This window comes from Pistacia vera, unplaced genomic scaffold, assembly GCF_008641045.1.
Source record: "Pistacia vera cultivar Batoury unplaced genomic scaffold, PisVer_v2 Contig1071, whole genome shotgun sequence".
Taxonomy (NCBI): Eukaryota; Viridiplantae; Streptophyta; class Magnoliopsida; order Sapindales; family Anacardiaceae; genus Pistacia; species Pistacia vera.
In genome coordinates, this window is record NW_022195106.1 from 304,435 (window position 1) to 441,875 (window position 137,441).

Sequence of the window (137,441 nt, forward strand, 5' to 3'; positions counted from 1 at the left end):
CAAGAATAAAGCATAAAGAGTTATTGTTATTTTATTTTTTCAAAAGCCATTAGATTTATCGACTTTCTGTGAGCTAAATAAAGTTGCTGATGAATTGGATGCTCACTTCTTTTCTCTTTTTTAAAGTATTTTCTACAAGCATCCGATCGCCTAATTATCTTTTCTGAACACAAGATCACATAATCCTGATCTTGTTTAAAACACATTATCTCTTATTGTCTTTGGCATCTTTGTCACATAATTTTAATTACTTATATTAACTGTGTAGTGAAAGCATATGTTAAGGAAGATTCTAATTGTTAGCAAGAGTTCGGCTCGAGTCTAACGCATTGCTGACAAAATCTTACGTTAATTTTTCTCAAATTTGCGTGCATTATTATGAATTTTTTTTTTTTTGAAGAGTTAATGGCTTTTTTGCACCCAAATAATGTCTTAATAACATTTTCTCATTTACGGACTTTTAAAATACTACTTTATTACCTAAATTTATATTCCGATGATAAACAAAAAACAAACTTGATTCAGACTGCTAGAGTTTTTGAAGAGGGAATGTCAATAAGTTTTTGGTGGTGGAAGGTTAGATTGATCAGAATTTGACTTAGGAGGGGTGGCTTCACAAACCCTAATCGTTCAATTGTCGACGATTGATGAGGTCGACGAGAGTAGGGTTTGAGAGGTTTTAGTGAGTGATGATCGGGGAAGAGAACGATGGTGGTGTGGGGTCGCAACAATGTCGAAATAAAAAACGGAATATAAATTTGGGTAATAAAGTGATATTTTAAAAGTGTGTGGGTAGGTTAAACCATTGTTTGGGTGGGAAAAAGTAATTTACTCTTTTTTTGAATCATTAGAATTAGAGGTCGTGAGCATGACACATGTTGGGTAATGATAAGGTATCAAGTGTCAAGCTTCAAGTTTGTGGGAATGAGAGGGAATTTGGAATGCCAGAAATGGATGATGAGTCACATAGTTACGGAAGATTATTCTTCCAGGATTCTTGAAACTGTACAGTTGATAAAGTTAAATGATGTTGAATGCTATTGAATCAGCATCGAAGATTATTCAATTCTCAATGAAATGAAGGCTCAAATCCAGAAATTAGTTTGACAGTTGAAAGTATGGATAGATGGTTGAGAGCTAGATTCAGGTGGCTTTTCTAAGTGTTCATGAAATCAGTTTTTGCTTTAATTTATAGGATATATAACCTTCATATCGTATTCTCTTTCAAAAGTTGGTCCTAGAAAAGTAGAGGCCAGATAAGTTTTAATCCGTAGAGGAAGCAAATTTAATCTTTAAAAGCTCTATTTTCATCTTTCTCTAAGATTTGATGACTTAAGTTGTTAAGAATTAGCTTCTACATGTGAAATCTTAAACAACTATGAGAATTAGGGAAAAGCTTGAAAGAAATGATCTAGTAGTTCTTGAATGAAAATAGGCGTTTAGGTGCTCGATGTTTTTTACATTGAGGTCGAACCTAAGCCTGTGCTTGAGAGATAATTGTCCATACACTGATAAAGAATGTATGAATTATCAAGAAGAGAGGAGTCATAGTATCTCCCGAATCCTTAGATCACACGAGTGATGAAAAGTTGGATTTTCTTTCCATCTCACCTGAATGGCCTCATCTATCTCCTGATGAAGAGTTTTGTTTCATACTTTTTAAATTTAAACATTCTAAGAGAGTAATTGTAAAAAGGTTCTACTTACCACCCAGTGAGTATGATCAATGAGCTAGTCATTAAACCAAGCATATATTACCCACTAATGACTAAACCAATGAATATGGTCAAAACACACACAACCATGATACTCGTTTGTGAGTGAATCCTGTTCTAAGAGCTCATGTCTAGGGCTTACATTTAAAATCTATTCATCATAATTGAAAATCCATGATGAAGCTCAAAAAAGTATTTCATTCTCTTCACAAATCGTAGCCTAAACTCAAACCATTCTTTCTTTCTTGTACTTGTATCTGTTTATAGAAGCAGAAACAAAATCAAAGCAGAAGAACTAACTTTTACCAGGCTCTTAAAATTTAACCAAGATGGTGTTCCTTACAGCAATTTTATACTTCTCCAACTTTTGACTTCAAGTACAAGTCATGCAACAGATCTTTGCTTAGCGACAAGGCGGTTCTTCTGGTGTTCAAAAGCACTGTAAAATTTGATCCAAATGTCACGCTGACTAACTGGGAAGAGGACGTTGATGTCTGCAACTTCACAGGCGTCGCGTGCAACAAACAACATCACCGTGTAGCTGAACTTGATCTATCAGGCTGCAGACTAATCGGACCATTCTCGCCCTTTCTTTCAGCTCTTACTGGCCTCCTAGAGCTCTTCGACAATCACTTGTATGGAGTCATTGCACCTGAATTTTCCCACCTAACACGCCTCCATTATTTCCGGCTAGATGGGAACAATTTACAGGGTCCAATAACAGAGTCATTCGCTCTCCTTTCTGAACTCTGGTCATTATCCTTTCTTGTAACCATTTAACAGAAACAATTCACCGTTCTCCTTCTACAACTTCACTTTACCAAGAGATGTAAACATATCCCACAACTTCTTCACGGGAAAAATTCCTGAAGGAATATGGCATAGTCCTCGGGTCTGGAACCTCAATTTATCTGTCAATGGGTTTACAGGACAGTTCCTGCATCTTTAGTTAATACTTCATTGCTTATTCTGGATGTGAGTTACAACTTACAATCATCTGGAGAGTTGGCTTCGGATATTTTAGGGAAGCTTCCCTTACTTGCATATATCGAATTATCATATATCGATGTGGTAAGTCATTACCACAACACTAATATAAATCCCTTCTTCGCCGCGCTGAAAAACTGCACTGGTTTATTTCGGGTGCATTTGGTTGGCATGGACCTTGGTGGAACATTGCCTACTTAATTTCCGTCAGCTGACTTAAACCAATACAGACATCAATCTTGAGGTTCTCCTCTAAACGAAGACAGAGAAGAATGGTATACATACTCCCAGTAGCTGCAATCTGAATATAAACAAATTCTGTAATCTTAATCTGCAAGAACTGTAGTACACTAGCATTGCTAACACTAGAATTATTTAATGAATATATATATTTTCTTGTAAAATTATAATTGAATTCTAAAGTATAGACTCAAGAAGAGAGGAGCTGTGGTAGTCCCCAGAATTGCAGGATCCCACGAATGAATAGAAAGTTGGATTTTCATCCGATTTTACCTTCGAATTTAACATTTTAAGAGAGTAAGTGATTGTAAAATGGTCTTCCTACAACGAAGTAAGTATAGTCAATAGCAAGTCATTAAACCAAGCATATATATAACCCAATAAAACAATGAAATGAGGCAATATAAATAAATATCAGGGTTGTGGAGTTAAATAAAAACTCCCATCAAATATATAGTTGAATATGGTCAAAACACACACAACCATGATTCTCATTTGTTTGTGCCTACCATATCTTAGACAAAGTTTCTTTAGCATTGAAAATCTATTGATCATAATTGCAAATCCATGACCAAGCTCGAAAAAGTATTTTAATTCTCTTCACAAATCATAGCCAGCAGTCAAAACCATCTTTGTGTACTTGAATCTATTTATAGAAGAAAAATCAAAGCAGAAGAACAAATTATTACCTGGCTCTTGAAATTTAACCAAGATGGCGTTCATTGCAGCCATCTTCATGCTTCTCTAACATTTGACTTCAACTACAAGTCAGGCAACAACTGATCATTATCATAGCAAGTATAATGTTCACCACTCTTTGCTTAGCGACAAAGCTGCTTTTCTAGCCTTCAAAAGCACTGTGATGTTTGATCCAAATAGCACGCTAACTGACTGGGAAGAAGATACGGATTCTTGCAGCTTCGGAGGTGTCAGATGCGACAAACACCATCACAGACTAGCTCAGCTTCTTCTACCAGACTGTGGACTAATTGGACCTCTCTCGCCCTTTCTTTCAAATCTCACCGGCCTTTGAATCCTCGACCTCTCTGGCAATCACTTTCCTGGAGTCATTCCATCTGAATTGTCCCACCTCATCTCCGGCTAGATGAGAACATTCTAACAGAAGCACTTCCATTTTCCTTCTTCCACAACTACACTTCACTAAGAAATGTAAACCTGTCCCACAACTTTTTCACAGGCAAAGTTCCACAAGAAATAGGACAAAGCAAATCTATGGGCCTCAATTTAAATAACAATCTGTTTTCCAGACGAGCTTCCTGCATCTTTAGTAATCTGATAGACCTCCCATTAAGCATGTTTACCAATACAAAGGGCATAAGGGACAGAAAGGGGTTAAGAGTGTAAGGTGCCTTGCTGTAGGTTGTTAAAGAAGTGGTTATAGCCACGTATGAGAAGGGAATCAAAGTTGTTAGTGGAATAGGTAGTCATGAAGGTAGTATAAATAAAGGGTCTATTTTGGTGAATGACACAGATCAAATAGTGTCATTGTGGGAGGCCCCCAGCTCCTCGAATTGCTAGGCTCTATCTGTTGAGTTATCAATATTTTGGTTGTTTCTTTTCCATTCTCTAGTAATATAATTGGTTGAGACTTGCTTGAGTGAATATATTCTGTTATCTTGGGCTGTTTGTGCTGTTGTTTGTTATCAGTGCAGGGAGTCTTATCAAGTGGTATCAGAGCTTCGTTTGGGTAATGGTTAAATCGAAGATGGAGAACATAGTTAAAGGTTTGGAAAAGGGGATGGGGAACGTTGAGAAAGAAATGGGAACTGTAAGGGAAGAGCTAGGGAGTATTAAGGGGCACTTATCAAAGCTGCGCGAGTGGATGAGACGAAGGGAAGAGAGGGATGCAAATCTGAATAACGATAAAGGGGAGGCATCTAACTCTGATCCTGCAAACAGTAGGGGAAGTGATAAGAACAAGGGGGGAGAGAACTCGAAAGTTAAAAAAAATTAGAACTACCCATATTCAATGGGGAAGATCCATATGGATGGACATTTAGAGCTGACCGGTATTTTTCGGTGAATCAATATGAGGAAGGAGAAAAAGTGGCAGCACCCGTAGTGTGTATGGAAGGTCGTGCCCTGAACTGGTATCAATGGATAGAGTCCAAAGCACCTATTGGTTCGTGGACAGAATTTAAGACGGTAGTGGTGGAGAGATTCAGACCATCATTTAAAGGATCAGCTTACAAAGCCCTGGTAGCTTTGAAGTAGACTAGTACAGTGACAGAGTACAGGGAAAATTTTGAAGCTCACGCAGCTCCTTTGTGTGAGGTAGGGGAAGATATACTGATGGGGGTATTTACAAATGGGTTAAAAGAAGAAATCAAGGCTGAAATTCGTTTGACCCAACCCATGTCCCTGTTTGCATTGATGGACCAGGCCCATCACGTGGAAGAAAGAAATTGGGTCTTAGACAAAAACAGACCCAAGTTTGTTAAAGCCCGAGGACACAAGCTGGACTCTTACACTATGGTCACCCCAAGCCCAAACCCAAGCCCAGAATCCATTCGCCCAAATTGGACTAACCCAACACGAAACCCAAATTCAGGTCACCTATTTTCCCTAAATCGATTTCATGACAGAAATCGATTCAGCGACGTGATGACACAGAACTTTCGCGGGGATACTTTCCGACAAATGTCCGACGCTGAGCTGTAGCAAAAACGAGAAAAGGGCCTTTGTTTCTGCTGTGATGAGAAATACGGACCCAACCATCACTGCAGGAGCAAATCAATCCAGATCTTGCTGGTCACCGACGACAAAGTGACCGAAAACGACGAAAGCACGCTTGAACCTACCTCAGAAAACGACGAAGAAGGTAATCCATTGGCCCTGTCTATGCACTCAATCGTTGGGGTAACCACCGATAAAACCTTAAAGTTGAAAGGGGTGATTGGAAGTACAGAGGTGATTGTGCTGGTCGATAGTGGGGCTTCCCACAATTTCATTTCGCATGACCTGGTGTAAAAATTAGGTTTAGCAGTGGAAAAGGGAAAATCGTTTGGAGTGATGGTGGGAAATGGGTTTACTATCAAAGGGGAGGGAATTTGTAGGGGAGTAAAATTGAGGATACAGGGGATTGAAGTGTGCCAGGACTATTTTCCGTTTGAGTTAGGGGGGCCAGATGTCGTATTAGGGGTTTCCTGGCTTAGTACATTGGGTGATGTGTGTGCAAACTGGAGGAATCTGACAATGGCCTTTATTAGTGAAGGAAATAGGGTGGCTTTACAAGGGGATCCATCATTAGTCAAGACGGTTGTGTCCTTAAAAGCAATGATGAAATCCCTACAGCAAGAGGATGCGGGATATGTGATTGAGTTTTGTTCCATGGGGGTCAAGGAAGAAGAAGCAAAGGAACCTATGGATCCGGTAATAGCAGTAGTTGTAAATCAGTTTAGCCATCTGTTTGAACAGCCTACTCCACTCCCACCCAAGAGACCCACTAATCATGCCATAGTCTTAGCAGCCAATGCCAAACCTCCTAACATTCGCCCATACAAATACTCCTACTCCCAAAAAAATGAAATAGAAAAGTTGGTGGGTGAGATGCTGGTGGAAGGGATAATACAACCCAGCACTAGTCCCTTTGCTAGTCCTGTATTGTTGGTTAAGAAAAAAGACGGAAGCTGGCGTTTTTGTGTGGACTACAGGGCCCTAAATAATATCACTATACCTGACAAGTTTCTAATTCCCTCCATTGACGAACTGTTGGATGAACTATCAAGGGTAGCCATTTTCACGAAATTGGACCTCAAATCCGGCTACCACCAAATTAGGATGAAAGAGGAGGATGTTCCCAAAACAGCTCTTAGGACACATGAAGGGCATTATGAATTCCTGGTCATGCCCTTCGGATTAACCAATGCCTCTTCCACCTTCCAAGCTTTGATGAATACCATATTTAAACCAGTCTTGCGGAAATTCATACTTGTGTTTTTTGACGACATCCTTATTTACAGTCCTGATTTGAAGACTCACTTAAGCCACATGAGACATGCTTTTCAGATCCTCACCCAACATGAATTGGTAATCAATTACAAGAAGTGTATGTTTGGCCGACAAAGATTGGACTATTTGGGTCATTTAATTTCAGCGAAAGGGGTAGAAGTTGATCCACAGAAGATTGATTCAATGCTAAATTGGCCCGTCCCATGCACAATCAAAGCATTACGGGGGTTTTTGGGTTTGACTAGGTACTATCACCATTTTGTGCAGAATTATGGTTTAATCGCGCAACCGTTAACATAGTTGCTGCGAAAGGACTCTTTTGCATGGGATGACCAAGCACAACAGGCCTTTGAAACTCTTAAAAGGGCAATGACTTCAATTTCGGTGCTGGCAGTTTCAGATTTCAATATTCCATTTGAGGTACACACAGACGCATCAGGTTAGGAAATTGGAGTTGTCCTGGTCCAGAATTAGCGACCCATTGCATTCATCAGCCAAGCCTTCTCCCACCAAGCCTTATAGAAATCAGCATACGAGAGGGAGCTGATGGCCATTGTGTTCGCTGTCCACAAGTGGAGCCATTACTTAAGTGGACGCAAATTTATCATTAAATCTGACCAACGCAGTCTACAGTTTCTAATGGATCAGCGGGTTAAAACACCTGAACAATGGAAATGGATTTCCAAGCTCTTAGGGTTCTCCTTCGAAATCCACTACCAACCGAGAAACTCAAACCAAGTGGCTGATGCTTTGTCGAGACGCGGAGAGGGTGCTGAATTAGCAGCCATTTCGGTAGTACAATTTTCTGAATGGGATGAGTTAGCGGCTGAAGCACAGCAAGACCTAAAGCTACAAGCAATCATACAAGACCTTCTTTTTGACCCTACCAGTCATCCTTTGTATGGTTTTCGCCGTGGCTGTCTCATCTACAAAAACAGGTTGGTTTTGCTCAGAAATTCGAAGTTCATTCCTAAGCTTTTAGATGAGTTTCACAGCAGCCCGAGAGGGGGCCATTCAAGCTTTTTCAGAACATATAAGAAACTGATGAATATAGTAATTTGGGACGGTATTAAAAGGGATGTGCAAGAGTATGTCCAACGGTGTTCCATTTGCCAATCACATAAATATTCTTCTCTCAAACCAGTAGGTCTTCTTCAGCCCTTACCCATTCCATCCCAGGTTTTTGAAGATATTAGCATGGACTTCATTGGAGGATTACCAAAAGCAAAAGGACAGGATACCATAATGGTTGTAGTGGACCGACTCATTAAATACGACCAATTTATTCTGCTGTGTCACCCCTACAGCGCTAAGGATGTTGCAGCCATTTTTGTCTCTGGTATTGTACGACTCCACGGTTTTCCCAAGTCTATAGTTTTGGACCGCGACAGGATTTTTATCAGCAACTTCTGGCAGGAACTTTTTAAGGCCGTTGGCACTTCGCTGAAGTTCAGTTTGGCATATCACCCCCAAATCGATGGCCAAATAGAGGTGGTCAACCGATGTTTAGAAACTTACTTATGATGTTTTTGTAATTCGCAGCCAAAACAGTGGGATAAGTGGCTGTCTTGGCAGAATATTGGTACAATACCACACATCACAACTCCATTAAAATGATCCCTTTTAAAGCCCTCTACAGCAAGGATCCACCCACTTTCCTCAAGTTTTTAGATTACCCCTCCTCGGTGGAAGAAGTCAACCAGCAAATGGCTGCCTGAAATTCCATATTGGCTGAACTAAAGCATAACTTGTTTGTAGCTCAAGCACAAATGAAGGAAATTGCTGACCTCTGTCGTCGGGATATTAATTTTCAACCAGGGGACTAGGTATATTTGAAGCTCCAACCGTACCGTTTCAAGTCCTTGGCCAAAAAACTGAATGAAAAACTCAACCCTCGGTTTTATGGGACTTTCCCCATACTAGAGAAGATTAGGCAGGTGGCTTATAGGTTGGAGCTGCCTCCTACGGCTAGAATTCATCCCGTCTTTCACATCTCTCAACTGAAACGCAGTTTGCACCCTTTGGTACCCATCCAACCCCTGCCATCCTGCCTCACTGAGGATATGGAACTCATTGTTCAAATAGAATCGTTGTTGGCTGACCGCACTTAATTTATTAAATGGCTCTCAGGAAGTACTTATCAAATGGAAAGACTTAACTCCTTTTGAAGCATCATGGGAGGCTTACAATGTGATCCAGCAACAATTCCCTCATTTCCACCTTGAGGACAAGGTGGCTCTCCAGGGGGGGTGGGTGGGGTTGTTATTAATAGACCTCCCATTAAGCATGTTTACCAATACAAAGGGCATAAGGGACAATAGGGACAGAAAGGGGTTAAGAGTGTAAGGTGCCTTGCTGTAGGTTGTTAAAGAAGTGGTTATAGCCACGTATGAGAAGGGAATCAAAGTTGTTAGTGGAATAGATAGTCATGAAGGTAGTATAAATAAAGGGTCTATTTTGGTGAATGACACAGATCAAATAGTGTCATTGTGGGAGGCCCCCAGCTCCTCGAATTGCTAGGATCTATCTTTTGAGTTATCAATATTTTGGTTGTTTCTTTTCCATTCTCTAGTAATATAATTGGTTGAGACTTGCTTGAGTGAATATATTCTGTTATCTTGGGCTGTTTGTGCTGTTGTTTGTTATCAGTGCAGGGAGTCTTATCATAAACACTTCAATGTACAATTTGGATGTGTCGACTAATTATCTTTCCGGTGAGTTGCCTTCGGACAGTGGGGAAGCTGCCCTCATTCACATATCTCCAATAAAAATATGGGAAGCCATGACCACAACACTAATATCAACCCCTTCTTCACCGCCCTGGAAAATTGCAGTGGTTTAATTGGGCTGCATTTGGTAGGCATGAACCTCGGAGGAACATTTCCTTATTTCCATCAGCAGACTTGAATCAATACAGAAATTCTGAGGTTCTCTTCGAAGAGATCATATAGAAGAATTGTCACATCCCGTATTGTTGTAGATACATCGATGATAATAATAATAATAGGAATGGTACTCGAATTCTGCTGTTTGATGTAGAAAAGAACATACAAATTTTTATTGCAAGGTAACACTTTCAAACAAAATATTGAACAATAATTTATTTAGAAAAATAAATATACATCTGCATCATTATTTATGATCTCTTGCAGTATTTCTGAACCTATGCATCATATGACAGTCACTCAAGCATAAGAAAAATGAGAAATACTCAAAAACAGAACTTCCCAAGTGACAGTTCATAAATTTAGTCTACTTCTTCTATCTTGGCCCAGAACCAGAGCCACCAGACCCAGATTTTCCGTAGCCACTACTTGGCATTTCAGGAGCGCCGCCCATTGGCACATCTCCACCAGCACCCTGATAAATCTGTGCAATTATGGGGTTGTACAATCCTTCAAACTCCTTCAATTTGTCCTCCAATTCATCAACTTTAACCAGTTGGTTCCTCTTAAGCCACTCCATGGTCTCATCGATCGCCTTCTCAATCTTTTGCTTGTCTGCTGAGTCCAATTTGCTTGCAATTTTCACATCCCGTATTGTCAATGCTATATAGATAATAATAATAAGAGGAATTGTACTCCAATTCTGCTGTTTGATGAAGAAAATAGAACACAATTTCTTATTGTAACACTTTCAAACAAAATATTGAACAATAATTTTATTTAGAAAAATAAATATACATCTGTTACATTATTTTATCATCTCTCACGGCTTTCTGAACCTATGCATCAAATGAAAGTCACTCAAGCATAAGAGGAAACAGAATAAAATGAGCAATGCTCAGAAACAGAACTTCCCAGGTGTCACTTTTCATATTTAATCAACTTCTTCAATCTTAGGCCCAGCACCAGAGCTACCAGACCCAGATTTTCCATAGCCACCGCCGCTTGGCATTTCAGGACCGCCGCCCATTGGCACATCTCCACCGGTACCCTGATACATCTTTGCAATTATAGGATTGCACAATCCTTCCAACTCCTTCAACTTGTCCTCCAATTCATCAACTTCAGCCAGTTGGTTCCTGTCAAGCCACTCCATGGTTTCATCGATCGCCTTCTCAATCTTATGCTTGTCTGCTGAGTCCAACTTGCTTGCAATTTTCTCATCCCTCACTGTGTTTCTCATACTGTAAGCATAGTTCTCTAGCGCATTCTTGGCCTCTACCTTCTTCTTCACTTGTTCATCTTCGGACTTGTACTTCTCCGCCTCCTGTACCATTCTCTCGATATCTTCCTTGCTCAATCTTCCTTTATCATTGGTGATTGTGATCTGGTTCTTCACCCCTGCAGTCTTATCCTCAGCAGACACATTCAGTATACCATTTGCATCAATGTCGAAACATACATTGATCTGAGGAACACCTCTTGGTGCCGGAGGGATGCCCTTCAGCTCAAATGTTCCAAGAAGATTGTTGTCCTTAGTTCTAGCCCTTTCACCTTCATATACTTGAATTAACACACTGGTCTGATTATCAGAATAGGTTGAAAAGACTTGCTCTTTCTTGGCGGGAATCGTTGTATTTCTCGGAATCAAGGTTGTCATTACTCCACCAGCAGTTTCAATTCCAAGGCTAAGAGGTGTAACATCAAGAAGTAGCAAATCTTGAACTTTCTCATTTCCTTCACCACTCAGAATAGCAGCCTGAACAGCAGCTCCATAAGCGACAGCCTCATCGGGGTTTATGCTCTTGCAGAGTTCCTTGCCATTGAAGAAATCTTGCAAAAGTTGCTGAACTTTGGGAATTCTTGTTGATCCACCAACAAGAACAATATCATGAACCTGAGACTTATCAACCTTGGAGTCCCGAAGACATTTCTCAACAGGCTCCATACACTTTCTAAACAAATCCATGTTCAATTCCTCAAATCTTGCTCTAGTAAAGGTAGAATAGAAATCAATACCTTCATAAAGTGAATCAATCTCAATCGTCGTCTGTGTGGTGGAAGACAAAGTCCTCTTAGCCCTCTCACACGCGGTCCTCAAACGCCTCAAAGCTCTGGCATTGCCACTGATATCTTTCTTGTGTTTCCTCTTAAACTCCGCAACAAAATGATTAACAAGCCTGTTATCAAAATCTTCACCTCCAAGATGAGTATCACCAGCAGTAGCCTTTACTTCAAAGATCCCCTCCTCAATGGTCAACAATGAAACATCAAACGTTCCTCCCCCAAGATCAAATATAAGCACATTTTTCTCACCGGTCCTCGACGCCTTCTTGTCCAAACCATAAGCAATAGCAGCAGCAGTTGGCTCATTGATAATTCTCAAAACATTGAGTCCAGCTATAGCTCCTGCATCCTTTGTAGCTTGCCTTTGTGAATCATTAAAATAAGCCGGAACAGTAATCACAGCGTTCTTCACATTCAGACCAAGAAAAGCCTCAGCAATCTCCTTCATTTTAGTCAAAACCATTGATGAAATCTCTTCTGGGGCAAACTGTTTCTCCTCCCCTTTGTACTGAACCACGATCATAGGCTTGTCTCCAGGCCCTGGAATGACCTTAAAAGGCCAAAGCTTCATGTCGCTCTGAACAGCCGGATCAGAGAAGCGCCTCCCGATGAGACGTTTAGCATCGAAGACAGTGTTCTGAGGGTTCATAGCAACTTGGTTCTTAGCTGCATCTCCGATCAAACGTTCAGTGTCAGTAAAGGCTACATAAGAAGGAGTAGTCCTGTTGCCCTGATCATTGGCAATGATCTCAACGCGGTCGTTTTGCCATACGCCGACGCAGCTGTAAGTCGTGCCAAGATCAATGCCAATAGCTTTGCCTTCAGTTTTGGATGCCATGGTTCAGAATTCAAGAACCAAGAAAGGTGTTTGATGGTTTTGAGAGAGTTGAAGAAATTTGGTGTTTTGTGTTGTTGAGTTGAATGCTTTGTCGCTGTTTTTCGATGTTTGATGAGAAGTGGGGTTATGGAGGAGCATATATATAGAGTGAGTGAGGAGGTTATGGAAATGTAAAGAAAATGGAGAAGTTGGTAGAAGCGAGCACTGGAGAAAGATCAAGAAAAGGCGAAGGAGGGAAAATACCAGAGAATTCTGGAGGGTCTGTCTGATATTTTTTATTAATAGTAGTGTTATTTAAGACCAATCAAATTTCTTTCAAACCTCAATGATAATTTTTTTTTTTAAATATATTATATTTCTTTTAAGCTAGTAATCATCATATACACATTTATGCTTCTACTAGTTTTCTAAATTCCCTAAACTTTTCATAAAATTGTAATTTGAAATTTTTTGTTTAGAAATTATGTTGGCATAATTGAATTTTTTTTTTTTTTTTTTTTTTGGAAGAGATGGAAGATCGAATCAAACATAAAAAAAAAAAATTTAGATATTTTCATACTTAGTGTTTGATTTAAGAAATTTAGTTTAATAATATAGGAGAAAATTAGGAATGATGGAACTTAATAATATATAGGACTAATTACTTTTGGATATCGAGTGGTTCAATAGAGACTCTTAAGTAATTACTTAAGAGTCATGAGTTCGAATCCCTTCATAGTTGCTAATAGGGATAGTTATTAGATCTCTTATTCAACTGGTATTTCTAAGATTCAAGAAATTAGTTGAAATGTACATAAATTGATTTGGACACCCTGATCATTAAAAAAAAAAAAAAAATTATAATTTAGGAGAATGATGGAAAGATAAATTATTTTTACATCCATCTCATGATATTGATATAAATTCTTATTAAAGTTATTTTTAAAATAATTTTAATTATTATTAGAGTTTACAAAGAGATTTAATAAGGTTTAAATAACATCACTCATTTTTTAAACCTCTATTTGGTTGAGCGGGCCCAGTTGATAATGAAGGGGCTTGGGCTACTTTGGATGGTCTTAGGATAGTTTTCTTCAACATGTGTCCATTTTGATTGTTATTACTAAGGGTAAAAGTGACATTTCAATGGTCAAAATCAGTAATAAATTGTATGTTATTCAATCTAAATTAATATTAATTTGTTATTCAATCTAATTTATATTTATAAGAAAAATATCTCAATAATATTAAATGGTTCCAGTTTCTAAGTCAATATACGTATCAATAAACAGAACATGAAAACAAAAGAAAAGACATAAAATCAATATTATTAGAATTAACCATATATCTTCTTTCCTTATTTCCACACCTTTTTTTTCTTTTTTATGTTTCTAAAATTTTAAATTAAAAGCAATTTTATTAATCTCTCAATAAAAAAGATATAATTTATAATATGGATACTCATCTTGATTTCTCTTAAAAGGAAACCTCATTTAAATATAAACATCGGTAATTTGTTATGAAGAAAAAAAGAAGTAAAAATCCATATATGTGAAAAGATTTCTAAGAAAATAAAAAAGAGGTTTATTTAAAATGAATTATAATATTATTAAAACTAACTTCTAAACTAAAAGAGATTTATATGAGTTTTTTGTAAGGCTTAAATAACACAGATAGTTTTAATAGGAAAATGCTAACCTTACTTACCTTTCTCTTACTCACCTTTGTTAAAATGATATATGGTATTCATACTATACGTATGATACCCTTACTATTTGTATATTACAAAGATAAGTAAGAGAAGTGAATAGGGGGACTGAGTAAGACTAACATTCTTTTTTAATAGATACAAATAGGGACGGAACCATGAGCGGTGAAGCCGCACTGATGGTAAACTTTTAATTATACTTTATGTTTTAACATTAACATCCATTTATTTTATTTAATCAAAATAGCCTAATTCAAGCATTTTCATCACTTTTTTTATTATTTGTTTTTCTAAACATCAACTATATTTTATTTTATTTTGTGAATGAATATAAAATAAAAGAGCCCTACTATCTTAATCTCAGATTGATTTTTCTCTCATTTGATCTAATTATCTTAATTTACTCAATAGCAATATGAATTATTTGTTTTTTTCTGAATTTAATTTTTTTTTTCTTGCTCATTATCATTTTCTAAGAACAAGTTTTGGGATTAATGATTAAATAATAATTTCATTGCACATGCATTAATTGAAGTATTTTTTTTTTTTTTAGTAAGAGTTCTTTTATTTATTTATTTTTTTTTTTTTGGAAAAAAAATAGAAAGCTTGAAACTATTTTGATAACATGTCACATGATAATAATATAATACATATCTAGTATTTCCTTAGAAACTCTCACTTATTATTTTTATTTTAAAAATCATTTTTTTTTTTAAAATCAAACACAATAAAATAAACACAAAATTATTTATTCCTTGACCAGGAAAAAATTTGTGATAAATTACTCCTAAAAAAAAAAAAAAAAAAAAAAAACAAACCATATGATCTTATAGTTAAATTATAGATGGTACAAATACTGTATATAGTTAATAATATTGTGTAAAAATAAATATAATAAAGTATAAATCTTCGCCTCAAATAGCTAAAAGTATACGCATAGCATGAGATTCCTTATAAAGAGAGGATGTTACTTCGTTCTTCTGTGGGAATTTTCTATAAAAATGCTGTTATTAATTTAAATTTCGCTTTGAAGAAAATTTATTGAGGATTCGATTTTCTAACGTATGTAATAATAATAATAATAAAAAATCTTATAATAAAGTCAACATTGTTCTCCATAATTTAGGAATCAGAATAACATTTGCGTGACAATTTATTAATTAATAAGATGGTTTGGTTTAATTTAATTTTCCTGTAAGTAACGGTGTGAACTTAAGGGTATGTTTGGTTTAGAGAATGTTATATTAATAGAAAGATAGATTACTTTGAAGATTATTAGAAATGTTTAAGGAAATATATTTGATTGGTTGGAATAAATTGATAGATATATGATATTAATATGTTTGGTTGAGATAAATAAATTGGTGGGTATATGATAAGAGCTTGAAAATACACATTTAGTTAGTAGTTTATGAGGATTAATTATGGGAAATTAGGCTTAATTTGGTAAAGTTGCTTAATATTTTCATAATTACCTTTTACGAGATCATTGGTGTTTTTGAGTGTTTTTCAGGTTATTAATGCTTAAATATTATGCTCAGATGAAGAATCATGTTGGCAACAAAATGATGATGAGTGGAAACAAACGGATCAAGAATCGGAGTTGAATTGAAGAAGTTATGGAAGTTGAAGTAAAGAGAAGATTCCAGATTACGTTCCAGCTTGAGCATATCTCGGTATTTTGAGAATATCTTGAGCTGTAGAACTTTGATTAAGACGATTCTTAAACCGTTGGAAAGATAATTCAAAGGGCTATATCTCATATATTTACCACTTTTCCAAATTCCATCGTTATCAGGTTCAAAAATCACCATCTCTAAAGAACAGTAGAATAATGCAGGAAGAAGGCCAGCAGCTATTGTGTCGCGACACACTTTTTCCAGTAGCTACTATGCCACAGCACAGTACCGGGGCACAGTCATGGAACTTAAAAATCACATATCCGTTTTGAGGTAGAAAAATTGGGTTAAGAGTCCTATCCCTAATAGAATTGAAGAAAATAAAACCCTAATCCTTGTGGGATATAAAGGGAGGTTTTTTAGCATTATTTTGGGGGATTTCTTTGGTGAGAAGAAAGGGAGAAAAATCTGCAGAGAAGAGAAGTAACAGAAGTTCTGGAGCTTTGATTCACTATATAGAGAAGTTTTCCTTGTTCTTTTCTTGTAAACTCATAATGAATGTTTTAATAAAGATGATTGTTTCTTTCATGTTTCTTATGAACTAAATTTATTCTTTAGGGCTAAGATGTAGCCCGATCTCTTAATTATGTATTGATCTTTGATTGTTAATGTTTATTAAGAATTCTTCCTAAGTTTTACTATTATTTCTAATTCTTTTGATTCTTAAGGGCCCAAGAATTGAATGAATTAATGGACTAGGTTGAGATCGAGAGATGATACTTAGTTGGTCTATGGTAGTAAAACCATAGGTTGAGCGAAAGCTAGAGATAGGTTACCGCTACTTGTGAGGTCTTAGTAAACTCCATAGAGCGTAATGATATCCAATTGCTTAAATCTGATTAGAGATAATTCAAGTTAGTAATTAGGGGTCAATTTGATAATTGTTCGAGAGAAAGTTATTGGAAATTTAGGGAGTTTGACTTGTAGAAAGAGCTTAATAAAATTAGCATAAGAGATCAATACATATGAATAAGAGTTGGTGTGAAGTCTATGCCGTAGGTATAGTCATCTTGTTTTTACCCAAAGGTTTATTTTAATTGTTCTCTTTTCGGTTTTCTTTTTAATTTCAATTGTTAATTTTATTTAATTTAGGTTTTCCTTGATACAATTTGGATTGATCAAATAGTAATAAGATAGTTTAATTGGTAATTGATAATAGTAATTTCCTTGGGTTCGATATCCATATTTATACATTTTATTACTTGCACGATTTCTTACACTTGCGAAAATCAACAACAGTATGTTATATAAATTATTAAATTGCCCTTATTTTTTAATACTAATATAATATTATTTTTTAAATAATTTTTTTAGCCCCTTACATTTAAGATTTAACTAAAACATCCCAGTAACAAAAAAGTTTAAAAGTTAACAAAAACACCCCCACCCACTTCAAGTCATTGCTAGCAACTATAGTGGAGATCTGGCTGTGAAATGGCCGTCTTTTCATCGCTAAATATCTGGCTTTTTCATGACTACATCTTTGGCCATGAAATGGCCATAGATCTGACTGTTTCCGATGCACGGCTGGCTAGATCAGGTTGGTCATGCGCTTTTTCGTTGCCGCCATTGACCTCCTACGATGGTGGTCGGTGGCCAGATCAGGCCACCACCCTTGGGTAATTTATTTAAAGTCCAGGGGTATTTATGTATATGAATATATTTGTAAATTAATTTCAAAATAAGGGTTTTTTCCAAAAATTTTACAAATAAGGGGTAAAATTGTAACAAAAATAAGTTACCAAGTAATTTTAAAATATCTAAGAAAATGGAGGTAATTAGATTATTTCCTATATTACCAACATTAATTACTATTAATTCTAGAAGATTACTGGAATCTTATATTACTTGACAACCAAACATGATAATCAAGTAATATAAGATAACATTATCTCAGTAATCCCCTATTACCCCCAACAAAACACACCCTAAGTGCATGAGTAAACGACTTTTTCCCACCCAAGGTTTGCCTTAATGACACTTTCTCGCCCAAAAAGTTTCAAAATACCACTTTCCCACCCAAATTTTATATTCTGTAATACACAAAATACACTTTACTTTTTTATTGGGTGTTCGACAAGTTACTAGGAGCCAAGATAAGAGGGGTTTTGTAGAGTGGAGGTCGGTGGATCGAATGGTGGTGACCGATTAAATATTCGTCATTGGAAATCAACTAAGAACAAGAAACCCTAGCTTTGTGATAGCCGATAATTAACAAGAAATCAGGTGCAGGAGTGAGAGGGGTTTTGTAGAGAAGAGATCGAAAATTCAAATGGTAATGATGGAGAGAATTTTCACCATCGGAATTGGCTTTGGGTATTAATGAAATATAAACTTTGTGTGGGAAAGTGGTTTTTTGAAATTTTTTGGGTGGGAAAGTGTCATTAAGGCAAACCTTGGGTGGGAAAAAATTCTTTATTGGTATATAAAGTATTGAAAATGTTAACAAAATTATAATTTATAATTTAAACAAGAGTAGAAGGCTTTTTTCCACCCAAATAATGACATAATGACGCTTTCTCATCCACAGATTTTTAAAATACCACTTTACTACCCAAATTTATATTCAGTTTCCGATTCCGGAGTCATTGCGACTCCACACCACCACCATTATCTTCCTCGATCATCACTCATCAAAACCCCTTAAACCTTACTTCCGTCGACCTCACCAATTGTCGGCAATCGAGGGATTAGGGTTTGCACAACCGCTCCTCCCAATTCAAATTTTGATCAATCACAACCATCAAAATTTAAACCTTCGACCACTAAAAGGCTTTTCAACCTCCCCTCTTTAAAAAACCAAGAGCCTGGATCGAGTTTGCTTTCCGTTCGCCACGGGAATATAAATTTGGATAGTAAAGTGATATTTAAAAAGTCTATGGGTAGGAAAGTGTCATTAAACCATTATTTGGGTATGACAAAGTAGTTAACTATTCATACAAGCAATTCTTCCCTATTTTCATAATTGCTACGCACACTACTACAAATTTAGCCTTTTTCAGGAAACAAATTGCTATCGGAAAAACTTAAAATGCTGTATGAAATCATCATTTACAAGGGCAAAAATTTGTTGCTTGTCATTGGATATACCAAATTACCTTGCATAAAAGTTAATAAATTAATTAAAATTAGTGCATTTGAACAGCAAAGCAATTAAAAATTATGATAATTATTAAAAAAAATTACTAAAGCAATTACTTAAAGGGTAACTATTTTCTTCTCCTTAGTGGTCTAACATGCTAAATTTTTTTTCTAGATTCTGAAGGAAGTTACATTTATAATTATACTTGTAATTAAAAACTTGATGGTAAAAATAATTTAAAAAAGATAATCATATACACTCACTGGTTTGCACAATTAAATACCCTAGGTCTGCTCAACAACTAAATCTTTTCTTACAAATAAATAAATAAATAAATAAATAATAATAATACTGCAATTAAAATTCTAATCATAGGCTAAACATGTAAGGAAAATAAGTACTATCCCTAGCTATTGAAAATGTCCTTAAAATTATAAGGGATTTTTGATAATTATAAAAAGTTCTTTTCTTAATTAAGTTATATTCGACATAATTCTTTTTCATCTCTTTAGTTTCAGTTTATTCCTTTAAGGACAATTATTTGAAATACTTATCCGTCCTTGTTGTTTCAAAATAATCCTCTTTTAGTCCTTTGACTTAATAAAGCTTCATTTCTCTTCCTTTCAAAATGAAACCTACATTTAAATGATAAAACATCGGTAATTTGTTATGAAGAAAAAAGAAGTAAAAATCCATATATGTGAAGAAAGAATTCTAAGAAAATAAAAAGAGGGTTATTTAAAAATGAATTATAATATTATTAAAAACTAACTTCTAAACTAAAAGAGATTTATATAGAGTTTTTGTAAGGCTTAATAACACAGATAGGTTAATAGGAAAAGCTAGCCTTACTCACTCCTCTACTCACTTCTCTTCACCTTTGTTAAAATATATATGGTATCGTACTATACTATAATATCTTTACTGTTTTATATTTACAAAGATAAGTAGAGAAGTAATAGGGGGTAAAATGCTAGCATTACTGTTTAATAGATACAAACAGGGACGAAACCATTGAATCGGTGAAGCCTCACGACCGGTAACTTTTATATACCTTTATGTTTTACATTAACACCATTTATTTATTTAATCAAAATGCCTAAATTCAAGCATTTTTCACATTTTTTATTATTTGTTTTCTCAAACATCAACTATATTTTATTTTTTTTTATTTTGTGAATAGAATATAAAAATAAAAGAGCTCCTCTATCTTAATCTCAGATTGATTTTTCTTCATTTGATCTAATATATCTTAATTTACTCAAATAGCAATATGAATTATTGATTTTTTTGAAATTATAATTTTTTTTTCTTGCTCATTATCATTTTCTAAGAACAAGTTTTGGGATTAATGATTAAATAATAATTTCATGCACATGCATTAATTTGAAAGTTTTTTTTTAGTAATTTTTTTTTTTGGGGGGGGGGGGGGTGGGGGGGGGGGGGTTGGAGAAAGCTTGAAAACTATTTGATAAAATGTCACATGATAATAGTAAATACATATCTAGATTTCCTTAGATAATACTCTACTATTATTTTTAATTTTAAAAATCATTTTTTTTTTTAAATCAAACACATAAAATAAACACAAAATTATTTATTCCTTGAACCAGGAAAAATTTGTGATAAATTACTCCTTAAAAAAAAAAAAAAAAACCAATAAATCTTTGATTGAAATTTAATGGTACAAATACTGTATATAGTTATAAATATGTAAAATAAATATAATAAAGTATAAATCTTCGCCTCAAATAGCTAAAAGTATACGCATAGCTGAGATTCCTTATAAAGAGAGGATGTTACTTCGTTCTTCTGTGGGAATTTTCTATAAATGCTGTTATTAATTAAATTTCGCTTTTAAGAAAATTTATTGAGGATCGATTTTCTAACGTATGTAATAATAATAATAAAAAAAAAATCTTGTATAAGTCAACATGTTTCTCATAATTTAGGAATCAGAATAACATTTGCGTGACAATTTATTAATTAATAAGATGGTTTGGTTTAATTAATTTATTTCCTGTAAGTAACGGTGTGAACTTAAGGGTGTTTGGTTAAGAATGTTATATTAATAGAAAGATAGAATACTTGAAGATTATTAGAAAGTTTAGGAAATATATTTGATTGATCGGAATAAATTGGTGAGTATATGTTAATAGTGTTGGTTGAGAGGAATAATTGGTGTATGTGATAAGAGCTTGAAAATACATATTTAGTTAGTAGTTTTATGAGGATTAATTTGTAGGAAATTAGGTTTAATTTGGTAAAGTTGCAATATTTTCATAATTATCTTTTAGAGATCATTGGTGTTTTTGAGTGTTTTCCAGGTACTAGTGCTTAAATATTATGCTTGATGAAGAAATGTTGGCAACAGAATGAGTGACGAGTGGAAAAAAACGGATCAAGAATCGAGTTGAATTGAAGAAGTTATGGAGTTGAAGTAAAGAGAAGATTCTAGATTACGTTATAGCTTGAGCATACTCTCGGTATTTGAGAATATCTTGAGCTGTAGAACTGATTAAGACGAATCTTGAACCGTTGAAAGATAATTCAAAGGGCATATTTATATGTTTACCACTTTTCCAAATCCATCGTTATCAGGTTCACAAATCACCATCTTCGAACAGCGGAATGATGCAGGAAGAAGGTCAGCAAGCTATTGTGCCAGCACATATTTTCCAGTAGCACTGTGCCACAACACAGTGACGGGGCACAGTCACGGAACTTAAAGATCACTATTCGTTTTGAGGTAGAAAAATAGGGTTAAGAGTCCTATCCCTAATAGAATTGAAGGAAAAAAAACCTAACCTTGTGGGATATCAACGGAGGTATTTTAGCATTATTTTGGGGGATTTTGGGTGGAAGAAAGGAGAGAAAAATCTGCAGAGAAGAGAAATAATAGAAGTTCTGGAGCTTGATCACTATATAGAGAAGTTTCCTTTTCTTTTATAAACTCAATGAATGTTTTAAAAAGATGATTGTTTCTTCATGTTTTATGAACTAATTTATTCTCTAGGGCTAAGATGTAGCCCAATCTCTTAATTATGTATTGATCTTTGATTGTTAATGTTATTAAGAATTCTTCCTAAATTTTACTATTATTTCTAATTCTTTTGATTCTTAAGGGCCACGAATTGAATGAATAATGGACTAGGTTGAGATCGAGAGATGATACTAGAGATAGGTACCATGACTTGTGAGGTCTTGGTAAACCATAGAGTGTAATGATTCCAATTGCTTAAATCTAATTAGAGATATTACGTTAGTAATTAGAGGTCAATTTGATAATTGTTCGAGAGAAAGTTATTGAAATTTAGGGAGTTTGATGTAGAAAGAACTTAATAAATTAGCATAAGAGATCAAACATATGAATAAAATAGTGTAAAGTCTTGCCTAGGTATAGTCATCTTGTTTTACCCAAAGGTTTATTTAATTTTTCTCTTTTCGGTTTTCTTTTTAATTTCAATGTTTATTTATTTAATTGGTTTTCCTTGATACAATTTGATTGATCAAATAGTAATAAGATAGTTTAATGTTAATTGATAAAGTAATTCTTTGGTTCGATATCTATATTGATACACAGGCTGAAAGCTGAAGCTTGAAGGAGATCGCGAATGGAGGACTAGACTGGAGCCTGAAGAGGTTGATTGAAGAGGAGGAGATCGCGATGATGAAGAGGACTTGAAGAGTGAAGACTTGAAGGCTAAACTGCTGAAGCTGAAGCTTGAAGGAGATCCGAGATCGCGAATGGAGGAGGACTGGACTGGAGATCGCGAATGGCAAAGTAGCAAACCAAAATAAAAAAGCAAACCAAAATGAAAAAGGCAAAAGCAAAAAGCAAAATTTTAAAAGTGGCAGACCACTCGTAAAAGCAAATTGAAATGTATTAAAAAATTTGGGGGGTTTTGATTTTGTGTTTGTGGTTTTAATTTTTTTAATTTTTTTTGTATTTTTAAGCAGCGGATTGGATGTGGACTAGATTTCTTTGTTATACTGGTTGGACCATTGCTACAATAAGACGGTCCAACCACGGTTTGAAATGATCTAATGTAAAAATTTGGATTTTTACTCTTTTTTAAACCGAAAATATAAGTGAAACCCGATTGGATTGGTTTAACCGTCCGATCTGGTCTGGGTTTCAGAATACTGGAGAAAAGAGAAGAGAATATAAAAGAAGTAAATAAGAAAGAGAAGAGACGGCGAGAAAGATGGAAGTAAAGAAGAAGAAATGAAAGATGAGGGCTTCGTTTGGTTCAAAATTGGGAATACTACTCTTAGTATTCCCAAAACAGTTAAACAGTAAAATATCAAAAAACTCTCATTTTTAGAAATACTACTTTCAATATTATTCAATTTTTTTTAAACCCTCTAAATTTGTTAATTTAATTAAATACCCCTAAATATTTTTTTTAAAATTACAAAAACACCCCAACAATCAACATTTACCAGATTCCGGCCACCACCGCCGGAAAATGGCCGGAATCTGATAGGATGGCGCACTACCGGCTGAATCTGGCCGGTAGTGCGCCGATCTAGCCTTTTCCGGCCAGATCCACGGTGGATCTGGCCGGAAAATTCCAGATCTAAGGCCAAAGATCTGGCCGTTGACGGCCGGATCTTTGGCCGTAACAGTCGGTCACGATGGCCAACAAACGGTCGTCGTTGACCATCAACGACGACCGTTTGTTGGCCGTCGTTGAGAGCAAATACGGCCAGATCTGGCCGTAGATCTGGCCTTTGCCAGCCAAATTCACCGTGGATCTGGCCAGAAAAGGCCATAGCGGCGCATGACCGGCAAGATCCAGCCCATCATGCGCCGATAAGATGACTCCGGCCACCTCCGGTGGTGGTGGCCGGCTGGGGGTATTTGAGGGTTGGTTAGGGGTGTTTTTGTTAACTTTTAATGTTTTATTATAGGGGGTATTTTGTAAAAAAATAAACATAAGGGGCATTTTATTAATTTATAGATCTTACCTCGTAATATCCGCACAATTCAACTTTTTTTCAACTTTTTTCAAAATTTTTTTTCTAAAACCCTCAAATTTTGAACCAAACGAAGCCGAGGTGACGGATGAGAAGAAGAAAGAGAAGATGAGGTGACATTTTAAAAATATATAATATAAAAAAGAAAGAGAGGACGGAAAGAAAGAGAGTGGAAAAAAAATGAGGGAGAAAAGAAGAAAGAGAAAGATGAAATGGCATGATAGGACATAAATATTAAAATATAATGGCTTCGTTTGGTTTGATTTTGGGAATACTACTTTTAGTATTCCCAAAAAAGTTAAACAGTAAAATACCAAAAAACTCACAATATTATTCAACTTTATTCAACATTTTTTAAACCCCCTAAATTTGTTAATTCAATTAAATACCCCTAAATATTTTTAATGTTTTTGTTACGGCGACTCCAGCCACCCTCTGGCGGTGGTGGCCGGCTGTCCGTATTTGAGGGTGGATTGGGGGTGTTTTTGTTAACTTTTAATGTTTTATTATAAGGGGTGTTTTGTAAAAAAAACAAACATAGGAGGTATTTTACAATTTGTAAATCCTACATCGTAATACCCACCCAATTCAACTTTTTTTTTAACTTTTTTCAAAAAACTTTTCCCAAAAACACAAAATTGTGAACCAAACGGAGCCAATATTTGATAACATTACCGATCTAATCTGGCGGTCAGACCGGTTGGACCGTTCAGACCGAAAACCGATTACTTGACCGAGTCATCTTGCAACCCAGGTTTCGAAACATTGATAAATTGTATGTTATTCAATCTAAATTAATATATAATTTGTTATTCAACCTAATTTATATTTACAAGAAAAATATCTCAATAATATTAAATGGTTCCAGTTTCTAAGTCAATATACGTATCAGTAAACAGAAATATGAAAACAAAAGAGAAAGATATAAATACAATATTATTAGAATTAACCATATATCTTCTTCTCTTATTTCCACACCTTTTTTTTCTTTTATTTGTTTCTAAAATTTTAAATTAAAAGCAATTTTATTAATCTTCTAAATAAAAAAAGAGATAATTTATAATATGGATACTCTATCTTCATTTCTCTTCCTTTTCAAAATGAAACCTACATTTAAATGATAAAACATCGGTAATTTGTTATGAAGAAAAAAAGAAGTAAAAATCCATATATGTGAAGAAAGAATTCTAAGAAAATAAAAAAGAGGGTTATTTAAAAATGAATTATAATATTATTAAAAACTAACTTCTAAACTAAAAGAGATTTATATGAGTTTTTTGTAAGGCTTAAATAACACAGATAGTTTTAATAGGAAAAATGCTAACCTTACTTACTCCTTTCTCTTACTCACCTTTGTTAAAATGATATATGGTATTCATACTATACGTATGATACCCTTACTATATTGTATATTTACAAAGATAAGTAAGAGAAGTGAATAGGGGGACTGAGTAAGACTAACATTACTTTTTTTAATAGATACAAATAGGGACGGAACCATGAAGCGGTGAAGCCGCACTGACTGGTAAACTTTTAATTATACCTTTATGTTTTAACATTAACATCCATTTATTTTATTTAATCAAAATAGCCTAAATTCAAGCATTTTCATCACTTTTTTTATTATTTGTTTTTCTGAAACATCAACTATATTTTATTTTATTTTGTGAATAGAATATAAAAATAAAAGAGCTCCTACTATCTTAATCTCAGATTGATTTTTCTCTCATTTGATCTAATTTATCTTAATTTACTCAAATAGCAATATGAATTATTTGATTTTTTCTGAAATTATAATTTTTTTTTTCTTGCTCATTATCATTTTCTAAGAACAAGTTTTGGGATTAATGAGTAAATAATAATTTCATTGCACATGCATTAATTTGAAAGTATTTTTTTTTTTTTAGTAAAGAGTTCTTTTATTTATTTATTTTTTTTTTTTGGGAAAAAAAAAATAGAAAGCTTGAAAACTATTTTGATAACATGTCACATGATAATAATATAATACATATCTAGTATTTCCTTAGATAATACTCTACTTATTATTTTTAATTTTAAAAATCATTTTTTTTTTTAAAATCAAACACATAAAATAAACACAAAATTATTTATTCCTTGAACCAGGAAAAAATTTGTGATAAATTACTCCTTAAAAAAAAAAAAAAACCAATATTATCTTCTGAGTTGAAATTTACATGGTACAAATACTGTATATAGTTAATAATATTATGTAAAAATAAATATAATAAAGTATAAATCTTCGCCTCAAATAGCTAAAAGTATACGCATAGCATGAGATTCCTTATAAAGAGAGGATGTTACTTCGTTCTTCTGTGGGAATTTTCTATAAAAATGCTGTTATTAATTTAAATTTCGCTTTAAATAAAATTTATTGAGGATCCGATTTTCTAACGTATGTAATAATAATAATAAAAAAAAAAATCTTGTAATAAAGTCAACATTGTTCTCCATAATTTAGGAATCAGAATAACATTTGCGTGACAATTTATTAATTAATAAGATGGTTTGGTTTAATTTAATTTAATTTTCCTGTAAGTAATGGTGTGAACTTAAGGGTGTGTTTGGTTTAAAGAATGTTATATTAATAGAAAGATAGAATACTTTGAAGATTATTAGAAATGTTTAGGGAAATATATTTGATTGATCGGAATAAATTGGTGAGTATATGATATTAATATGTTTGGTTGAGAGGAATAAATTGGTGGGTATGTGATAAGAGCTTGAAAATACATATTTAGTTAGTAGTTTATGAGGATTAATTGTAGGAAATTAGGTTTAATTTGGTAAAGTTGCTTAATATTTTCATAATTATCTTTTATGGGATCACTGGTGTTTTTGAGTGTTTTCCAGGCTACTAGTGCTTAAATATTATGCTTGGATGAAGAATCATGTTGGCAACAGAATGAGTGACGAGTGGAAACAAACGGATCAAGAATCGAAGTTGAATTGAAGAAGTTATGGAAGTTGAAGTAAAGAGAAGATTCTAGATTACGTTATAGCTTGAGCATACCTCGGTATTTGAGAATATCTTGAGCTGTAGAACTCTGATTAAGACGATTCTTGAACCGTTGAAAAGATAATTCAAAGGGCTATATTTCATATGTTTACCACTTTTCCAAATTCCATCGTAATCAGGTTCACAAATCACCATCTCCGAACAGCGGAATGATGCAGGAAGAAGGTCAGCAGCTATTGTGCCACGTCACATATTTTCCAGTAGCTACTGTGCCACAACACAGTGCTGGGGCACAGTCACGGAACTTAAAGATCACCTATTCGTTTTGAGGTAGAAAAATAGGGTTAAGAGTCCTATCCCTAATAGAATTGAAGGAAATAAAACCCTAACCCTTGTGGGATATCAACGGAGGTATTTTAGCATTATTTTGGGGGATTTTTTGGGTGAGAAGAAAGGGAGAAAAATCTGCAGAGAAGAGAAATAATAGAAGTTCTGGAGCTTTGATTCACTATATAGAGAAGTTTTCCTTATTCTTTTCTTATAAACTCATAATGAATGTTTTAATAAAGATGATTGTTTCTTTCATGTTTATTATGAACTAAATTTATTCTCTAGGGCTAAGATGTAGCCCAATCTCTTAATTATGTATTGATCTTTGATTGTTAATGTTTATTAAGAATTCTTCCTAAATTTTACTATTATTTTTAATTCTTTTGATTCTTAAGGGCCCAAGAATTGAATGAACTAATGGACTAGGTTGAGATCGAGAGATGATACTAGAGATAGGTTACCATGACTTGTGAGGTCTTGGTAAACTCCATAGAGTGTAATGATCTCCAATTGCTTAAATCTAATTAGAGATAATTCAGGTTAGTAATTAGAGGTCAATTTGATAATTGTTCGAGAGAAAGTTATTGGAAATTTAGGGAGTTTGACATGTAGAAAGAACTTAATGAAATTAGCATAAGAGATCAATACATATGAATAAAATAGTGTAAAGTCTATGCCCTAGGTATAGTCATCTTGTTTTTACCCAAAGGTTTATTTTAATTTTTCTCTTTTCGGTTTTCTTTTTAATTTCAATTGTTAATTTTATTTAATTTAGGTTTTCCTTGATACAATTTGAATTGATCAAATAGTAATAAGATAGTTTAATTAGTAATTGATAATAGTAATTCTCTTGGGTTCGATATCTATATTTATACACTTTATTACTTATACGATTTCGTACACTTGCGAAAATCAACAACAGTATGTTATATAAATTATTAAATTGCCCATATTTTTTAATATTATTTTTTAAATAATTTTTTTAGCCACTTACATTTCATATTTAACTAAAACATCGTAGCAACAAAAAAGTTTAAAAGTTAACAAAAACACCCCCACCCACCCTAAGCCATTGCTAGCAACTATAGTGGAGATCTCGCTGTGAAATGGCCGTCGTTTCATGGCTAAATATCTGGCTTTTTCATACCCACATCTTTGGCCATGAAATGGCCATAGATCTGACTGTTTCCGATGCACGGCTGGCTAGATCTGGTTGGTCGTGCGCTTTTCCGTTGCCGCCATTGACCTCCTACGATGGTGGTCGACGGCCAGATCAGGCCACCACCCTTGGGTAATTTATTTAAAGTCCAAGGGTATTTATGTATATGAATATATTTGTAAATTAATTTCAAAATAAGGGTTTTTTCCAAAACATTTACAAATAAGGGGTAAAATTGTAACAAAAATAAGTTACCAAGTAATCTTAAAATATCTAAGAAAATGGAGGTAATTAGATTATTTCCTATATTACCAACATTAATTACTATTAATTCTGGAAGATTACTGGAATTTTATATTACTTGACAACCAAGCATGGTAGTTAAGAAATATAAGATAACATTATCTCAGTAATCCCCTATTACCCCCAACAAAACACACCCTAAGTGCATGAGTAAACGACTTTTTCCCACCCAAGGTTTGCCTTAATGACACTTTCTCACCCAAAAAGTTTCAAAATACCACTTTTCCACCCAAATTTTATATTCTGTAACACACAAAATACACTTTACTTTTTTATTGGGTGTTCGACAAGTTACTAGGAGCCAAGATAAGAGGGGTTTTGTAGAGTGGAGGTCAGTGGATCGAATGATGGTGACCGATTAAATATTCGTCATTGGAAATCAACTAAGAGCAAGAAATCTTAGTTTTGCGATAGCCGAGAATCAACAAGAAATCAGGTACAGGAGTGAGAGGGGTTTTGGAGAGAAGAGATCGAAAATTCAAATGGTAATGACGGAGAGAATTTTCATCATCAGAATTGGCTTTGGGTATTAATGAAATATAAACTTTGTGTGGGAAAGTGGTTTTTTGAAATTTTTTGGGTGGGAAAGTGTCATTAAGGCAAACCTTGGGTGGGAAAAAGTTGTTTATTGGTATATAAAATATTGAAAATGTTAACAAAATTATGATTTATAATTTAAACAAGAGTAGACGGCTTATTTCCACCCAAATAATGACGTAATGACGATTTCTCACCTACAGGCTTTTAAAATACTATTTTACTATCTAAATTTATATTTCGTTTTCGATTCCGGCATCATTGCGACTCCACACCACCACCATTATCTTTTTCGATCATCACTCACCAAAACCCCTTAAATCTTACTTACGTCGACCTCGCCAATTGTCGGCAATCGAGGGATTAGGGTTTGCACAACCGCTCCTCCCAATTCAAATTTTGATCAATCACAACCATCAAAATTTAAACTTTTGACCACCAAAAGACTTTTCAACCTCCCCTCTTCAAAGCCCAAGAGCCTGTATCGAGTTTACTTTCTGTTCGTCATGGGAATATAAATTTGGATAATAAAGTGATATTTAAAAAGTCTATAAGTAGGAAAGTGTCATTAAACCATTATTTGGGTATGATAAAATAGTTAACTATTCATACAATCGCAATTCTTCCCTATTTGCATAATTGCTACGCACACTACTACAAATTTAGCCTTTTCCAGGAAACAAATTGCTATCGGAAAAACTTAAAATGCTGTATGAAATCATCATTTACAAGGGCAAAAATTTGTTGCTTGTCGTTGGATATACCAAATTACCCTGCATAAAAGTTAATAAATTAATTAAAATTAGTGCATTTGAACAGCAAAGCAATTAAAAATTATGATAATTTGAGAATTATTAAAAAAATTACTAAAGCAATTACTTAAATGGTAACTATTTTCTTCTCCTTAGTGGTCTAACATGCTAAATTTTTTTCTAGATTCTGAAGGAAGTTACATTTATAATTATACTTGTAATTAAAAACTTGATGATAAAAATAATTTAAAAAAGATAATCATATACACTCACTGGTTTGCACAATTAAATACCCTAGGTCTGCTCAACAACTAAATCTTTTCTTACAAATAAATAAATAAATAAATAAATAATAATAATACTGCAATTAAAATTCTAATCATAGGCTAAACATGTAAGGAAAATAAGTACTATCCCTAGCTATTGAAAATGTCCTTAAAATTATAAGGGATTTTTGATAATTATAAAAAGTTCTTATCTTAATTAAGTTATATTCGACATAATTCTTTTTCATCCCTTTAGTTTCAGTTTATTCCTTTAAGGACAATCATTTGAAGTATTTATCGGTCCTTGTTGTTTCAAAATAATGCCCTTTTAGTCCTTTGACTTAATAAATGTTTAGCTAATTACCTTTTAAATTTATATTGAAATTATTATCCATCTTTTACAAGTTATTAAGATTTTATTAAACATTGATATAAAAAATATATTTTAAAAGTGAGAACTTTATAATACTTTTTATTCAACAAGAAAAAAAAAATGTACGTTTTTGTTCTAACAAGAATACTTTTTATTTAACATATTTTTTTAATTTTTTTTCCATTGCTTTTTTTTTTTTGACAAGAATGCATTATTTTTTTTTAAAATATATTTTTATACTTCTGTTTAATAGTATTTTAATAACTTCAAAAGATGAGTGTTTTTGTCTTTTTAATACAAATTTAAAGATAATTAACCGTCAACTATCCTTTATTAAGTCAAAGGACTAAAAAAATAATATTTAAAATGATTGTCCTTAAAAAATGATATTAAAACTACGGGGATGAAAATGAATTATTTCTTTACATTACAACTTTCTGGACTACTAAAGAAAAATCTAACAGCCTTTCCAGAACTCTCTTTTTCCATCCCGATTCCTCCAATCAACTTCTTCTTCTACACTTCTCCCGAAATTTCTTCCTTACCTTCAAACTTTCTCCCGCCCTTATAAATATTCACATCCCATAACGCCTCAACCCACCAGCATCAATCAAATTTGTTCTCGCACAGCGAACCAAATTCTTTAGCGCTTTTTCCAACTTCTCTTTCTAATAATTCAAAACACTCCTTGTTTCTGTTCTGGGTAGATTGCGACTAATTATTTTGCTTTATGGCATCAAAGATTGAAGGCAAAGCTATTGGCATTGATCTCGGCACGACTTACAGCTGCGTCGGAATATGGCAGAACGACCGTGTTGAGATTATTGCCAATGATCAGGGCAACAGAACTACTCCTTCTTACGTGGCCTTCACTGACACTGAACGTTTGATCGGAGATGCAGCGAAAAACCAGGCTGCAATGAACCCTCAGAACACTGTTTTTGATGCTAAACGTTTGATTGGCAGACGGTTCTCTGACCCGAATGTTCAGAGCGATATGAGGCATTGGCCTTTTAAGGTTGTGGCGGGTCCGGGAGATAAGCCTATGATTGTGGTTTCGTATAAAGGAGAGGAGAAACAGTTCGCCGCCGAAGAGATTTCTTCAATGGTGTTGACGAAGATGAGGGAGATTGCTGAGGCTTATCTGGGTCAGAACGTGAAGAACGCTGTGATTACTGTTCCGGCTTATTTTAATGACTCGCAAAGACAAGCTACAAAGGATGCCGGAGCTATAGCAGGGCTGAATGTTATGAGAATTATCAATGAGCCGACTGCTGCTGCCATTGCTTATGGTTTGGACAAGAAGGCGTCAAGGTCGGGTGAGAAGAATGTGCTTATTTTTGATCTTGGTGGAGGGACTTTTGATGTTTCGTTGTTGACAATTGAGGAGGGGATCTTTGAAGTGAAGGCGACTGCTGGAGATACTCATCTCGGAGGTGAAGATTTTGATAACAGGCTTGTCAATCATTTTGTTGCGGAGTTTAAGAGGAAGCACAAAAAAGATATCAGTGGCAATGCCAGAGCATTGAGGCGTTTGAGGACGGCGTGTGAGAGGGCGAAGAGGACTTTATCTTCCACCACGCAGACGACGATAGAGATTGATTCGCTCTATGAAGGTATTGATTTCTATTCTACTATTACTAGAGCAAGATTTGAAGAATTGAACATGGATTTGTTCAGAAAGTGTATGGAGCCTGTGGAGAAATGTCTTCGGGACTCCAAGATTGACAAGAGTCAGGTTCATGATATTGTTCTTGTTGGTGGGTCAACAAGAATTCCCAAAGTTCAGCAACTATTGCAAGATTTCTTCAATGGCAAGGAACTCTGCAAGAGCATAAACCCGGATGAGGCGGTCGCGTATGGAGCTGCTGTTCAGGCTGCTATTTTGAGCGGTGAAGGGAATGATAAGGTTCAAGATTTGCTACTTCTTGATGTCACACCTCTCAGCCTTGGAATTGAAACTGCTGGTGGTGTAATGACAGTTTTGATTCCGAGAAACACGACGATTCCCACCAAGAAGGAGCAAATCTTTTCAACTTATTCTGATAATCAGCCTGGAGTTTTAATTCAAGTTTATGAAGGTGAAAGGGCTAGAACAAAAGACAACAATCTGCTTGGAAAATTCGAGCTCACGGGGATTCCGCCAGCTCCCAGAGGTGTTCCACAGATCAATGTGTGCTTTGACATTGATGCAAATGGGATATTGAATGTGTCAGCTGAAGATAAAACTGCAGGAGTGAAGAACAAGATTACAATTACAAATGATAAGGGAAGATTGAGCAAGGAGGAGATTGAAAGAATGGTTCAAGAGGCGGAGAAGTACAAAGCGGAGGATGAGGAAGTCAAGAAGAAAGTTGATGCGAAGAACGCTCTGGAGAATTACGCTTATAACATGAGGAACACTGTAAAAGATGAGAAGTTTGCCGGAAAACTTGATCCTGCAGACAAGAGGAAGATCGAGAAGGCGATCGATGAGGCCATTGAATGGCTTGACAGGAACCAATTGGCTGAAGTTGAAGAACTTGAAGACAAGTTGAAAGAATTGGAGGGCTTGTGCAACCCAATAATTGCCAAAATGTATCAAGGAGCTGGCGGGGATGTTCCTATGGGCGGTGGTGCAGAGATGCCGAACGGATATGGCAAGGCCAGTTCTGGTGGTGCCGGTGCTGGGCCTAAGATTGAGGAAGTCGATTGAAGCACCAAAGGGGTGTCATATAGAGATGTTCTGTTTTGGGGCTCTGTTTTTTCTACTCTGTTTTTGGTTGTGCTTGAGTGGGTTATTATGTAATGCATGGTAATATAGAATAGGATTTGAGAGATTTCTAAATCAGAGTTAAAAATTTACAAATGTAAGTAATAGTTGTTTCAAATTTACAATAGAATAAACTTTTTACTTGTTTTCCAATCTTGATTGCTGTCGTTTTTGAATCTCTTCTAAGATGGGTAATTATGTGTACTGGAAGGCACTTGCAGTCAAAAGGTTTTAACAATGTTATGTGACAGCAAGTGCACTAGATCAGCTTTTGGTGATGTTAAAGTTTAAATGCACTTGAGTGTGCAATAATTTTCAGCATATTGATCAACCATTTGATCTGGTATGCTGATAAATGACTTTCACTGAAAACTTGGAGAAAATTAATGCCATGTTCTGATGTAAATAATATTCCGAGACAATATATGCTGCTTCTTGTGATACTTCAGAATAACATCAACAGATCCTATGTTGATACTAAAACAAACTTTACGAAATTTTTATATAGGAGTAATGTAGCCAACCTATGCCTCTTAATGAAAGTCTAGAAATAGGGAAAGCTGTTAGTCATCTTCTGGAGTGGAAGGAGAAATTCCAGAAGAGGAAGAGGAGGAAAATGTGTCACCACCACTTAGGTATCTCTTGAGGCAATCCAACTTGTTGGCAACATTTAGCATAGTAGGCCTAGTAGAGGGGGAATCCTGTGTGCATAGGATACCTAACTCCATCAATTGTCCTATTTCAAAATGCCACCACCTTCTATCTTGAGGAGATTAGTCTGTTGAAGCTCTTACTATCGAAGGGTTGATAACTTTCTCCGCCCTTTCATATTAGTGACTCTTCACCCATTTGTGCAGGGTTAGCTCACCATCAAACATGTCATCTGTTGGTCTTTTTCTAGTCGGCATCTCCAGGAGTAGAACTCCAAAGCTATAAACATCTTTTGTCGAGGTGTTAGATCCGATTCCATGTTCTGAATAGACAAAAATACGAACAGTGAGGAATGACTCAATTTTCCCTTCGTTTTGAAACCTAAAAGTGTTTATGAGGAATGCCTTAATTTACAAATGCTTTTAGCAAAATAGTAGGAGCATAGCAAATGTCTATACCTGGTGCTACATATCCAATAGAACCACATAACATATTAGCAGTAGAGATTCCGAGGTTATCAACATCCCCTGTATTGTCCGCTCCAACTGGCATAACCAACCTTGCAATCCCAAAATCAGAAACCACAGCTGTCATTTCATCGTTGAGAAGAACATTGCTTGGCTTTAAATCGCAGTGTATGACTCTAACAGGAGAATAATGATGCAGATAGGCCATACCTTCAGCTATGTCGCTACAAATATTCACCATCTCAACGAGAGTCAAATCTGAGGAGTTTGAACCCAAAACTGTCCCAGGAAGTGGATAAAGACGGCTATCCAGGCTCCCATTTGCCATATAAGGAAGAACAAGTGCCTTAAAATCAGGTTGACTACATGCAGTTATAATCCTTATCAGATTCCTATGCCGAGTCCTTTTCAAAACATGACATTCTCTATCAAAACTCTTTACAGAGTTTCCAGATTGCAAATGGAACACCTTGACTGCTATTGCTGTTCCATCTGAAAGAATTCCCTTATATACACGTCCATAGCTACGTGTGCCAATTATTGTCTGCTCATCAAACCCTGCAGTGGCCTGTGACAATTGTCTGTATGTAATTCTTGGAAAATTTTGCTTTAATTCTAGTGTTGTATGCTTCCTTATCGTTTCAGATTTTGCCAAGGTAGTTATAACTTTGATACCGTGGAGCTAAGAACATAAAATGTTGCTGATAACAATGCTGATATGCAAATGACTGGGATGAATATGATCAGGAATATACATGAATGAAGTCCATGTCATTTTGGAGAGCAAATGGGCACGTTGAGAACTGCCCCACAGAGACCTTCATTCCCTAAGAACGACATATTTGTTACTGAATCAAAAATGCCTCCAGAGGGAATCATACCTTCAAACTGGTTGAAAGAAAGATTGATGAAGGTAAGGGTATACATTTTGCTGAGGCTTGTTGGGATCATACCGGATAAGTAGTTTTCTGAAACATCGAGTGATACCAGGTTCTTCAGATCACCCAGAGAATCTGGAAGGTTTCCCTCAAGAGCATTGTGAGATAGATTTAACAACGTCAATGCAATGCAGCTTGACATCCGAAGAAAATGTTTCTTTGTAAAAATTGAGATAACTTTTCATTCATCACTATTTCATTGAAAAAGGTAGAAATACAGCAGCCCCAAAAACACTCTCCCACGCCACTTGACTGTTTGATTGAAAATCAAACATATTGTTTTTCTTCTTGATTTCTTAAGACTCAGGAAGAAAGAAGGGCGTTTTCGTCTTTTTGGGCGAAAGGGTATTTTGGTAATTTCACAGCAATTAAATTTGCTGAGGTTGTAGCCTTTATTTAATTTGTTAGAAAAAATTAAATAAGTGAAATTCCGTTTAAATATATTTTCGCATATATTTAAATAAATTATCATTAATGTTAAATGTTAATATATATATATATATATATATATTAATTGATTTTAATTGAAATAATGATGAATTAAATTAAAAAAAAATATCTAATTGGGAGTGTTTGGCAACATGGGCTGTTTGGGTTGGAGCCCAAGCCCATTCCATGTGGGAATAGGGCAACTTGGTTTGCCTATAAAAAGAATAGTGTTTGTGTGTTTTGAAATTAATTCATTTTGCCCTTTTGAAAAACAAAAGAAAACACAACACCCCATACACTCTCCCACGCCCCTTTCACTGTTCCATTGAAAAACAAACACTTTTGTTTTTCTTCTTGATTTCTTAAGGCCAAGGAGGATCTAGCAAATCCCTCCTTGGTTCTTGTTGATTGTCTTCGTGTGGACCTCTACGGTTCGATCCTATACTTGGATCGGTAGCAAACACGTTCAGAGATAATATTGGTGGAGCCTCCAACATGGATATGAATCTAAACCTTTGGATTTATTTTTCTGCAGATTCTTATAAAATATAAACTATAATTTTCTATGCCCTGATTTTTGGGTTCTAAGGAACGATCCATGGTTGTAATATACCCGAAATTTCTGGGGAAAGTCTCCCAGTCAACCTGTTGTAGGATAAGTCTAGCTTGTATAGATCTATGCACTGTCCTAAAGTTCGCGGTATTGATCCTGAAAGCAAATTGTTGTTGAGAAGCAGATAATTCAACCGAACTAAATTTCCGAGACTTTTTGGGATAGGACCACTGAAATTATTGTATGATGGATCAAGCAAACCCAGATGAGGAAGTTGACCTATTGCTGTTGGAATTTCAATGGAGAATAGGTTGTGTGATAAGAGAAGCTGCTCCAATTTCGACAACCAACTAATCTCTACTGGAATATTTCCATTGAGAAGATTAGAAGACAAATTTAATGACATTAGATTAGTAAGATTCGCTATACTCGGAGGAATTGATCCAGTGATTCTGTTTTCTTGCAGTAACATTGTTGCTATATTAAGTTGGCTGATTGAACTGGGCAATCTTCCTCCGAGGCCCATGCTAACCAATTGAAGCTCAGCTAAGCTTGTGCAATTTTCCAGGGCGGTGAAGAAGGCGTCGAGATTGCTGTTGTTGTCATGACTTATCATGTTGTTATATGATAATTGGAGATATTCAAGTGAAGGCAGCTTCCCCAAGATATCTGAAGGCAACTCACCAGAAAGATTATTTGTCTCCACATCCAAATTATACATTGAAGAATTTACCAAAGATGGGAGAAGCTGTCCTACAAACTGATTATTGTATAAATTGAGGGACCATGGATGTGGGCTATTTCCTATTTCTTGTGGAATTTTTCCCGTGAAAAAGTTGTCGGACAGGTCTACAGTTCTTAGTGAAGTGCAGTTGTGGAAGAAGGAAGGTGGAAGTGCTTCTGTTAAATTGTTAGATGAAAGAGTTACCATCCGGAGTTTAGAAGGAAGAGCAAAGGACTCTGGTATTGGACCCTGTAAGTTGTTCTTATTGTCAAGAAGAAATTCAGACTTTTGACTATGCAGTTCAAGATGACGTTCAAGATGTGGGAGACCATGAGTAGATAATTGATTCACAAATGACATATTCGATTCTGATAGACGATGGTTAGACACATAATTACTAGATAGCTCTGGTTCGTATGTTGCTTTGGGAATCCCTCTAGTACTACGTGGTGGTAACTCTTTCCTAATTGGTTTAGACTCTAAATCAGGAATATTCTCAACAAATGATGGTTGTGACATACCAGGAATAAGAGACTCGGACTGAAAAGCTTCTACAGTCGGGTTTGATACCACCTCCACATTACCATTATCCACTTCATCTTCTTGTCGAACAATAGGTCTAGTTTGTGACTCATGGTCTCCCACATCTTGAACGTCATCTTGAACTGCATAGTCAAGAGTCTGAATTTCTTCTTGACAATACTCCCCCAGAAGTTCAGACTCAGAAGGAAAATACATCAACTCTTCATGGAAAACAACATCCATCGTTTGTTGAGTTGGAGGATGATAACATCGATACCCCTTTTGATGAACACCATACCCAACAAAAACACATTTCAATGCACGAGGGGACAACTTGTTGCGTTGATGTTTATGGAGGTGAACAAATGCAATACAGCCAAAAACATAAGGCGGTAAGTTCGGGACCATTGGAGTATTCACTGCTTTACCAAGAGCCTGAAAAGGTGTCTCAAACCGAAGAGAACTAGAGGGTACCCGATTGATTAGGTAGGCTGCAGAAGTAAGTGCTTCTTCCCAAAAAGATAACGACATGTGAGCCTTTATTAATGAGGCACGAACAACCTCCAATAAGTGTCGATTTTTTCGCTCAGCAACACCATTTTGTTGGGATGTGTTGGGACAAGTAGTCTGATGAATGATACCATGTGTTGCTAAGTACTGTTGAAGATCTGAACTTTGATATTCTCCTCCATTGTCACTTCGAAGGATCTAAACCTGTGCATTATACTGCGTACGAACCATTTTGTGAAATCTCTGAAAGAGTAAATTAACCTCCCTTTTAGATTTCATTAGACATACCCAAGTCATTCTCGTACAGTCATCAATAAAAGTAATAAACCAACGAGATCCACCTAAAGTAGGAACTGGTGATGGCCCCCAGACATCTGAATGTATAAGCATAAAAGGACTAGGACTTTTAGTGATTGCTATTGGAAATGGGACTCGATGGCTTTTTGATAGTTCACAAACATCACAGCGGAAGTTACTGATATCATTTTTTTCAAACAAACTTGAAAAAAGTTTCTTCAGATAACCGAACGAAGCATGTCCGAGGTGCCGATGCCATAACCAAATGTCGGATTTTTGTTTATCCCTTTTAGAGTAATCTACAGTCAAAGCCTGTTATAACATGGTAGAAATTTGTGACTCTAAATCCAAGTAATACAATTGCCCCTGTCTAATACCACAACAAATCGTCTGCTTTGTTTGAATACTTTTAAACTCACAAAATTCAGGCCAAAAAATCACCACACATTGTAAGCTTTTGGTTATTTTGGAGACTGACAACAAGTTATAATTTAGGGATGGGACAACTAAGACAGAATCTAAGTATAAAGAGTTTTTTAGGGTTAACGAACCTTCCCCAATGACCCGGTTAGATTCACCATTGGCAGTAGAAACAAAGTTTTGTGAGGATGACTTAAGGTTAGACACATGCCTAGAATCAAATGTCATATGATCAGTAGCACCATAATCAATTATCCATGCACTATTAGAAACAAATGTACACATATTTAAAGACTTACCATCATTTCCAGCAGCAGCTACAAATGATGAAGATTGTTGGACATCTGCTTTCTTTTCCACAACAACATCAACATCAGTAGAACTTTTTATTTTGTTGTTATTGAGCATGTCGGGTTTAGTCGTCTCTGAGTAACTTGCTTCCAAATTTGGAACTGAGTTTCGTAGAATTTCTCCACACATCCTACCCTGTTTTTTTTTTTTTTAAATATTACTTAAGAATAAAATAAAAAATAAATAAATAAAAGAAAAATAAATAAGAAAAAAGGAAAAATAAAAAAAAAGTTTAAAAACAAACTCTTAACAAGCACAACAGGCAAGTTACGGTGGCACAGCAACTGCCGATCAGAGTCACCAGAAACAGATCGGGTTTGACGTCAGCGTGGTGGTGTTTCTTGGTGATTGAAGTTGTTTGGGTGATGATGTGAATTTGCGGCAGATTTGTTGAAGATGGTTGGTTTTGGAATTTTTTTTTTTTGGGTATTTTGGTATTGAATATGGCAGATTTGTTGAAGATGATTAGGATAGTCTGGGGGTTGAATATGGCAGGGGGTTGATATGGCAGGACGTTGATATGGCAGGAAGTTTTGGTGTTGTTTTGCGGCTGGATTTGATGGCTGGTAGTGTTTTCTGGTGACTGAAGTTTGGAGGATTGGATTGATTGCAGTCGTTTTCTCCTTCTTGGATTGACGACGATGGGATGATTACTCACCGGTGATTTTTCCAATGGCTGCTCTACAATGAGAATTTTTTTTAGAGATCAGAGAGTGGCTCTGATACCATGTTTATTTGAAAGAATTGGGTTTTCAATTCATTTATTTATCACTAAGGAATTACGCCCTTTATATAGGGAGTATACGATCTCCTAAATCTCCTAATTATGTTAATTGTGGATTACACAATATTTTGTCTGACATAATTAGGAGATTACATAATCTCTAGAATATTCTAAGATCGTATACCTGATATAACTAAAAGATTACATAATATTCACTTGATTACAAAATATTATGAAAATCTTAACAGTTCTCATCTAGCTGGAGATAAACGAGGTGTCTGAGGTGCGAAAATTTAGGTGGAATGACTCAAAAAAGTAATTGTTATAGAGCTCTAGGACTCGAAAGCCAGTGAGATTTGAAAGAAAGGGTGAGAGGGGTCCCGATAGTCCACAATCTGGTAGAATAAGTTGAACTACATGTAAACGGTATTTTTTGCAGCTGACACCTCTGAAGCTGCATACATCAACATCTTCCCCTCAGCTAGTTACCGTACAATTCGGATAAAATTTTATGATGCTTTTGAATGCCAGAAGAGCAGCCTTGTCTGTAAGCAAAGAGTGGTGACGATGACGGTTATGACCCATCATAGTTGCTTGACCTGTACTTAGAATAAAAAGAAGCATGAGAATTGCTTTAATGAAGTGCATCTTGGATAAAATTTAAGGTCCTCATAGTAAATATTCCTTTTAAAGATAGGTGTGTAAAGGAGTGTAACAATAAGAATTCCAGCTAAAAAGAGGCAGAGGGTATGATTTGTCCTTGGGGGCAGAGACGGAGCCACTAAGGGTTTCAATGGGGGCATGGATGTTACCTTGTACTTTATATTTTAACAATATACACCAATGTTTTGAAACTCAACTCGTTTAGTGACACGGCCAGGCCACCTGGGTTGAGTACTTCAACCATTTTTACCGGCAGGTCAAACTGGTGTCCAATAGTTTGAAATCTAACAAAAATACCTCTAAAAATATTATAAGTTCTTATAGGTTTGAAATCTTGGAAAAATACCCCAAACACCATCGTCAGCGTTGGCAAATAGGGTCTGTTTCTGGCAACGACAACACTCTTCATCACCATGAAAACACTCCGCTTAGCCTCCTTACCAAAACCCATCTCACCCCTCACCCATTAGCCTCCCTAATTGCCAATAACAACAGGCTTTTTTCGGTAACTTATTATTGCGATTTTTAGTCGATTCACTCACCGGAAATCACCTCCATTGCCACCATTACATTCATCGACCATTTCTCTTCAAAATCCCTAACATTCCAACTTCCAATTGTTCATGGATTGATGTCCTAATTTTTAGGGTTTGAATCAATAGGAAAATTTGTAACCCGACTTGGTGAAGGCCCCGAATCCTGGTTGAACCAGTTGAACTGGCTGGGTTGGGTTGGGTTCCTAATCACTGATATACACTCATTTATTTTACTTGTAGTCAAGAAAAAAATCATTGCATTTTTTGGTTCCCAAATTAATTTTCATCTCTTTCGTTTAAATTATTTTAATATACTTAAAATAGTAGTATTAATTACTTAATTAGTACTGAAAACATCAGTAACATAATATTGGTATTTTTTTTTTTTTTTTAACCAAGGTGTTCGAATTAGCTAACGTGCACCTCGGCAATATTAGTATGTTGATCGTTTCAAAAAAACAAAGAATAAAATAAAACGTAAGGATTAATAGATTACTCTTTTGTTATAAGCCATACGATTATATTTACAGTATTCTCTTAAGTACTTTTACAATTTAAGAATTAAAAAAAATTATATATCAAGCACTTCTAATTTAAAAAACACTTCAACTATATTTTTTTATTTTAAAAAGCGTTTGGTTATCGATCAAATACTATGATATAAACACATAGATATCTCTTATATAAAGATTTATTAGCAAAATTTAATGTATTTAAAAGTTCAATTTTTAGGTTTTTAATCTACGTTGTTTTTTTTGTTTTTTTTTTTTTTTTCTAAGTTGCCCCATTAGAGCCAAATCCGGAGTCCATTACTGCCTTAAGTGATTACTGATTGTGGTTTTAGTGACGCTGGAAATAGATCTCCGAGGAAGAAATATTCAGTGAGGCTATGATTTTTTCAGCTTTATCATGGGTTTGGTAATACGATGAGTAGATTTTCAGGTCAGCTTTATCATGGATGACAAATGAGACTTTGCAAGAGATAATAGGCACGCACGATTTAAATATTAGCTCATAGAACCTTTTTTGTTTCAAGTCTTTTTTGAGAAAAAGAAAAATTTGTCAAACAACATAGTCAAGCTTTTTCTGTTTACATCTATCACACATTTAAACCTTCTCTTTTACTCTCAAACACAAATAGTCATTCATTTACTAGTAATTAATTCAATTGGCATCATGGCATGGTTTGGTAATGTGTTGAAGATAGGGAACTTGGGATATGAAAGACCAAAAGAAAGGAGAAAATAAACATTGAAGTGTCAAAGACGTTTAGCATTAGCACGACGAAGTTTCAAATAACAAAAAGACTCATCCATGAAGCCTAATTAATTAGGTGTGACTAAGATTAAGATCATTTTAGCCAACTTCTGTTAAAATAAATAAAATTTGAGTGGACAAAAGAAAAGAGAAAGAACTAAGGGTGCGTTTGTTTCGGGGGCATAAACTATAACACCAGTAATCTATCTTATTTTCTAGAAATTACTATGTTTGGGTGTCAAGTAATGAAATATTACGGTAAACTTTCAATGTCAATAGTGGTTACTGTAGGTAAAAACGGGGGTAATTTGATTACTGTTTGGGACAATATTATTTTTCCATATCAGGGTAATCAACTAGTCATACCAATTTTACCCTTAATTAATAAACATTTTGGACACAAATGCCCTCATATGTCTACTAAATAACAATTAGCCAAAATGTGTGAAATGACTTTTTTAACCTCATATATTATTTTTTTAGACAGAAATACCCTCAATTTTTACATGAATAATACACAAAATACCCTAGCCACCGAAGACAACTGTCAGTCGTCAGCCGCCACTAGTAGTCATCAGAACGGGGCACGACTAGTCGGATTTGGTTGGTCGTACGTCAATCTAGCCGTTTTCGGCTAGAAATGGCCAGATGGCCTTGGAACTGGCCGGAAACGACTAGATCCACGACTGTTAATGACCATAGATCTGGCCATTAATGACTAGAATGGATTTGGCCTTCCAGCCAGATCCATGGCCACTTGGCAGTTTTGAGCCTTCGATCTGGCCATGACCAGATCAGCACACGACCAGCCAGATTTGGTCAGTCATGCGCCATTTTGACTATTGTCGACTGTGGTGGTTGACAGCCGACAGTCGTCTTGGGTGGCCAAGTGTATTTTGTTAAATTTTAAACTTTTGTTGTTGGGGTGTTTTAGCTAAATTCTCAAATGTAGGGGGTTTAAAAATAATGTTCTAAATAATAATAATAATAATAATAATAATAATAATAATAATAATAATAATAATATTAACAAGGAAGGGCAATTCAGTAAACCCTTCGATAGTTATTAATTATTTATACTCATCAATCTGATCAAACATATTAATATAACATTCCTTTATAATCTTCAAGGTAATCTATCTCAGTAATAATCCTATCTTTTAAGTCATAAAGAATTCTGCAAAACAAACGCACCCTAAGAAGTTTTCATTTTTCAGTGTGATGGTCTCATAGCTTGAGATGGAGTTGTAAAGACTTGATATGAAAAACTCTAAAATCAGTCATTTTTTTTTTTTCATTTTTTATTCCTATCTCGCACTTTGAGTTGATTATGACGTAAAAAATGTTTTCCTTTCCATTAACTTTGTTTATATACTGAGAATTTTTTGAGCAAATTGTGTCATCATCAGCTTTCAATTTTATATTTTTATGCAACATCCCACTTCAGCAAATGAACTGAATATTGCCGTCTAAAATTATGTCCTTTTGACAAAATATTTTAAGAGTTATGTACGTTTTTATTGTGCAGACTTGAATTTGGGTAGACTCGTGAAGCCTGCAAATTGACCTAAAAAAATAAATCTGTTACATATGAAGGTTTTGTGGTAATTCAGATTATACTTCGATTGAGTCGCGCATTGGACGTAAGAAGGTGAATGGGTTACTCCATCAAACAGTCTAGTGTCTTTCTTCACAAACTAATAACTGATATGTATGGGACAAAACCAAACACCAAACTCCAAAATGTGAGGAACTTAGTTGTTTTGCATCCACAAAAAGTATTTTATGTTTATAATTTTATGTGTATATCCTTTGTTACTTGATGCCATTGAGCATTCAAATATTTTTGAGTTTGTCCTTGAAAATTGAAGTATAATTTTCTGAGAAAACAGATTCATTTGGCAACTGTATTGCAGTTAATATCTTGTGGCTAGCTAATGAACACATGATGCTTTGTTTTGCCCAATCTCCTATCTTAGAGTTACTGAACTCTATTAAACGTTTAGGTACCCATTTTTAATAGCACAGCAAAAATGTTTTTACCATGTTGATTAAACATTATCACGTTAAGCGCAAATGAAAACCATAAGAAAGAAAACGCAAAGAACACAAACATATACATGGTTCAGCTAAAACCACTCTTAGCCTACATCCATGGGACCTCATCCAGACCGAAGCTAATCCACTATAACATCAAACATTACAAGAAAACATTTATAGTTGATTTTAGATACAGCAAAGAGAACTCTCTATTCAACAATACACTAAACACCACCCTCTAATTCCCTAATGCTTCATCACTCTTGGATTGCTTCACACACCAGGAACTCGATATCCCAGACAAGCTTGAGCTCCTTCCAAGCTTCACACCCTGAAGACATGCTCAACATCAACAATGGAATCTCGTTTCAGTTGCCATTCAACAAAGAAGATAAACAAAATGGTTTTATCACAAATCCATAAAAAATGAACCTGACCAAGAAAACAACTCTTTGAAAAGTTCAGAGCACCAACAAAATGGATATTCAGGTTAGTTCAAAGAGACACAAGAATGAAGATAATACAGAGATATTTCTTGCTTAACAATTCTTGCCAAGTCAGCAGACAAAGGTGTCAGGAGTTGGTCCAAAAAGGGAAAAGATTCCACCAAACTTTTGGGACCATAACCAAAATGGGAAAAAAGCTAATTCCCTGGACCACTTGAGGATTTTAGGACACCTGTAAGTGGTCCTCATGACAGCACATTGTTGGATAATGCCTCTTATTTGTTAAGAGAGTGAGACGGTTATTCAGCTGCATGGCTAGTGTTTGTTACGTTAGTTATTTGCTAACTAACCTGCCTAATATCACACAGCTCTGATAACCTCCAAAATCTTCTAATACACTTCATCATAGGCTCACGTATAAAGAGGGTGGTCTGTACTTTATGTTAGTAGTGAAATAGAGAGACGTGAGAGTTAGTCTTTCATATTGTAATTCTCAGATTAGTGGTTGTATCAGACTTCATTATAGTGGACGATCTAGGGCCTTAAAACCCCGCCTTGGAGTATGATTCTTTTGTAGAATCCGAACCAAGTAAATCACTTGTGCTTCTTTCTTCTTCTTGTTTTCTCCTATTTTTGTTTTGCTGTATTCTTCTTGGTGTTTCTTGATCGTGTTGAAATCTCTCTTGGAGGATTTCTGGTTATTATCCTCAACAGATTGGTATCAGAGCTTTAGATTGATTGTTTCCTGAAGAGTAAGAGTTGTTCTGCAGAAGAAGAAGAGATTTCAGAAATGGGTGGTACGAAGATTGAAGTTGAGAAATTTGACGGGAAGATAGATTTTGTCCTTTGGAGACAAAAGATGAAGGCAATTCTTGTGCAACAGAAATGCCATCGTGCCCTTAGTGGAGAGAAGAACATGCCTCCAAGTTTGACTCAAATGGAAAAGGAAGATATGATGGAACTCGCTTACAGTACCATCATCTTGAACCTATCTGATAGTGTGATGAGAAAAGTCAGAAATGAAGACACAGCTGCTAAGGTCTGGCTTAAACTTGAATCTTTATATATGTCCCAATCAGTTCCTGGAATTGCATATATAAAGGAACAACTCTTCAGTTTTAGAATAGACTCTGCAAAATCCTTGGAAGATAATCTTGATGATTTTCAAAAATTGGTGATTGATCTTACTGACAGTGGTGAAGAACTAAGTGATAATACTCAGGCTATTCTTTTGTTAAACTCTTTACCCAATTCTTATAAAGATGTCAAAAATGCCATTAAGTATGGCAGAGAAAATGTATCTCTAGATGATGTGATAGCTGCCCTTAGGATAAGAGATCTTGAGATTAAGGCTGAAAGAAAAGGGAATGGTGATGGTCTCTATGTTAACGCAAGACCAGAAAAGAAGTATACCAAGAGGGGTAAGAACTGTCACAAAAACAAGCAAGAATCGTACTTTAACAAGAAGTTGATATGTTATTTTTGCAATAAAGAAGGTCATATCAGAAGATTTTGCAAATCAAGGCTCAAGAAACTGAAAGAAAATGGAAACTCAAAGGTCATTGCTGCTGTTGCAGAAAGTGAGGTTGCCACTGCTCTAACGGTGTCCTCTATTGATGATCACAAAGACTGGATATTGGATTCAGCATGTACCTATCACATGACACCTAGGAGGGGTTGGTTCTATACGTATCAGTCCATGAATGGAGGTAAAGTGCTTATGGGAAATGACATGACATGTGAAGTTTCTGGTATTGGTTCAATCCAGTTCAGGATGTGGGATGGCAGTTTAAAGACTCTTCAGGAAGTTAGATATGTTCCAGACTTGAAAAGAAATCTGGTCTCCTTGAGTTTGCTCGATACAAAGGGGTTAACGTATACATCAGGTGGAGGTTCTCTCAAAGTCTTCAAGGATAAAGAGATGGTGATGAAGGGGACTATGAAGCATGGTCTGTACATCTTACAAGGAACAGTCCTTACTAGGAAAGCTGCCGTGACCACCATAGAACAAGATGAGATGATTACCTGGCATAGGAGATTGGGACATATCAGCTCAAAAGGTCTTCAAGAATTGTGCAAGCAAAGTCTGATAAAAGCAGAGAAAATAAAAGATCTTGGCTTCTGTGAAAGCTGCACGTTTGGTAAAGCTCATAGACTCAAATTTCCTAACGCTTCTTATAAATCCTGTGATGTGCTTGAATATGTCCACTCTGACTTATGGGGTTCAACCCAAATTCCTTTGTCTTTATCCGGGAATCAATATCTCATTAGTTTCATTGATTACTTCACTAGAAAAGTCTGGATATACTTTCTGAAACAAAAAAGTGAAGCCCTTAGTAAATTCATTGAATGGAAAAACTTGGTTGAAACTGAAACTGGAAAGAAAATTAAGACATTAAGGACTGATAATGGACTGGAATATTGTAATAAGGAATTTGATGACTTGTGTGTGGCTAATGGGATCACTAGACATAAGACCTGCACCTATACCCCTCAGCAAAATGGTATTGCTGAGAGAATGAACAGGACGATCTTGGATAAAGTGAGATGCATGTTAGTAGACTCTGGTTTGTTGAAAAGGTTTTGGGCTGAAGCAGCTAACACTGCTTGTTATCTGATTAATAGGTCACCTAGTTCGGCTATAGGTTTCACAAACCCTGAAGGAAAATGGTTTAATAGATCCCCAAGTTATCAGCACCTAAAAATATTTGGTTGCATTGCCTTTGTTCACTCTAAACAAGGAAAGTTAGATCCAAGAGCTAAAAGGTGCATTTTCTTAGGATATCCTCAAGGTGTCAAGGGTACAAAGTGTGGATAATCTCTGAAAATAAAACCATAATAAACAGAGATGTTACTTTCAATGAGCTAGTATCGTATTAGACTAACATGCAGGAACCAAAAGAGAAAACAACAGCCCTTACTCAGATTGAGGTGGAGCTGAGTGAAAATTCGAAACACCTTCAAGAGAAGATGACCTTGAGAATGAAGAGAATGAAGAGAATACATCAGCAGACGTGAGTGACATTCAGCAACCAGAAGAAGAAGGTGGAGCTGTAGCAGAAAGCAGTGACCTTATGAACTATCAGCTGGCTAGAGATCGAGTCAGAAGGGAAGTGACCAGACCTGCCAGATATGCTCAAACCATAGCCCCTCCACATACTTTTTCCCACACAGAGCTGATAGCATATGCTTTGAATGTGGCTGACTTCGTTAATATAGAAGAGCCAAGAACCTATTTCGAAGCCTACAAAAGCAAAGATAGGCTACACTGGAAAACAGCCATGGATGAGGAAATGAAGTCTCTCACCAAAAATGTGACTTGGATTCTAGTGGAAAAGCAAAAGAATCAGAAAGTTATTGGCTGCAAATGGATTTTCAAGAGAAAACCAGAAATTCTAGGGGGAGAGAAAGCTAGATTTAAAGCTAGAGTTGTGGCAAAAGGTTACTCACAAGTTGAAGGAGTCGATTATCGTGATGTGTTTTCACCGGTTGTTAAGCACACATCAATTAGAATCATCCTTGCCATCACTACCATAAAGGACCTGGAACTGGAACAACTTGATGTAAAAACTGCCTTCTTACATGGGAATCTGGAGGAGAACATTCTCATGGCTCAACCTGAAGGTTTCATCAAGAAAGGGGAAGAAAACAAAGTGTGTTTGCTGAAGAGGTCCCTCTATGATCTAAAGCAGTCTCCCCGCCAATGGTACAAAAGTTTTGATGAATTCATACTCAAACAAAGGTTCAAAAGAAGCTACCATGACAGTTACGTTTACTTTTAAAAGCTAAATGACAACAACTACATCTATCTCCTGCTATATGTAAACGATATGCTCATTGCCTGTCATGATAAAACATATATCCAAGCTTTGAAAGATAAGTTCAAATCTGAGTTTGAAATGAAGGATCTAGGGAGAGCTAACAGGATCCTTGGGATTGACATCAATAGGGACAGACCAAAGAAGGTCTAGCTCTATCTCAAAAAGGCTACGTTAGAAAAATAATTCAGGCCTTTGATATGGTAGAAGCCAAACCTGTTACAACTCCCATTGATGAGTTTGCTACATCTGAAGAAGATGTGGATATGAAAGATATTCCTTATCAAAGTGCTGTGGGGAGCCTCATGTATGCAATGGTATGTACAGAACTGATACTGCATATGGAGTTAGCTTGGTGAGTCGGTTCATGAACAAACCAGAGAAGGCTCACTCAGAAGCTACTAAATGGATTCTAAGGTATCTGAAGGGCACCATTGACATTGGTTTGAAGTACACTAGGTCAGACTACTCCAAGATTGAAGTAGAAGGATATTGTGATTCAAACTATGCAGGTGACTTAACCAAAAGAAGATCCCTAACAGGTTATATGTTCATGATTGGAGGAAATCTGGTGAGTTAGAAGTCCTCTCTTCAGCATGTGGTTGCTCTCTCTACCACAGAAGCTAAGTAAATAGCCATTACAGAAGCAGTGAAGGAAGCTCTCTGGTTGAAAGGAATAGTCAATGAACTCGGCCTGCAACAGGAATGTATCCATGTTCACTGCGACTCTCAAAGTGCTATTCACCTAACCAAAAACAACATGTACCACGAAAGAACCAAACACATAGACGTTAAGCTGAATTTTATCAGGGACATAATAGACAAAGGATTTGTGAAAATGAAAAAGATCTTTACGTTAACAAACCCGGCTGACATACTGACGAAAGGAGTTCCAACCAGCAAGCTTCACTCAGCTTTGGAATTCCTAGGAGTTTAGAAAACTTAGTAGTTTTGGAAGGGCATGCAGGGTACCTATTTTGGTTTACCATGTAAATAAGAGTCAAGGTGGAGATTGTTGGATAATGCCTCTTATTTGTTAAGAGAGTAAGACGGTTATTCAGCTGCATGGCTAGTGTTTGTTACGTTAGTTATTTGCTAACTAACCTGGCTAATATCACACAGCTCTGATAACCTCCAAAATCTTCTAATACACTTCGTCATAGGCTCACGTATAAAGAGGGTGGTCTGTACTTTATGTTAGTACTGAAATAGAGAGAGCCGTGAGAGATAGTCTTTCATATTGTAATTTTCAGATTAGTGGTTGTATCAGACTTCATTATAGTGGATGATCTAGGGCCTTAAAACCCCGCCTTGGAGTAGGATTCTTTTGTACAATCCAAACCAAGTAAATCACTTGTGCTTCTTTCTTCTTCCTGTTTTCTCCTATTTTTGTTTTGCTGTATTCTTCTTGGCGTTTCTTGATCATGTTGAAATCTCTCTTGGAGGATTTCTGGTTATTATCCTCAACACACATCAAATAAGAAAAAAAAATCTTAGTAGATAATGGAAAAACGCAACTTGCACAAACTGAATTAGACATTCAGATGTTAGCATAGAAACGAAGTGTGCACACAAGCGCGATAAAATGCAAAATAAATTTCAACATGCATATGTCTGACATAAGAGTGCAACCACACATCATCTGTGCACACACTCAAAATGAAATTGTTAAAAGCATAAGTTTGACATACCTGTGCACATACATAACATAAGTTTGACAAAAATATTCAACATCCTATCCTATGCTTTTGTCATTGCTTTACTAACTTAATATTTTGTGTTTTAGGTACAACAATTTTAAGTTGATGTAGCACCGTTCTCTATGTTCATACACCGCCATCATTGTTGTGGTTGTTTGTTTTCTCTTGCCTTGCCATTTTCATGACCCTTTACTTATTACATTCATTAATTTCTTACTGTGAAAAAGAAATGCCTAAAAGAATACAGTACTTATAGTAAGTTGTGAATCTATAGGTGATAAAAGGTAGATGGCACAAAGTACTATATGATTTTTACTTTGAGCAGAGCAATGCTTTTTACCTCATTTCCCTTTCTCTCCACGTTATCTATTTGGTTATTTGTAGAAAGGCATCAGCTGCCCATTTGCATTTAATTATAAGTGAACACTGAATTTAAGCTTAATTAAGCCTAGTTGTTGTCAATTGTCATGATAACCCCTCTTTATATCTTGTGGCCTACATATACATCATTAGAATGAAAGCAAATGTAGTTATAACTTTCAAATGTGTTTACTTGTTTGATAGTTAATGTTGGAATGTGAACACTTTTTGGTAATTGATGAAGAAAAGCAAGCAAGAAGAAAAAAGAATTTAAGTTTTAGGCAAATTTCTGGTTGAGGAATTTGTATTGGAGAATATTTGTTTTCCTTTTACTTTGAGTTGTATTAGGAAAGAGAATTGGTTTAGGATTTTATTTAGTGTTAAAATAGGAGAATGAATTAAATTAGAGGAATCCTATTATGATTTGAAATATGAATCCTAGTAGAAAAAAAGAATGCACTATTTTACCTATAAATAGAGGGGTTAGAACTAATTCAAGGTTATGAGACAAGGAATAAGAGAAAGAGAGAATGTGATGATACAAGGGGTTTTAATGTAAGGGTACCACGGGTATCAAAAAAATGTCACAAGGTATTAAACACCATAGGAACAAGATGTCTACCCATGTAAGGGTACTAGGTTGATGGTGTGATGAGCACTTGTACCGTATTCATAGAATTATAGTGGATCTCTCTCATCCGTGGATGTAGGCAAGTTATGCTGAACCACGTAAAATATCGTGTGCCTTTGTGTGCGATATTCTTCGCATGTGTTGTTATTGCTTTTGTTTATATTATGTTTTACTCCTCCAGTTTTTAACACGGTATCAGAGCAGATTTAGATTTTTAACATGGTATTAGAATAGATTCTGATTTTTAACAGTTAATAAATTGTAGTTTGTCTTCTTCATCTATCGATCAAATACAGAGTTCTAAACTGTAGGCTATTTTGCAGACACCAGGATATATAATTGATACTGACTATAAATCTTGAGAAATTTAAATGTGATCTCGTGATTGCAACAAAAATGCCTAGACAATCTATGCTGCTTATTCTAATAGTCTAAAATAGCATCAACATATATACAATGGATCCATGGTGATTGTAATACAAACTCTAAGAGAGGTCAATGCAAAAATAATGTAGCTAACCTTTGACATTTAACATGAGTAGAAATGTTGGTTTACAAGCTAAAGAATACAAAGGAAAAGAACACAAGTTTTAGTTTTTCTGAAAGACAAGTGTTTTTCAGAGAATGTTTGCCAGATATTTCGTCTTTCTTAACTTGTCTACTTTTTCATTAACTTCATCAAAGATTATATACAAGCATTTGACATCATCATTGACATCATGGACATACAAACTCTACAGAGATATTTATAAGATATTATCACAGAGCCATACATTCATAACTAATACTAAATCTGTTAGACATCCCTAAACTACTTTGGGTAGTTAACCAACTCTGACACCTTCTAGATTAGCTCTGAATCATTTACCTTTTTCAGGTCGCATAATGAAACTGATTGCATGCACATTTGATCGCATGGATTCTTGCTTGCATTGCTTATAGGTCGCATTACCTCTTGGTTGCTTTTTTCAGTTCGCATGCCCTTTAGGTCACATTCTCTTCAGATCGTTATCGATCACATCTATCTATAGCTCTCATTCATCTTAGCTTAAACACTTGATCGCATGCTTCAGATCGAGTGGGCATACATATCGCATTATCATTCTTCCAGCAAGATATCACTTGCTTTAACACTTCTCCTTGATATCTTTGCTAGAAACACCAAGTCTAAACCAGAGCTCTTCAAACTTAGATATACTTAACGTCTTAATCAAACTATTTGCTGCTTGTTCTTTAGATCTATTATGAATGATCTTCACCTCTTTGTTCTACTTGGCTTCTCGAACAACATGATGCTTGACCTTTATATGCTTTGATCGGCCATGAAAAACAAGGTTCTTGGCCATTGTGACAGAAAGATCTAAAGTCTTCACTGTCGAATTGTTTTTCGTTGTCGATTATTATGGTGTGGGGGATTCTAAACCGACAAATAATGGTTTTGTAAACAAAATCCTTCAGCTTGTTTGATGTGACGATAGCCAAGGGCTCAACCTCTGCCCACTTGGTGAAATAGTCAACAGCAACCACTACAAACTTGACACCTTCTTTTCCTTGAGGCAAGGGGTCAATCAGGTTGATGCCCCAGATCGCAAATGGCCAAGGGCTTGTCAGAGTAGTCAATTTTTGAGGTGGAGCTCGCATAGTATCTACAAACCTTGGGCATCTATCACATCTGCGCACATAGTCAGCTACATCGTCAAAAACTATTGGCCAATAATACCCCTGGCGAAGCACTTTGTATGCTAGAGATCTACCTCCTGCATGATTTCCACAAATTCCCTCATGGATCTCCATTAGAACATAATCCGCATCCTCATGGTTGATACATCGCAATAACGATACATTGAAACTGAGTTTGTACAATTTATCATTGATGAACGTGTACCGACATGCCTTTGTGCGAAGTGTTCTAGCTTCAGTTCTCTCCTCTGGTAGTGTACCATCCCTTAGGTAGGCAGTGATTGTGTCCATCCAACTATATCTCTGTCTTGTTGCTAAAACTGGTCCTTATGGAGTGGAGATGTTTGGTCTTTGGAGGAACTTAACTAGGATAGAATCAACTTTCTCTTGGTTCATTGTAGAGGCTAAGTGGGCTAAAGCATCTGCTACCAAGTTCTTCTCCCTCGGGATCTGGAGAATTGTGAAGGATCTAAACTGTTTGAGCTTGGTTTCCAGTAGTTGGAGGTAGGATGCCATCCTGTTTTCCTTCGTTGGTATTCCTCGGTAGTTTGGTGGACTACGAGCTGTGAATCACTATTAATCTTAATGGACTTTGCCCTATTTTTTAGCAAAGTAGATCCCTGTGAGCAACGCCTCATATCCAGCCTCGTTGTTGGAGGTGGCAAACTCGAATCTTACTATGGCTCTGATCGGGTTTCCTCTAGACTTTCAAGCAAGAGCCCCAATCTTGCCCTTTCTCATTCGAGGAGCTATCCATATATAAAGTCCATTGCCATAGGTCATCGAGCTTTGGTTTTTGTTGCTTAACTTCTCCCAAGATATATGCCCCTAGCGGGCTTGGTTCACCTTCCTATTGATAGGAGAATTCTGATATAAAATCTATCAAGGCTTGACCTTTGATTGTTGTTCTCGGGATGTACTTGATATCGTGTTGACTCATTTCCATTGTCCACTAGATCAATCTACCTGATGTCTCTGGCTTTTGCATTATTTTCTTCAGCGGAAAGTTGGTTAGCATGTGAATGAAGTGTGCTTGGAAATAAGGTTGCAGCTTCCTAGCAATGATGACAAAGGCGAAGGTGAGCTTCTCTATTTCAAGATATCTCATCTCTGCATTGAGCAGCCTCTTGCTCACATAGCATACCAGCCATTACACTCCTCCCTCTTTGCGTACCAACACCGTGTTGATAGCAGACTTTGATACTGACAAGTATAATAGCAATGGCTCACCCTAGACGGGTTTTGATAATAAAGGAGGTTGTCCCAAATGTTTCTTAAGCTCCTAGAAAGCTCTTTCACACTTCTATGTCCACTTGAAATCTTTCTTCCCCTTCAAGGTCTCAAAGAATGGTAAGCATCTGTATGTGGCTTAAGAAACAAACCTGCTGAGTGCGGCCACACGCCCCTCAAGCTCTGTACCTACCTTATGCTGGTTGTGCTCTTCATATCGAGCAGAGGTTGAATCTTCTCCGGGTTGGCTTCAACACCCCGTTGGTTTACAAGGAAGCCAAAAAATTTCCCTGAGCTCACTCCAAAAGCACATTTTAAAGGATTGAGCATCATTCGGTATCTTTTGAGATGTCAAACATTTTCCCCAAGCTTAATATAGCTTTTGGTGACCTTTGACTTGATGAGCATGTCGTCGATATATATCTCCATGGTCTTGCCAATTTGGTCGGCAAACATCTTGTTCACCAAGCGTTGGTAGGTCGTCCTAGCATTTTTGAGACCAAATGGCATAACCCTATAAAAATAAATTCCATGGTTAGTAATAAAAGAAGTATGTTCTTCATCAAGCTGGTACATCGGGATTTGATTATATCCCGAGTACGCATCCATGAAGTTAAGTAGTGCATTTTCAGCTGTCGCGTCTACTAGCTGGGCAATCCATGGTAGGGGAAATTTGTCTTTTGGACAAGCTTTATTCAGATTTGTGAAGTCGACGCAAGTTTGCCACTTGCCATTCGGCTTCTTAACTAGGACTAGGTTGGCGAGCCAATCCGAGTACTTCACTTCCCTGATGAAGTTGATGTTCAGGAGCTTATCAACTTCATCCTTGAGCGCTTTGGAATGCTTTGCATCCATAAACCTTCTTTTATGTCTTATTGGTCGAGCTTTCGATTCAATGTTCAGCCTATGACACATTACCTCGAGGTTGATCCCTACCATATCTGCATGCACCCATGCGAAAATGTTGAGGTTTTTCTTCAAAAACCCTGCCAGGTTGTTGGCCATGTCTTTGCTCAGGCTGCTGCTGATTTTAGTACGTGAGTTGGATCTTCCTCGCTTACACATATCTCTTGTAGCTCTTCCACTAGCCTTGTTGTGGGCTCTTCTCTATGGATGCGAGGATTGATGGCATCCTGAAGAGGCCTGGGGCTTAGCTCAGATTCTGTGATAACCATTATTCTCAGGAGTGGCCATTTCTATGTAACATTTATAGCACGGTTATAACATTCTCAAGATTTCTTTCTACAGCTTCTGATAGTCGTTACTCCCTAAGGAGTTAGAAACCTCATTACTTGGCAGCATACTGATGTGACTGCACTCAAGTCATCCAAGATCAGTCTTCCGAGGATGACATTACAGGTGGTTGGATAGTCTACCACTAGGAATTCAGCCATCACTGTCCTGATATTTGACTCTGCCCCCAGAGTAATAGGGGGGTCGATCATCCCCTTGGGAACCATGTTGTCCCCAGTAAATCCATAGAGTGGTGAAGGGCATGCCCTTAGGTCTCTCTTTATGAACCTCATTCCTCAGAAAGCTCCCAAGAAAATAATGTTCGTTGCACTCCTATTATCGACCATTACCTTTAGTACTCTAGCATTGTCGATTCTGGCTGTGATTACGATCGCGTCATGATTGTGACGAGGGGATTCTTTGCATTCCTCAACTATGATCCTACTACCTTGTTCTCTTGTCTGGGTTGCTTAGGCGTCCTCTGTTCATAACTCATTATTCAGGGAAGCAAGTCTGTTTTGGCCTCACGAGCATATTGTTCATGGGCGCGCCTTGAGCTATTCGCTATGTAGGGCCCCCGTAGATCATACCTACTAGGACCTCATTATTGGCGTTCGCCGAGGCTGGCTAGACCTGGTTTTACACCTGATTGTTTTGCTCACTAGCACCTTTGCAAGTTGGTGTCTCCTTGACGAATTCTTTTAGTTGCCCCATTTGTATCAAGTCTTCGATGACATATTTCAAAGCCCGACATTCATTGGTGTTATGCCCAATGTCCCCATGGTATTGGCAATATTTTTGCCGATCTCTTCTACTTAGAGCCTCCTTCATCCTTTCTGGAGCGGGCAATCTTTTGGCCTCACGGGAGACTTCATAGATATCGGCTATATCTTGCATGAGGGGGCTATATTCTGCATACCGCGGGAAGGATTGCTTGTCCCCATGGTTATCTATTCTCTATCTTTTTTGTGACTTGTTGCAATCTTTGTCATTGCGGTCTTAATCCCTGCACTTATTTGATGGGCGATCTTGTCACCTATTCGAGGGTCCTCGTGTTGAGCTTTTGGCCAATGCTACCAACAAGCTTTCTACTTGTTGGTGTTTTGCAGCCATTTGGTAAAACTTGGCCAGGGTCACGTGATCTTCACTCTGGAGCTCTTTCCACAGCTCCATGTGCGGCTTGATGCCTGCAATTAGTAAAGTTCGGATGGACTCATCGGGTGCATCCGCAACCTTTGCTTCTTATTCTGGAATCTCATTAAATACAAGGTCAACATTTCGTCCCTCCCTTGACAAATGTTGCTTAAGTAACTAATCGACATTGCAAACTGTCTCCTCGCTTGAAATTGATGTAGGTACAGCGAGGAGAATTGTTGCTAGGAACTGATGAAGCTTGGCTTGAGTATCTTGTACCACCTTTTGGCATCCCCCCTTGAGTCTCTTGTACCACCTCTTGGTATCCCCTACTAATGTGACTCTGAAGCAGCAACACTTCGCCAAGTTACTGACCTAGTGTAGCTCCATCAAGTCATTGAAATTGTCGAGGTGGTCTTTAGGGTCTCCTATCTCGTCGAACTTACTCTTTAATGCCGTGAACCCCTATGGAAGTGAGGTCTAGCAAACCTCTTCCGTGAAGGAGGAACTCACTCTTTCTTCCACTATGCCGTTCTGGCGAGCCCTTAGATCACGAGCATTTTCTACACACGATCTAAATCTTCATTGTGGTTGCCTTGGCTGGCTCTATTTGCCCGTGGGATTCATGCTCGTGAGTAGAGTGGAGTTTATGATGGCAGGGGTATCGGTCGCCTCTCAGCACCAATGAGCCGAATCGGCCACCTGCTGAATTCATACTTGTTGGGGAGGCATTGGCGAAGCATGGCTAGTCAAGGTTTTGGGCAGTTGGTTGCTGATTTCTCAGCTTAGCCATGTTTTGTTGCACCGCCTGTGCAACCATTGTTCTAATCATCTCTACTAGCTAGCCGTTTTTGGGGTTTGACGTCCCTGTCCCCTGGTTATTCGTGACATGCTGAGTTGGCGGCACAGGTGGTTGACGTCCAGTGGCATCCTGCTGCACCTCTTGATGGGTAGTTTCCACATTTTTGTGGTTTTCGATGGTGGTCTTTGATCTGGTACACACCATTGCGAGCTTGGATTGAGTAGGTTATTGTGGCTATTCACCGAAATTTCTGAGATATTGGTAGAGGCCTTCATTCTAGCGCCAAAATGTTGATACGAAAATTCGCACCAACCAGAGAGATCCGATTGACCTTGGTGGAATCGGAACGGATATGGGCGTGATTACGGATAATCAGCTATGGATATAAGATAAATGCGATAAAGTAAATGACTATGAGATTTTTAAAGTGGTTCGGCAAGGTAAACTCTTGAGCCTACGTCCACCGTTCTTGTATTTGCTGTGAGAGCCTACAATAAGAGTTCTATGGAAAATTTCTAACCCCTTTTTTCATCATTTGAGGGGGTTTATATGCAATATTTGTACAAAGGAAAGAGCGAAAATAAAGGGATTACAATTGATTTGAAATGAAACTCCGATATTCTCGCGATTGGCCACTGTGATTGCACAGAGATTGCTATTAATCGGATCATTCCCGTAATATCTGGGATCTAAAGTTATTTGAGAATCGATTGAATGATCATTCGGGTTGCTCGAGACTAGCTTGTGCTGGGTCGAGCTATATGTCGATGAGCTTATGCTGGGTCGGACAATTGGTAGAGTCGGACTGATCCTGGGTCGATCTAATACCTTGAAACTCGCTGACCTTGATGGAAAAATCACACACAATAATGGTAAAAGAGCAAGAGGAGGATTTAACATGTTCTCCCGAGTCCGAGTTCCTATGAGTCCATGACTGCTAATAAGGGTGGCCATTGGAGCTCTTATATGGCCAATAGTTCTAGGGTCCTAGGGGATTAGTTGAGGTGCAAACAAGCTAGTCCGAACATCCTCAATCACAGGGGCGGATCCAACCCCTTTGAGGGTAGGCTCTTCAAAAAAATAAAAAATTATTAATATATAGACCCACAAAATATTGCTGTTAATATATATACCGAGACCCACCCTTAGATTTTAAAAAAATGAGAACTATTATACTTATATCTAGATCGACAAATTTTTTTTTATTAATATATACATTTCAAGCCCACATCATATTAAAAATTTAAAACTTTATCCACTCTTTTTCTCCACCAGCTTTTTATGATTTTATCCCTAAAATTCTTTACTCTATCATTCTCTTTCTCATGCTAGTCGCTTTTAAAACTTTTCAAAATTGGAATTGTTGAAGCTTTCACTACTCAAGGTGTCACAATTAGCTTCGTTTTCTGTTTTATCAGTTTTAGGTATGTATATTGCTTATTTCAATTTAGTTTATTTTAGGGTTGAATCATGCTTGTTTTTTGGAGGTTTTTTATTCTAATTTGAAGGAAAAAGACATGGATCTTGTGAGTTTATTTTTTGTTTTGTGTCTAAGAATGAACCTGCTTTCCCAAATTAAAACCTTAACTATATTCTAAAAGGCATTATTCTTCACCCTTACCCATCACTTTCCTACATTTCAAACGTCACCGTTTAACTGCTCAAAATTATTAAAGAAATTTGAGTTACTATATTTGTTTATACCAAGAAAATTCCCTCTTTTTTAGTTAATTCATATGAAAAGTCAACGCAACGTTGACTTGATTTAAGTTTTGGTTGACTTTAGCTTAGATTAGGTCTGATCAAAGTCATAAAAAATTATATTATAATCTTTGGAAACCAAAATTAAAAAAATTAAAAGAAGTTTTGGTCAAGGTTTACTCAACACATTTACTCAAAATTTTGCTTCTCATTGATTTATTCAAACAGGAAAGTATTGTGTTATTGCATTATTATTTTTCCTTAAGGTTTGGTATTTTTTAAAATTTTCACTAGTTGTTTGATAAACAATAGCGGAGTCGCGGAGGCCCCCCCTTGGCAAAAATCCTAGATCCGCCACAGCCAGCAAATTAATAAAAGGGGATTTGAGCACTATAGATTTGAGGCAAGGAGCCAGCAAACCGCCTTGATGGATCCACATTTATAACATATGTGAGTTTTCATTCCAATTCTACATTTGTTTTAAATATTGTTTTTGGTTAATCAAAGTATTAAAATCCTCTGAGATGAAAGTTTTATGAGGAGAACAATTATTGAAAACTATTAAAATCACCCTTGCCGCTAAGACGCTGTTACAGTTTTTAAATCTGTATTAAACTTTTTAATACTATTAAAGCTTTTAGTCAAGCCCTATAGGTTTTTAAATCTGCAATGAGACCCCTGTAGACCCCTGCTGGTTTTCAAACTTGCAAAGAAACCCTTTCGATCTGGGTTTCTTCAAATTGGGCAGCCCTTCAAGCCACAATCTGCCACAAACTCAGCCTCTATCCACCACTGAATAACCACAATCCGGCCAACCATACAACAAACAACACACAATGCCATAGAACTGCTACAAACTCAGCCACAAACCCAACCCCAATCCACGACAATGAATCACTTTTTAATTCAAGCAAATGCCATTTTCGCAACTTCATAAGCCTAAGCTTTGCTAATGAACTAAAGAGGTTTTCTATTACTCCATTGTTTATTTTCTTCTTAATTTTCTCAAATTTATAAATATAACCAAATCTCTATCCAAGATTTGATCCCAAAACCACTATTACAATCTTAAGATGTCAAAAATATTGAACTACTACACTGTTGCTTCACCATAAACTTGTGGAATTGATGCAATCTAGAATGTCCATAAACTAGATTGCTCAAGGAAGAAACACGGTAACCACAACCAGACGGGCATGGCCAAACGCAAGGGCTTCACGTGCTGGCAATATTCAACTAAACGTGAGGCTCTCACGGCGACGGTAGTGGCTAGATGCGAGAGCCTCAAGCAGATGTGGCAAGCCAAAAGGCTTTTGGCGCGGCGGTTGCGACATTTCAAGGAGGAAAAAAAAGGGGAAGGGGAGACAGGAAAAGTTTAAGGGTCTCTATAAAATTTTATTTTATTTAGACGAGGGGATATTCGATAATTTTCAATAATCGTTATGCCATTTGAGACTTTTATATTTGACGGGGGGATGGAAAATAAAACCCTTAGGGCCTTAGGGCCCATTTGGTTAGCGGTAGGAAAAGAATATTATGGTAATCTATCCTAAAATCTGATGGCATCTTGTTTGATTGTTAGGTAATAAAAGATTCAGGTAATCTTCAAATACAAATAATAATTATTATTGATGATATTAGGGATAATCTGTTTATCTAAGAAAATGTGTTATTTAAGATTACTGGAATAATCAAATTTTTGTTTCCAGTTTACCCTTAATTAATTAAAATTTCAAACAGAAATGCCCTCCTATGTCTATCAAATAATAATTAGCCCAACTGTAAAAAATAACTTTTAACCCTTCATATTTGATAATTTAGCTAAAACATCCCAGTCAAAATAAAAGTTTAAAATTTAAACAAACAATCCCAACCACCTAGGACGGCCACCGGCCCTTGTTGGTAGTCGCTAAAATGACACATGACCAGTCAGAATGTGGCGGCTATGCACTGATCTAGTCGCTTCTGGCCAAATCCATGGATCTGGTCGAAAAGAAAAGGCTAGATCCATGGATCTGGCCAAAAACAATCATGGATATGGCTATTTCTGGGTAGATCTGACCGGTCATGGGTCGTTCTAGTGATTGCCGATAGCAGTCGACAGTGGTGGTTGACGAACGGTAGTTGTCTTGGGTGGTTAGGGTATTTTGTCAAATTTTAAACTTTTATTTTGACTGAGGTATTTTAGCTAAATTCTTAAATTTATGGGATTAAAGGTAATAATCTAAATAATAAAATAATAATTATATTATAATAATATTTAAAAAAGGTCAATTCAGTAAAAGGGTCTCCCGGAATTCTTTTATTCCACCCAGCCAAACATATTAATTATTTATGCCCATAAATCTAACCAAACATCATGCCCCTTAATTTATAAGGTAATCTATTTCACAGTTAATCTTTTTTTGGTAATACAATATTCTCATAACCAAATGCCCATTATTTTATTTTTTATTTCGAGCTTTTAAGTTGTGATTATGACGTAACAAAAGTGTTTTCCTTTCCTTTTATTTTGCATATATACTGAGAATTTTGGAGCAGATTGTGTCATCATCAACTTTCAATTTTATATTTTATGCAACAACCCACTTCAACAAATGAACTGAATATTGCCATATAAAATTATGGTACCTTTTGACAAAATGTTTAAAGAGTTTTATCAGTTTTTTTATGCAGACTTGAATTTAAGTTAGACTGGTGAAGCCTAGAAATTGAGTTTTATAGGAAGTTGTTAGACACAGTTTTATCATTTTCAATTGAGCGGAACTATTTTTCTCACCTCATTTCCCTTTTCTTTCCCTGTAGTTTATTTGGCACTTGGGATTCAATTGCAAATGAATATTGAATTCAGTCTTATGGCAGTGGTTGCCATCATATATAACCTACTCATCGTTATACATAACTAGAAATACGGTCTTGTGGTCTAAAGTACAGATCCCTCCGGCATTATAGCCAGGGTGTGCACTACGCCACTTCTGTATCAATACTTAAGTTGTTTTTTTATTTTGGAGGGAAATGATATTATCTCCTGAGGCCAAAGAGAGGTAGAAAGGTGTATGCATTTAGTTGATTATCTCTGGTTCTTTTGGAACTTTGCTGGAGCTTGTAGAGAGAGCTTGTGTTTGTGGGTTTGTTTTTTGTTTTTGTTTTTCCCCTTTATTAGAAAGCAGATGTAATCATATCTTTCAAACTTCAATAATTGTCTGATTAAAAAAAATTTGTAGTTTCTCTTTGTTATCTGCCTATATGATAGAGAGTTTTGGACCTTAGGCAATTTAGCGTGCCCCATGACAAATAAGTGATTTAGACTAAAAAACTGGAGAAATCAATCCAATGTGGCGATGTAAATAAAATTCCCAGACAACCTCCGCTGGTTGTTATGAAACTCCAGAATAAATTCAACAGTTCTATGGTGGTTTGTAAAACAAACTTTAAGAAAATTTTATTCAAAAGCATTGTACCTAACTTATGCCATTTAATGTAGTACTAGAAATAGGGAAAGCGTTAGTCACCGTGTGGAGTGGAAGAAGAAATCCTGGAAGAGGAGGAAGCTGTGTTATCACTTAGGCATCTCTTGAGGCGATCCAAGTTGTTAGCAGCGTCTAGCATTGTAGGCCTAGCAGAGGGGGACTCCAGTGTGCATAGAATACCCAATTCAGTCAGTTCTCCAGGACTAGAACTCCAAAGCTATAAACATCTCCTTTTGTCGAGGTGTTAGATCCGATTCCATATTCTGAATAGACAAAAATACGAACAGTGAGGAATGACTCAATTTTCCATTCGTTTTGAAACCTAAAAGTTTTTATGAGGAATGCCTCAATTTACAAATGCTTTTAGCAAAATGGTAGGAGCATAGCAAATGTCTATACCTGGTGCTACATATCCAATAGAACCACATAACATATTAGCAGTAGAGATTCCGATGTTATCAACATCCCCTGTATTGTCCGCTCCAACTGGCATAACCAACCTTGCAATCCCAAAATCAGAAACCACAGCGGTCATTTCATCGTTGAGAAGAACATTGCTTGGCTTTAAATCGCAGTGTATGACTCTAACAGGAGAATAATGATGCAGATAGGCCATCCCTTCAGCTATGTCGCTACAAATATTCACCATCTCGATGAGAGTCAAATCTGAGGAGTTGGAACCCAAAACTGTCCCAGGAAGTGGATAAAGACGGCTATCCAGGCTCCCATTTGCCATGTAAGGAAGAATAAGTGCCTTAAAATCAGGTTGACTACATGCAGTTATAATCCTTATCAGATTCCTATGCCGAGTCCTTTTCAAAACTTGACATTCTCTATCAAAACTCTTCACAGAGTTTCCAGATTGCTAATGGAACACCTTGACTGCTATTGCTGTTCAATCTGAAAGAATTCCCTTGTATACACGTCCATAGCTACCTGTACAAATTATTGTCTGCGCATCAAACCCTGCAGTGGCCTGTGACAATTGTCTGTATGTAATTCTTCGAAAATTTTGCTTTAATTCTAGTGTTGTATGCTTCCTTGTCGTTTCAGATTTTGCCAAGGGAGTTATAACTTTGATGCCGCGGAGCCTAAGCACACAAAATGTTGCTGATAACAATGCTGATATGCATATGACTGGGATGAATAGGATCAGGAATATAGGTGAATGGAGTCCATGTCGTTTTGGAGAGCAAATGGGCACGTTGAGAACTGCCCCACAGAGACCTTCATTCCCTAAGAACGACATATTTGTTACTGAATCAAAAATGCCTCCAGAGGGAATCATACCTTCAAACTGGTTGAAAGAAAGATTGATGAAGGTAAGGGTATACATTTTGCTGAGGCTTGTTGGGATCATACCGGATAAGTAGTTTTCTGAAACATCGAGTGATACCAGGTTCTTCAGATCACCCAGAGAATCTGGAAGGTTTCCCTCAAGAGCATTGTGAGATAGATTTAACAACGTCAATGCAATGCAGCTTGATATCCGAGTTAAGATATTTCCAGTGAATTTGTTTGATGAAAGGTCCATCTCTAGAACATTTTCCAGTTTGCTAAACTCAATTGGCAATGGCCCCTCAAGATGATTATGTGACAGGTTTATAACTATTCTGATAGCAAGAATAGCCGAAATTTCTGGGGGAAGTCTCTCAGTCAACCTGTTGTAGGATAAGTCTAGCTTGTACAGATCTATGCACTGTCCTAAAGTTCGCGGTATTGATCCTGAAAGCAAATTGTTGTTGAGAAGGAGATAATTCAACTGAACTAAATTTCCGAGACTTTCCGGTATAGGACCACTGAAATTATTGTATGATAGATCAAGCAAACCCAGATGAGGAAGTTGACCAATTGCTGCTGGAATTTCACTGGAGAATAGGTTGTGTGATAAGAAAAGCTGCTCCAATTTCGACAACCAACTAATCTCTGCCGGAATTTCTCCATTGAGAAGATTAGAAGACAAATTTAATGACATTAGATTGGTAAGATTTGCTATATTCGGAGGAATTGATCCAGTGATTCTGTTTTCTTGCAGCAACATTGTCGCTATATTAAGTTGGCTGATTGAACTGGGCAATCTTCCTCCGAGGCCCATGCTAACCAACTGAAGCTCAGCTAAGCTTGTGCAATTTTCCAGGGCGGTGAAGATGGGGTCGAGATTGCTGTTGTTGTCATGACTTATCATGTTGTTATATGATAATTGGAGATATTCAAGTGAAGGCAGCTTCCCCAAGATATCTAAGGCAACTCACCAGAAAGATTATTTGTCTCCACATCCAAATTATACATTGAAGTATTTACCAAAGATGGAGGAAGCTGCCCTACAAACTGATTGTTGTATAAATTGAGGGACCATAGATGTGGACTATTTCCTAATTCTTGTGGAATTTTTCCCGTGAAAAAGTTGTCGGACAGGTCTACAGTCTTAGTGAAGTGCAGTTGCGGAACAAGGAAGGTGGAAGTGCTTCTGTCAAATTGTTAGATGAAAGAGTTACCATACGGAGTTTAGAAGGTAGAGCAAAGGACTCTGGTATTGGACCCTGTAAGTTGTTCTCATCTAGCTGGGGATAAACGAGGTGTCTGAGATGCGAAAATTCAGGTGGAATGACTCCAGAAAAATAATTGTTATAGAGCTCTAGGACTCGAAGGCCAGTGAGATTTGAAAGAAAGGGTGAGAGGGGTCCCGATAGTCCACAATCTGGTAGAATATGTTGAACTACACGTAAACGGTGTTTGTTGCAGCTGACACCTCTGAAGCTGCATACATCAACATCTTCCCCCCAGCCAGTTACCGTACAATTCGGATAAAATTTTATGATGCTTTTGAATGCCAGAAGAGCAGCCTTGTCTGTAAGAAAAGAGTGGTGACGATGACGGTTATGACCCATCATAGTTGCTTGACCTGTACTTAGAATCAAAAGAAGTACGAGAATTGCTTTCATGAAGAGCATCTTGGATAAAATTTAAGGTCCTAATAGTAAATACTCCTTTTATAGATAGGTGTGTAAAGGAGTGTAACAGTAAGAATTCCAGCAAAGAAGAGGCAGAGGGTATGATTTGCCCTTGGGGGCAGGGACGGAGCCACTAAGGGTTTCGGTGGGGGCATGAAAGTTACCTTGTACTTTATATTTTAACAATATACACCAATGTTTTGAAACCCAACTCGTATAGTGACACGGCTAGGCCACCTGGGTTGAGTAGCTCAACCAGTTTTACCAGCAGGTCAAACCGGTGCCTAATAGTTTGAAATCTAACAAAAATACCATTAAAAATAACTATAAATCCCTATAAGTTTGAAATCTTGTAAAAATACCTTAAATACCATCGTCAGTGTCGGCAAATAGGGGCTATTTCTGGCAACGACAACACTCTCCATTACCATGAAAACATTCCCCTCAGCCTCCTGACCAAAACCTATCTCACCCCTCACCTGTTAGCCTCCCTAATTGCCAACAACAGTAGGCTTTTTCCAGTGACTTATTTTTGCGATTTTCAGTCGATTCACTCACCGGAAATCACCTAAGTCGCCACCATTACACTCATCGGCCATTTCTCTTCAAAAGTCCTAACATTCCAACTTTCAATTGTTCACGGATTGATGTCCTAATTTCTAGGGTTTGAATCAATAGGAAAATTTGTAATCCAACTTGTTGAAGGCCTCGAGTCTCGGTTGAACTGGTTGGGTTGGGTGGGGTTCCTAATCACTGATATACACTCCTTTATTTTATTTGTAGTCAAGAAAAAAAATCCTTGCATTTTTTGGTTCCCAAATTAATTTTTTTCATCTCTTTTGTTTAAATTATTTTAATATAATTAAAATAGTAGTATTAATTAGTTAATTAGTATTGAAAACATCAATAGCATAATATTGGTATTTTTTTTTTTTTTGTAACCAAGGTGTTCGAATTAGCAACGTGCACGTCGGCAATATTAGTATGTTAATCATTTAAAAAAAAAAACAAAGAATAAAATAAAACGTAGGGATTAATAGATTACGCTTTTGTTATAAGCCGTACGATTATATTTACAGTATTCTATTAAGTACTTTTACAATTTAACAATTAAAAAAAATTTATATATCAAGCACTTCTATTTCAAAAAACACTTCAACTATATTTTTTATTTTAAAAAGCGTTTGGTTATCGATCAAACACTATGATATAAACACATCGATATCTCTTATATAAAGATTTATTAACAAAATTTAATGTATTTAAAAGTTCAATTTTTGGGTTTTTAATCTAAGTTTATTTTTATTTTTATTTTTCTAAGTTGCCCCATTAGAGCCAAATCCGGAGTCCATTACTGCCCAAGTGATTACTGATTGGGTTTTAGTGACGCTGGAAATAGATCTTCTAGGAAGAAATATTCAGTGATGCTATGATTTTTTCAGCTTTACCATGGGTTTGGTAATACGATGAGTAGATTTTCAGGTCAACTTAAATTAAATTACATGGGATGACAAATGAGACTTTGCAAGAGATAATAGGCACGCGCGATTTAAATATTAGCTCATAGAACCTTTTTTGTTTCAAGTCTTTTTTGAGAAAAAGAAAAATTTGTCAAACAACAGAGTCAAACTTTTTCTGTTTACATCTATTACACATTTAGACCTCTTTTACTCTCAAACACAAATAGTCATTCATTTACTAGTAATTAATTCAATTGGCATCATGGCATGGTTTGGTATGTGGCATTAATGTATTGAAGATAGGAAACTTGGGATATGAAAGACCAAAAGAAAGGAGAAAATAAACATTGAAGTGTAAAAGACGTTGCACGACGAAGTTTCAAATAACAAAAAGACTCATCTATGAAGCCTAATTAGTTAGGTGCGACTAAGATTAAGATCATTTAGCCAACTTCTGTTAAAATAAATAAAATTTGTGTGGACAAAAGAAAAGAGAAAGAACTAAGGGTGCATTTGTTTTGGGGGCATAAATGATAACACCAGTAATCTATCTTATTTTCTAGAAATTAGTATGTTTGGGTGTCAAGTAATGAAAGATTACGGTAAACTTTCAATGCCTATAGTGGTTACTGTAGGTAAAAACAGGGGTAATTCGATTACCATCTGGGATAGTATTATTTTTCCTTACAGGAGTAATCAACTAGTCATACCAATTTTACCCTTAATTAATAAACATTTTGGACACAAATGCCCTCATATGTCTACTAAATAACAATTAGCCAAAATGTGTGAAATGACTTTTTTAACCTCATATATTATTTTTTTAGACAAAAATACCCTCAATTTTTACATGAATAATACACAAAATACCCTAGCCACCGAAGACAACTGTCAGTCGTCAGCCGCCACTAGTAGTCATCAGAACGGGGCACGACTAGTCGGATTTGGTTGGTCGTACGTCAATCTAGCCGTTTTCGGCTAGAAATGGCCAGATGGCCTTGGAACTGGCCGGAAACGACTAGATCCACGACTGTTAATGACCATAGATCTGGCCATTAATGACTAGAATGGATTTGGCCTTCCAGCCAGATCCATGGCCACTTGGCAGTTTTGAGCCTTCGATCTGGCCATGACCAGATCAGCACACGACCAGCCAGATTTGGTCAGTCATGCGCCATTTTGACTATTGTCGACTGTGGTGGTTGACAGCCGACAGTCGTCTTGGGTGGCCAAGTGTATTTTGTTAAATTTTAAACTTTTGTTGTTGGGGTGTTTTAGCTAAATTCTCAAATGTAGGGGGTTTAAAAATAATGTTCTAAATAATAATAATAATAATAATAATAATAATAATAATAATAATAATAATAATATTAACAAGGAAGGGCAATTCAGTAAACCCTTCGATAGTTATTAATTATTTATACTCATCAATCTGATCAAACATATTAATATAACATTCCTTTATAATCTTCAAGGTAATCTATCTCAGTAATAATCCTATCTTTTAAGTCATAAAGAATTCTGCAAAACAAACGCACCCTAAGAAGTTTTCATTTTTCAGTGTGATGGTCTCATAGCTTGAGATGGAGTTGTAAAGACTTGATATGAAAAACTCTAAAATCAGTCATTTTTTTTTTTTCATTTTTTATTCCTATCTCGCACTTTGAGTTGATTATGACGTAAAAAATGTTTTCCTTTCCATTAACTTTGTTTATATACTGAGAATTTTTTGAGCAAATTGTGTCATCATCAGCTTTCAATTTTATATTTTTATGCAACATCCCACTTCAGCAAATGAACTGAATATTGCCGTCTAAAATTATGTCCTTTTGACAAAATATTTTAAGAGTTATGTACGTTTTTATTGTGCAGACTTGAATTTGGGTAGACTCGTGAAGCCTGCAAATTGACTTAAAAAAATCAATCTGTTACATTTGAAGGTTTTGAGGTAATTCAGATTATACTTCTATTGAGTCGCGCATTGGACTTAAGAAGGTGAATGGGTTACTCCATCAAACAGTCTTAGTGTCTTTCTTCAGAAACTTATAACTGATATATATGGGACAAAACCAAACACCAAACTCCAAAATGTGATGAACTTAGTTGTTTTGCATCCACAAAAAGTATTTTATGTGTATATCCTTTGTTACTCAATGCCATTGAGCATTCAAATATTTTTGAGTTTGTCAACTGTATTGCAGTTAATGTCTTGTGGCTAGCTAATGAACACATGATGCTTTGTTTTGCCTAATCTCCTAGTTAGAGTTACTGAACTCTATTAAACGTTTAGGTACCCATTTTTAATAGCACAGCGGAAATGTTTTTACCATGTTGATTAAATATTATCAAGTTAAGGGTGAATCAACAACCATAAGAAAGAAAACGTAAAGAACACAAACATATACATGGTTTGGCTAAAACCACTCTTAGCCTACATCCATGGGACCTCGTCCAGATCGAAACTAATCCACTATAACATCAAACATTACAAGAAAATACTCAGAGTTTATTTTAGATATAGCAAAGAGAATTCTCTGTTCTACAATACACTAAACATCACCCTCTAATTCCCTAATGCTTCGTCACTCTTGGATTGCTTCACACACCAGGAACTCGATCTCCCAGACAAGCTTGAGCTCCTTCCAAGCTTCACACCCTAAAGACATGCTCAGCATCAACAATAGAACCTCGTTCCACTGGCCATTCAACGAAGAAGATAAACGAAATGGTTTTACCACAAACCCATAAAAATGAACCTGACCAAGAAAACAACTCTTTGAAAAGTTCAGAGCACCAAAGAGACACAAGAATGAAGATAATATAGAGATATTTCTTGCTCAACAATTCTTGCCAAGTCAGCAGACAAAGGTTGACATGAGTTGGTCCAAAAAGGGAAAAGATTTCACCAAACTTTTGGGACCAGAACTAAAATGGGAAAAAAGCTAATCCTTTGGACCACTTGAGGATTTTAGGACACCTGTAAGTGGTCCTCATGACAGCACATCAAATAAGAAAAAAAAAAAAAATCTTAGTAGATAATGAAAAAATGCAACTTGCACAAACTGAATCAGACATTCAGATGTTAGCACAGAAAGGAAGTGTGCACACAATCGTGATAAAATGCGAAATAAATTTCAACATGCATATGTCTGACATAAGTGTGCAAGCACACATCATCTGTGCACACACTCGAAATGAAATTGTCAAAAGCATAAGTTTGACATTCCTGTGCACATACATAGCAAAAGTTTGACAAAAATATTCAACATCCTATCCTATGCTTTTGTCATTGCTTTACTAACTTAATATTTTGTGTTTCAGTTACAACAATTTTAAGTTGATGTAGCATCGTTCTCTATGTTCAACACTGCCATCATTGTTGCCTTCATTGTTGTGGTTGTTCATTTTCTCTTGCCTGCCATTTTCATGACCTTTACTTATTACATTCATTAATTTCTTACTGTAAAAAAGAAATGCCTAAAAGAATGGAGTACTTATAGTAAGTTGTGAATCTATAGGTGATAAAAGGTAGATGGCACAAAATGCTATATGATTTTTACTTTGAGCAGGGCAGTGCTTTTTACCTCATTTCCCTTTCTTTCCACGTTATCTATTTGGTTATTTGTAGAAAGGCATCAGCTGCCCATTTGCATTTAATTACAAGTGAACACTGAATTTAAGCTTAATTAAGCCTAGTTGTTGTCAATTGTCACAATAACCCCTCTTTATATCTCGTGGCCTACATATACATCATTAGAATGAAAGCAAATGTAGTTATAACTTTCAAATGTGTTTATTTGTCTGATAGTTAATGTTGGAATGTGAACACTTTTTGGTAATTGATGAAGAAAAGCAAGCAAGAAGGAAAAAGAATTTAAGTTTTAGGCAAATTTCTGGTTGAGGAATTTGTATTGGAGAATATTTGTTTTCCTTTTACTTTGAGTTGTATTAGGAAAGAGAATTGGTTTAGGATTTTATTTAGCGTTAAAATAGGAGAATGAATTAAATTAGAGGAGTCCTATTATGATTTGAAATATGAATCCTAGTAGAAAAAAATAATGCACTATTTTACCTATAAATAGAGGGGTTAGAACTAATTCAAGGTTATGAGACAAGGAATAAGAGAAAGAGAGAATGTGATGATACAAGGGGTTTTAATGTAAGGGTACCACAGGTATCGAAAAAATGTCACAAGGTATTAAACACCATAGGAACAAGATGTCTACCTATGTAAAGGTACTAGGTTGATGGTGTGATGAGCACTTGTATCGTATTCATAGAATTATAGTGGATCTCTCTCATCCGTGGATGTAGGCAAGTTATGCCGAACCACATAAAATATCGTGTGCCTTTGTGTGCGATATTCTTCGCATGTGTTGTTATTGCTTTTGTTTATATTATGTTTTACTCCTCCAGTTTTTAACACGGTATCAGAGCAGATTTAGATTTTCAACATGGTATTAGAATAGATTCTGATTTTTAACAGTTAATAAATTGTAGTTTGTCTTCTTCATCTATCGATCAAATACAGAGTTCTAAACTGTAGGCTATTTTGCAGACACCAGGATATATAATTGATATTGACTATAAATCTTGAGAAATTTAAATGTGATCTCGTGATTGCAACAAAAATGCCCAGACAATCTATGTTGCTTATTTTGCTAGTCTAAAATAGCATCAACATATATACAATGGATCCATGGTGATTGTAATACATACTCTATGAGAAGTAAATTCAAAAGTAATGTAGCCAACCTTTGATATTTAACATGAGTAGAAATGTTGGTTTACAAGCTGGAGAATACAAAGGAAAAGAACACAAGTTTTAGTTTTTCTGAAAGACAAGTGTTTTTCAGAGAATGTTTGCTAGATATTTCATCTTTCTTAACTTGTCTACTTTTTCATTAACTTCATCAAAGATTATATGCAAGCGTTTGACGTCATCATTGACATCATGGACATACAAACTCTAAAAAGATATTTACAAGATATTATCACAGAGCCATACATTCATAACTAATACAAAATCCGTTAGACTTAACATCCCTAAAAGTCAGCCAAACCACTCTGGGTAGTTGACCAACTCTGACACCTTCTAGATCAGCTCTGAATCATTTACCTATTTCATGTCGCATAATGAAACTGATCGCATGCATATTTGATCGCATGGATTCTTGCTTGTATTACTTCCAGGTCGTATTACCTCTTGATTGCTTTTTTTCAGTTTGCATGCTTTTTAGGTCACATGCTTTTCAGATAGTTACCGATCACATCTATCTATAGCTCTCATTCATTTTAGCTTAAACAATTGATCGCAAGCTTCAGATCGAGTAGGCATGCATATCACATTATCATTCTTCTAGCAAGATATCACTTGCTTTAACACTTCTCCTTGATATCTTTGCTAGAAACACCATGTTTGAACCAGAGCTCTTCAAACTTAGTCAAAATATTTGCTGCTTGATCTTTTGATTGACAATGAATGATCTTCACTTCTTTGTTCTACTCGGCTACTTGAACAGCATGATACCTGACCTTTATATGCTTTGATCGGCCATGAAAAACAAGGTTCTTGGCCATCACGACAGCAAATTGATTGTCACAGAAGATCGTTGTAGGCTTACATCGTTCTAGCTTCATATCCTTTAGGATCTTCCTTAACCAGATCGTTTGATTCATTGTAGTAGCTGCAACAATGTATTCTACTTTTGCAGTTGATTGAGCCACTGTCTCTTGCTTCTTGGAAAACCAACCAAATGCTCCTAATTTAAGAAAAACACATAACCTAATGTGCTTTTCATATCTTTGACTGATCCTGCCTAATCGCTATTAGTATATTCAACCATCAAAGTCTTCATACCCTTTATACCACATCTCGAGGTTTGCACTTGCTCTAACATATCTTGGCACCCTTTTAGCTGCTCTTAAGTGGACTTTGCTTGGCTTATTCATGAACCTCAATAAGAGCGTGGAGGCAAACATGAGATCAGGTCTAATCATTGTCAAATCTAGTAAGCAGCCTATCAAACTTCTATACCTGCTTTCATTGACCCAGCGACCTCCATCTTCTTTCTCAGCTTCTGATTTTGTACTAGTAGTGCTCACTGGATACAGCTCTCCATGCTGAACTTCTTCAAGAGCTCATTTGCATATTTTCTTTGATAGACAAATATGCCATTTGGAGATTGGTGTATCTCCATCCCAAGGAAGAATGTCTTCTCTCCCAAGTCTGTCATCTCAAACTCCTTATGCATTGCTTTCTTAAATTGCTCCACACAATCAGGGTTGTTTCCAGTTACTAGCAAGTCATCGACATATAAGGAGACTATAATGAGATTGCTATTTGACTTCTTCATATAGAGGGTGTGTTCCTTGGGGCTTCTTGTATAATCGAGCTTGCTTAAATACTCATTTATTCAGCTATACCAGGCTCTTGGTGTCTACTTTAGACCGTATAAAGCCTTCTTTAAAAGATGGACTTTGTCCTTGTCTCCTTCAACTGTAGAGCCCTCTAGTCGCTCCACATATATTTCTTCATCCAAGTAGCCATTCAAGAAGGCTGACTTGACATCTAACTAGTATATCTTCCACTTAAATTGAGCTGCAAGTGGGATGAGAAGTCTGATCGTGTCATGTCTCACAACTACAGTAAACATATCTAAAAAGTCTACTCCATATTACTAAGCGTAGCCCTTCGCTACAAGTCGAGCTTTATATTTGTTGACTAATCCATTAGGATTTAATTTGGTCTTTAACATCCATTTGACTTGGATGATCTTTTGATCTGGTGGTCTGTTAACCAACTTTTAGGTTTCATTCTTCTTAATCATATTCAACTCCTTCTTCATTGCAACTCTCCATTCTTTTGACTTTGCAACTTCAGTTTAGCTTATAGGCTCCAATATGAAAATATTATACCTCTCATGTACTTTAGCTAGAGGCATGGTCCCTCTCATTGATAGCTCTTCATCAGCATCTGAATCTTCTTCATCATTTTGGTCGTTAGTAACCTCTCTCTATTGAGGCCTTGTTTCTTTTTCGACCCTTTTTTCTTCCCAATTCCAAACTGAAATCTCATCGATTCTAACATCTCTTGTGATCAGAGTCTTGTTCGTGTTTGGATTGAAGACTCTATAGGCCTTGGATTGGTTGCTATAGCCAATACAGATTCTAGCTTCAGCTTTCTCATCAAGCTTGGTTCTTTTGCTTGCTAGAACATGTGAATAGCAAATATTTGCAAAACTTTGAGGTCTTCCATGCTTGTTGAACTCCATACCAAGCTTCAAATGAAGTTTGATCATTTAGAGTGTTTGTTAGCAGTCTATTCAGCAGATAGACTCCAGTATTGACCACTTCTACCCAAAATGACTTCGACAACTTCTTCTTAGCAATCATGCATCTAGCCATGTCGATGACTATTCTATCTTTCCAGTCACTCACTCCATTTTGCTGTGGAGTGTAATGACTATTGAGATGGTGCTTGATTCTAGCTTCCTTACATATTCCCTCAAACTCATTTGAGGTGTATTCAATGCCATTGTAACTGCGGACTGATTTGATACTCAAACCAGTTTGGTTCTTGACCAACAACTTCAACTTTTTAAACACATCGACCATTTCATTATTTTGCTTTAGGAAGTGAACCCAGGTCATTATGGAGAAATCGTTGATGAATAGCACAAAGTATTTGCTTCCACTCAATGAAGGAGTCTGCATAGGGCCACACACATTGATGTGTATCATCTAGAGCTTTTTCATAGCTCTGTAGATCACATTTGCTAGGAATGGTTTTTTGCTCTATTTACCAAGTTGACAAGCTTGACACGAATTTCTTCTTTCTTCGATCTCTGGTAAATTTTGCACCAAATTTTTGTGCTTCATTTTTTTAAGGCCATTGTAATGAAAATGGCCAAACCTCTTATGCCATAGTTTGGACTCATCTATTCAGCAGAATGAGCCTGAACTTCTAGTTTTCTCCACTCTATGGGGAAGCTTTTTCCCATCATCTTTACTTTCATCAACTCACTAGCCTCACTGTCTACTATCATATATGATCTATCTTGGAAGTGCAGAGACTAATTTCTCTCTGGCATTTGTCCAACACTTAGTAGATTTGGCTGATTCCTTGCATGTACAAAACAATAGCAATGTGTTTTGTACCTATTGGAGTCTAAATGGAAACTTCACCCCTTTCTTTAACCTCCATGAATTCTCCATTTTCAATCTTCACCTTGGAATGGAATGATTGATCCAGTTCCACGAAGTTGGTGAGATCTAGTGTCATGTGGTTGGTACAACCACTATCAATTAGCCATGTTTCTGACCGGTGTTGAGTTGCATGGCAAGAGGTCATGAACAATTGTTTCCCTTTTTGATTTTGCTATTGGTTTTTGACCACTTGAGCTTATTGTTGAGGCTGGTTTGCTTTGTTCTTGCAAACCTTCTCAATATGGTCAAACTGTTTACACGACCTACACTGAATATTAGGCCTAAATCAGCATCTATTCCCTGCATGGTTCTTCTTTTTACAATGGGGACATGGTGGATATCCCTTCATCCCACCATTCTTGCCCTATTGATTGTTCACATTTTCTTTCCTCTCTTCTCTACAATAGGATTCTTATATCCTCCCTGAATTGATTTCCCTATATATGAAGCCATCATGGCTCCTTCATTGTTGTCTTCTTATCTCATCAGCCTTCTTTGTTCTTGAGCTTGTAGGGCATGGACAAGCTCTGTAAGGGTAATTTGGGATAGATCTTTTGAATCTTTAAGAGACTTGATCTTGGACTCGAATCTCTCTAATAGATTCACCAACACCTTTTTGTACTATTCTCTTATTCGTCAACTCTTTGCCAAATAGCTAGTCTAATTTTGTTGACCACATTCATCAGTTGATCAACGTATTCTTTAAAGTTTTTAGACTTTTGCATTGTCAACATCTTAAACTCCCTTCTTAGATTCAAGACATGCATATTCCTGATTTTGTCACTTCCACCAAACTTCTCCTTAAGCTTATCCCAAGCTTCTTTCACTGTCTCACAAGCCATAACCTTGTGAAAACTTGATCTATGACAATCGAGTGTATGTGCGACAAAGCTTTTGGAGCTTTTGCTGCTTCTTCTTCATGGAGTCGGATCTGGTTCAATGTGGGATTTAGTCCTAGTTGAAGTGGTTGCTTATCTTCCATAACATATTGCCTGAGACTTTGGCCTCATAAGAACGTTTTCATTTTAATAGCCCATATATGATATGATTTTCCATTGAAAACTGGTGGTAAGAGTGAAGCTGAACTTGAAGCCATGAAGACAGATCTGTGTTTATAAACTTGGGAGTTTTTATGTTTGAAAGAAGTTGAAAGGTATGTGTGAAGGATGAATCTTGGTAAAGAGAACTTGGGCTCTGATACCAAATGTTGGTTTACAAGCTAGAGAATACAAAGGAAAAGAACGCAAGTTTTAGGTGTTCTCAAAGACAAGTGTTTTTCACAGAATGCTTGCTAGATATTTCGTCTTTCTTTGCTTGTCTACTTTTTTATTAACTTCATCAAAAGATTATATACAAGCATTTGATGTCATCATTGACATCATGGGCATCCTAACTCTATAGAGATATTTACAAGATATTATCACAAAGCCATACATTCATAACTAATACAAAATCTGTCAAACTTAACATTCCCAAAAGTTAGCTAAACCACTAAGAGTAGTTGAGCAACTGACACGTTCTAGATTGGCTCTGAACCATCGACCACTTTTAGGTCGCATAATGCAATTGATCGCATGCACATTTGATGACAGGGATTCTTGCTTGCATTGTTTCTAGGTTGCATTATCTCCTACTTCTTTCTGTTCACATGCTCTTCAGGTTGTTACCAATCACGTCTATCTACAACTCACACTTATCTTAGCTTGCACATTTGATCGCAAGCTTCAGATTGCATAGGCATGTAGATTGCATTATTATTCTTCCAGCAAGATATCACTTGCTTTAACAACAGGAAACATGGCGAGCTATTAGTCATCTCCTATAGTGGAAGAATAGATTTTGAGAAAGGAGGAAAATGTATCACCATTAGGTATCTCTTGAGGCGATCCAGATCATCAGTTGCATCTAGCATTGTAGGCCTTGTAGAGGGGGATTTTTGCGTGCATATAATACCTAATTCGATCAATTCTCCTATTGCAACGTGCCACATTCTTCTTTCTTCAGGTGACTAGTCTTTTGAAGCTCTCACCAATGAGGTGTCAATAACTTTTTCCATTCTTCCATTGTAATGAGTCTTCACCTATTTGTGCAGGCTTAGCTCACCACCAAACATATTTGAAAGAACAACATGCATGAAGACTGGCGGAAATGAAGAATGAAAGCATGAAAGGTTGGATTCAAAAAACATTTTCAAACAAAGCTTGGAAAAAGCATTATACCTACTCCTTTGCTTTGGGTTGATGAAGACAAGACTCAAAATGATGAGACCTCCACAATTTAACACCACCTTGAGAGAGTTAGAGAGTGGCCGTGGCTAGGGAGAGAGCTTTTAGTTTGCTTTTGAGTGAACAAAGTGAATAATGAGCTAAAATGCAACCATTTGCATTTATATACACTTGGGAAATTTTTGCAATTAGTTGTTTTTCATTTCCATGCCCCAATAAAATCTTATTTCAAAAGGAGCCCATGAATTTATTATTTTACCCTTTAAATAATCAATATTATTCAAGGGCCCATGTAAACTAAATTAGTTTACATTAACAACCCATAAATTTGCCCTTTTACCCTTTAACTATTAAAAGGCTATTTTTGTTCATCTCATTAATCTTAATTCTTTAAGATATAATAATTAAATATATTTAATTATTGTTTGACCATTTTAACCCTTAAAATGTCACAAACAATTTTCTATGTAACTATTACCATAGAAATCCTGTCATTACCCTTTGAAGGTGCTAGCCCTCTTTGGATAATCATTTCTCTCTCTCATCCTTCTCTGACTTCTCAAGGCTATTGGTGTGACCATGTAGGTCCACTGTGGATTAGCCATGACCTGATTCTGGATGAATCCGAAAACCTGTCCGAAGGCCCAACGACTATGGTAAACATCTAGCAATGTGCCATAGTCCATAAACCAAGATGAAGAAATACTTCATCAAACCTATTTCAGATCATATGTACCAAGTAGGTAAAGTCCTTCCATTGATATATCCTGATTAAGTATGGATTCATGGAACGTCAAAAACCTAAACTCGATTTTCTACCAAATCGTCGATCAATATGTCTGGAACTCATCATCACGAACTTGCTTTCACATGACTAATAATAGACTCTAGCCAGAGATTTCGATTTCCGAAATTTATCAATATTTGTCCAGGAACTCGAATCTGGTTCGAGTCAGCGGTACTCCTTATCCTATATTTCCGAGTCAATGGATCTCTTCTTGATCATCGTTATCGTTCGTTTTCGAATATGAACAACACATGACCAAACAGACTTTATTATATGAAACATGATTAGTCTCGTACTTATACACCATATGAACCATACGCATCCGTATCAGATCTGATTACAATGTCTCTAGTCAAAGGACTACATCGTGCACTGATATAACCAACGATAAATCATTGACTACATGCTTTTCCAAGTGATTTGTTGTTATTCGGTCACGTTTGAAAAATAGTTCATGAACCACTAATCCATACTAATGCCCCAGTGACATGACTGTCATCGTCATCCGTACTTATATCAACTCATGATATCTTTCGGAAGCATCCAGTATGCCTACTATGCAATATAGTTGCCTAAATTATATTGCTTCTATAGGAAACCCTTTTTGATCATTCATTTACCGATTAAATGAATCATCTGCATTATTCATATACGTACTTTATTTTAAATGCATGACTGAATAAAAGAAGAAATTTACATATATGAATTGAAGAACTCTTTCTTCTATTATTTATGATATATAGATACAAGATAAAATGTTTTGAAACCGACAACACGAATGGTTTCTAAGGCATACACTAATATACACTAACAATATTGTCTATTGGTCTTTTTCTAGTCACCATCTCAAGGACTAGGATTCCAAAGTTATAAACATCTCCTTTTGTTGACATGTTAGATCCAAATCCATATTCTACATATGAAAATTCAAACAATGACTTCACTAATTTGTTTTTCCAAGGAAAAATTGAAAATATAAGAAAGTGCATTGATTGTTGATTAAATTTGACCCTGATAAATTAGGCTTGTCCAAATATTCTTGTGTGAATTTGATGCCATGGTAATATTGAACATTTTGTGGGTCCATATTGTGTGCCTTATTGATGAGAATGCAAAATGTCATATTTACCCTCTTAATGTCTAGTATTTTATACTTATTTGTTGCCTAAAATGTACTGATTATTATTCTATTTTGATTTAGGAAGCAAATGGAGGCGTTAATTGCAAAACGGAACTAATTAAGTGAATTCGGATAGTTTTGACATTGTTTCGTAATCTGGGCATAACTCTCTCATCCGAGCTCCGATTGAGATTATTCAAAATGCTGTGGAATGCTAAGAAAGAGATATACAACTTTTATGTTTTGGGTTTTGAGAGATACTTGCTGTATCAAGGTTGTAATCGGCCTTGAAGTTGATGCATCTGCATATCAATGTTCTGGAACATTCCGCCTTGTAATGCAAGTCCAAGAGGCAGTTTATTATTGGAAGATTTGAAGACATGTGGCACACAAGTTACAACTGGACACACCACTTTCTTATTTTTATTTTAGGACTTTATTGTATTTTCAATTAATTAGAATTAGATTAGGATAAATGATTTTAGGATATTAGAATATTTTAGGAGATTGAGTGGATTTCAAACACTTGAATTGGATTTGTTAAAGGGAGGGAGATTAGACCAGGATCAGGGACGTCTCTCTTGGATCTCTTCTGGAACTTTTCTTTTGATTTTCGTTTTTCTGAGTTTTGGATTATGGCCATGAGTGGCTGATTTTTGTAACTTGGTCGAAGGAAACGGAAACCTCAGAATCAATGAAACTGTGAGATCTTTTGTTTTTAGTGTTAAATTTATGTTTTGAGTATTGGATGTTCTTCTATGCATATTATCATGATTGTTGCATTTAATTACTAGGAGGCCTACTAGTTTATTAATTGTTGCAATCTACTGCTAAGTTAGATATAAAATCCGTAATTGTTTGATTCCTCTAACTTGTGAAGCAATTAGGGTTAATAATTTGCTACGTCAGGAATTAGTAATCTTAAGAAGAACACCCAACTAAATTAAATACAACCGCTTGTGTTTGTGTTATTTAGCTTCATCGATTTCTCTAATTCTTAAGGCTACCACTAGATTAAATCTTGAGCGCTTGTCTAGGGTCGTTTAGTGGTAAGATTAATTAAGATTGCTTGTTTCCTAATTAATTACAATTAAGGAGAGATAGGAAAATAGTTCCAACGGTGAATATTCAAAGTAAGAATTGATTTATTTTTGCATCAATAATCAATTGTAAGATTCCGATGGTGGATGTTGACGGAGACCAAGTTCGTTATTTTGATTGATTTCGATTTGAATTATTTTGTTTTCCTGGAACAGTTTCTGTTTTACTAAAAACCCCCCTCAGCCTTGTTCACAAAACAAAAAAATTGGCTAGACACCCTTCGTGGGATCGACCCTTGCTTACCCTATTTACAGTTCAGTAGCTAGGTTAGGAAGGTTTTTAATCTTGGTTGCCTACGACAGCACACCACTTATCAATTGAGAAAATGAATCCAAAATGTGCAAAATATTGATGTTTGTATGAGTTAAAAACGTCTCAATTGACACTACTTCAATATAATTTTTAGTTTGAACACATTGTTTTCCTTCTGTATTGTGTTTTTGAGGCAGAAGGAATGGAGGCGTTTGTACCTAGTGCTATGTATCCAATAGATCCACATAACATGTTACCTAGTGCTATGTATCCAATAGATCCACATAACATGTTAGCAGTCTAACTTCCCAGGTTCTCAATGTCCCTAACATTTTCCACTCCAACTGGCATGATCAACCTAGAAATCCCAAAATTAGAAACCAGAGTTGTCATTTCATTGATGAGAAGAACATTGCTTGGCTTAAGATCATAGTGTATGACTCCAATAGGAGAATGGTGATGAAGGTAGGCCATTCCTTCAGCTATATCACTACACATATTCACTCTCTCGATGAGAGACAAGTCTAAGTCTGAACCCCTAACCAAGGGCGGACCCAGCCCCTTTGAGGGCCTACCCTCACATTTTTTTTTTTTTTTAAAAATTGCTTATATAGGCCCACAAAAAAATTGCTGGTAATATATATATCTAAGGCTACCCTCAGATTTTTTTTTTTTAAAATGAGAACTGTTATACATATATCTAGGCCTACAAAAAACTTGCTATTAATATATATATTTCAAGTCCATATCATATTAAAAGTTTAAAACTCTTTCCACTCTTCTCCACGGCTCCACCTGCTTTTTATGATTTTATTCCAAAAATTCTTTACTCTCTCATTCTTTTTCTCATGCTATTCACTCTTAAAACTTTTGAAGAATAAATTTTTTGAAGCTTTCACTACTCAAGGTGCCACAATTAGCTCTATTTTTTGTTTTATCAATTTTAGGTATGTGTATTGCTCATGTCAATTTAGTTTACTTTAGGGTTTAACCATGCTTGTTTTTTTGGAACTTTTTTATTCTAATTTGATGGAAAAAAGGCATGAATCTTGTGAGTTTGTTTTATGTCTAAGAATGTTCCTGCTTTCCCAAATTAATCCTTAACTATATTTCACAGGACGTTATTCTTCATCCTTCACCCGCCACTTTCCTACATTTCAAACATCACTGTTTAGTTGCTCAAAATTATTAAAGAAATTTGAGTTACTATCTATGTTTATATCAAGAAAATTCTCCCCTTTTTTAATTAATTCACATTAAAAGTGAATGCAAACGTTGACGTAATTTAAGTTTTGGTTGATTTTAGCTTAGGCTAGCTTTGATCAAAGTCATGAAAATTTATATTATAATCTTTGAAAGCCAAAAATAAAATAAAATTAAAAGAAAAAAAAACAAATAAGAAATTTATGTGAAATATTTTTTGTGGATTGTGGTTGTTGTAAACTCTTTTGATTATATTGGATTTAAGTAGATCATTAGATTCTCGTGGTTTTTTGCTCTCTTCACATTGAAGAGATTTTTCCACGTAAAAATTTTCTTGTGAATTGGATGTTATTTTCAATACATTTGCTCAAGGTTTTGCTTCCCATATATTTATTCAAGTAGGAAAGGATTGTGATTGCATTATTTCCTTTCAGATTCTTGATATTGTATTATTTCCTTTGAAGTCAGATATATGGATATATCCATTTCATGTCGAAATAAATCTTTTATTTTGATTTGTTCATCAGTTCCTTTAGAGAGTCCCTTTTCGAAAGATTATCCTTGTCTTTGTTTATGACAAATTACTATAATGCGTCCTCTCTTACAAATCAGTCGACGTTTTTCACAAATTTTACAAACGAAGGCCTTATTTTCATAGTTCTGAATTATGAATCCACTTATTGGGATAAAATATATTTCTTACTATTTGTGAATAGTGACTTGTATCCTTATGAAGGGAATGTTGAAAAACGGCCTATCATTTGAATCCTTGTTGTGGAGCCTATAAATTATACACCCTCCATTTGAACCATAATGACTTACTTAAATTTTGACTATTTTGGTTCCATCTCCAGGTAGTACACGTATAAAACTGTGTTGAGCCCTTCTTGAAATAGAACTTCGAATCTAACTTTAGTATAGAAATGAACTCGTAGCAAACCAAGTAGGATTCGAACCTACAACCAGTCAGTTAACAGCCGACCGCTCTACCACTGAGCTACTGAGGAATAGCGTGAGATTCTATCTCATAGAGTTCAATTCCTATTCTCAACCTATGACGCATATGAACTCGAAGTTTCCTACGTAAGTCTCAGAACTTCTTTGTAGTGGCTTCATTCCATGCCTCATTTCATAGGGAACCTCAAAGCAGCTCTATTTCATTATATTTCATCCATACCCCAATTCCATTCATTTAATATTGCTTTGGTGTCATTGACATAAGAGATGTAGTTTCAAGTCAATCTGTTTCTGTTTCTATATATGGAAAATTAAAAAATCATCAAAAGTTGAAAAATCATCATATAATAATCCAGAAATTGAAATAGAAAAGAAAAAGGGGAGGTTTGAAATGATTTTTTAATCTTTTATGCTAGGTAATCTAGTATCCTTATGCATGAAGATAATCAATTTGGTTGTTGTGGTCACCTCTATTATGGATTTCTGACCACATTATCCATAGGGCCCTCTTATCTCTTCCTTCTCCGAGCTTGGGTTATGCAAGAAGGAACTGAGACGAAGGTATTAGCAGCAACTGGTTTTATTGAGAGACAGCTCATGATATTCATATCGATCTATTATGCGTCTCTACATCTAGCATTGGGTAGACCTATTACATGCCAAGCAGCTAGGAAGAAATGTAAAGAATGAGAATTGTTGAAACTAGCATATTGAAATATCAATCGACAAAATAAGCAAGAGTAGCTATGATATTATAAGTTTCTTCCTCTTGACCGAATCTGTAACCTTCATTAGTGGATTCGTTTTCTGTGGTTTTTGCTGATTTTTTTTAAAGTTTTCACTAGTTGTTTGGCACATAATGGTGGAGCCGCGGAGGCCCCTTCGGGCAAAAATCTTGGGTCTGCCACTGCCTCTAACTGTCCCGGGATAAACATGGCTATCTGAGCTTCTATTTTCCATATAAGGAAGAACGACTACCTTCAAATTAGGTAGACTGCATGCAATTATAATCCTTATTAGATTTCTATCACAGATCATCTTTAAAACTTCACATTCTCTGTTAAAACTCTTTGTTGGGTTTCCAGATTGCAAATTCAAAACCTTGACTGCTATTGCTCTTCCATCCGGAAGATTTCTCTTATAAACACGTCCATAGCTGCCTATCCCAATTAGCGTCTGCTCATCAAACTCCTTGTGGCCTTTGACAGCTCTCTGTAAGTAATTCTTGGGAAATTTTGCTTCAACTCTAGTGTCTTTTGCCTTTTTATTGTTTTAGATTTTGCTGAGATCAAAATTTTGATGAGGTCAAACTTAAGCTTACAACATATTGCTATAAGGAGTGTTGATATGTAGATGATTGAGATGAATATGATTAAATACATATGTGAATGAAACCAATGCTGCTTTTGAGAGCAGGTAAGCATCTTAGGAACTACGCCACAGAGACCTTGATTGCCTAAGAATGACATATTTGTTACTGAATCAAAGATGCCACCTGAGGGATTCCTACCTTCAAACTGGTTGAAAGAAAGATTGATGAAGGTAAGAGTATACATTTTGCTGAGGCTTGTTGGGGTCATACCAGATAAGTAGTGTTTTGAAACATCGAGTGATACTAGGTTTTTCAAATCACCTAGAGAATCTGGAAGGTCTCCTGTGATAGAATTGTGGGATGGATTTAACAACATCAATGCAATATAGCTTGATATCTAAGTGAAGATATTTCTAGTAAATTTGTTTGATGAAAGGTCTATCTCTTGAAAATTTTCCAGTTTGCTAACTCAATTGGCAATGGCTATCAAGATGATTATGGGATAGGTTTAGAAATATTCTGATTGCATGAATACCCAAAATTTGTGGGGGAAGTCTCCTAGTCAACTTGTTGTAGGATAAGTCTAGCTTGTACAGATCTATCATTGTCCTAAAGTTTGTAGTATTGATCCTGAAAGCAAAATGTTGTCGAGAAACAAATAATTCAACCAAACTAAATTTCCAATACTTCTGGGATAGGACCACTAAAATTAATGTATGATAGATCAAGCAAACCCAGATTAGGGAGTTGGCGTAGCAGAAGAGATTCATTGGAAGCAAAAACAGCCAAACATGATATTTGCATTAGCAAAATAACCTTAAACTATTCCAAGCACCAACGTGAATGGAAGAAAGAGTAAAACAATGCTTATTCAAATAAGGAATGCTTGATTACATAGCTCTTTAGGCTACCTATAACCGTGACTATAACTACTTGATAATAACAGAAATTAAAAATAGTCTTAATCTAGCTACTTAATAACTCCAGCTGCTGGATAATGAAACAAAATCTAAATGAACATGATAATGATAAAATTAAAATTAAGAAAAGCTATCCCTTGCCACGTTAGTGTTGCTTATCTGTTGGTTTTTGCTTATCCCATGCTACTTCGGTGTTGCTTGTCTACTGCTATGTTGTCTTATGCTTGCTTGTTTGCTGCTATGTTGTCCCATGCTACATCAAGAGTTGACCTAATATTGCTGGAATTTCTCCAGAGAATAGATTGTGTGATAAGGAAAGCTCTTCCAATTTCAACAACCAACTAATCTCCACTGGAATATTTCCATTCAGAAGTGTTGTAACAAATTACTAAAATGCACAAACCAATCAAGCACACAAGCCACAAGAAAATCAAGAACAACCATAACACAGATTTATCATGGTTCACTTATCCAAATTAGATAAGCTACGTCCATGTTGAGCTCCAGAAATGGGAGAGCTCACTGCACTACTTATTAGATCAAGATCCAAAGAAGAACAACTACAAACCCGATCAAACTCTCAGTGATTACAAGAAATCCTTACCGTAACTAATCCTAGAGACACTCACCAGGAATCCCTAAGAACAAGAGCAAAGAGCCCTCCTGATTGAGTAACAAATTACCCAATCAACTCAAGTTACAAAGATTTCCCCAAATCAACTGAAACCCTAACAGAGAGAACGAGAATGAAATGTTCTTCAATAGACAAAATGCGTGAATTGAAAATGACTATACATTACTCTTTTATATCATTGACTCAGTGAAGCTTCTCAGCCGTCCGATTAGAGTTGGATCAACGACAAGGATCCAACACATTTTAGTATCAAAACATAGCGTTTCATTAATATCCAAAATGACCTCGTTTCAATCTTCACTTCAACAAGAAGAGTAAAAGACAAATTCAATGACAATAGATTAGTAAAATTCGCTATACTCGGAGGAATTGATCCATTGATCTGGTTTTCTTGCAGTAAAATTTTCTTTATTTTAAGTTGGCTGACTGAACTGGGCAATCTTCCTCCGAGGCCCATGCTAACCAACTCAAGCTTAGCTAGCTTGTGCAATTTTCCAGGGCGGAGAAGAAGGGCTCGAGATTGCTGTTGTTGTCATGACTTATCATATTGTTATATGATGATACGAGATATTTAAGTGAAGGAAGCTTCCCCAAGATATCGGCCGAAGGCAACTCACCAGAAAGATTATTTGTCCCCATATTCAAATGAGATATTGAAGTATTAACCAAAGATGCACGAAGTTATCCTACAAACTGATTGTTGGATAAATTGAGGGACCATAGATATGGACTATTTCTTGTGGAAGTTTTCCAGTGAATAGGTGTGGGATAGGTCTACATTTCTTAATGAAGTGCCGTTGCGGAAGAAGGCAGGTGGAAGTGCTTCTGTCAAATTGTTTTCTGAAAGATTAACGTATGGAGTTTAGAAAGAAGAGCAAAGGACTCTGGTGTGGGACGTTGTAAATTGTTCTCATCTAGCTGGAGATAAAGGAGGTGCCTTGATAGGCCACGACGTTGGGATGAGCTGGGACATGAAGAACGTGGCTTGCATGCTCTGTTTTACATGGGGTAGTTCAGTTATTAGCTTGTTTGCATGCTCTGTTTTACATGGGGTGTAGTTCAGTTATTAGTAGTTCAGTTATTAGCTTGTAGTTTCCTTTTTATTTCAGTTTTAGTGTAAGTGGCTTTGCTTATTTAGGCAGTCGAAACTTATCAGTGAAAGGGAAGTAATTATTTCTATGCAAATTGTGGTACACTTCTCACCCGAAGAGAAGACAAAGGGTTCGTTTGGTTCAGTCTTTAAAAAACTGTCAATGAGTTTCTCAATAAAGGGTACAGTAAAAATTGTGTTTGGTTCAGATATCCATCAATATTACTCAGTATTTTTTTGACCATTGTGAATTTTTCGCCATTATTTCTCCCAACAACAACTAACATCTTCTCTTCTTTTTATTTACTACATACACCCGTGACTTCTCCTCTCTCTCAGTCCATCAACGAAGCACAAAGCACACTGAAATACAACTCTTCCTCCTTCTCGCCCAACTGCTACTAAGCTTTTCATTTCCTTATTCTCTTCATTTACTCCACTATTCTCCACCAAAGCAGATTGTTGGTTTTTAATCCTTCTACAACGTCATTCTCTGAGTCATCAAGAGCGATGTTTGGAGAGCGAGAAAGCGTAGGGTAAGAAAGATGCGCAGGATATATAAAACGGCTCTCATCACCACCTTGCGCAAATTAGGGCTACTCTTTGAACAATTCTCAGTTTCAACTTTCAATCAAATGCATCACTGATTTGTTGGTACCTTCCACTTTCAGAATTTTATTTTTATTTTTATTTTTTCAATTTCTAAGCTTTACATATTACTATTTTGTACCCTAATGAAATGAAACTGAAAAAAAAATGGCAATTTTTATTGTATGATTTTTGCAGTGAAACTTAAAACCCAGTTGTGTTTTTTGTGTTTCTGGAAACGAGTAGGGTTTAATTTTGCAGAATGTGTTGTGAATATGGTGGAATTTTGGTGTATGTATGTGTCTTGTGATTGTGGTTATATGGTTTGACAGAGAGGACTTGTTTGCAAAGTTTCAATTTTGATGGGTGGTTTGAGTAATGTGGGAATTTATGAATGGTTTGTGATAGTTGAGTAATTTGTTGTAGTTTAGTTCTGTGTGTGGACATAGCTGATAGCTACCACAAGTTTGGAGTTAGACCCATTAGGACCACCTACTTGGTGAAAAATCATAAATATTTTTGGTTTTTTGGTTCCTTATGATTAATGGATTCGGTGGGGCTAGTTTTGTCTTGAGTTTGACTAAATGGGATTAAGGATTTTGCAGATTGAAGAAGTAAAAAAGGGTTTATGTGAATGTAGAAAAATTTTGAAATGGCTGTGTTTCTTGTAATGCAGTGCATTTATTGTGGAGATAGTTATGAAATGGTGGATATGGTGGCTGATGAGGGTGTTTTGGGAGAGAGCGGAAAATGTGTTGGAATTTTGAGATTGAATTGAAGAGGATATGAAGGAGTTGTGAAAGAAGATATTCACCAGCTATTGGTGGATTTACTATTGAAAGAACTGTAGATAGAATGAGTTGTAAGTAAATGAAAATTGCATAATTGAATGGATAGTGGGGGCATGATCCAGTAACATGGTCGTATGCAGGACAGCTCAATCCAAATTTCTGTATACAGAGTTAAATTTATAAAAAGATGAGATTTGAGTAAGTGATCAACCTAAACTCCTTTAGGATTATTTGTTGGAGTTCATTACTTTCAAAGATGTCCAATGTAGAAACCTACTTGAAGAAGGTGAGTTTGACCCTATTATGAACTGAAAGGATGTCTAGTTTGACCTTCTATTCTGTAAAATTTTTATTTCTCTTCCATAATCCATATAATCACTTTGAAAGATTAAACTTTATTTTTCCTTTAAGACTGTAAATTTAATCTGGTGACTAGGAGGATGTCAATTAGTGATATAGATAACCTCGTCATTGATTTGACCAATTGGCCTATGTTCACTTCCTCTAAAATATTATCATTCATATTCAGTAAACCTTTTTGGTCAAGTACAACTAAGTCATGACTGTGTTTCGCCTTTGTGGAAGCATTATATCTTATAAAGGGAAAAACTATTTTGTTTTCTTGTCTACATCATTGTTATTTTTTATTTTTTTATTTTTTTTCAAGTTTCCAATTTATTGTTCTTCCTTTGTGTGTTTCACCAAAATTTTGATTAAACGCAGAATGAGATCACTCACACTTATGCTCAAATATTATTGTTTTTCAATGTAATTTTTGTTTATTGGAGTTGATTTGAATAATTATTAATTTTAATTATACAATGGACAGAGAGTATTCAGTTAATCTCAAGTGGATAGATGAGCAGGTTTTCCATTGCTTGATTCAGCTCTATTCAACCCCCATCATGCACTATTTTCTTATTCATTCCAGCAAACTAATCAATGGTTTGAAGAGGTGATGATTTGTCTAACTTATGTATTAATCATTTTGTAGGTTGATAACTGCAAGTTCATCGCAATAGTTACTTACAATGCCATGAACAAATGTACATGTCACTCAGCCCACCATCGCAGAATTGATCAATACTTTCGATGCCAGAAGACAGGTTGACGTTTATTCAGAATTGGGGTACACAAAAGACCTTGTTGGTCTACCTTGACCATCGTGCCCCCCGTACTTTCTGTTGAAAGCAGTGTTGGGTCAAACGAGGTAATATTTTCTGTATGTTTTGTTTATAATGTTATATGTTGCATATGTTTATATTGATATGTATCCTAATTGTTACAATATTTCAATCATGATTGTTCTTCTCACCCTACTATTATTAGATGAGTGAGTCCGTTCAATGGACTGCTGAACTCACCCATAGGTTCTTAGAACTGTTGGCTGAGCGGGTGAAAACAACCCACGGTACTGCAATAAGAGCTTCTGACCATAGGAGAATTAGTGAACAATTACAAAATGTAGCGCAGAAGAAATTGAAAGTGCAACAGTTGGCTTCTAAGTACCAACGCTTGCGATCAACATACAAGTCTTGGCGTATGCTAATAGGACATACGGGGTTTGGTTGGGATCACGAGTCCCAAACTCCAACATGTCCTAAAGAGATATGGGAAGAATATATAAAGGTAAATAATATTTTCTTTTTTCTAATTCTTATAACGCAGTAGTCGGTATGCACTTTTTGTTTTGGGTAAATATAAATTAATGTGTATGTTTGTTTTTCAATAACAGCAAAACCNAATGTACATGTCACTCAGCCCACCATCGCAGAATTGATCATTACTTTCGATGCCAGAAGACAGTTCGATGTTTATTCGGAATTGGGGTACACAAAAGACCTTGTTGGTCAACCTTGACCGTCGTGCCCCCCGTACTTTCCGTTGAAAGCAGTGTTGGGTCAAACGAGGTAATATTTTATGTATGTTTTGTTTATACTTTTATATGTTGCATATGTTCATATTGATATGTATCCTAATTGTTACAATATTTCAATCATGATTGTTGTTCTCACCCTACTATTATTAGATGAGTGAGTCCGTTCTATGGACTGTTGAACTCACCCATAGGTTTTTAGAACTATTGGCTGAGCAGGTAAAAACAACCCACGGTACTGCAATAAGAGCTTCTGACCATAGGAGGATTAGTGAACAATTACAAAATGTAGCACAGAAGAAACTGGAAGTGCAACAGTTGGCTTCTAAGTACCAACGCTTGTGATCGACATACAGGTCTTGGCGTATGCTAATAGAACATATAGGGTTTGGTTGGGATCACGAGTCCCAAACTCCAACATGTCCTAAAGAGATATGGGAAGAATATATAAAGGCAAACAACATTTTCTTTTTTCCAATTCTTATAACGCAGTAGTCGGTATGCACTTTTTGTTTTGGGAAAATATAAATTAATGTATGTTTGTTTTTCAATAACAGCAAAACCCTGGTGTGCAGCAATTCTTACATAAAGGACTTGTTGATAGAGAGTTATATGAGGTCATATTCCAGAAGCAAAATGCAACTGGCAGATTTGCTTTCACATATGCATCTAAACCTGTGGCATCCACCATGTGTTTTTTCTGATCCTATCAAGGCAAACATGAATCAAGATGACTTCGATCCTGATCCAAATAGATCAACAGGAGAAAAACAATCTAATAGGTCTGGAGATAGCAGATCCGTAAATAGGAGGAGGAGAAGAAGAGACGGGGAGGGAAACCCATTTTTTGGTGTGATGACTCAGTTGGCGGAAGCTATTTCCAATAAGACTATGGGATCTGCGGCATCAACTCGCAGAGGCGGTGATGGGACCCAAGAGAACACGAGTGTTAGGACGGATCGATATTCCCTGGAAAATTGTCAGGCAATTTTGGAAAGTATGCAACTTCCACCGCAAGTATATTTGGATGCTGTGAAGTACTTAATTGCCAACCCAGAGTGGCGTCAGCTTATGGTGAACATGTCACATGCGAACAGGGAATTTTGGGTTTATAATGATAACCGTCGTACGTAGATGATGGTTTAGGACTTCCTTGTTGAACTTGTTTTCGCTTGTTAGTCTTTATTGATTCTGTTGACATCTGAGATATTTTATATTTACTTTCTTCGTATTACAAACTTGCTTTGTTCTAAGAACCGATACACCATCTATTGTTGTGCAATGATTCATATATTTAAAATTGAATGTTATTTATATCTTGGTTAGTATTAAAAAAGTATGAACTAATGGAAGCAATTATTACAATGGACAGGTTTAGATGGCGTCGTCTAGCCATACAAACCATAATCAAAATAATGAGAGTGAGGAACTACAGTTATATATATATATATACTGCAACAGCATTGTGTGGGGCTATTGCATATGAAATGGAGTTTAGCATGCAACCACGCCAACTTGTAAATACATCTTCATTAAATGGTCACGATTATATGGTGGAACTGCTAAATGGTCATCCTAGAAGAATTTACAATAAGTGTCGCATGAGCAAAAGATGTTTTCAAACCTTATGTTATATATTGGCACAACGAGACAAACTGCGAGTAACCAGACACATGAATATTGAAGAACAAGCAATGATATTTTTGACAACAGTTGGGAAAAATGCGTCAAATCTTGATTGTGGGGAGGATTACCAACATTCCGGTGAGACAATCTGTAGATATGTCCATGTAGTTTGTGATGTGATATTGGAGCTGAGGTCAGTCTTTATCAAGCCACCTGACTTCACTGATGTTCCATTGGAGATATCGACCAACCCAAACTTCTACCCATTCTTTAAGGTACTTAATTATTTTTAATTAGTTGATAGTTAAGTTCATTGTTTCATAATTGTTGTTCGTCTTCACATATTACTAAAATGCAATTTTGTCAACAGGACTGTCTTGGAGCGATTGACGGTACACATATACGTGGGTCGACACCAGTTGAGGTAGCTGATACGTATCGAAATCGTGAAGGGGCATTGTCGCAGAATGTGATAGCCGTCTGCGACTTCAATATGTTGTTCACATATGTCGTCACTAGCTGGGAAGGATCTGCCCATGACGCAAGGGTTCTAAATTCAGTTCTAGATGATCCTGGTTCGGGTTTCCCGCATCCTCCTCCAGGTATAACTAACTTGTTTATGTACTGTAGCTAAACTATAAACATTTTTTTTATGATTCTTCAAATAACATTCAGTTATTCATTATAGGAAAATATTACTTAGTAGATGCGGGTTATGCGAACAGAGGTGGGTTCCTCGCCCCACATAGACAGGTTCCTTATCATGTTTCTGATGTGCATCGTAACCTTTCTGGACCTATGGAGTTGTTTAATTACAGACATGCATCGCTTCAGAATGTTGTGGAGAGGACCTTTGGTGTTTTTAAAAAAAGGTTCCGCATTCTTGATGGCATGAATAATTACTTGTTGCAGAAGCAAGCTAACATTGTTATGGCATGTTGTGTAATTCATAATTTTATCAAAAGGCTCGGTACGAACGACCCTATCTTCCAAAGGTTTAATGGCAATGGAGTTTGTGAGGAAGGAAATGGGACGGGTTCGAATCAACTGACTCAGCGTAATACAGATGACATGGGAAGGGTGAGGGATAGCATAACTACTGCTCTGTGGGCAGAACATGAGTCCAACTCGTATTGATAACTGAATATTGGGGTACAAAGAATTTTGAGGGATGATTATTAGTAGCTTCGTAGTATTAATTTAGATATGTATTAATGCCGTGTTTTTAAATGATATATTAGTAGTCGAACTTATTATGGAGAAATTGTTTTTAATTAAGCTCTTAAAAAATCACCAAACAACTAATTAATATTATTTAAATGTGAATTGAAAAGTTCAATAATCAAATAATATAAATTTGAAATAAAATGTATCAAAATATTATCTTAAAATCCTTTTTAAAAAAATACATAAAACAATTATTCATTAATTTATTTAATTCAAATATAATATTCAAATAATTAACCAAACTGAACAAGTGATTTGAATAGATATTTCACCTGAATTATCAAAAACACCCCTGTGTTCAGCTAACTTACTGATGGCGTGAGTGGCGTGGGAGTTCATAAAGGTAACACACAAGGAGCAGGCGCACAACATTATCTGACATTATTAGATGCAAACAACATTTTTCTGACATTATCTATTGATAATTCTAATAAATAAACAACATTTTTAAATGCAAACACTTTTTTTAGAAAACTATTAAATACAACTCAACCAACTTTTTTTAGAAAACTATTCTCAAAAGTGTAAAATCACGAACCAAATGGAGCCTATATGATTATTCGAAGAAATGTCTGGAGATTGAGATGGCTGCTTTACAGAGGTACTTGGTGAATGCATGTATTGTTATTGCTTGGATTTATGAAGATAGTAATCACGAGACTGTTGAAGCTCTTCTTTCTGCACAGTATCTGGCTAAGAGTCTGGGTACCACCATTTTGGATAATCTGAAGTGGCATTTAATTGAGTAGTGATGGAACGTATGTATGTTTGTTTGGCTTGAAGTAATTTCTCAGTGTAAACTGGAGGAAAGAGTTCCCACGGGGCATTATCGCGAAAAGATGGCCATATCTCATCTGGAATTGTCTGGTTTTTAAAAAAAAAAAAAATTCTGAATTGACCTAATCTCAACAGGATGGTCAAACATATTATTGACGAGATCATATGGATAAGATCGATTAAATGTGACTTGATGCTGTGAAAAATATAGGCCATCGGATCTGATGGAGTGATGTTTATGGAAAAACATGATAGACCATGCCATTTTGGTGGACATAGGACCTCTGTATCGGGCAAGTTGATGAGCAAACATAGATTTTCATTTTTTTATGGTTTTGAACCATTTGAAAAAAGTCATCAAAGAGAGTAACTCAGAGGTCGAGGATGACTGATACTGAGAAATCATTTTCAACATTTAATAGACCGGGAATTGAATTGCAATGTGGTACTGGTGTAACATATACCAAAAGAACCATAATGTTTCTTCTGGAAATATAATATCTGGACCTAGAGGTAAACAAAAGATTTTTGAAAAGGGGTAATCTGGATGGACACTTAAAATATCATACATGGATTGTCCACATTTTTCAATACATTGAATCTGATAAGAAAACATGAGGGTAGTGGCATTTTCATCAATGGTACGAGTTCGAACAAGGTCATCAAATTCAAGAGATGTGTTTGGCATATGGTTTGGTAAACAAGAACTAGACTGGGTTATTGGTTGATACATGAAACAAGGAAGTGGTTTGGACCTAGGGTTCATGAACAAACTTGTTTAGTTTTAGGCCTAAATAAATAATAGGCAATGGTATTGTGTGACCTTTAATGTGCTGGACGATGAAAGAATACTTGCTGAACCATTCTGCCCATCGAAGTAATTATTGATGTGGAACATTTTTCTTGTTGAATCAGAGCATTTGATCAAAGGACTTCATATTTGTTTCAACAAAAAAGTGATGTCCAACAAGATGGAATTCAAACCTTTCAATAGCATTATTTTATTGCTAATATTTCCTTGAAAGTAGAATGATAATGTTGTTGATGTGGTTTGAATTGTCCGCTCTGATATCCACACAAATGTCTTACTTTGTCATCATCTTGTTCAAAAAGCACTGTACCCCAATGAGTGTCACTAGCATCTGTCTAAAGATTTCGTTTCCTAGAAGAGGGAATCTCCAATGGTTGTGTATGGAAGGATTTGCGTTTAAAACTCTTGACTGCATTGGTTTGCTTGTCAGATCATGAAGGAGGATTCTTCTTAAGCATCTAGGAAAGTGGAGAAGTGAGTTGAGAAATGTTGGGAATGAAATTGCGCATGTAATTAGCAATTCCTAAGAATTGTTGTATTTCTTTTCGAGTTGTGAGAATGTCTGGGAACTTCTGTAATTCATTAGCAATATGAGGCTGGAGGTCATATTTGCCATCAGCAATAACCAAACCAAGAAAATCAATCTTTGTCTGACCTAGCTGCATTTTCTTTTTAGAGAGCATAATACCATAAGAGTGTATGATATCAACAAATTTGCGAAGAAGATGCATATGAGATTCCTCATCTTTTAAGAAGAGGAGAATATCATCGATATACATGAGACATGTATGAAGAAGAGGAGCAAATATCTTCATCATGACTTTTTGAAACAGGGAAAGAGTGACCTTAAGACCAAAAGGCATGATTGTCGATTGGAAGTGTTGGTTGAGAATGCAGAAAGCCATCTTATGACGATCATTAGGATGAATTCCAAGTTGCCAAAATCCAGCTTTGAGATCAAATTTGGAAAATAGCTTTGCATTATGAAGTATTGCAGCTACTTTGCATTGCCAGATGGTTTGGCGGATTCAAGACCATGCTCTTGATCTCACTATTCCTACGACTATTGATGCACTGCTTCTTACTGTTGACTCTCAGAATACTCCTCACTGCATCAATATTCCCAAACAGATTTTCAGAGATGATTTGATTAAACTGTTACCAGACTCTTGGGTGACAAGTTATGAGTCTCTTAATAAAAAACAAACTCTAGTGGTTTCTACGTAATCTACCATGCATGACAACAGTGACGGAACAACAACTATCAGATTCAAGTCACCAGTAACTCCTAGTGCTCCACCTTTGAGTTTTCGACAAACTCAATTTATGATCACTCCAGTCTCACCAACTACAACAGTACAGGAACCTGGACTTTCAATTCATTCATTTCAACAATCTGGTGTTCTTGTCTATCATCAATTTGATCCAGTCAATGGTCATACTCCATTTGATCTTGACTGTCAATGCTTGGACTGCCTTGATGATTATATTTGGGAAATAGATGATCATTATCTTTCCAGACGAAAACATTCCAGACGGAAAAGACAAACAGCTCGATGCAGTAAAAAAGATCTTCACTCCAGATTTGAAGACCATGATCCCAAAGTTGGCCTTCTTGGTTAGCCATCCGACAAATTTGACTATTATGTCAAATATTCTCCTCCAGCCTGGAAAGAACCACCATCCATTAAACCTTCATGGGGCATTCTTCTAGAACCTAAACCCAGATCACCTTTAAAACTATCCAAACCTACTAAATCGTCTTACTTTAAAAAGCCTTTATCATGTTATCAGCAGGCTCTCCTGTGGATTGCAAAAGAAAACAAAACAGCCCATTCATCCCTTATTCATACTCCTCATGTCTAATCCATCATGATGATTCAATCACCTGACCCCCAAAAGACAGGACAAAATTTAAATTATGACACAAATTTTCCTTCTCTTAAGGAAACTACGACTCAACAACCAAAAGTAGTTCCTTCCAAAGTAATACAGCCTGATGGCTCCACACCAAAACTCTCCCAAGCTGAAGCAGTTCTTAATTGGCAGACTAAAAATACTTTAGCCCAAAATAAAACCATTACCAGAATAGAACAAAAAGTGGATCTAGTAACTCATCAGGTGGACTCTCAGTCTCAAAACCACACTATGCTGATTTCTTGTTTAGAAAACCGGATTGATCAGCTCCATCAGGAATTGATGCACATCGTCAACACTTCTCATAGCTATTCAACTCAATTTCTCCAGAAGGAAGCAGAAATGAAGTTGCTTAAAACTCAAATGACATCACTTCAACAGGAATATCTTAAGTAAAAACTTAGACAACCACAAACTTTTCCTGAAATGTCTTTGGTGCCAAATCCTTTTGATTCTTCATCAGCATGGCCACAACCCTCATTTTCACCTTTCATAAAGATTAGTCAGGCTTTGGTCTTGCCTCACATGCCTTTTGGTGTCGTTTAGGTTTTTGGCAATACCTAATAGTTATATGCCAAACTCTGCAAAGAACGTGATGAAAAGAATAAGCTAGAATGTGAACAAAAGAAGCGAGAAAAATATTCTGCTAAGACACATGAGTCAGCGCGGAAACCATCTGATGATATACTTGACTCTTTCTCTTCCAGTCATTCAGATCCTCCATCTCCTAAGCCTCGTCATCCTTTATCTAAAGATAAGACTCCAATGCAAATGATGATGATGGAAGATCGCCAAATTTCTGCTAATCCTGTCTCTTCAGAAAATCTTGTCTCTTCCAATTATATGAGTTCTTTTTTGAGAGACATGACATAAAGACAACGTCTTGTAGCTTTGGGTATTACTCAGGATTTTGTATCTTCCTTCCAAACAGAATCAGAATCAGAAGCTGATATGTCTTCTACTGATGAATCATTTGATAGTAGCTGGCATTTTATTTTATTTTATTTTAAATATATAATAAAATAATGATTATTTTGGGTAGGATGGATATGATATAAATTTGGACTAATACCATCTAGTGCCCTGTGCTTTGCAAACTTGACAAATCAATTTTTGTATTTTTCGAACTATTCAACTACCTCCTTCTATTAGTTTTTTCATTTGGAAAAAACCAACTGTTGACCATTTTGATTGTTGAATGACCAATTTACCCAAAAGAATAAATTACTATGTAAATAAGAAAAAATATCTAAAGTTTAAAAAAAAAAATTAAAAATTTAAATCACTTAAAACAATGACCCCCACCCCCCCCCCCCCCCCCCCCCCCCCCCAAAAAAAAAAAAAAAATTGTAAAATTTAGAATTCCTTTTATATTGGTAGATTTTCATTTTTTTCGAGAATTTTTTTGGAGTTTTGTTTCTTAAATTTTTTTTTAAAAGAATTTAAGAGTTCTTTTTGAAATTTTTAGGATTTCTTTAAAATTTTAAAAAATTACTTTTAAGGTCAATTATGTCATTTAGTGGCAAAATAGTCAAGAATTAGTTTTATTATAAAGATTGACTCATATCTAATCTTACTAACTTGCTCGTCCAACCTTACGTGGCAACTCTGCCCAATTGCGATCTAACCAAGGACGAGTTGCCACATCAAAGTTGTGAGAGAAAGTTTATAAGATTGAGTTGTAAGTGTAGTACTGCCTTTAGTTTTAACAAAAAGAATTTTAGGATTTTCTTTTAAAATTTTAAAAAATTACTTTTAAGGGCAATTATGTCATTTAGTGGCAAAATAGTCAAGAATTAGTTTTATTATAAAGATTGACTCATAATTTAATCTTACTAACTTTCTCTCCAACCCTGACGTGCCAACTCTGCCCAATTGCGATCTAACCAATGACGAGTTTCCACATCAAGGTTGTGAGAAAAAGTTTATGAGATTGAGTTGTAAGTGTAGTACTACCTTTAGTTTTAACGAAAAAAATTCTAATGACGGCAAGAGAGATAGTTGGATAATTTGGGTTGTGTTTGATAGAGTTAGTATTTTTGAAAAAGTTGAGTTAGGTTGTTATTACGAGAATATAATTTGAATTTGAAAATGTGTTTGGTAAATTTTTGGAAAACATTTTCTAAAAATATTTAGATTATTTTTTAATCCTTTACATTTATTAATTTAGCTAAACACTCCCTACAATAAAAATATTAAAAATTAACAAAAACACCCTCACCCACCCATTAAATGCCGACAACCGGCCACCACCGTTGGAGGGTGGTTGGAAGATGCCAGAATGGCACAAATCCACCATGGATCTAGCTGAAAAAGGCCAGATCGGTGCACGACTGCCATATCCGACTGGTCGTGTGCCATTCTAGCAAATTTCGGCCACCTTCCGGCGGTGGTGGTCGATTGCTAGCATTTAATAGGTGGGTGTGAGTGTTTTTGTCAATTTATAAACTTTTATTTTTTAGGGTGTTTAGTTAAATTAACAAACTTAGAGGGTTAAAAAAATCTAAATATTTTGAGTTAAATATAATCGGATTGGATTTTGAGAATATTGATACAAATATATTTTGGGTAGGATTTGATATGATAGGATTGGGAAAAATAGAACAAACACAACCTTGGATAATTGAAGGACTAACTTGTCAATTTCACAAATCATAAGGGTACTTGAGGTAAACCCTATAAATTTAGCTGATATCCAACTAATGGTGTAATTGTCATTACAGATTTTGCAAATTAATATATGTAAGCAATTAGCTCTTTTGTTATTTATCCAATAATACTAATAATAATTAAACCAAATTTAAATATAAAACACATTTGTTTTTCAAATTTTGAAAAACTCGAACTCTTTATAGAATTTTGTCGATTAGCACAAAAACAAAGTCTAAAAAGTACACAACACATTCTCTTTTAAATTTAGTATCCAAAAATTAAAAAATATATATATATATATATATAGAAATAGGTAATTCTAAATTCACACGACAATAGGAAAAAAATAAAACAAAATAATTAGAAAAAGAATGTGTTGAGGAGGTGGCACTGAAACCGGGGTCTCCTAATCATCACTTTAACAGAAATACAAATCCCTGCTCTTTCTTCACTTTCAAGAATGGAGCATTATCCCTTCTTCTCTCGTTTCACAATCTGAAGTTTTTTTTGACTGGTATATTTGCTTCTTTTTTTTTATTTTTGTTTTTTTTCACCTCGGTTACTTTGCTTTTATGGGCTGGGTTCTTTGATTACTTCTTGGTGAGTGTTACCAGGGGTTTTTTGTCAGTTTTTTATTTGATGCAGTGCTGTTTATATTGTTTAGTGTAGTTACCTGTTGGACTCTCCAGGTCTAGTTATTTTGCTTCCATGTCCCTATTTTCTCACCATCACGCTTAAAAGTTTGAAGTTTATTGATTTAGATGTTGAAATGTTTGAAATTTCTTGTTTAAGGTTTGGGTTTGAGGTATCTAATCAACGTATAGACTTTCAGATTATGGGTGTTTCAATTACTATTATTTCCAGTGATTTGCTTATGTGCAATCTTTCTCTCTCTCTCTCTCTCTTTTGTGTGTGTTTGGTTATTTATGTTACTCATCAGAGTAATTGAAGCTAAGAAGTTGAGTTGTAATGGAGTTATAAAGTTTGACAAATAGGCTTGCCTGAGTTATTGCTTAAGTATCAATTGATAGTAAATATGATATTCAAGGAATCAGTTCTTATTCAACTAACTTTTTGCTACAAACAGAGCAAAATTTTGGGAGATTGTTATATTTCTAGTTGGTTACACTCCATTCAAATCGGTGAAATATTTAGTTACTGAATTCATTGGCTTATCTTCTACCAGATACAATTTTCGGGTCTTACTTCAGAAATGCACAAAGACCATGGATAACATTAGTCTCGATAGTTGTGGTTCTAGATGCGTTCGCCTACCTGCTCATTCAGACAATGTTGCATTTGTCTGAGAGGGGCAATTTGCTACCGATTAATGTGTACTTATGTGTCAGGCCTTGGCAAAATTCTGGCTTGGTACCTAAAGCAAGAAAAATTAAAATCCAATGGATGATTCACGACATCCTTCTCCTGTTCTTCTGGCATCAGCATCTGCATCATCTACTAGTACTGGAAGGATAAATTTAGAAGTGAATGGAAGTCGCCGGTCTAGTCATTCAAGCACAAAGAAGAGAGGTCATGGAAGTCGTTCATGGATAAAGATTGACCAGGACGGGAGCTCAGAGATTTTGCAGCTTGATAAGGCTACTATAATGAAACATTGTTCATTGCCAGCCAGGGATTTACGGCTTCTTGACCCTATGTTTATTTATCCGTCAACTATATTAGGACGGGAAAAAGCTATTGTAGTCAGTCTTGAGCAGATCAGGTGTATAATAACAGCTGATGAGGTTATTTTGATGAATTCTGTGGATGGTTGTGTTGTTCATTACAATTTGGAATTGTGCAAACGCCTTCGGACCAAGAAAGACCAATCTGGTAACTTTTACCTCTAGATGTTACTGATGTTAATGGCCTATTTAAATTTCTTGTAGCAACTACTGGAATGTTAAGGAAGGCATCTAAAAGCAAAATTGTGGTGCATACCAAATTTTCTCTTTTAAGTTCCAACAGCACCTTTATAGTCTTTGCTTAAGGTCTGATTGGTGTCACTTTCTTAGTAGACATATTATCTATATGAACTTCTCAAATTATAGGAAATTACTATTGCCTAAATTGCTAACAGTTTGTCCCGATTTGTTTCAGATGACCTGCCATTTGAATTTAGGGCTCTGGAGCTGGCTTTGGAATTAACTTGCACGTCTCTTGACGCTCAGGTAAGCTGTGGTCTGCTTTGCTTGCTAAGCGTGGTAATTGCCTTGTTCTTATTCAAAATACTTAAATTGGTTTCTTTTATCTCCATAGTACTAATGGATTTACATATGTGTCCAATTCAGTAAAGCTTTTTAGGGCACAAGATTAAAGATATTCATTGTTGAAAAATTGAAGCTAGTGTTCAATTAATTGTTTTCAAAGCTGATTCAATTTGAACTGTGTCAACACAAGGGTACTTGAATATATGTATCAATTTTATATAACCCGTTTAAGTAAATACTTTTTTGTGGGGATTAACTAGTAAATTAATACCCTTTGAGAAAATAATAAGTAAAAGAATTGTCTCAACTGAAAAAGCCCAAAATAACCTCATTTAAAACTTCAATTGTTGTCTTAAAACCGTGACATCATTGAGTTTTTTGATTTGATAGGTAAAAGAGCTGGAAATGGAGATATATCCAGTTCTAGATGAACTAACAACATCTGTTAGCACTTCTAATCTGGAACGTGTCCGTAGATTGAAAGGCCACCTCCTTGCGTTGACACAAAGAGTTCAGAAGGTAAAAACAACAATATCTAGTCCTTCTGGAAATTTGTTTGTCTCATCTGTATATTATCACTTAATTGAATTTTTCAGGTACATGATGAGATAGAACATCTCATGGATGATGACGGTGACATGGCTGAGATGTACCTTACAGAGAAGAAACTCAGGTCGGAGGCTTACACCTCTAGTGATGTATGTAGTCAGACCAATTATTCTGGTGGGGACAGAGTGCCTTCAAAATCTGCACCTGTTTCACCAGTGGGATCAATCAAGGGATCCCAGAAATTGCAAAGGGCATTTAGCAGTATTGTGAGTTCAAGCAAATACGGAAGCTTAATCAGCTCATCTAGTAGCGAGGAAAATATTGATCAACTCGAAATGTTACTTGAAGCATATTTTGTTTTTATTGACAATAATCTCAGCAAGTTGTTAACGGTAAGAGATCTTTTACTGTCTACCAAACGTATATTTGAACCTTTTCAAATTTGTATGGTTTATTGGCAAAATGCTTGCAATTGGCCATTATAGGATTGGTTTAGGCATGCCAATTTTTTTCAACCATTACAGCATTCTTGTTTTGAACGCTGTTTAGTTCATCCCCGCTACTTGAGTGTTTGTCTCTTCTGTTCATTTATTTTTATTTTCATTAAATAGCATATATTGAAAAGAGCAAGAAGAGAAGATAGAAATGAGTGAAACTCCCCAATCCATCCTTCACTCCATCAGTCTAACCTACAATTTTATCCCCTTGAGTACTAAATAATAGGCTGACTTCACATACATAAAGAGGGAATATTGTTTATTAAAAAGATGGTTGCTTGGGTATATACTGATGCTTAGAATACTGATTGTTTGTTGGTGATGCAGCTCAAAGAATACATTGATGATACTGAAGATTTGATCAATATTAAATTGGTGAGTGATGATGATTAACAGATTTCGTGACATCACCTTTATTTTGTCAAAGTAAAATTAAATTTTGCGGAACATTGATCTTTCTTTCTTTTACAAACAGGGCAACATTCAGAATCAACTAATTCAATTCGAGTTGCTTCTGACTGCAGCAACCTTTGTTGCTACAATATTTGCAGTTGTGACGGGAGTGTTTGGAATGAACTTTGCAGCCACAATTTTTGATTACCCAAATGTATTCTATTGGGTTCTGATTATAACAGGTTTTATCTGTGGATTCGTATACTTATCTTTATTGTTGTATTTTAGACACAAGAAAGTCTTCCCATTGTAAACCATAGAAATGTTGATTGCGTTGTTTAAAACAATAACAGTAGACATTCAAATTTTGATATCCTCTTGAGCATCTTTTCATCACATCTCTCAATATATTTGTTTGTCGTGTGTATGTTAATATATTTTTTGGTATCCACAATTGTTGTAGCACATCTAGAACATAATTGTGGTAAAATATTATCATGTAGATTTCATGAACAGGCTCTCTTTTTGGAATTCATGGAAAAGTGAATATTGATTATGAGCATGTCAGTTGTAGTAATTGAACTGTTTATCATGTTTTTGCCTTCACAATTTGTTATATTTTTTAAGTATAATGTGTATGGTTTATAAATGATGCTAAAGTCACAAATTCAAGTGAATATTAATTTCATTGGCATCCTCGTGCACTTCTGGCTCAAACTTAACTTCTTCAGCTTGTTCTTCCAAATTTCCGGTTAAGATTTCTTGACAAAGAAAGACTATTCTGTACTTTCTGTGTCTTTTTTTTTTTTTTTTTTTGAAAACTGTGTCCGGCCTAACTTGTGTCTCAACTAATCTCGGATGTCCATTGAACATTCTATACAAGCTCAATGTTCCAAATAAGCCACAATGTTATAAGTGACTCCAAGGTGGTGTGAACCTAAAAGTTAATGAAGGGAACAAGTCTTCTTAATCACCAGGCCAACCCCTTGGGATTGACTGATCTTGTCTTTTCTACGACATTTTTTACAAATTTCTTTTGGCTCTACAATCTGCAATGCTCCAAGCATATAAAATTAATTACACATACAAAAATAAACATTTTATTTTAGCTGAGGCTAATCTAATCCTTTTTTTTCATTCTTGCTATGATATTTACAGCCATCCCATTTAATTCACAATCTGCTCTATGGAAATCATATTCACCAGCTCATTTGATTCCTAACTCCTACCTTTCTATTCTTCCCAGGAAGCAGATCAGATGTTATCATCAGTTCAATTCTTTACCAACTTTGTTGAACTCCAACAGACCTTCTACTTCACTATTTTGGCCTTTCTGAACATTCTGCTTCTTTCTCAAAAACCATCACTATTGTCTCTTCACTAATTGATCGTCCTCGTAATTACTTCATAAGCCTTGTTGTAGGTTGCTGGAAGTGGAACTTCCCCAGACAAATTCATAACCAAGAGTCAATCATCCTCATAGTTTTCATCAATGAAAGTTGTGCTTTCATGGGAAGAAGATTCTAATTCGCCATACGAGTCCCTTTTTCTCCAAGGCTTTACGCTTTCCAATTCCATAGAATGCAACCGCTTCTGGTTATGTTCAAGGGCAGCCTCAAGTTCCATGATGCGTGCTTCTAGCCTTGATTGAATAACTTTATGAAGTTGCAGGCTTAACTCTCGAGGTGACACAGCATAGTTTTCTATATCAGGTGGATTGGTGGATGTTCCGCTTACTTCATGGTCTGAATCAGATAAACCACAAGGGTCCCCTTTAGCCTTATCTAGTTTTAGATCACCATGAACAATATCTGTGTCAAAACCAGGATCAAGCTGAAGACAAAAATCAGAAACTGTTAAATTCCGTAGTTTGAATTTTGAACTTGTTTCAATAAAACCAAATTGTATGCATCTTAATTAAGTATAATTCAGGAGCATACTTACCTCAACATAATCAGGAATTTTCTCCAAGCTATATGTCCTCATGTTTACCTCCAATCTTTCTAGTTCTGCTTCAAGCTCAGCCTCAATTTTACTCATTGCCTCAGAACCTACTGCTTTCTGATCGTCTGGTTCTTCACCATCAGAATTGTTATATATATCTAATTCTTGTTTGGTGTATGAACCATGTGGTGTATCGCTGAGTAATGGGTCCTTATTTGTTGCGGAGGACTCAAAAGCCTCATCAAGCTTAAGCTCCTTCACATTTAGCAGTTCTTTCATTTCCAGCTCCTCCTGTAAATCTTGAACCAAGTTCTCGTTCTCCTGCAACTGCTCGTTTAATTTTTCCATTTCACCTTTGTTGGCAAGAATGGTGGACATTACACCAATACTGATCCCAAGGAAGAAAAGAAGCTTTGGATTGGGAAGTCCTGGCAAGCGTGCAGCTTTAAGGCATCATAAATATCGAAAGATGAAGAGATACCATCATAATTCAAACTTGAATTTTCAGAGAAAACTGTTAGATTTATATGCTGACAAATGTAAGTCTCTTCTTCTGTAAAGTTGAAGATGTTTGATTCATTCAGTCCACGCCCACTATAGCTATCTTCAAGAAGAAATCAAATTTTGCAAGACTATTTGATTATTTAGTTCACAGAAGTAGACCAGGATAAGTATTTCTCATGTCTCCTTCTAGATAGTATTCTATAAGAACACATATTTAATTCTTGAGAGGCAATAGACAAGTAATGCAGAATGTATAAAATCAAAAAACAGAAATCAACCTTGTGAATGGAATGATTGACTAGTTTCCCTCATCATGGAGAATCTTCTGGACTGCCTTCGAATCTCTTGTTTAAGTTTCCTTTGTAACAGCTGCATCTCATTTTGCTCTAGCCCATCTTCACTTTGAAGCTTATATTCTCCGTTCTGTAGCTGCATTTCACGGTTGGAATCGCAGCTAGCCCTGCTGATTATCCGGCTCCCATCAGTTAACAACAATGGTCTCACTGTTGGTATGGACTGCTCAGGAACTGAACTATGAACATATTCCTCCATTGCAGCATATTCCATAAGCAACTGAGCTCTAAGGCTGCTTTCCAATGAATCAAGCTCAAGGGGTTCAAGAAAATTCCCATAATACCTACTCCTAAGATGTCTAGATACATCAGAGAAGTTACTCTTTCCCTCCATCCCATTTCCATTTCCTTGAAAATTTTTATTTTCTTTTAACAATGGCGGAAAACTTGTTAATGAAAGCAAATTATAGTCGTCATTGTTCTCCACTTGCCTTTGAGTAGTTGTAAATCCTATAAAATCTTTTCCGTGTATAAATAAGCCATCTATGTCTAATTGTTCGCCGGCTAGTCTGCGTAAGGGGCTGGTTTGATCCCTTATTTGTTGCAGCAAGTTCCTGGATTCAGATTGCCTGTAAATTGAATCAAAGGAAAATGATGCAGAAGAGGTTTCTCTATCATTAGATTTCAAGTTTCGCCAGTACTTGGCTATGTACCCTGCGCCTGTAGCTGCTGCAACCACCCATAAATCCATATATTATCTCCTCTCTTTGTTGTAGACTAACACTATCCCAGTTTGTCAAGCAACTTCATTGACAAAGCATAAAAATCCAAACTCTGATCCAAATGAAACCAAGCTCACTAATGGAAAAATTCATTAAAAAAGAAAAAAAGAAAAAAAAAAGAAGTGATATTCTTTAAGTTTGAAGGGCTAAAATCAGGAAAGACTTGAGTGCTCTTTGTCTTAACGCGGAGATTTCTAGGTTTTGAAAAGCTTATCTGCTTATTTTTGGCTCATTTTGTTTTGTTCTGATATTGCAAGCCACAATAGTACTGATTGTGGATTAAAGATACAGCTACAAAACAAGAAGAAATTTTGTGGACCGAAGAACGTCTGATGTTAATATCCCATTCCAAGGTTATCCACAGACTATAGTACCATTAAATAAAAATTCAAGCTTTCACATTATAATAAATCTTCGCTCGTTTAGGTTGCATTTTAATTTCTTTGTTCTCCGTCATAATTATTGTATGAAATTAACATTTCATACAATAATCTCATTTTATGTCCCCCCCACTGACATTATATTTTCAAACGAACTAAAAGTATAAATTGACCTCACTCGTTTGGAAAGATGATATTCAAATACGAGTTAAATGCTGCATTCTGAGCCCCACTATTTGAGATGATGACAAATTTGAGCCTCATCAAATGAGTTGGGGTAGGACAATAAACCCACTAAAAAGAGGTGGGTAAAAGAGGTTACAAGCTTTGCATTTGTCACCCCTGAAATGAATTATCTTTCTTTCCATTTCTTACCTCTGAGTAGGAAATCAAAGAAGATAAATAAATTGCATTTTCAACTGTGGAACACCAGAACTCACATATTAGTCCAATATGAGAATTTATTGAAGAAATCAGAATCCTCTATACATAAAATTATGATGCAAGGGTCGTGCTTGGGCAACTATCAACAGTGCAGGCCAAAATGTCCCTATAGTCCCGGGATATTCTGAAAGAGTCATAAACCTTTCCGTCCCTGCTTTTCTTGTACTCGAACAACAGATTTGAGTGATCAAATGCTGTAAGTTTTACAAATCCATAATCGTAATCTTTATATAAACTCCATGCGGTTTGCAGAGTTGTAAATTCTGAAAGGCTTGCTCCACCACCACCAGCAACCACATGTATTGTCCCATTCAGGGTGCCCTTATAATAGTGCTTCTCTTCATTGGTGCATATATGCTGTAGCAGAGGAAGATTGACACCAACTATTAGCTAAAACAACTGCAGAATATAAATAGTATCCAATCTATGTATAATGTGGCATACTGAATCTACCAAGGAAATGAAAAGCCAAAAAATAGAACTAAAGCGAAATTATGCTTACACGATACTGTTCAAGTTCAAAACATAACAAGAAACAACACTTTTTAAGATATATTTTACAAATTTTTATTAAGAAAGAAAAATAGAAAATTCAATCATTATAGTATGTGAAAAGGCAATCGTTTCAAGAAATCGCTATAGTTCTTTTTTTATCCTGTTTTGTTTAAGCATATATATTTCTTGTCTGTTTTCTAACTTAAATACGGTTGAATGTGAATGTCCATGGTTTCACAATTCAGCTTATAAAATGGCAAAGATGCAATTAAAATGAAATATTAGTCCTTCTACTTACTTTGAACTGAATTCCATAGTGGTGCAAAATGGAGGGAAGACAAAAGGACAAAATATAGTTTCTTCAGTGCTTAAAATTGGGATTATACCTGGTATATAGGACATATCCTTTCATAATTGTGTACATGGCCATAGATGGCAATGTCAACTTTGTACTTCTGCCAGAGTCTTTGAAGGCTCTCCCTCCCCATTGGTTCAGCAAATGATCCTTCTACAGCATAAGAGATACCAGAAGAATAACCTAGAACCCTATGTGCAAGAAAAATCAACCAGGGTTGTTTTTGCCGGTCAACTGATGCTAGGCAGTGCTCAATGAACTTGTACTGCTCAGTTCCCTCTCTCCAATCGTGTTCTGTGTCAGCTATACAAAATCGGAACATACCATAGTCTGTGGAGTACCTGGTAAAAATAAAATTTTGTTTTTTAAACATTAGATCCCACAACATCTTGAAACAAGTGGAAGAAAGAACATTTTTTAGCAACAGAAAAATTTATCAAGGTCCTTTTGGACAGCCTCTCTATGAACACCAGAGGATTTCCTACACAACCTTTTTCGTCGCTGGTTCTCTGTAACTAGAGAGAGAAGAAATCAGGAGGTAACAACAAATGTGACCAATTGGGAGCATCCAAACACTCAGAAAAAGGCTTCTAAGAACAAGTGTTCTTGCTGTGCAATTAATCCATGTGGTTCAAACAATTTGTAACCACATCAAAAGTTGTTTCACATATTGTGATATCTGCAAATAGTTTGCAATATCAAACTGTGCTTGATTAAATATATTTTAGATTTCCTGAATAAATTAAGATGGTGCTAGAATACATTAGAATTAAAAGTATTAACAAAATAATCAGCATAAAGGGTTAAAATAATATATTAAAAATCTTTCAACAGATATAAAACACTATTAATTAATTAATGTTAATGAGGTTAATTCATGATATATACTCACCAAAACTTAGCTCTGTTCTCAGCCGGGACATAGAACATAGTTTCAGCCAACACACCACATTCTCCTCCAGAATCCATGTTCCCATAGAAAGATCCTGTCCCTGGCCAGTCACGCTCATGATTACCACTGGAAGAAGAAATCACCACTTGTCACTAAAAGAAGTTCAGATCCAGTATACACTCTGACAAGCTATATAAATAAATTTTGACAAACCTTGCAATCATGTAAGGCACTGTTGATGCAATTGGCTCAATCTGTGCGGTAAACTGGTCCCACTGTGAAAGATATCCATTTGCATAACATATGTCTCCAATGTGGAAAACTATATCAGTGTTCTTCAAGTCCTGAATAAGCTGCTTAGTGGTATTAAGAGACCCGCGCTGGAAGTTGTTATATTCATTAGAACCATCAGCTTCATCCTGCAAAATGTCAATAAACAAACTACTTCACCAATTGCATCAGAGTTGGTATTTGGACTCATAAGCTTAAACATCTTATGAGACCAACCTTACATACGGCAATGTTGAAACACAGAGGACATACCTTTAAAGAGAGTAAAACATAATGTTTCTATATTTAAACAAAAGCAGTTCACCCTTCACCAGACAACTAAAATAGCAAACTATTTCACCTTAACAGTTCATAAACATATTACTTACTTTATGTAAAGTCATTGTAAAATTAAATGTTTTAACTTGTTTGTTTAAGCAAGTATTAATATTATACTACAGAGAGTATAAGAATCTACAGATATGCACACACATAAATAAACAAATGGATACCCTGATACAATAATATCTTCAACAATAAGAGCTGTTGATAAATGAGATCTTATCAGTATATTTTGACAAACCTTTCCCATGTCACCGAAAATTACTACACGTTGCAAAGAATTTTGACCAGGATAAGGAGATGCTCTAAAGTTATACTCTGGACTCCAAATATATGTACCATTGAACAATTTATGTCCCAGCTTGTATGTATACCTAAAAAACAGAACAGAAAATAAGCAGAAGCATATAATTTTTTGAGTTGCACGTAGCGTTATATAAGTTGATATTTTGCCAGCGTCAATTCATGCTAATAGTTCCAAACAAAACCTTGAAAAATTGAGTAGTGCTGAAAAATAGAGAAACCTCTGTTAAATAGAACACCAAAATGATACTATTCCTTCTAAATCCTTTAAGGACTGCTTTAAATTTTATAAAGCTTTAACACACCTACACCTAGATTAGATATCATATACTAAAATAAGATGCAGCTTACACTGCATTGGGCCACAACTCCTTCAAAAAGCTGGTGTGTATGTAACCAGGATCACGCCATCCCACTGTCCTAGCCGGTGCACCTGTGAATTTAAATTTGATATTAATCATCCACCTCAAAAGACCCAGGAAAAAATTTTGGGCAAATTTATTCAATAGAGAAAAACAGAACAGACCACAAAGCCCATTCTAATCAGTTATCTTGTAATAACTAAAAGATGACTTATTAAGTCAAAATATAGAATATGGTAAACATGATAGATTACTAATCCTTGTGCTGTTATTGGAACCACTTTGATGCACTCTACTTTAAAGACTTAACCATGCTGACAATCTTTTAGTAATGTAGCAACTAATCTATTTAAATCAAGTTAAAGTAACTACATGATTTCTTTTTCTTTCTTTTTCTCTGTTTTTGGAGGTACAGATAATTTCCAATATGTAGAGGTTATCATTTCTATATAGTATTCACAGCTAAGTTGCACTGGTATCCATAACTGAACAACAGTAGTTTTCCATCCGAAGTTACTGCACTTTACAATAAACCCAGAAGTATATATATTGGGTAAAAAATTAACAGATAGTGAAGTTACATACCACACATGCTGCTACGATCAAAAGTCAGTGTCCCAGCTGGGGACCGCATAGGATCCCCTCCTTTTGGAGCCCATTCCACAAAAGGTTCTGCTTCATTAATTCCATACCCACTCGTCCATGTTACTGTCATCTGAATATGAAATTGAAAAGTATTGTCATCTCTGAAATAAAGTAACAGTAGAAATAATGTCCATTGTAGCAGTAACGAGGATTTCTAGTGGGACAAGAGCTAGTGCACTTTTGAAAAGCTTATCAATATAGTGATAAATAGTTGTTGAACCTTTCCTATGTTGATAATTTATTCAGGCAAAAACACTAGATTATTTGACTAAACATAAGGTCTGAAAATTACATAGATAGATTGGCCTTACTTCATTCCACAGTTTTCCCTGTGCCAAGCGTGGGTAAACTGGAGCATTTGGATTTGTGAAAGCTACTTTATTCGACACCGCTACCAGCTTTGGCTGTTATAGCAACAAAAAAAATCAAAGACAGTATCTAAAGTTGAAATGCAAAAATAACCATACAAATTAGAACTTCTGAAATATTAATAAAAAGCAAGTAATAATTAGGGATAACAAGGCCAGAAAATATCTTCTACATGAAATAAAAGGTCAGCTATGGGTAACGGCAGAAAGCAGACTCTGAAAACAACTGAGAAACAGTGTGTATGGTAGTGAATATATTTTGCAGTTTGTGGGTCTCTCTCTGTCACACACATGGATTTAGGTACCTCCTTGTAAATGATTGAATAATGATTAATGCTATATCATAAAGAGACAGAGTAAGAGCAGTATTCTAATACCATAAAATCTGAGTTGGATCAGTCACGATTAAACCGTCTTTTCCAATTTAACAAGAGCTAGTATCCGTTCTAAAGATCTTAAGACACTTTCTTGAAAATTTTGGTTATGGGAGCAATTAAGCTTGTGATATGAAGAGGGAAGTTGACGCTAACAGATGACCTACACTTTCCCTAGTCAGGCTCCAGAAAGTTTTCACAGAATGGTAAGTACAATGACGCTATTGCTAAAAAATAAAAATAAAAATTGTATTCGGTTGGAGCCAAACATCTCTCTATGTAAATATTTCACCAAAGATGGTCTACAGATGATGAGGCAATGAAACCAAAATTCATTAATTTTGGGCAGCAAAAGCCTAAGAATACACAATAAAGTGTGATTTGGTTCAGAATGAAGATTCCAGAAGTACATAAGCAGGACAAGAGGAATGCTAAAAGACAGATAGGTCAAGACAATTATAAAAGATGACATTATCATGGCAAAGTGCTTACATATAGCAGATCTCATGCTATGAAATTAAATCAGTTTAGCTTATAAAGTCCATAATGCAGTTGTTAGCAACATTAATTCTTTATGAGAGTTCGTGAGCAACCTTAACATATATTTATTATAATAGGGAAAAAATTACAACATGCCAACACAGTCAGATTGATTATGAGATAAAACAGTTAGAAATTACATTTAACAAACCGCCTGAGAATAGTGCAAAAGAGAAGTCGGATCTCTGGTTAATCAACTGAAGCTTCAACCAGCCTTTTCCTGTACTTTTGTACCGAGGACTGGAATAGTTTGCATATTGAAACTGTGAAGAGAAGTAAGTCAGATAAAAATTAGTATGTGAATTCACGTTCCACTTCAAGGAGAAACTCACCAAGAATGGCAAAGCACTGAGCGACAAACCTTGATAGGTGCAGAACACAACAAGGGAGGATAAACTCTTGGATTATCTGCAGAGCAAGTGGAAGCACTGGAAATAGTGAAATATATATACTTCCAATTAGAGTGGTATTATCAAGTTTAACTAATTAGAACCAGAAAGATACATACTTGTAATTGCATGTATGTCTGTGTATATATATATAAACACGAAAAAAAAAAAGTACATTACCTAAAATTGGAAGGAGAAAATACTCCAATCCAATCATCAACAGATGGAGTTGGAGAACTAAACTCAACTGTCACCCACTCTGAATTTCGCCCCTGAAACAGTGAACAAATTTTCATTAAATCCAATACACACTTAAAAGTTTTTTCATATTTAACCTGGCCTTGATGGTTTCAAGGTTGACAATCTGACAAATAGTTGTTTGATGTATGCATAAACTGACAATCCATCGTCACAATATGCAATTCAACAAGTAGCCAACATCAAGTGATAATCAACTTAAATCTCCTGTTACATAAGGGCATGATTAAAGTGATAAAAAACAAGGAAAAATAAAAATGTGTTGCTAGTGAAACATACACTCGATCCAAGAATGCTAGGAGAGGCTTTAACATAAGCAAGGTCATTGAGAGCAAAAGTCGCCTTCTGAATAGCAATTCTTGAAAGCGGTTGATCTCCATGGGAACTTGCCACTTGAAGAGTTGCAAGAACAAGTAGAACTCCCAAGAAGATCAATCTCAATTCTCTCATCCCACCAAATATCTGAAAGAATTCAGAAACAGATTATGCAGAGATAAGCCACAGAAGATAAAACTGTTGTAGACACATACTAGAAAAAGCAACACCAAAACAAGACGACTAGAAAAAAATATACAAGCAAGTGGCATAAAAATATTATAATATATCAACTTTTATCATTGCTAATGAACAGAAAGGTTAACCCCACGCAGTGTCATAATTCAACATAAAAATTCCAAAATAAGCAAGTGGGTATTTAGTATATAAAACAAAATCATCAAAAGAAAGAAACGGTACTGACAAAATGAGCAGCCAAGAGTGAATTTTTAGTTAATCCCTTATAGTGTGTTAATGAAAATAGAAGAAGACGAAAGACAGCATGAAGTGAGGCATAGACGTATAGTAAGGAAGTGAGAATTACAAGTGGTATCGAATCTATGGAAGAAAGATTCCGCCTTCGTATAAGAAAAGTCACAGTTTGGTGGGTGAATGATACAAGATATTTGGATAATTTTTGGATAATTTTTAATAAAATTCACCATACTCAGAAAATTTAATGTAAAATACTTCTTTTCTAAATTTATTTTCATAGTACATATGTATATATATTTTAAAAAATTGTGAAATTCACTAATTTTTAAAAGGGTTATATCATAATAACTTAAATTTTAATTTTGAAAACATAATTGATAATTATTCCCAACTGATTTTTTTTAAACAATAAACGAATCTACATTCCCAACGTGACAGTCTATCTTTGTTTTTTTGATGAATTTTCCCACCCGTTAACATTGCCTAGAAGTGTGGTGGGAAAACCACGTAAGATTAGTGAGAGAAAGTTTAGAAGATTTGTTTGTGAATTATATTTGACATGTCATCACATTAATATTACCATAAATCGACACATCACTAATGATTTAAAAAACGCATATCATATTTCTTCCATTCATCTTATATTTTTAGAATAATATTACACCCACAATCTCTTCTCACAAATTTTCTCTCACAACTTCACATGGTAACTCGTAATTAGTTAGTTGTAATTTATCAAATAAAACTCATTACGAACTAACTAATTGCGGCCAGCATTTTTTCATCTTTTGAATGAGTTCCTTCTGCATTATTTCACCATTATCCACAAAAATGGCTATTCTGGATGCAGTGTACGTAGTTACATCACTTTTTATATTAACTCTGATATTTTCACATAAACAAAAGGACAGATTAAATATCTATACTGACTACAATTATACTCAACATTGAGATAACGAAATTAAAGAAAAACTTTGTCACTTTCAGTGTTCAAATGCATCAATTAACTCTTCAAAACTTGACAACACCTTCTCTGCTTTAAATAAAGAGTGTCATCATCCACAAGAGAAGAAATCCTGCAATCCAAAAAACAAAGAAAACACACAAAATGGGAAAAGGGTAAGTTCACATTTCTTATAATATGTGTTTGAACTTTGAACAAAAGGCTACTGCTACTGCTACTGAGCATCTGATTCTGTCTTTCTTTATGGAGTTGCACTTCAGACTATTGCCTGGTTGGAAGAATAACTTCGTGCACAACTTTATAGTTTCACCAAATATGCAAGGCCTAGTACAACTTTACATTAAAATGTTTATTGGTTTTGTAAGAGATCTGGTAGCAGTGCATCAATAATTAATGAAATCAAACAGTATGTGAAAATCAACTCAACATTTGATCTTCAAGCAAGCTGTTAAGAAGCTAAAAAGTAAAAGCTGTCACGAAAAGAAAAAAAATCTTATGCAAGGTAAGACTTTTGCAGAAAAGGATAATGTGCTTAAAGTCAAGAAAGGAAAAGGCATTGCCATTATGTACCTGCAGGATTCAACTTGATTTGAACTTTTGGCCCCCATGTCCCGCTCAAAGCATATCCTAATCAATGCAAAACCATATATCAGACAAATGTATTAAAATTAGATTGAGAAAATTCAAGAGTACCCACATGCCTTGCCGGAGCAAACTTCATGGTTGAAAAAACAAGTACCGGCGTGAACTATGAACTTACCTATACCAAAGCAATTGGTCGTGCTGTTCCTTCCATTCCGGCAAATGCAAGCAAATGACTCATCCAAACCAGTGAAGCCACACGAACCCCCACTGTTTTCACAATCGTTACATGCATCAGAAGTATAGGAATCATTGTATTGCAAAGAAATCCCAAATTTCCATTTCATTGGATCCCCCTCGTTGCCCCCAAACCCGTATATTGATGTATATGATGAGCATTGTAGCTTTGGGAGATCCAATGCATATCCTGATCCAAGGCCAGTTGGTGAATCGTAAACACAACAGGAGGATGCAGGTGCATTCTGTTGCAACCCAATTCCTGACACTCCTTTACATGAATACAGCCCTCTACAAACACGGGAACCAGAACCTGTAGCACACAAATCTTCATCTGCATCAAATACAGGAGATGTACCGGAGCATCCAAGCAAAACAATGATATTGTCTTTTGTAATGGAGAATGGACTGGCTCTATCCAAGCTAAAGCTTCCAGAATTCTGCATAGAAGAACAAGTTGACATGAAGGGGTCCGTAACAATGATACTGTTGCTTGTGTAGTCAATAGAAGAAATACTGTAAATGCCAGTGCCAGTCGAGAATTCCAGACTCTCAGAGTTACATTTTATGTATCTGGCAAAGTCAGGGTGCCCACATCCAGATCCGGTACCAAAGGGGAATTTCACAGAAATTGTGCCACATGTGTCACGGCATGTACCATTAACTGGGTAGGCAGGGACCGAGGACACAGTATGAAGGAAGAAGAGGAAGAGCATAATATTGATGAACAGCAATGGACTTAGATCAGGTGACATTAGTTAAGGTTTTGGAAGAGCTGGAGACTAATGAGCATGAAAAATGAAGCAAACTGAGGAGTGTTACCCTTGAGCAGATGATATATGAAAAGAATAGGAAAGAGAATTCTTTTCGGTGGAGAAGATTAAATTCAACATTCTCTCTCTTTTTTCTTCCTAAAAAGCAGAGCCACGCCAAGTCATTTTTTGGGTTCTAGCTAAAAAGCAATATGCATTTTCATTAGGATTTAGAAAGGAGAGGCAAATTAGCACCTGATGGTGCGTTTGTTTGCAGCACTATTTTCGAATCAAATGATCACGAGGAAATGCCTACTCCCCCGTTTCACATGTCTGGGATGAACAGAAAAAGGATCAATAAAAGTGCCAAAATTAATCTTTCCACTTCCCATTCATTATTTCGCATAAAGTTTCTGTGTTCAAATTTGTCTTCAAGGCTCCATACCATACTTAACACGCAAAAAGTTAGGTTAGCTAGGAGTAGCTTATGGACAAACAAGCGAATTATGTATGTAAATAGAACTATTATCATTCGACTACATCCACAGCAATTCCAACTAGAAATAGCTTCTTATTGATCTAAAAGTAACAGATCAAATCAACAGGCAATCACAGTAGCAATTCAAACTGCATACAGTGTAACATGAATCTTCTATTATTGTTTGCCAAAGAGATAATAAATTTACACATTTCATTATGAAAAATTACAGATGTAAGTATTTCTCCAGATGTAGAAGTAATATTGCAGGTTTATCATTTTATGTAGGGCAGCATTCTTCTTCGTTACAGGATAATAGCTACCTGCAACTTTCAAGAGAAAGTTGACAACTCAAAAGAAATCCAAACTGAGCCCCCTGAACTCAATTTTCCAGCTGAAGTCCTCTATCAGTAATGCCTAAAGCTTCAAGTCTGCAGACAAAACTTGATTAATATTTAGCCTATCAAACTCAAAACCATTCTGATTTGCAATGATAATGACTCTTTCCCAGTGTCACCGTGTCACATATAAGAAACCCTCTGAGGGCTGTAAGGTTGGCAGAAGCCCAGACTCATCGGATCACATGATCCCAACAGAGAAATAAGAGTTTCAGTTTTTCAAAGATTCCTCAGGTCGTTCGATAATGCCCAGCAAACACTAATTTGGGTATCCTAAGCAAAAACCTTTGTCAACAAAGTATATATCAGGTGCTTGCACAACTTATACTCTTAGCAGATCAAACTTTGAAATAGTTCCTACTGCCTGATGATTGTATACCTTCACTTCCAGTTTTAACTGTCCAACAGCATCCCATAAGGCAGCCACTATTAAGCCCAAGTAGCAAAGTATTAAACTGTTACTCATGTCTATGACTTAGGAAAGCTGAGTTTTGAAAGAGATGTGAACACAATTTTTAGACTTACAATTCATGCATTAAGACCCGCCCAATTCTTGAAAGCAATGAGAGCTTCCATTTTCCGGAAGTTCCTCTTTCTCAATTTTGCCACTTTGAGCTTTTTATGGTTCTCCATAAACGCTTGCTTGTACTTCCACTTATCCACAAAAATCTTCATTTCTTGAGATTTTTCCACAACTTGCATCACTGCATCAAAGAAACCCCCTTTAACAAAAGCAAACAGAAATGCATCAACCAGATTGTGATCAAATTTCACCCCCTTCCCTCCATCAGTGGAAATCATTCGCTTAACCTCATTCCACAGCATCAGAACACTGAAATAATTCTCAGCAGTCATATAACCATTAATCAAGGACAAATAAGTTTGACCATTAGGCTCAAACTGCAGGAATATCATCCTTCTGAAAGTTCTCTTAGCATCTTCCAACCGCCCGGCTTTACAAAAGGCATGAATAATTGAATTCCAATCATGAGACTTCACTTCGACTCGAGGGTCTTCAACAACTTCATCCAAAAATGCTGCCATTAACTCGGGTCGATGATTCTCCATCAAACCTGTCATTATAGTGAGGTAACCCCCCTTTAAGTCAGATATTCTTGCTTCTCTCATGTCCCTAAATAAAGAAAAAGCTGATTGGAAATCTTGACTGGTCATAGAAGCTTCTATCAGAGCATCGTAGCTACCAACATCTAATTGAAGCCCTGAACTACTAATATCTATGACTAGTTGAGTAGCTTCAGCTGTTCGATGCTCTTTGCAATAAGCTTTCAGAATTGGCACATAAATTCCAAGCCCAACAAAACAACCCTGAGCATTCATTTCATCAAGAATGCTATGTGCCTTATCTGATAATCCAAGATTAACACAAGCATTAACAATACCAAAGCCAATTGACCTATCCACAACCAGCCCTGAAGACTCCAATTTTTGAGCTTCAATAATCAGATTTGTTAATTTCTTAATATTTCCTTTTTGAAGAAATACTTTAACCACTTCGCAGTAAGTTTCTTCCCCAAAATTTGAACCTTCTCCAGTTCCTTCACTCAAACTACGCAAGATAGTCCTTGAAACAGACTCTAAATTACCTGCCTTAACATATCCATTAATCAAACGACAATAGAAGACCATTTTGTTTGAGAAACCAAACCCGCCCATCAATTTCTCTAACTCATTTATCTTCTCTTGCAGCCCTTTTAATGCATATAAATAAGCAAGAAAACCGAAACTCAATTCATCTGGCCTAACACCTAAAACTGACATAGTTTCTATAACTTTCTCAGCATCACTAACTGATTGAAGACCACAACAACACCCCTCTAATGCAGCATTACAAGCATCTAAATCAGGCTTCATAAGATCCAACTTTTCGTCCAAAGCAACCCTACAACATTCTTCGAAAACCCTCAAAAAACCAACAAAATTACCATTCTTTCTACAAATATCAACAAGAAAATGACCCCACAGTTCAAAAGGCATAAAATACCTGTTCTTAAACATACACTTGAGTAAAGCAAAAGCAGGGGCAGAAGTGTTGGCAGATTTCATGGAACCCAAAAGGGTATGCACCGTTTGAAAATCTAAGAAATTGGGGTTCTTTTCAATGAGATAAACAGCAGAGGCAAACGCCCTCTTGAGGTTGAGAGTGTCTCGGAGAGAGGAAAGGTGAGAAATGAGAGAGTTGGTGAGGGGTTTAGTTGGGAGTAAAGAGTTGTTGGTGAGGGACTTAAAGGACTTCCAGGCCTCATCAGTGTTGTGGGTGAGGAGGGATTTCTGAAGAGAGGTTTCTAGTTCAGTGATGTGGTCTTGAGTTAGGGTTTGTTGCTGTTGCTGTTGTTGTTGCTGGATTAGTGAGTTGGTAGGGTTTTGTGATTGGAGTTTGGGTTTAAGGGCAAAGATGGAGGGTTGAAGGAAAGAGTAAAGAGATGGAATTTCAGGTGTAGATGAGGAAGAGAAAAGTCTTCTTCGTATATGCAAGAACATTCTTTGTTCGTTCAACAATCAATCTTGCTGCTTGCGCTCACTCTTCCTTCCATGATCGGTCATAGGAAATTCAACTATTACTCTTTTTTATAGTTGAAGTTAAATATTTCTGATTAAGGTCATCATCAAGCTGGAATAGCTCAGTTGGTTAGAGCGTGTGGCTGTTAACCACAAGGTCGGAGGTTCAAGCCCTCCTTCTAGCGTTCAGAGTTTTCTGTTCATTTAAATTTCTTTTTTTTTTCAGTTACAACTTGCAAAAAAGAAAAAAAAAGGTACACAAACAAACACCCATTGTCAGTTATAAGAGGCAAATCAAAACGACCAAAGCCTCTTGCACTTGCGCTGCAACTGAAGCTGTTTCCTTTTGAATTGATTTGATGGGCTTAATAGGTGAAGTAACAACGACCTCGCAGTCACAGTCACAGCATCTGATAATCGAAGAATGGAATGGCTCTTCTTCAACAAAGCTCTTCAAAACTGCTACTATCTCTGCCTCTCCTTCTCTCTCCATTCATAGGTCTCCAATCTCTCTATTTCATTTCTGTTTTCATTTCTCATTTCTTTTCCTTTATTAAATCTCTTTGCTACGCAGATCCGGTAGCCGTTTCAACCATATCTGGAGACGACTTCTCCAAGCCTTTGTACCTGAGGCACGCTTTTTCAATTTTCATCCAAATTATTATTATTATTTTTATCAATTATACATTGACCATGGTCTAGGTTTTACATGTACTTCCCAACTAGATTCAGCCGCCGGTAATTGCACTAAATCTCAGAGGACGATAAATGCCTATTACTAGTGGAACCAAACATTTGTTTTTGTTTTGTTTTTTAAACTGCAGGGTTTTCCAGGCAGTGTGACTCCGGATTATGTGCCATTTCAAGTATGGGATTCTTTGCAGGTAAATTATATACATATATTGCAAGATATATCTTTACTAAAATACATGTGTATTGGCTTTTCATAGTTTCTTGTTTTGTTTATTTCCATAGGGTCTTTCTACATACATTAGGATCATGCTTTCTACGCAGGTAAGTTCAAGTTATTTGATATTCAATGCTTTTTGCTTTTTCTCCAATAGATTACACAACATGTTTTGATAACCACTCTGCCATGGTGCGAAATTGTGTTAGGCTCTCTTGAGTGCCATTGGTGTTGGTGAGAAGTCGGCTACTGTTCTTGGTGCAACATTTCAGGTAAAGTTTTGAATACAACATAAATTATTTTTATTAGAAACATATTTTAGTTTGTACTGCAATTGCTTTTTCCTAGTTACACTTCATTTAAATTTCCTCGTACAATGGCTGCTTGGAAATATATATGATATATTCACCATCTTTATTGAAATTGTTGCAGTGGTTTTTGAGGGATCTAACTGGAATGCTTGGAGGTGTCTTATTCACATTTTATCAGGTGTGATGCACTGTACTTACATAATTGTCTTTTGACTTCATATCTGCCACAAATTTGAGAATCTGTAATTGGCAGCAGATGTAATTTTGGAAATTTTTGTTTAAATCATGTCATGGAGTGTCACATTCTTGCTGGTGTGCGAGTTGGGTAATTTGCATTCACTTCCTTTTGAACGGACATTATGAATTTACTACGAGATTGTGACACCATATAATCCTTTTAGGGCTCAAATCTGGATAGCAATGCTAAAATGTGGCGTCTGGTTGCAGATCTTATGAATGATCTTGGTATGCGGTTGTTTTGTATATTAACGATTGTATTTCAAGATATTGATTCTAGAAAATTGTTTTCAATCTCTCTCTCTCACACTCACAGACACAGCGCTCAAGCATGTGGGCATTAACTCAAACCAATGCTGGCACAAGCACATTCATGAGCCTTGATTCAATTTTTCTTATTAGAATCCGATTTTTTCTTTATGATATAAAATACTGGGCATTTCCTACTGCCATGGGAATTACAGCATGTTGGACCCATGTATCATAACTCTCTATGTTATTCCTTTGACTAGTTTTTAGGCTCTTTATGTGAATTTTATCATTTATATTAAATTAATGTCTGTCAAATGTTGAGGAAAATGATACATTTGGCTAATCACATCTAATTAGAACTGTTAATTGTATAAGATTTTATAATGTCATAATTGCCCATGGGCTTTTACTCAGATTTTAAAAAGTCTATCATGGTTGGTGTAGATTTTAGGTTGAAATTCTGCTATGCAGAAAAAAAGGATGTATTTATTATCAATTGAATGGTATGAAAAATTTGCTTCTGAATGACTGAAGTCTTAGTCTTCATGCCAATGTCAAAATAGATATTAATCTTAACATTCTGTTTTAACTTTTTCCATTTCCCATAGTCTGTGGTTCAGTTATATACACTTGCACACAATTCATTAGGCTTTTTTGTATTTTGACATTATTGAATATATTAATTGACAAGAAAGGATGTTATATTGATTGCAGGGATGTTGATGGACCTTCTTTCCCCTTTGTTTCCTTCAGCTTTTGTATTTGTTGTTTGCTTAGGGAGCTTATCAAGATCATTTAGTAAGTCTGTTTCTCCTAATGTAGAAGATGGATAGTATGATTAGCTAACACCTCTGATAGATTTGTCTAAATTTATTGACCAGGCAATTATCTTGTTGAGGTATTACATCTTTCTTGGTATATGTAGATTGGGAATACAATGTATTACTTTATTGCTGTTGCATTACTGTATATGCATCTGTTAAGTTATCAAAGCTTTCAATGGAGTATGTGTTATGAACCATAGTAATATTTGTATACCTTTTTGCATGTTTCTTATATATATTCGTTCTGTATTAACTTCATGATAAAACATGTTAAAATAGCCTTGACCTGGCTTTCTCAATTCAATCTCTTTCTATCGTATGTCCAATTAGCTGGTGTTGCAAGTGGAGCTACTAGAGCTGCTCTGACACAGCATTTCGCCCTCCAGAATAATGCTGCCGATATATCTGCCAAGGTGCCAAGACCACCATTCTCGTGTCTGCATGAGTACCACCGATTCATGTAATATTGACCATTTACTTCTTCTTAAATACTGATAGGAAGGGAGTCAAGAGACAATGGCCACGATGATTGGCATGGCATTTGGAATGCTTCTTGCACGTATAACAATAGGGAACGCATTAGCTATTTGGTTTTGTTTTCTTTCTCTCACTATGTTCCATATGTATGGTAAGTTCTGCTGCTATGATCGGCATAGAAACTTTATGTAATCATTAAACCTGGTATGTAAATTCTAGGGGTCAACATGATATTTGAATGTTTAAGTCAATACTACATTAATTTGTTGAGATGACTTAGAGCAGTATTCATGACCTTCACCATTTTCAAGGACAGAATATTCGTATTCATATTGGAAAAGAAAACTTAATTCATAATTTTATTTGAAATAAACCAATAACTATTTTCCTGTATGCAGCAAACTACAAGGCTGTACGTTGCCTTGCGTTGAATTCGTTAAACTTTCAGAGGATGTCAATTCTTCTTCAGCATTTCATGGAGACTGAACAAGGTGATAGGACTTGTTATTTTAGTTATTTACTTTCCATGAGGGCAAATTTAATTTCATTAAATACCTCAAGAGCAACTTATTGTTAGAACTAGATCCTCATATTATTCCAAGTGTTACCACAAATAGATTCTGTCAAATGTTTGTCTGACAAAAATTGGTTCAATTCTATTAGTTCAATAGAATCTGTTCCTTGAAAAGGTCTGGGCTTTGCAAAAGTACTTGTGCAGTTATTTGTAAACCACAAAATTTGTTTGCTGATCTTAAGGTTTATTGTCCATTTCTTTATTTTATCTTATTCAGATGTTAATGGTTAAACCTGAATGTTCCCCAGTTCTCTCTCCGGAGCAGGTCTCTACAGTGGAGCATGTTTTGCCCATATGGATCACTTCATGTAGTTCAAAGAATTCTAAGTTACTGCACAAGCGGGTAGACATAGGTTTAAGGGTTTCTTCCCTTGATCACCAAGAAATGTGAGTTCTTTTACTTCATTTGACTTGTAAGCTTACATTAGGGTCCTTCAAATAAATGGTTCCTCTGCATCTGGTTATGCATTTTTCTAATGAACAGTAATGTTTAGTGGTGCTTTTCCAACATATACTTTGGGATCCACCTGACTATGAACCAAGAATGGCTTAGTTTTTTGTGCATCCACAACACAGACAGCTCCACACTGGCTATTACTAAACTAAACAAGTTAGTGACATGTTAAACTGATGATTTCAATGATATTAATCTAACAGGATGGACCTGCTGCATTCTGCTGGATCTTTTTACACAAAAGGTTGAGCTTGACATAGTTCCCTCAACTAATGAATATTTTCTAGAAAATTATTAATTTCAAGTAATTTTTTGTGGTCTTTTTTAGCAAAATACTTGTTACTGGAGAGGAAGGGAATCATAGGTGTCATTGTGCATAGAGATTCAACGGCTGCAGAAGTATTGTATTCATACACTCATGCACTGGTTATGGCAAACCTTAATAAAGGTAACAATACTATACATTCAGAGAGTCAATCATGGATGGATAAGCATTATGAAGGTTTTATTCAGAAGGTAATACCTTATCATTTCTTCAGCAATCTCTAATGCTTGTCATTTATAATTTCATGCTCCAATAGTATGGTTTATTTCCGACAATGATAGCTAAGAAAAGTACTATTAAAAGATTTAATCACTACCATTAATCTGCTAAATTCCTATATATTTGGAGCTTCCTAGAGTCATTGAATTACTTTTAGAAAGAAGTGATGAATTATTGCAGTACACTTTTTAATGAAATGTTATCGCTAGAAAAGCGCAGTCTGTATGGGAGAACCTCCTGATCTTGTCATATAGGTGGGCCTTGCAATAGATGCCTGTTTGTCATGATCACTGTGTAAAGAGTTATCCCAAGTGCTGGAAGTATGAGAAACTTTTCTTTGAATGCATAGTGATCAATGGTGTAATTCACTTTTGTTTTGAAGGCAGCATTTTGTTTATAACGTTTCTGGTTCAAGTCTCAGCCGTTCTAATACATTAAATATTTTTGCAGCTAAAATCATCAGGTTGGAAAACTGAACGTCTTCTTTCTCCTTCTATCATTTGGAGGGCAAATTGGAAGTATGGACAAGCAGATAAAAAGATTGACTAGGTAATCACAATTCACAAATCTGTCGCATCAAAATGGTGGGAAGAACTGAAATTTAAGGATGTTCCATTTGAGCAATTTCGACAGAGACCAATTTGCGGGGATGAGAGGTTTATCTTCCATGCACTTTATAAACTACAAGTGATTGAGGAACCAGAGATTGTGCCCTTTTATTGTTGTTTTATTGATTTATTCTCCAATGAGTAGAAATATGTGTACACTGAACTAGTCACTATACGAAAATGGAAGCCATCATTATGTCAAGCGTAATGGAATTTTCATATTATCTAACATGGGTTATTAATCTCCATCAGATCAAGCCGTCCATAATAAGGAACTCAAAAATTATTATACACCCTCTTTGTGATAGTAGATTCAGTGTTTTATTTTCAACTAATAAATTTAAGGACATAGAATAATTAATAAATAGCGCATCTGGTGTAGTGGTATCATAGTACCCTCCCACGGTACTGACCAGGGTTCGATTCCCTGGATGCGCATTTTTTTACTTCAACTTTTGCATTTATTCAACAATTACTTCAATACTACAACCAAATGCTATCCTATTGGCATTACTTCTGCCAATTACAAAGTGGAATTCTAAGAATTTTGTAGAGCAGCTCCACATGTTTGCCTCAGACAACAAACAAGCTGCAGTAATTACTGGATCATTATTACCTTCTTAAATATTTTGATGATTTATGGTCTACACAAATTCCAGACAACTTTGCAGCTGCATGCTCATTTTCGGTGCCCTGATGATGCCATGAGAACCCCAACTGCAACAATAAACATAAACAACATACTGACTAGCAATATATATGTTCTCCGTGATGATTTCCGGTACTCCCCAAACAGTAGTACACCCCAGAATGTACTTACAAGCGGAAGTGCCTGACGTCACAAACCCGAAATTTTTATTAGCATAGGTACTGAGGAATAGGAACCATACACAATGCATCATATTACGAATGTAGGTACATATAATGTGTATCAGTAAATTTCTTGCATGCATTAAAACTCACCTGAACGGCATCTGCTGCTGCATACCCCGCAGCTTGACCTCCCATAAATTGAAGACCATTTCCAAACCCACACAGGAGGCCAGCCAAAAAGGCCCAGCCTCTGCCATTCCAGTCATTCAGATAAGCCTTAAATGATGATCTGGGTAGGTCAAGTACAGGGCGGTAAAGGAAGATGATATTTAAAATGATGGCTATGACGAAACAAGATACAGAGAAGTAGAAAAATGCAGTGTAGACAACCAACTTATCAACCCCTTTCTTCAAAGTGTGCCATTGATCATTAGTTGCCAAATTAAATGCTGGTGAGAAAAGAGAAAAGCAGAAACCAGCAAAGAAGGTTATGGTCAATCCAATCAAAGTGCTCTTCCCAAACACCTGAAAACAGAGTGAAACCAATTGTTTTGAACAGAGATAATTGGCATTAGTGTGAGAAGTGATATAAAATGTGTCTAATGGAGTTAAGAACAACAACGACGAAGTGGAACTACAAACTTTAATCGCTCTTCTATTCTCAAGTTCTACAAGATAGTGTGCAGTCCCAGCTTTTGCCTTCCCAACACTACCACTTGCAGACTCTGGATCCTTTGTTCCTGTCCATATAAAATAAGGCTGGAGCTGTAATGCGATACACATAAATAAATAAAAGGTTACAACATTCCACTTGAAGAGAGTGTATTACCCTTCTCTGGCAATGTTTCTGTGGCTATGGAGGTATAAGTGGCCCTGATTAACCAAGAAGAAAGGGGGACACATTATTAACCAAGCTGGGCAGAAGATCCAGTAGCTAACTAGAGTTAAAAAAATGCCTCAATTTATAAAATGCATACTCAGTACATAAACATCACATGTTCAATTGTATATAGGCAGGAGCTAGAGGCATACTCTGTCGAAGGTTTGTGAGCACTGGGTAAACTTCTAAGTTTTGCTTTATTATCAGCAGCGTTGGATGAGTGTACGGCTGACCCAAGACAAACTGCAATTAAAAAGCAACCGACACCTGGGAAAAGGATTTCGGCTCTATTGATTTTGTCATCTAAGAAGTAATTAAATGTTGTGCCTGTCAAAATTGAAAACAAAGTCAATAATTCAGGAACAAATAGTAACCTTAAATAGCATCCAGAAACAAACTTATTTCAAAAAGACATCCAAACTCAGACCTATAACGACTGTAATGCTTGAAGTGATCACTTCTGTTACAGATAAACCAACAAAAGCCCAAGCATACTGTGTGGATAAATTTCCAATGCTGAGAAACACCCCACCCAACATTGCAAACAAAACAGAAGGCCAGTTATCCTGCATCAATCACCCTAAAGTATTCAAAAACCAGTTAATGCCATTGCAGATGAGATGCATGGCATATAACATCAACAACTTGAACAATCAAAATAGCAAGCAATACACATCACAATGGCCACTTCTAGCAGATTGAACAAATTTAAGTAACCAACTCGGTAGATGAAGACACTTCATCAGTCCTTCTCCTAATTCTTTCCATTCTACCAACGAATAATCTATAACCATTCACAAATCTAAATCGGCTAATTGTTCTGGAATAGCGATTGCTACAGTAAAATTTCCCGGTTGCAAATGTATCGAAACCGAAAGTATTAAAAAAAAATAATAATAAAAAAAAAAGTGGGTTGTTCTATTTTCAGGATTTGATTTGAATGGAACCACCTGCTCAAATAACTCAATTCCAACACACACACAAAAGAACTGTATGGAAACAACACTCAAAGGAATTAAACTGAACATTAATATTGAAGCAGAAGTAAATAACAGTAGCAAGAAAAGTGATTCCAGACAACTTCTAGCAATTAGGAGCTGGAGACCTCCCACAAAACCTATATGAATCAACCTGATACCTCCCTTAGCACACCCTAGCTATTTATACCCAATTACTTCCCATACTACCCTTCCCTAACAACTTTATTCTATCCAGCCACATGCATGAGAATCCCGTAACAAACTTCACACACTCTTTTCCCTTGCTGTAACCACCCACACTCACACCCCTTTCCCCTTAGTGCTGCCCCTTGACTTATAGACTATATTGACAGGGAGTCTTATCAGATTTCATATTGATTCCAGTAGATTCACCACAAAAAAAAGACACACTGACTGTTAGGCTACCGCATTTATCAGTGACATCTATCGTGTTTTTTAATAGTTACTCTTGCAGTGAATTATTAAGAACATCTAGAGTTACTGTACTGATCCACACAATTATTCTGGAAAATTAAAAACTTTCCACAATTTCAACAGCATAGCAGAATTAAAGTTGTCTGTTTTATTTTGTTTTACTTCGCTTTTGTAAAGAATCTATTTTTCTTTGAATAGATGTTTAACAAAATTTTCTGCATGCTAAACACCAACATCTATTTAAAAGGAAACTAACCTTTAGTTGAGAAACTTGAGAAAAAAAATTGGGTCTTTCACTGCCAATCTCACCAAATGTCAACGCTATAATAACAGCAGCCAAGAAATTTGTCATCGTATAATCAAGGTAAGTATGCTGAGGAAGGCGACCTCGTCTCTCTAAAAGAGTCAAAACAGCAGGCCAAGTACCCAAGAAGAACAGGGAAAGAAGCATGCACACTATGGCACCTCCTTTGCTTTCTACTAGATACATTATCAACCCACTTGAGATACTCCTCTCACTTGGTAGAGCTATCAATGTTAGAATACCCGAAAAATCCTGCAAAAAAGTACCAAAATTGAGTTTTCTCTTATCCATTAGACCTTCAATTAGGCCAAATTTAGCATCTTCACTAGATTACTAACCCACTACCGAAATAAAACAACTATTTTTGCTCATTCATGAACGATGTGAAATGGAACAAACCCATTGAAAAGGAACCATCATCAAATGTTTAAGGCTCTCGTTAGGTGCCCTGAAATTAGATTTATCAAAGCAAGTTGTGACCAACTCGGTCAAATCAAGGGTCACACATCAGGAGAACACGAAGAGAGATAATCAGAACATTCAGTCACTTTAGTCTAAAAATCAGGCAAGAAAAAAGGTCCCAGAAAAATAATTATAATACAGGAAAGCATAAAGAATCTGCAATTAAAAAGGCATTTAAGAGAGTAAATTGAATCAAAATAAAAAGTCAACCCATCAATCAAGGAACAACAAACACTCACCATATCGCCAAAAAGAGAAAGAAATGAAAAAGAATGAAACAACCAAAAGTTTAAACCGTCTAAGAACTTAAAAAAGCCATAATGAAAACATATATCAGAATGAAAACTGATAGTGAATTTCACTCTTTTACATCGTTTAAAAAAAAAAAAAAAATTGAACAAAAAATGTCAGGAAGGAAACATAGATCACCGGACAGTCAAAAGAATGCTATAAAACAAAGTGTTGAGGAGAGAAGAGACCCACGTTGGCCAAAGGGCACAATCACAACCTTGGATTACTTGCCACCAGAAAACTTGGAATCTTCAAAAAAAAAAACAAATCTCAAGCTACTGACATGTGTGCAAAACATTAAAGAGAGAATTATTTTAAGAACATGAAAATGTTAAGACATAAACTCAAGACTTGAGAGAGAAAGGTAACCAACTTTAAGCGGTTCCACTAATGGTTAGAAAATTCTATACGGAACATGATTCGCTTACCTGTTGGAATCTCAATGGGGGATTCCTTCACATTGAGAGGGGCACTTCATTTATAAAATAAATACAATTCAAGATTCGCACGAAATGTAAGGCTGTAGCTTGTAAGGACCGCGGTTGTTATTATACAAATTTTTGCTTTTTGGGTCAATGTGACATGAGAAATTAAAGCGTTTAAATCACTAGTTTGAAAAATAAAGTTTTGAATGGGAAGTTGTGTCGTCTCGGAAATTTCCACTGTCCTTTTGTGGTGGTTCTTTTACTTTTCTGGCTTGTTGGGTTAGTAAGTAGAGTCAGCAAACAACTTTTTCCCACCCAAATAATAACTTAATCACCCTTTCTCACACTAAAAAATTTCAAAATATCATTTTACTACTCAAATATTATATTTCGTTAATAGTTTATGTTAAATACAATGATATTCATTATGAAAACAAAAATACTTTTTACTATTTGATGAAAATACCAATGGCAACGACAGTGCCACTTAGACAATGAACAGCAAGCAAGTGAACGGCGGGGTGGTGGGGGTTTTGTAGGGTAGGGGTCGATGTCTCAGTGAACCAAGGGATGTTGAAGGATTGGATTTTGGACACTAGATTCGACTGGAAGCGGCAAAATCCTAATCCAAACGACACCAACAAACGATCGTATTCCAATGCGCACGTCAACCCCAACCCCACCATATTACTCCCCTTTGTTAACATATTTAAACCCTCTTCACCCAACACCCAACTACTCCACCAATCGTTGGCCACTGCACTTCCTTTGGCCAGCGCGTTTTCAAGCTATTCGATCGAATCCGGCAAGGCAACCCTCTTCGACCACACCATTTGACTCACCAGCATTACTCTAACAAAACCCCCAAAATCTCCAAACCCAATTAACCATCGTTGTCGCCACCTAGCTAATAGGTTTTTGTGCAAACACCGCCTCTTCCTAGTACAATTTCCGCCGATTGCCTCACTGGAAACTATCCCAGCCACCACCTTTCGCATCATCGACGTCCCTACTCCAAAACCCCTAACCCTTTTGGCCCTAATTACCCACTAGCAGTCGTTGCCCTCCTTTGTCGATCAATATGAATTAACCATCTTGCCTTTATAATGGAATTATGACCATTTTGTCTTTCTTCACAATAAAATTTTATAATGAAATTATGTTTTGGATAATAAAATAGTATTTTAAAATTTTTTGAGTGTAAAAGAATCATTATACCATTATTTGGATGGAAAAAAATGGTTTGCCCTTAGTAAGGATGAGTACTCTCGGTCAATGTAACGTGAGAAATTCAAGTCAGCATCATTACCTCGATTTTGGACGCATGACAGATAAAGTATTAAATAATAAATATCTGCTTAGACAGAATGCCAAATGCGGCACTCAAAAGACTTTTCAAGATAAAGTGAATATGGATAACAACTCAACTTACTGAACATTTCATTGGATTGGCATAAAATTTGAAAAAATAAAACCATTTCCCATTACATTTTTATATGGTAAAGATGGGATTAGTCAAATTATTAGTAAAATAGTCCATATAGAGGAATCCTCAAGGTATATTATAAAATTAAATGTGCAATTTTCATGTAGACTAAAAAAATTGGTAGTGTAAAGGACATTTGTAAATAATGGGAAAAGTGTAGATTTGTAAGTCAAGGATAAGACAAATAAACACTAACAAGACCAATAATTTAAAAGGTATAGATTGTTTGAAAGGAAAGAATTATTGAAGGAAACAGCTATGAAATTGGTGGCATGAGCAGGCGTCAATGGGCAGAGAAAGAAGGAATCAGAGACATTCAACACTAAATATTTAGTGCCACCTGGTTTAGTAGTTCCAACCATTCCCCTTTCACAGATATCTAATGCGAAACTTTCCAGAATTCACGAAAGCTCTCATCCAAGAGAGGATCTGAAGTTTTGTAAATACCACAATAGAAAGCTTGCAATATTTTCTAGAATTACATCTAATATAAAGAGTAAAAGACTTTTTTCCACGGACATTTTCTCACCCACATACTTTTAAAATATCATTTTATTATCTAAATTTATATTTTGTTTTCGATTTTTGCATTGTTCCAACTCCACACCACCACTATTCCATTCCCTGATTATTACTTATAAAAACTCCTTAAATTCTACTCTCGTCGACCTCATCAATCGTCAGTAATCAAGCAATTAGGGCTTGTGTAATTGTCTCTTTCAAATCAAATTTCGATCATTTTTAACTATCAAAATCCAACCTTTCACAATTAGAAGACTCATCGACCTCTCCTATTTAAAAGTTTCAATAGTCTAAATTGAGTTTGTTCTTTGTTCGTTGTAGTATAAATTTGAATAGAAAAATAGTATTTTAAAAATCAATAGATGAGATGACAAATATCATTAGACTATCATTAGCCTATTATTTGGGTGGAAAAGAAAGTGGGTAACTCTAATATAAAACCTTTGATTTTTTTTTCCAGTCCCCAAGATGAAATCCCTTATTGTAGTGGTGGAAATTTGTCAGACAATTTATCATAAGTCAAATTGGAATAAAGCTGATATAACCATGGTTTGACTTCTGTTAAACAAACAAAATCATGTTAAGGAAGGCTTCAACTTTGACCTTAACCCTTGATCTCATTGGGTAACAGTTAACACCATCAATTAATTACACAAGCCATATATAAAGACAAGATGGTTATTGTAGAATGGTTGAATGGCAGCTGCATGCATTAGCTGTCCTGTCACTGGATTGTGGTTAATGTTCAAAATGTCCAGCCTTGGTAAGCGGGCCAAACAACACCACTATTCTAACACAACCATGAAAACAAAAAAATATCAATGAATTGAAAACTGAGAATATCGACAAAGTATTTCTTTCCATCGATCATAATTTCAGACACTTACGCCCATCATTTCCATATACCATCCATCCAAAATCAGTATGGGAGTACTTTCCTTTCCTATAATCTCATGTTTTATTTGCAGATAACTCAACGGAATGCCCATTCCCTTGTTTAGTTGTTTACTGTGAAAACAGAAATGGAATCCATATTCCCTCATTTCGGGGGAATCCCATTCTTCCCAAAACCCTATTTCAACTAAATATTTATTATTTTATATAAAAACAAAAAATATTTTTATTTCAAAAATTAAAATAATTAATTTTAAAATATAAAATATAAAATATAATTTTTCATTTAAGAGAATAAATTTTTTTTCAAAATTTCAAACCAGTCGACATCGCCGGTTGGCAACTGCCATCGTGTGTCAATTTAACAGCCGGCAATCTAACGGGGAAAGCTGTAGCAATCATTCTGATACTTGAGCTTTCATAATAACTTATCAGTAAGACTATCAATCCTCTGTAATTCAAAAAAAAAACTGCTATAAATGTTGATAAATAGCATGGATTTCTAACCTAAATTGAAATTGATATCAGTACAGCAAAACTTTTGCTAAAGAAAGATGGGAATAAAAACACTCATATATAACATTATTAACACCCACATGGAATTGCATAGTTTAGCACTCAACAGTGTGAAATTGTTCAACAAATTGGCAACGCCAGCAACCGGTGGCCAAGAAAAACGGTGATTGCCTTTAGAAAGACATGTTTCCCTACCAAAAACAAAATGTAGTTTAGAAAACACATCATTATATTCTCCTTCTTGTTTTGTGACAGTGTCTGCGCCTACTTATATTATAACATACACTATATTAGAATTTAAGAAGCCGCTATCGTCTCCATAGATATATTTCTGGACACCTCTTTAAGGAAGTTTCCTAACAGTCTCTGATCCAAAATCATATTAGGTACCTGCAAAAACAAAGATAAAAACTGGGATCACGTGTTTTCTCTCACTTGAAAACAAAGGAGGGCATGGGCGTGAGGGTTAACAAACCTTGTCGCCAAAGAAAATTTTTGTATTATCAGCTATGGCCTCAATAAATTTAAGCTCAAGATATTGGGGAGTAAGCATCAACTTGTTTGCTTCGGCTTCCTTCGTTAAGCTGCAAAAGTGATAGAAGAATACCATTAAATATTTGCAACATCATATTTTCTTATATTAACACTCAAGCATAGGAAAGAAAGAGGGTTCATATTACCGGTAGAAATCAGCATCTGACAAGCTCCTTTGACGAGCCAAGTACATTTGGTTTTCAATTTCTTCCTGCCTCCTGGAACTGTCCTTCTCCATCAACTTCTGCTCCATAAGGATCTTGCTAACATTGGAATTCTTTTCAGCTTCACTGATAGCCATCTTCTTCTTTGTCTCTGCCTCTTTCTCCACTACTTTCTGACTCTCAATAGCAATTAATACCTACCCAAGTAACATGCAAAACACCAGATAATATTAAAAATACTATCTCTATTTAGTATGAATGTGTGTGCAGCAGCAGACATGCATGAATGCTTCTTTTGTGTTGTAAAAGTCTAAACGTCCACAAAACATGCATAGATTTGTTTGATGAAGAATACCAGGTTAAATAATAACCTCAAATCATAGAATTCTCATTTCCTTTTTCTGTTACTTTTATGTCAGAACCCTAAAATATGTGATAAAAAAGTACAGTAAATTACTACAGAATCTGAAGGTTCTCAATGGCAAAAATCAGAAAACAGACCTCACTCCCAAAGTAACATCAGAGTAAGTCCTGGCTATATCATGTATAATCAACTAAACTCTTAAGAAAATTTTTTCTCCAAAATGGATTGACAACACAAATTTCAAAGAAAGGCAAAACATAAAAGATTTATAGATCTAGCAAATTCACCTTAGTGCGTTCCTCTTCCATCTGTTCAAAATTTCGTCTAATACTTTCGGGAATAGTAGGCTTTGTAACACGCACACTGATAATTTCAATGCCTGGAGCATAGCGTGTGCAGTCACCCTGAAGAGCATCTTTCATCTTTTCATCAATCTGAAAAAGTCAGGCAGATCATTGTCAATATGCATTAAAAGTTTGACAACAATTGAGCAAACACACTGATTACTGTATGTATCAAAGTATCCATTATATGCCAGAGCCACTTCATGAAGATATAAAGCCTGAGCCAAAAAATCTTAAAATAAGTTTCTTTTAATTTAATAAAAATATATATATTTTTCTAAGTTTCTATACTTTCTAACGTTTTTTTATTAAAAACTCATATCCAAGTTCATAGTATCATTATTAAAAAGGGCAAATTCAAATATACAAACAATAATTTTAATGAATATGCGTACTAATAAGTATATAGATTCAAACAATAAAATGAAATTAACTAAAATAGAAAGCAATAAAGTACAGAAATTTATTGCAATTATAGCAATTCTTAGATCTTCAAGAAATAGCTTATTTTTTTGTTGAAATAAGAGACAACTTTAATTACAGTATAAGACAATAACTTTTAGTAGGAGAGAAAGAAGTTTAGGGAGACACCATAGTTGACATTCCATGAGAAATATAATCTTTAATGTAGAACATTATGGTAAAGAAAATAGATATCANCATAGTATCATTATTAAAAAAGGTAAATTCAAATATACAAACAATAATTTTAATGAATATGAGTACTAATAAGTTAAGTATATTATAGATTCAAACAACAAAATGAAATTAACTAAAGTAGAAAGCAATAAAGTACAGAAATTTATTGCAATTATAGCAATTCTTAGATCTTCAAGAAATAGCTTATTTTTTTGTTGAAATAAGAGACAACTTTAATTACAGTATAAGACAATAACTTTTAGTAGAAGAGAAAGAAGTTTAGGGAGACACCATAGTTGACATTCCATGAGAAATATAATCTTTAACGTAGAACATTATGGTAAAGAAAATAGATATCAATATAAAAGTTTTGACTTTTATAATAGAACATAAATATTTTATGAAATAAAAAGGAGCCTTAAGAAGGTTCAGGCCTGGGGAAATTGCCTTGTTGGTCTCACCCAAGAGCTGCCACTGGTAAGTACACTTCCATATATGTGTTTTTTGCAAGTGCATTCCTGTGTAAGTGATGGTATATAGTGTCTTTACATCAAGCACGCTGATAAAAGCTATAGAGATAAAACTATCACAAGGTTTACTAATGATGTCAACAACTGCGCTCACATTCACAGTTGCATTGCTCCCTTGTGGAGAGAAAACAACACCAGACACTAGGCTTAACATACCTTGAAACTTATGATCCCTTATATACCAAACAGGTAGGAGGATTAAGTAGGCTGATCTTATGAGGACATAAATTATTGCTGAAGAATTTAGTGAAATGAAAATGTCAGGCATATTATCATATATCACCTTAAAGCTACAATGCAATTTTTCTTGCCTGATCAAACACATCAATATAGACTTGTTGAAGACTATGAGAGCTGCAGAACTGATTGATCTCATGATGAATCTTGTCATATATCCAAGTCTTGTCATATTGCACACCATAGTCACGCAGTGTCTCATACACACGTTCCTTATGAAGCCGATTAACAACCTGCAAAAGAACACTCAAATAACAGAGAACAATGATGTTAGACTGTTCATTCATCTAAACATGGTGAAGTAGAACATCATCATTACATGGAGTTTTTAAATGTCGTACCTCTATCTTCTCAAAGTTGATCATGACACCCCCTTTGGTCCCACAAGGAATGTCAGTCACCTTCATTTTTAGACAGAAGAAGGGGTCAAGCACATGCAAAAATTCACAATCTCATAAATTGAAAACAATATTTACCTGATCTGTCTGAAGGGTCACTTGAACGGGCTCATACTGGGTTATCAAAGGCAACTTCAGATGGAAACCTGAAATTCCAGAATAAGTAGGTGTGGGCAGAGAATAAGCTCTGTATATGCAATTATATTTGTGCAAATTACAAAGGAAGAGATTAGCATAGCAGACCTGGACCAGTAACTGTATCTAGAAGGGCACCCCCCCTCCAATATACCCCAACATGGCCTTCCGGGACTTGATGCAAAATGGATAAGCTACTTTTGATATTTGACGCTGATGGAATCAATATCTACGAATTCAATCATGTAAATATATTAAATTTAGAGGCATTAGCTATTCCAATTAGTAAGAATTTCAGATACTTCAATAACATCAACCTAGCATATCATAAACAAATGATAAAGGTAACAGCCAATAATAAAGCACACCTCAACAATTGTTCTATGAAAGATAAAACATTAAGGACATATACGAGAAACCCTAAGGTTGAAGCTGAGAAAGTAATGATTCACCAATTATTGATGGACTAACCACTTCCTGAAGGCATTAGTGCAAAGTGAGGCCTTCACACCATGGTAAACCAAATAAATCTCTCCACTTCAGTCCGGGCAAGAAAAAATTTCTACGTTGGAACATAGCACTAGTAGTTTCCATTATAAGTTTCTCAAGGCTCAATCACACTGTTCCCATAAACACTGCCCAGAAAATGGCAAAAATTGAGGGTACAGAATTACACTTTAACTTGACCATAAAATCATACCAAAAACAAGTCCAACACAAGCTTCATAATGTGATGAATTACACACAAAACAAAAACATAAACTCCGAGAATAAGTTAAAATCGACTAAACAATCGAAATGGCTTGACGCAAGGATAAATGCAGAGAGAGAGAGAGAGAGAGAGAGAGAGTGTGTACAATGGCAGAGATAACGATGAAAGCGAGGAACACTGAGAGAATGGCTGAGGAATCGCCTGTCGGAGGCCGCGGCACTGGAGCTCCCGCTTGCTGTTGCTGTCGATCCATGGCGGTTTTTTTTCTTTTTTGTTTTTCTCTGAATTCTGATCTATTCGTATACTTTGGTTACTTAAAGAGGGCACATATAGTACGCCACTGTTGTTGGTGTACTTGAGAAGAGTGGAGTGTGGACTATGACTGTGTTCATGAAGTGTGGCCGTTGGATTAGAGGCCCACGTGGGTCCCCTTTTCCTCTAAGCGAAAGAAACGAATATGATAATTAATTAGTTATTAATTAATGACTTTGGAATGTGATCACGACCTTGCTTTCCAGTTTCCGTTCGCATCTTAGCCGTTGGATCATGGATGACTTATAGTCCC

The 137,441-nt window shown here is 35.8% G+C and overlaps 13 protein-coding genes, 1 long non-coding RNA gene, 2 other non-coding genes and 2 pseudogenes across 29 annotated transcripts; 8 read left to right on the forward strand and 10 right to left on the reverse strand.

Moving 5' to 3' along the window:
* Positions 1-10,605: 10,605 nt before the first annotated feature.
* LOC116132172 (heat shock cognate 70 kDa protein-like) lies at positions 10,606-12,802 on the reverse strand. Its single transcript, XM_031417833.1, has one exon. It carries the CDS (start codon positions 12,702-12,704, stop codon positions 10,734-10,736), a length of 1,971 nt encoding a protein of 656 aa, XP_031273693.1. The 5' UTR covers positions 12,705-12,802; the 3' UTR covers positions 10,606-10,733.
* Positions 12,803-31,449: 18,647 nt separating this feature from the next.
* On the forward strand, positions 31,450-33,572 carry LOC116132160 (heat shock 70 kDa protein-like). Its single transcript, XM_031417823.1, has one exon. It carries the CDS (start codon positions 31,563-31,565, stop codon positions 33,525-33,527), a length of 1,965 nt encoding a protein of 654 aa, XP_031273683.1. The 5' UTR covers positions 31,450-31,562; the 3' UTR covers positions 33,528-33,572.
* Positions 33,573-34,147: 575 nt separating this feature from the next.
* On the reverse strand, positions 34,148-40,755 carry LOC116132079 (annotated as a pseudogene).
* An 8,375-nt stretch (positions 40,756-49,130) lies between these two features.
* On the forward strand, positions 49,131-50,731 carry LOC116132100 (secreted RxLR effector protein 161-like). Its single transcript, XM_031417780.1, has 3 exons — positions 49,131-49,247; positions 49,358-49,501; positions 50,717-50,731. Exons 1-3 carry the CDS (start codon positions 49,131-49,133, stop codon positions 50,729-50,731), a joined length of 276 nt encoding a protein of 91 aa, XP_031273640.1.
* A 12,174-nt stretch (positions 50,732-62,905) lies between these two features.
* On the reverse strand, positions 62,906-65,822 carry LOC116132112 (putative leucine-rich repeat receptor-like serine/threonine-protein kinase At2g24130). The gene is given in 4 exon segments (XM_031417789.1): positions 62,906-63,088; positions 63,227-65,112; positions 65,115-65,297; positions 65,300-65,822. Coding segments are annotated over 4 exon segments (2,775 nt in total).
* An 8,648-nt stretch (positions 65,823-74,470) lies between these two features.
* On the reverse strand, positions 74,471-84,691 carry LOC116132130 (annotated as a pseudogene).
* Positions 84,692-87,434: 2,743 nt separating this feature from the next.
* Positions 87,435-90,667, forward strand: LOC116132331. Of its 2 annotated transcripts, none has more exons than XR_004128394.1 (4): positions 87,435-87,745; positions 89,465-89,680; positions 89,800-89,881; positions 90,610-90,667. It is a non-coding gene; the product is annotated as an uncharacterized LOC116132331 (long non-coding RNA). The 2 variants fall into 2 exon arrangements; XR_004128395.1 differs by having other exon boundaries at positions 87,435-87,741.
* A 1,352-nt stretch (positions 90,668-92,019) lies between these two features.
* On the forward strand, positions 92,020-93,109 carry LOC116132140 (putative nuclease HARBI1). Its single transcript, XM_031417804.1, has 3 exons — positions 92,020-92,247; positions 92,343-92,574; positions 92,661-93,109. Exons 1-3 carry the CDS (start codon positions 92,020-92,022, stop codon positions 93,107-93,109), a joined length of 909 nt encoding a protein of 302 aa, XP_031273664.1.
* A 6,592-nt stretch (positions 93,110-99,701) lies between these two features.
* On the forward strand, positions 99,702-103,373 carry LOC116132285 (magnesium transporter MRS2-5). Of its 2 annotated transcripts, none has more exons than XM_031417953.1 (7): positions 99,702-99,956; positions 100,543-101,189; positions 101,457-101,527; positions 101,957-102,085; positions 102,163-102,507; positions 102,940-102,987; positions 103,088-103,373. In XM_031417953.1, exons 2-7 carry the CDS (start codon positions 100,757-100,759, stop codon positions 103,316-103,318), a joined length of 1,257 nt encoding a protein of 418 aa, XP_031273813.1. In that variant the 5' UTR covers positions 99,702-99,956; positions 100,543-100,756; the 3' UTR covers positions 103,319-103,373. The 2 variants fall into 2 exon arrangements, with proteins under 2 accessions (XP_031273813.1, XP_031273807.1); XM_031417947.1 differs by having other exon boundaries at positions 99,702-99,870.
* Positions 103,374-104,011: 638 nt separating this feature from the next.
* On the reverse strand, positions 104,012-106,633 carry LOC116132012. Of its 2 annotated transcripts, none has more exons than XM_031417703.1 (3): positions 105,732-106,633; positions 104,950-105,377; positions 104,012-104,838 (listed from the first exon to the last, which is right to left on the reverse strand). In XM_031417703.1, the coding sequence occupies exons 1-3, from the start codon at positions 106,495-106,497 to the stop codon at positions 104,473-104,475; spliced, it is 1,560 nt and encodes a 519-aa protein (XP_031273563.1). In that variant the 5' UTR covers positions 106,498-106,633; the 3' UTR covers positions 104,012-104,472. The 2 variants fall into 2 exon arrangements, with proteins under 2 accessions (XP_031273563.1, XP_031273557.1); XM_031417697.1 differs by having other exon boundaries at positions 104,950-105,392.
* A 664-nt stretch (positions 106,634-107,297) lies between these two features.
* LOC116132270 (probable inactive purple acid phosphatase 1) lies at positions 107,298-113,724 on the reverse strand. 2 transcript variants are annotated; one of them, XM_031417928.1, is made up of 13 exons: positions 113,685-113,724; positions 113,225-113,407; positions 112,868-112,959; positions 112,660-112,726; positions 112,439-112,561; positions 111,328-111,420; positions 110,957-111,086; positions 110,361-110,442; positions 109,948-110,080; positions 109,308-109,513; positions 109,095-109,220; positions 108,234-108,543; positions 107,298-107,709 (listed from the first exon to the last, which is right to left on the reverse strand). In XM_031417928.1, exons 2-13 carry the CDS (start codon positions 113,393-113,395, stop codon positions 107,404-107,406), a joined length of 1,839 nt encoding a protein of 612 aa, XP_031273788.1. In that variant the 5' UTR covers positions 113,396-113,407; positions 113,685-113,724; the 3' UTR covers positions 107,298-107,403. The 2 variants fall into 2 exon arrangements, with proteins under 2 accessions (XP_031273788.1, XP_031273796.1); XM_031417936.1 differs by lacking the exon at positions 113,685-113,724 and having other exon boundaries at positions 112,660-112,706; positions 113,225-113,363.
* A 797-nt stretch (positions 113,725-114,521) lies between these two features.
* Positions 114,522-116,399, reverse strand: LOC116132339 (wall-associated receptor kinase-like 22). Its single transcript, XM_031417988.1, has 3 exons — positions 115,420-116,399; positions 115,230-115,286; positions 114,522-114,771 (listed from the first exon to the last, which is right to left on the reverse strand). The coding sequence occupies exons 1-3, from the start codon at positions 116,231-116,233 to the stop codon at positions 114,734-114,736; spliced, it is 909 nt and encodes a 302-aa protein (XP_031273848.1). The 5' UTR covers positions 116,234-116,399; the 3' UTR covers positions 114,522-114,733.
* Positions 116,400-116,880: 481 nt separating this feature from the next.
* LOC116132312 (pentatricopeptide repeat-containing protein At1g69290) lies at positions 116,881-119,623 on the reverse strand. The gene has a single exon (XM_031417969.1). The coding sequence runs from the start codon at positions 119,603-119,605 to the stop codon at positions 117,635-117,637; it is 1,971 nt and encodes a 656-aa protein (XP_031273829.1). The 5' UTR covers positions 119,606-119,623; the 3' UTR covers positions 116,881-117,634.
* Positions 119,624-119,734: 111 nt separating this feature from the next.
* TRNAN-GUU lies at positions 119,735-119,808 on the forward strand. Its single transcript has one exon. It is a non-coding gene; the product is annotated as a tRNA-Asn (tRNA).
* Positions 119,809-119,908: 100 nt separating this feature from the next.
* On the forward strand, positions 119,909-125,013 carry LOC116132323 (protein root UVB sensitive 3). Its single transcript, XM_031417977.1, has 15 exons — positions 119,909-120,122; positions 120,198-120,255; positions 120,448-120,507; positions 120,599-120,637; positions 120,740-120,802; positions 120,963-121,019; positions 121,243-121,306; positions 122,045-122,128; positions 122,485-122,567; positions 122,653-122,782; positions 123,030-123,122; positions 123,454-123,592; positions 123,863-123,903; positions 123,988-124,175; positions 124,654-125,013. Exons 1-15 carry the CDS (start codon positions 119,983-119,985, stop codon positions 124,750-124,752), a joined length of 1,338 nt encoding a protein of 445 aa, XP_031273837.1. The 5' UTR covers positions 119,909-119,982; the 3' UTR covers positions 124,753-125,013.
* A 165-nt stretch (positions 125,014-125,178) lies between these two features.
* On the forward strand, positions 125,179-125,249 carry TRNAG-CCC. Its single transcript has one exon. It is a non-coding gene; the product is annotated as a tRNA-Gly (tRNA).
* A 38-nt stretch (positions 125,250-125,287) lies between these two features.
* On the reverse strand, positions 125,288-129,444 carry LOC116132190 (ureide permease 1-like). 10 transcript variants are annotated; one of them, XM_031417875.1, is made up of 9 exons: positions 129,405-129,444; positions 129,169-129,225; positions 128,176-128,475; positions 126,932-127,070; positions 126,657-126,831; positions 126,454-126,497; positions 126,267-126,364; positions 125,775-126,149; positions 125,288-125,643 (listed from the first exon to the last, which is right to left on the reverse strand). In XM_031417875.1, the coding sequence occupies exons 3-9, from the start codon at positions 128,407-128,409 to the stop codon at positions 125,491-125,493; spliced, it is 1,218 nt and encodes a 405-aa protein (XP_031273735.1). In that variant the 5' UTR covers positions 128,410-128,475; positions 129,169-129,225; positions 129,405-129,444; the 3' UTR covers positions 125,288-125,490. The 10 variants fall into 10 exon arrangements, with proteins under 10 accessions (XP_031273735.1, XP_031273740.1, XP_031273727.1 ...); XM_031417880.1 differs by lacking the exon at positions 129,405-129,444 and adding an exon at positions 128,562-128,671 and having other exon boundaries at positions 129,169-129,301; XM_031417867.1 differs by lacking the exon at positions 129,405-129,444 and having other exon boundaries at positions 129,169-129,321.
* A 3,414-nt stretch (positions 129,445-132,858) lies between these two features.
* LOC116132180 (erlin-2-B) lies at positions 132,859-137,187 on the reverse strand. The gene is made up of 9 exons (XM_031417843.1): positions 137,022-137,187; positions 136,273-136,393; positions 136,108-136,175; positions 135,973-136,032; positions 135,706-135,864; positions 134,169-134,315; positions 133,500-133,714; positions 133,295-133,403; positions 132,859-133,209 (listed from the first exon to the last, which is right to left on the reverse strand). Exons 1-9 carry the CDS (start codon positions 137,127-137,129, stop codon positions 133,117-133,119), a joined length of 1,080 nt encoding a protein of 359 aa, XP_031273703.1. The 5' UTR covers positions 137,130-137,187; the 3' UTR covers positions 132,859-133,116.
* Positions 137,188-137,441: the final 254 nt, after the last annotated feature.

What these genes read in the sequence shown, in the direction of transcription:
- LOC116132172 (XM_031417833.1), bottom strand. Translation starts at nt 12,704, where the DNA reads ATGGCATCCAAAACTGAAGGCAAAGCTATTGGCATTGATCTTGGCACG.
- LOC116132160 (XM_031417823.1), top strand. Translation starts at nt 31,563, where the DNA reads ATGGCATCAAAGATTGAAGGCAAAGCTATTGGCATTGATCTCGGCACG.
- LOC116132100 (XM_031417780.1), top strand. Translation starts at nt 49,131, where the DNA reads ATGGTAGAAGCCAAACCTGTTACAACTCCCATTGATGAGTTTGCTACA. An exon ending in GGAGCCTCATGTATGCAATG is followed by an intron (nt 49,248 to 49,357) that starts GTATGTACAGAA and finishes AGGTATCTGAAG; the next exon opens with GGCACCATTGACATTGGTTT.
- LOC116132140 (XM_031417804.1), top strand. Translation starts at nt 92,020, where the DNA reads ATGAATATTGAAGAACAAGCAATGATATTTTTGACAACAGTTGGGAAA. An exon ending in ACTTCTACCCATTCTTTAAG is followed by an intron (nt 92,248 to 92,342) that starts GTACTTAATTAT and finishes TTTTGTCAACAG; the next exon opens with GACTGTCTTGGAGCGATTGA. An exon ending in TTTCCCGCATCCTCCTCCAG is followed by an intron (nt 92,575 to 92,660) that starts GTATAACTAACT and finishes TATTCATTATAG; the next exon opens with GAAAATATTACTTAGTAGAT.
- LOC116132285 (XM_031417953.1), top strand. Translation starts at nt 100,757, where the DNA reads ATGGATGATTCACGACATCCTTCTCCTGTTCTTCTGGCATCAGCATCT. An exon ending in GACCAAGAAAGACCAATCTG is followed by an intron (nt 101,190 to 101,456) that starts GTAACTTTTACC and finishes GATTTGTTTCAG; the next exon opens with ATGACCTGCCATTTGAATTT. An exon ending in GCACGTCTCTTGACGCTCAG is followed by an intron (nt 101,528 to 101,956) that starts GTAAGCTGTGGT and finishes TTGATTTGATAG; the next exon opens with GTAAAAGAGCTGGAAATGGA.
- LOC116132012 (XM_031417697.1), bottom strand. Translation starts at nt 106,497, where the DNA reads ATGGATTTATGGGTGGTTGCAGCAGCTACAGGCGCAGGGTACATAGCC. An exon ending in TCAATCATTCCATTCACAAG is followed by an intron (nt 105,393 to 105,731) that starts GTTGATTTCTGT and finishes GATGCCTTAAAG; the next exon opens with CTGCACGCTTGCCAGGACTT. An exon ending in AAATTCCTGATTATGTTGAG is followed by an intron (nt 104,839 to 104,949) that starts GTAAGTATGCTC and finishes TTTTGTCTTCAG; the next exon opens with CTTGATCCTGGTTTTGACAC.
- LOC116132270 (XM_031417928.1), bottom strand. Translation starts at nt 113,395, where the DNA reads ATGAGAGAATTGAGATTGATCTTCTTGGGAGTTCTACTTGTTCTTGCA. An exon ending in TGTGTTCTGCACCTATCAAG is followed by an intron (nt 112,562 to 112,659) that starts GTTTGTCGCTCA and finishes TTCTCTTCACAG; the next exon opens with TTTCAATATGCAAACTATTC. An exon ending in TTTTCGGTGACATGGGAAAG is followed by an intron (nt 109,514 to 109,947) that starts GTTTGTCAAAAT and finishes GACATTTTGCAG; the next exon opens with GATGAAGCTGATGGTTCTAA.
- LOC116132339 (XM_031417988.1), bottom strand. Translation starts at nt 116,233, where the DNA reads ATGTCACCTGATCTAAGTCCATTGCTGTTCATCAATATTATGCTCTTC. An exon ending in GACCAATTGCTTTGGTATAG is followed by an intron (nt 115,287 to 115,419) that starts GTAAGTTCATAG and finishes TGCATTGATTAG; the next exon opens with GATATGCTTTGAGCGGGACA. An exon ending in AATCAAGTTGAATCCTGCAG is followed by an intron (nt 114,772 to 115,229) that starts GTACATAATGGC and finishes TTTGGATTGCAG; the next exon opens with GATTTCTTCTCTTGTGGATG.
- LOC116132312 (XM_031417969.1), bottom strand. Translation starts at nt 119,605, where the DNA reads ATGTTCTTGCATATACGAAGAAGACTTTTCTCTTCCTCATCTACACCT.
- LOC116132323 (XM_031417977.1), top strand. Translation starts at nt 119,983, where the DNA reads ATGGGCTTAATAGGTGAAGTAACAACGACCTCGCAGTCACAGTCACAG. An exon ending in TTCTTGGTGCAACATTTCAG is followed by an intron (nt 120,803 to 120,962) that starts GTAAAGTTTTGA and finishes AAATTGTTGCAG; the next exon opens with TGGTTTTTGAGGGATCTAAC. An exon ending in ATGAAGGTTTTATTCAGAAG is followed by an intron (nt 124,176 to 124,653) that starts GTAATACCTTAT and finishes ATATTTTTGCAG; the next exon opens with CTAAAATCATCAGGTTGGAA.
- LOC116132190 (XM_031417859.1), bottom strand. Translation starts at nt 128,643, where the DNA reads ATGATGGTTCCTTTTCAATGG. An exon ending in TGATGGTTCCTTTTCAATGG is followed by an intron (nt 128,476 to 128,622) that starts GTTTGTTCCATT and finishes ACTTTTTTGCAG; the next exon opens with GATTTTTCGGGTATTCTAAC. An exon ending in AAGCATTACAGTCGTTATAG is followed by an intron (nt 126,832 to 126,931) that starts GTCTGAGTTTGG and finishes CAATTTTGACAG; the next exon opens with GCACAACATTTAATTACTTC.
- LOC116132180 (XM_031417843.1), bottom strand. Translation starts at nt 137,129, where the DNA reads ATGGATCGACAGCAACAGCAAGCGGGAGCTCCAGTGCCGCGGCCTCCG. An exon ending in AGATACAGTTACTGGTCCAG is followed by an intron (nt 136,176 to 136,272) that starts GTCTGCTATGCT and finishes CTGGAATTTCAG; the next exon opens with GTTTCCATCTGAAGTTGCCT. An exon ending in ATATTGATGTGTTTGATCAG is followed by an intron (nt 134,316 to 135,705) that starts GCAAGAAAAATT and finishes TGACTTTTTCAG; the next exon opens with ATTGATGAAAAGATGAAAGA.